The 142,907-nt window shown below is 41.4% G+C and overlaps 4 protein-coding genes across 12 annotated transcripts in view; all 4 read left to right on the top strand.

The window, feature by feature from the left end:
* The first annotated feature begins 254 nt into the window (after nucleotides 1-254).
* UBA3 (ubiquitin like modifier activating enzyme 3) lies at nucleotides 255-14,406 on the top strand. 8 transcript variants are annotated; one of them, XM_074152440.1, is made up of 18 exons: nucleotides 255-304; nucleotides 442-483; nucleotides 3,385-3,505; nucleotides 4,495-4,575; nucleotides 5,772-5,854; nucleotides 7,008-7,088; nucleotides 7,784-7,827; nucleotides 8,127-8,191; nucleotides 9,050-9,205; nucleotides 9,328-9,430; nucleotides 9,910-10,023; nucleotides 11,447-11,500; nucleotides 11,968-12,004; nucleotides 12,084-12,165; nucleotides 12,748-12,848; nucleotides 12,973-13,036; nucleotides 13,127-13,181; nucleotides 13,634-14,406. In XM_074152440.1, exons 1-18 carry the CDS (start codon nucleotides 285-287, stop codon nucleotides 13,720-13,722), a joined length of 1,392 nt encoding a protein of 463 aa, XP_074008541.1. In that variant the 5' UTR covers nucleotides 255-284; the 3' UTR covers nucleotides 13,723-14,406. The 8 variants fall into 8 exon arrangements, with proteins under 8 accessions (XP_074008541.1, XP_074008535.1, XP_074008539.1 ...); XM_074152434.1 differs by having other exon boundaries at nucleotides 263-315; XM_074152438.1 differs by having other exon boundaries at nucleotides 266-315; nucleotides 442-557.
* A 548-nt stretch (nucleotides 14,407-14,954) lies between these two features.
* Nucleotides 14,955-34,293, top strand: TMF1 (TATA element modulatory factor 1). Of its 2 annotated transcripts, none has more exons than XM_074152493.1 (17): nucleotides 14,955-15,233; nucleotides 18,222-19,462; nucleotides 21,286-21,389; nucleotides 22,291-22,417; nucleotides 23,367-23,472; nucleotides 24,131-24,273; nucleotides 24,856-25,022; nucleotides 25,190-25,346; nucleotides 25,843-25,935; nucleotides 26,540-26,696; nucleotides 27,459-27,651; nucleotides 27,945-28,014; nucleotides 28,106-28,198; nucleotides 29,241-29,351; nucleotides 29,992-30,138; nucleotides 30,607-30,732; nucleotides 31,508-34,293. In XM_074152493.1, exons 1-17 carry the CDS (start codon nucleotides 15,092-15,094, stop codon nucleotides 31,649-31,651), a joined length of 3,321 nt encoding a protein of 1,106 aa, XP_074008594.1. In that variant the 5' UTR covers nucleotides 14,955-15,091; the 3' UTR covers nucleotides 31,652-34,293. The 2 variants fall into 2 exon arrangements, with proteins under 2 accessions (XP_074008594.1, XP_074008593.1); XM_074152492.1 differs by having other exon boundaries at nucleotides 15,092-15,233; nucleotides 18,222-19,468.
* Nucleotides 34,294-35,137: 844 nt separating this feature from the next.
* On the top strand, nucleotides 35,138-56,000 carry EOGT (EGF domain specific O-linked N-acetylglucosamine transferase). The gene is made up of 17 exons (XM_074151799.1): nucleotides 35,138-35,448; nucleotides 35,892-35,945; nucleotides 36,783-37,007; nucleotides 37,957-38,057; nucleotides 38,607-38,715; nucleotides 38,807-38,901; nucleotides 40,012-40,116; nucleotides 41,266-41,372; nucleotides 43,152-43,255; nucleotides 45,895-45,987; nucleotides 46,723-46,794; nucleotides 47,339-47,425; nucleotides 48,518-48,586; nucleotides 49,902-49,963; nucleotides 51,746-51,865; nucleotides 53,317-53,419; nucleotides 53,798-56,000. Exons 3-17 carry the CDS (start codon nucleotides 36,798-36,800, stop codon nucleotides 53,942-53,944), a joined length of 1,584 nt encoding a protein of 527 aa, XP_074007900.1. The 5' UTR covers nucleotides 35,138-35,448; nucleotides 35,892-35,945; nucleotides 36,783-36,797; the 3' UTR covers nucleotides 53,945-56,000.
* Nucleotides 56,001-103,448: 47,448 nt separating this feature from the next.
* TAFA4 (TAFA chemokine like family member 4) overlaps nucleotides 103,449-142,907 on the top strand; it is a 50,429-nt gene continuing 10,970 nt past the window's right edge. Inside the window, exons 1-2 of the mRNA XM_074152069.1 lie at nucleotides 103,449-103,528; nucleotides 106,588-106,703. Of these exons, the coding sequence (XP_074008170.1) occupies nucleotides 103,449-103,528; nucleotides 106,588-106,703 (196 nt within the window). The remainder of the gene's footprint in view (nucleotides 103,529-106,587; nucleotides 106,704-142,907) is intronic.

The raw sequence follows: 142,907 nt of genomic DNA on the forward strand, positions 1-142,907 counted from the left end.
CTCGTGGGCTGTGGAGGGTGAAGGCTCCTGCCCCGTAGGTGCTGCTCTACGTGTCCTCCCATGGGCAGGATGAGGCCGGCCGGCCTCAGCCCGGGAAATGCTGACGAGACATAAAACCACCTGAAAACACAGAAGTAGGGGTTCGAGGGCGGGGTCCCCGCCATGTTGCCACGGTGATTAACGCCCCATCCCCACAGGTCGCCCCCCTCCCCAGCGTGGCGACGCCCGGGCACAGCACCGCCCACCCCCGGCGCCGCGGGGCATTGTGGGAAGCAGAGGGAAATATGGCGGATGGTGAGGAACCGTAAGTACCCTGTATGTGTGTGCTCGGCCGCCCCTTCCCTCGCTTTCCCGGGGACGGGTGGGCCCCGGGATTCCCTCTCCCTCCTCCCCGGTCTCTGTAGCGCGATACTGACCCTTCTTTTATTCTCTCTCTTTTAGGGAGAAGAAAAGAAGGAGGCTAGAGGAGCTGCTGGCGGATGGGTTAGTGCGGGGCTGCGGGCCAGCGGGCTCCCGGCCCGGGGCAGGGGCAGGCAGCGCTTGCTGAGGGGCGGCTGGTAGGTCAGGGCGAGCCGCAGCCCCGCAGGAGAGGTGTGGGCTGGGAGGGGGCTGGGGGCTAGCTCAGGGCTCCGGGGCCCGCTGATGGGAAGTGAGTGAGCGGCCCAGCAGGCCGGAGGGGAGGCGGTACCACAGCCCAGGGCCGGGGCGGGAGGAGAGGTGTGAGGTGGGTCAGTGTAAGGAGGGAGAAAGCGAAAGGGCCTCTTGAACAACAAGGACTGGGGAAGAGGAATCTCCTGGGGAGAGGACCCAGGGGCTCACCCGCAGCGGGGGTGGGAGTCGCGGGCTTGGAGCTTGGCATGAGTAAAGGCTGGTGTGCTGGAGAGCTTTGTGACAGGAGCGGAAAAAGCTGCATTGCCGGTCAGGGACCTGGGGAGGGCCTGTAGGCTAGAAGCAGGTGGCTAAATTTTGGCTGAAAACTAAAAATTCAGGCTACAGAGCAGTTGCCTGTGCTTATTAAAACTCTAAATTCTATGCATCTGTCTTAATGGCCTTGAAAAACTAATGCTCGGAGATCTTTAACCTCATCTGCTTCCATCCCTAACTATTCCCTTCCATCTGCTTGTGGCCCTCTTCCCAAATATCACCCAGCTGACCTGCCTGCCCGAGCGGTGGACTCGCAGACAGTGCATGTGTGTTTTGGGATGAGGGTCACAAAAACCCTTGGGCATGTTGGATTGGGGGGGTGTGGGGTGTGTGCATGCCAAGTCCCTCAAAAGCATGGAGCTCTGGAGATGGGAAGGTGGTAGGGAAAAGTCTGGGCCTAAAGCAACGTAAGGACTGTGGTGCTCTGATATTTTAAACAAAATTCAAAAATTAATTTGAAATAAATAAGAATTTTGTTAAACTCTAATAATACAGATATCTGGTAATGCTGTAACAACACAAAAATAAACACTTGGAAAAAAAGAAGTCTCTGAAATTAAACATAAAATCTCAGGTTGAGTTATTGATGTTTTTCAGATCTCCACAACGTCCAACCCTGTAAAAAACAAACTGTAGTATAACTGCAAAAGTGAAACTAGAAGTTAACCATATAAAGGAAAATACACATCTAAATAGGAAAGGAGTACTGCTGCTCAATGGCCGTTTGTACGGACTGTATAAAAGGATAACAAAAGTTTTCTTAATGTCACCAAGCATAGCTTCTGCACTTGTTTCAAAAAAATTTAAAAATTATAATAAAACCCATAGAAGCAATTATTGTGATGTATATTGACCCATTTTATTTGTCGAAGTTAGTGCTTAATGCACGTCCTGAAAGCTGGTGTGCAACAAATGAGCCCAGGATTCAGCGATGGGAGTGTTGTATTTATTCACACTATTTCACATGATGTGAAATACGTGTGTTTTCACATTATTGTGAAAACTTGGAGAGGTACAAAAGTGCAAGTCAGAGATCAGAAGACATTTATGAATTCAAATGATCTTATTAGATCTTATTTAACTGCTAATACAGTAAATTAACTTACCTGAAGTCAACAGTTAACCAGGAATGAGTTTGGTTTGCAACCAAAACACAGGCAAATTTTGATACATTTACTTCTACAGTGTAGAGAAGTTTTTCCCTGTTATTGAAAATCTTTTCCAAAATTATTGCCCAGAAACTAAAATTTCTATGGACATACTCTGTTGTCCATCTCCTGAATTCTGTGAGGATAGAAGCATTTGCTATCTAGATGTTTTCGCTGCATTTTCCTTTTATTTTGAGATGAGTGACCAGGAAGTAACAATACATTCTAGACATTACCCAACAGTTATTGATACAAGCGTTCTTTGTAGTACTTCATAGGAGGAAGCAAATAACACTCCTTATCAATGATGACACAACCTTTCATACTTGGGACTGGCAAAGCTCTTTTATTAGAAGCTTAGTTTTGTATTAACATAGAACATAATTCATATTGAGTGGAGCCCCTATTTAAAAAGGGAAGTGCACTCTGTTAAGGAAGGGCTTGTTCTATGTGGGCAATGATCTTATGTTAGAAAATTACTTCGGTGAGCTGAGTTTGAACCATTCCAGTAAGTCTCTTAAAAGTTTGAATTTGTAATTATCTACTACTAAGAGTGACCTGCATAAGGGGGAAAAAGGGTACTGGAGTATTTGATGTAAAGTTCTGTCTCAAAAATTTAAAAGAAGATAACTGCAAATGTTCCTTTTTTTTCAAGTCAGATTGCTACCACTGACAGGCTCAGGAGATAACTGAAAAATGGGGATGTTCTAAATTACATAGTACTAATGGAGGGTGAAGAGCATTCAAGATTTGTATTTTTTTTTTCCACACTTGTTTAAACAAACTGCTGTGAAGAGTCAGAGGAGACAGTGTTGGCACATGATACTGTTATTTATTCTGTGCCTCACAATTGCAGTTATATACTGATAATTCTAAATATGATTTATGGACTTAAAAAGTCTGTCAAAAAAGTGTACAAGACTTGACTCTGAAAAAACAATCACCCTCAAGATCTAAAGGGACAATCTTTTTCTGTGTCCTATTTAAATATGAAGAAGATAAAAGCAAAAAGGCTAGACCCTTTTTTCACTTCAGGTCAACTTTTACTAGTACCAGCTACATCAGTGAGATGTATTGAAATGCCTGGATTTTTTCCCCTGGCTGCATATTTGTGTTATTGCTTTCTACTTCCACAAATAAAGCCCACTCATGCAAATGTTCCTGCACGTAACTTGCATAAAAACTATGCAGATGCATTTGTATGAATGGTCAGTAATTTAGATATTTTTAAGATATATAAAGAAAAAATACATTTTAGAGGTGTGGCTTTTTCTCTATGATTTTGCAGCTGAATTTACTGTGTTCTGTGCAGAATGGCTGTTGATGGTGGGTGTGGGGACACTGGAGACTGGGAAGGTCGCTGGAACCATGTAAAGAAGTTCCTCGAGCGATCTGGACCATTCACACATCCTGATTTCGAGCCAGGCACTCAAGTGAGAAATGCTTACTTTAAATAAAAAATTTGTAGCGTGTGTTGCAGACTAATGTAAATAGTTCCATTAATTGACCACCAGTAATGTACGAATTGTAGAACTGCATGAAAAGCTTCTGTTTTAATCAATTGAACATTATGTCACTAGAAGAACGTGTTGTATTCTTCCTTGTAAGCTTGTATTTCTAAATTGTGTGCTGTCAACTACAAGCTTGCTGTCATCATATATATAAATGTGTAACAGCATACGAATTATGCTCTGCCTTTGAGTTCCACATGAAAAATAGCAGCATTTATCTCTCAATTTTTAAGTAATTTAAGTAAGGAATTTCTTGAACTTGAAGGAATTAAGGTTAACATGAGTATTTAGAGAATTGGGAAAGATGTTTACTAAGGAAAAACAACATGTAGATTTTTAATTATTTATTCTGTTTTCCTTTTTTGGTGCATTTTGTTTCAGAGCTTACAGTTGAATGTATTTTACTGTTACCTTTTTTAATGTACTGTTCCATTATTTACTAGTTTGAGGCAGGAGTCTAGTAGAACAGTTGACAGAAAGCAGTTGTATAGTTAAAAATGTCAATTCTTTTTGGCCAGCAATGTTTTCTGTCTCTTTAGATTTATTTTGCGTTATGTATCAGTACAATTTTTGGAAGAAGAAAACATTATCTCCTTAAACTAAATAATAATAAAGGTGGACCTTGCTTTTTTCATGGTCAAAATTAATATAAAGAGAATACTGATATTGACAAAGGTCTTGCTTTTGTGTAAGTTGGCATATAGGAACTGCATGAACTCAACAACTGATTAAAGTCCAGTATGTAATTACTCCTGCAAGCACAAACTGTTTTATTGATCTAAGTTGTTTTATGGGGAACTTACTAGGCATTGAAAATGTATGATAATGCATCTAAAAGGATTATGAAGCAAATGACAAATTATACCTTTTCCTATTTAGTGTTTTAATTTTTTGTTTTATGTTTTCCACAGGCTCTTGAGTTTTTATTAAGCACATGTAAAGTACTAGTTATTGGAGCAGGAGGATTAGGATGCGAACTCCTGAAAAACCTGGTAATTACTCAGTTTTCACCCTTTGCTTCTTAAAATCTTCTTTTTTTTTTCCCTTGAGGAAATTATCTTTTCTGCTTTGTTAATTTGACGTTATTGATTGTATACAGCTAAGAAATTTCTAAGTTCTATTCAAAATGAATAAAATACATGATGATACAGACAATAAACTTGAAGAATGCACTTTGTTAATAAGCTTGAAAGGTGGTAGTCTAATGTGTTGCATGTTACTTATTTAGCTGTCTCAAAGCTTGTCATGCAGGACAACACGTTTATTCAGAAATCATAAAACTAAAAGTTTGGAAGTCTTTGTATATAACAAGATTGACTCATATAGGAAAAAAGTTAGGGGACAGGACTCAATTTTTTTGGGGTCACTTCAGAACATCACAACATATCTCCTTTCTCAAAAGCCAGTGTTTTATAGCATGTATTTCCCTTTAACCACAATTCACATTGTTCCTTTGTGCGTGACAGATGTTATTACTTTATTGGATCAGATCCGCAATACAGTTTTAAGTCAATTTTACTTCAAAGTTATTTGCCTAAATCTAGTGATGGGCTGCGTGCAAACAGATCAGACAGAACTTCTTTTGGAGGTTTGGAGTGTTCTTAGATAGTGAGGTGACTTTTTGAATTTGCATTCAGTTCCAGCATGGAATGCAATGGGGAATGCTGGCTTATTTTGAACTGTGATTTAAGGGTGGACATACCAGCCTCATTTATGCCAACTGTGAAAATGGTGAATGTTCAAAACCTTAAAATTCTAGAAGAAGTAAACTTTGTTTTTCTATTCTGGCCAAGCAAGGCAGTGCTTATGGTATTTCTTCAAATTCTGCTTTTTTTTCCTCCCAATGAACGCTCTGATTTACTCCAGTTGTGAGGGAGTACTGCAAATTCTCCTTATAGATCAGTCTACGATTGACTTCCCTGGGTTATGACTAGGCAATACTGCGTTCAGTAGAACATTGTCTTTGACCATTGAAATGTTACCGATTCCATCTGTCAAAACATCAGCATTACCAACCCAATAAAGAATGTTCTTTAACAAAGAATAACCATATACCTGTCTGCACAGAGGATGAAGAGCAAATCTGTTTGCTCCTCCAAAGCTTGCTTTTTTAGCACGTGGAATGAATTCTGAAGCACTGTAAGCATTTCATTTTCTATTAACTGAAGTTGACTATCTCTTTTCACAGGCACTGTCTGGCTTCAGACAGATCCACGTTATTGACATGGATACTATAGATGTTTCTAACCTTAACCGACAGTTCCTGTTTCGGTAAGTGATATTTTCACGATTCAACCACTTTTTTTTTTTTTTTTTTTAAATGTATCTAAACAAAATATGCGAGTATGGTCATTATTTTGGTTGAACAAGATATCATTAAAGATTACTGAACTTTCATATGGCAATAGTAGTCATAATTAACTAAATGTTGCATGCTATTCCTTCTTGTTTTGACATTTGTGGTGTCATAGTTTGAGCGTGAAGAAAGTTAACATACATTGCTTACCATTCAAATGGAGCTCATGACTAATGGAAAAGGTGACACCTAAGAACAATGCACACAGATTGAGATATCGATTCTTCTGGTAGCCTTTTCTTACAAGCAAACTGAGAAATTGTTGGCTTTTTTGGGGTGCTGTTAACTTCAGTTACATGGACATATTTAGATAACTCTGGGGCTCTCATATCTGATGCTTTACAGGGGTGCTTTAATACTATCCATATCAATAAATTGTCCTACAGTAACAATTAGTCACAGAATCGCCTAGGTTGAAAGGGACCTTTAAGATCATCTAGTCCAACCTTAAAAAAAAAAAAAAAAAAAAAAAACACAAAACAAAGAAACACACCAACACTAAACCACATTCCCGAGCACCATGTCAACTTGTCTTTTGAATATCTCCAGGGATGGTGCCTCAACCACTTCCCTGGGCAGCCCATTCCAAAGCTTGATAACCCTTTCAGTGAAGAAATTTTTCCTAATATCCAACCTGAACCTCCCCCCGTGCAACTTGAGGCCATTTCCTCTTGTCCTATTGCCTGTGACTTGGGAGAAGAGACCAACCCCCGCCTCTTTACAGCCTGCTTTCAGATAGTTGTAGAGAGCGATGAGGTCTCCCCTCAGCCTTCTCTTCTCTAGACTGAACAACCCCAGCTCCCTCAGCCGCTCCTCATAAGACTTATTCTCCAGACCCCTCACCAGCTTCGTTGCCCTTCTCTGGACCCGCTCCAGCACCTCAATGTCTTTTTTGTGGTAAGGGGCCCAAAACTGGACACAGCACTCGAGGTGGGGCCTCACCAGTGCCCAGTACAGGGGGATAATAGATAAAGATAGTCACTTAATTCAGTATTGCAATGCATAGAGTCTGGAAAGGTTGAAGCTACTAAAATAATGCATTTAAAATTCCTTGGGTTTTTTCCTCAGACCGAAGGATGTTGGGCGACCAAAAGCAGAAGTTGCAGCAGAATTCCTAAACAGCCGCATTCCCAGCTGTGCTGTCGTAGCGTATCCTTTTATAGAGAAGTAGTAGCCCCGAAGGCTTCAAAAAACCTAGCAAACTCTGTAGGTGGTAAGACTATCTAAAGTATTTTGCTGCCGTCCTCTCTTTTTCATACAATAAAGAACAGATTCATTCAGCTGGTGATGGAGAGTTCTTTCTCAGTGGCATTAGCATACAGGAAATATGCATGGGAAAGAGGGCTAAGCTTTAAGAAACTATTTTGGATGTTTCCACTGGGTCTTTTTATCCAAATGCAATATTCTAGTTTTCACTGAGATATTAGAATTACAAGTCTATTTGCCAGAGTGTTTTGAGTATGTACTCGTAGGAAACCTTAGCTTAGAAGAGCAGCACTTACTGATACAGGACTTTGTGAGAACAGGTTTTGAGCTTCCTTAATCATTTGCTGCTGAGCTTTCTCCTGTGTGGGACTGTTACTTTGTGTCCTTTACTTGTTTTGTCAGATGCTACAGCTTCAGCTGTGGGTATTTTGAATCTTTCAATCACTTAGGTTTTTTTTTTTAAAGTGTCATATAAGATGATATATATATAAAAAATGATATAATATAATAATAATATTATAATAATAATCTTATTATTAATAAGATTATTAATAATGTTTTGGGTTTAGGTTAGCAAATAGAAAACACTAAATTTAAACTACTTTATAAATATATTCCTTTACTGAGCTTACATTCAGATATTTTAAAAAGATTCAAGACATGGATGAAAGCTTTTATCGACGTAAGTAGTATTTGTTTGCCTGCCACACATGCACTGGTGCTTTAGGGGAACGTTGCAGTTGTTCCTGCTAGTTGTTCCTTTTCCTAGTAGTTAGATTGCTAATTATTTTAGTCTTCTATAGTGTACTGGAAGTAGAAGTAACAAATAGACAAAATTTAAATGCGTCTGTCATACAGGTAATCTAGGGGAGATAGTTGAACTACAGTCAGTTCCTCTGGACTGTTATATACAGATACTTTGTTCATCTTAAGAAGTATGCATTAATGTAGGCTTTAAATAATGTTTTTTTTTCCCCCTAGAGTTTCACATTATTGTTTGTGGACTGGACTCTATAATTGCAAGAAGATGGATAAATGGAATGCTGGTAAAACATCTTCAATCTTTTTAAAGCCTGGTTATTCCTTCAGTATGGATAACTAAAAATGAACACATTTGTTTAGAATGTCATTAAAATGAAATGAGGACTGTTGAAACTCACAGCTTTCTGTATCTATTTCTGTTTTCTTGTCTTTTTTTCTTTTTGTGAACAGGATAAAATGCATGCTCTCTTTCCTGCCTTTTTCTTGAGGAGTGTTAGCCAACATTTGTGCAGTGCCCTCCAGGGGTAATTTCAAAGTTAGATTACATTGTTTGTGGCCTTGTGCAGTCAGCTTTTGAAAATCGCAAGAAGGGAAGTTCCACGGCCTCTCTGGATGCTCCCATTGTGAACATCTTTTTTTCATTAGCCAAACAATACTTATTGTGCTGCAACTTGTAAATGTCGTCTTTTGGAGACCAAATGCTACAGGGTAGTAGAAAGTCAGTCGTTGACCTAGGTAGTTTTATCATTGTGAATTTGTTTATAAAATAATGATCTCGATTATTTACCAGTATTAAAAAAAACCCACCAAAACAACAAATCAAGAATCAAATCCAAATCTTTCAGACTAACCAATTCTTTGTTGTGGTGTGCTGCAAGGAAATAATAGCACTTATTAGGGGGGTAAGGGGAGGAGGAGGTGGAGGGTGAAGGTGGTATATGAAGTTCTGCGCATTGACAAATAAGTAGTGTTTTATACACTACGTACTCTTAAAATAAACTGTATGTTAAGCATTCAATCTTGAGTTGTACTATTAAGAATAAAATTTTTAGGATTTTTTTTTTCTTCCTGCAACTTGTTTAAAAAAAAAACAAAGAACAAACCAAACAAAATCTGACAAACCTCCCCCCTTTATTCGTTAGATGTCATTTTTACATTATGAAGATGGTGTACTGGATCCAAGTTCCATCATACCTTTAATAGATGGAGGGACAGAAGGTTTTAAAGGAAATGTTCGTGTGATTATTCCTGGCATGACAGCATGTGTTGAATGCACGCTTGAGCTTTATCCACCGCAGGTAAGTGTAATCAGTGATATTTCCCTTTTTTTGTATTCCTCTGATTTGCTTGTTTCTTTTCCCAGTACTATACATAATATGTTACATGCTTTCTTCTGGTTTTCTCCCCCTGCCCACGCCAGGTGAATTTTCCCATGTGTACTATCGCATCGATGCCCAGACTGCCGGAGCATTGTATTGAGTATGTCAGGATATTGCAGTGGCCAAAGGAGCAACCTTTTGGAGGTAATTAGTATATAGCACTGGTGCTAAACTTGATATTTCTCAGTTTAACTAATGTGTTTTGAGTTAGCTATACAGAACTACTTTTAACAAAACAATCCTATCTTTTAACATCATGTGGCTTGTTGTCATATTGAATCTTAAGCCTCCTCCGAGCTGATTTTCTCTTCTCGGACTCACTCTCTGCTTCCATATTTGTTCATGTGTTTCTGTCTAATACTGTACAACGTATTTTCTGACTCAAAACGTAACCCGTAACAGCTCTACAGATCTGTGAAGTTAAGATAGTTTATACATAAAATGTGTTAGAACTTAGGATGTTTGTAGAAATTTTAAAGTGTCAAGTTTTAGTAGCTTAATGGGGTATTCATTTTAACCCAAATTAAAAGAAAGGGATCTTTTTTTTTAGACAAAAAGAACACTGTGTTTCTGGAGAACTCTTATAAGCGTAATTTACCTATATATTCCTAACTTTGCTGTAGAGGGTGTTGCATTGGATGGAGATGACCCTGAACATATACAGTGGATTTACCAGAAGTCTTTAGAAAGAGCATCACAATTTAATATTAAAGGTGTTACCTACAGGCTCACCCAAGGTAAGGGTATGGCATTTCACAGAGTTTGTGGCATTTGCAATTCGGCTGGATTGGCATTCTTTGATCTGTTATGACAAAGCTGGCAGCTCAGCCGAGAAAGAAATTGTTCTTTTCTCCCTTAAAATCTTAAAACAGAAACAAGCAGCTTGTTTCCTGTGCCAGCACAAATATTTTATGATGAATCAGACGTTTAGGCATTCATGATGAATCAGAGGAACTTATCTGGGACACAACTGAACATTCTTTTTGTTAACCTGGAACAGCTCCACAGTTTACATTACACTGCGACCACTTTTGCTGGGTCAAAGAGTAGGAACAAAAGAAGGCGTTTGCCTCTTCAGCGACAGCAACACTTTATGCCGGTTGAGTCTGGTAAAGACTATAGCATCTGTTCTTTACTGCTGCATATGCTTCTGTTCACAAGGAAATGCAGAATGCTGCCACACGTTTAAGCAGCATTTTAAATGCTAACCAAATAGAACCGGAGTGGAGAATCTCATAGAGGATCTCCAGAATTTGTGGTAACTTCTGTTTGTTGACTTGTAGTACTGGGAATGCGTTTGAAATGCTGGGCTTGAAATGCCGCACTTTGAACCTCAGTGTGTGCCTTTCAGTCAAAAAAGGGGGAACTGATTCCTTGTGTGTATCTTGCCTCAGATTCCAACAAGTGTATTGCAGATGGTATTTTTCTTTGCAGCAGTTTATACTGGCTTTCCTAGTAGTATATTTTTAGTATAGATAAATGTGAATTCCAGTTATGAAGTACAATTATGTACATGCAAATGGATGCACGGTCTTCAGTATTTGAAGATGATTTCATTATAAAGTACACAGCAGAAAGAAGGCAAAGATAAATGTTTTATGCAAGTTTCCTCAGGTATGAAGAAATATAAATCAATAATGAGAAGCCAGAGGAACTTCAGACTTAGGAATTTGCCTCAATGTACAGACTTGTCTGCCTTGGAAATTCTGGTTTATATTGGTGTTTGTGCTGTGCTGTTTGACTGGATGGGCTCAGGAAGAAGAGTTGGATGAAGATGCCAATACAGTTTGGCAAGTCTGTTCTTGCAGCAGGAACACCAAACCCAAGTATCTTTCCTTTATGCATTTATCCAGTTAAACAGGAATAGAATTGAGTTTTAAATCAATTTTCAGTGCTAAGTATAGAATAATTGTTTTTAGAATTTGTTCACTAGTTCTCTTTGTGTGTGATACCTTCTTAATGCACTTGATTCTTTCCAAAAATAAAAAAAATGCCGAAGTACTTGAGCAACACACCATCATACCTTATTGTTACACAAATTCCTGGAAAATTTCAAGTACCTTGGGGGTACACCCTTCTGTAATTATTCTGACTGAAATTTTAGTCTTCTCTCAGTATAGTTTCTTGAAAAAGACAAAGTTGTATGTTTTATTTTTACAGGGGTGGTTAAACGCATTATTCCAGCAGTAGCTTCTACAAATGCAGTAATTGCAGGTAGGCTGAAAGAACTCATTTCACTTCTGTTTTATAGACTTAATTTAGAGTTTTGTAAGATAAGTTTGGAATAGAGAACTCGGGGAGGCTAGTAGTAATTTTTTAAATGGGTCTGATTTGTTCTTACGGTCTCGTTTCTGTTTTCCATAGAGGGACTGCATGTGACTGTATACATTTTAAGCTCATGTACGACTGTGGGAGTGAGCAAAAGCATTTTAGACTAGGAAGAAAAAGTAATTGGAAAACACAGTATATAACCTGAATGTAGTCTCAGATTAGTGGCAAATCTATGGTGTTAATGAATAGAGCTACCAGCTGCCTTCAGATGTTTATTTTTCTCTTTACAAATTGTTATATTTGATTTTTTTTTTTTTGTCACTTCTTTGGAACCACTCTGTGCACTAATGTCTGCGTGTTCTGAGATAGAGCTAGAAACTGAAAAAATTGTGGTTTTTTTCTCATTCCAGCTGTTTGCGCCACTGAAGTTTTTAAAATAGCCACAAGGTATTTCATTTCTTATTAATAACATACGTGATTTCCAACATAATGACATGTATTGACACTAACGTATTTGTCATTATAGTGCATACATTCCTCTTAACAACTACTTGGTGTTTAATGATGTGGATGGATTATACACATACACGTTTGAAGCTGAAAGAAAGGTTAGTGCCATTAAAGGCTTGCAGGCCTGTGTCCTTGATTTTTATTGAACTTAGGCAGTTTGTGTGTATTTCTGAAACCCTGTATTGAATCTCTTGGCCCTCAGCACTGATAAATAATATTTCTGAAGTTTTAAAATCAGAAACTGCAATGCTACTAGTCTGTTTCTGCTGTGCTACCCACAAAGGAAAACAGTACTTGTTTTGAAAGTGAATCCTGAAGATTTCCCCTGTAATACAGGAAATGTGGTTTACACAATAAGATACGCAATCATAAGAAGACTCATAAGCAAATCTTCTCAAAAAGGGATGATGACAATAATTGCTTGAAAGTTTGTAGTATTAAATTTTATGTCAGATGAAATTTGTAGTTTATAAATACTTAGCTGCTGGTGGGAGCCAGTCAAACAGCGACAGACTTCACGAGTAATTGGGTTTTGTCATTAGTATTTGCAACAGTATTAATATTTCTAGAGCTAAAACTTTTTTGAAAAAAACAAACACAGAAGAAATTTTGAGACTTTATTAGCAGCCTTTTAAAAACTCACTTAACATAATATGCGTTCTTGTGCTGCTTTGTTGTAGGAGAACTGTCCAGCCTGCAGCCAACTTCCCCAGAACATAGAGATTTCCCCGTCAGCTAAATTACAGGAGATCTTGGATTACCTGACAAATAATGCTTCATTGTAAGTGTGCAACTATTCTGACTTGTTTAATGTTTCTTGATAATTCATTATTTCAGAAAGGTAATTTATAAATGCATTTTTACCTCATTGTCTGGTTTTTTTTTTTTAAATGTTTTATATGTAGGCAAATGAAATCTCCTGCAATCACAGCAACTATGTATGGGGGAAATAAAACACTTTATTTACAGGTAATCTCAACATATGTAATTGTCTTTAACAATTTATTTAAGTTTACTTTCCTGAATTTGAAAGGAAATATTTTGGCTTTTTTTTTTCAGACAGTAGCTTCAATTGAAGAACGAACAAGGCCAAATCTTTCCAAGACACTAAAAGGTATCATGCAGTTGTCATGGCCAGATTATCAAGATATTCCTCTGAACAGAGCCAGTCAGTTTGATCCCTCAGTGTGGCACATTTGGCTTTATTTGGCACTATGTGGCAGAATGTGCTTGATTATCCTTTTACATGCAATACACCTTTCAGAGGTCGCTCAAGGTTGAACTTTGAATTGCTTAAATATAAAGTGTGGGCAGATGCAGAGGAAAACGCTGCAACAAAGCAAGCTGATAACTGATGTAAATTAAACATACTTCAGTAGTGGTTTATATATTTCTTGACAAAGTCTGTTTCCTGGTTGAATTAGATGAGTATTAGTTTAGCTAGTGAGCTGTTTGTAGCTTTATTTCATCCCGTTTTTGGTAATGGCATTCATAATTTTTTTTTTTTAATTGAAAAAATACAAACCACGTGGATTTGCTGTACTTAAACTTTTCTTTCTGTTTCAGAACTGGGGCTTGTGGACGGCCAGGAACTTGCAGTTGCTGATGTTACTACACCACAGACTATGTTGTTCAAGCTTCACTTTACCACTTAATTTATTAATGAGAAAACTGCATATACAGCACGGGAAATCTGTACCACCTTGTAAAACAAACATACTCTGCGGGTGTTAGAGCAACCTGAAATGTTCACGTTAGCACTAGCATTGTTGGAGGTTAGGTAATACAAATGAATCACCATATTTCAGAATTGTACGTAGAAGCCAATATTTGGTGGATTATATTTGTATAAATGCTTATTAATGTACAGAACTCTGATGTATAGGAATACACTCTTTTTTTTCCCCAGTTTTTGTTGTCAAAATGTTAATGCTAATATACTTTCAGACACATGGAAATTTTAAGGTGGCCAAAAGTCTTGTTTTTAACACATGTGCGCACAGGTATATGCGAAGAGAAGACCCTTGAAAAGGAACCTCAGCCATCTGTCTTTAAATTGTAGCACTCCTGCATGCTGGCTGAGTCTCCTTGAAACCAAAAGAGGGCAGGAGATTAAAATGAGCATTTTCCTCTTATCTGGTGTTGATTTGATCAACTTTATGAAAGGTTGATGACTATTTACAAGTGAACAGGAGAGGACAAGGTGATGAGCTGCAGGTGACGTGGACATGTCTGGCCGCAGTCCCCAGGCAGCCACGGTGTACAGGATGCAGGGTCATGTTTGAGTATCATTGGTGCTGTTAAGGTATTTATTAATAAAAATATCATAAAGACACCCTAGTTTGTGGCTTATCGGTGGACATTCAAAAGCGTTTATAACCTCGATTAAAAAAGCTAGAGCATCGTTTGGTGCTTCAGTCAGAGACCTTCCTGTGAGTGGTGCGGGTACCCCAGCGTGGATTCCCTCAGGTACTGGTGTATGAACCGTGTTTTTACTTTCCAGTCTTGCACTTCAGCTGAGGTGGGGGAACTTCCAATTTTTAACCAGATAACTTTCAGCTCCTTTGGAAGCGTTGAGAGGCCCCGTGTAGTCTGTGGGACTTTGAGCAGCCAGTTGAGGCACTGGGTTTTAGAATAGCATGTACCATTTCGTTATTTGCGTTAAGAAGTGGGAATTGACGTCTTTTTAGCGTTTAATCTGTTGTCACAACAGCTGGGGCTCAGCCGGAGCCGCCCCTTCTCCGTGACGTGACCGAGGCGGGCCGGCTCCTCCGCCATGACAGGCCTGACTCCGCCCCTCCTGACGTGTCGGGGGGACGGCGGCTGCGCGCGGGGTTGCTTGCGACGTGGAGCCCGGCGCCACGCATGCGCGGGACCGCCCCTCCCCGCCGCGCGGAGCCGAGCCCCAGGCCGCGGCTGCCGGCCCCGCCGCCGCCGCCAGCCCCCGGGCTCTGAGGGCGGGTCGCCCCCTCCCCCCCCTCTCGCCTCTCCGCTTCTGGGCCAGGGAGCGGGGCAGCGCCGAGGATGAGCTGGTTCAACGCCTCGCAGCTCTCCAGCTTCGCCAAGCAGGCGCTGTCGCAGGCCCAGAAGTCCATCGACCGGGTGCTGGACATCCAGGCCGAGGAGAGCCCGTGGCCCGACGCCGTTATACCCGACTACGGCGACGGTAAGAGCGGGCGGGCGGCCCTGGATGTGCCCCCCAGCCCCCTGTGTGGGGTGGGTTGGGACACCTCCCCTCACGCGTGCTGCCCGGGGCGGTGCCTTCGCCTCACCCGCCTCCTCCGCCCCCCTCCCCTGTCTCCCCCTCAGCCCGGGCCGGGGGTTGCGTTTGTGGGGGTTTAACCCGTCCCCCCTGTCCAAAGCCCGTTCTGCAGCGCCTGTGGTGCTTCTCCATCCCCTCTTACAGGTGAGGGAGGCACGACAGTGACAAAAAGCTGAGGAGGTCTCAGCAGCACAAGCAATACCTGGTTGTTGTCACCAGTGTCGTGCTTTGGGCAGCTCTGCACTTCATACCCGTATTTCTCAAGGCATTGTTTGTTTTTTTTTTTCTGAGGCAGTAATAGGTGATAAAAACCTTTTTATTAATAAAAAGCGGGAAATCATGTTCTTTCTGAGGCATGCGTGGATTCTCTTTTTGTGGTGGGAAGAGCGGAGTACAAACTGGAAGTCTGGTCCACATAAACCAAGCGAAGTTTCCACTTTCTGTGGCATTAAGTTCATAATTCTCCAACATCTGTTGGAAGGAATGTGTTGGTGGAAAAGTTGTCACAGCTTGGTTATGAGGAAGTGTCTCCTTGGTACGTGTGCTAATGCAGAACCTGAAAGAATGATCAGTCCTAAATTGCTGTTTAGAAATGAACGAGCAAAAAGGAGCCCTCTCATTAGAAACTTTTTTTTCCTCCATAAGAATAAATGAAGAAAAGGAAGGGAAACTAAGTCGTCTGGAATCAGTGTCCTTATTGCAACTATATTTAGAAGAAATGCATGTCTTTGCAGGATGGGATTATTTCCAGGCATATCCACAGCAGAGTTAGATTTCTGAAAACTGTAACAGTTGAAAGTGTTTTCTAGGTTGGCTGCTAATACAGTCAGTTTGGCACGTCTTTGTCCCTTTGTGGGAGCAAGGTCACTTACGTAGTCCAGTGTTGTCTTAAATTACAGGAATTGTTTGTAGAAGACTGTATAGTCCTTAGTTTCTTAAAACTTTAGGCTTGTCCAAACTGTTTTTTAATTTAATTTATATCTGATGAATTACAGAACTACTATAAATACTAAGAAAAACAGCAAAGATCAGCCTGCATCTGCTTTTCAGGGAAAACATGTTTGTTTATAAAAGAGGTAAAAGTATTTTCTGAATGTTACAATTCCCTCACAAGGCTTTTTCTGACGCTGTTGAATCATGGAGAAGGTAGTAATAAATCAGATGTTTGTAGTATTTTTGGTAATGAGATCAGTAATTCTCTGAATGTGAGATCTTGAGGTCGATACCTATCAATGGTTTCTGAAAGTGGTAGCCTGCTTTAAATACTATAACTCAGCCTTTTTTTAATAGATGCTACTGTATAAAGGGAGATTGTTTTTAAGAAGCATGAAATAATTACATTATCCAGGTTATGTTTGTAGGTACAAATCAAATTGTATATTATTTTTTGACTTAGTGTTCTTACTTGGAATGCTCCTGAAATTTGATGCTGAAATTCTTATTATTCTTGCTGTAGACAAGTCCTGGAAAACCTGCAAGAAATACAATGATAAAACCTGTTGCTGTTGTTTTAGGACAGTTTCAGAACTAATCAGTGTTGTGGTTTAACACCAGCCGGCAACTAAACACCATGCAGCCACTCACTCACTCCACTCTGCCCGTGGGATGGGGAGGAGAATCGGGAGAGTAGTTAAAATACTTGGGTTGAGATAAAGACAGTTTAATAGGACAGCAAAGGAAGTGAAAATAATAATTATAAAGGAATATAGAGCATGAGTGATGCCCAGTGCAGTTGCTCACTGCCTGCTGATCAATGCCCAGCCCATCCCCAGGCAGTGATCCCGGATCCCTCTCCTCGGCTGTCCCCCATTTATATGCTCAGCATGATGTCTGTGGTTCGGAATATTCCTTTGGCCAGCTCGTCCTGTCTATGCTCCCTCTCAGCTTCAATAGGAAGCCGAAAAAGTCCTTGACTGCTTAGCGACAACTAAAAACATCCATGTGTTATCAACATTCTTCTCATCCTAAATCTAAAACATAGCACTATACCAGCTGTTAGTAAGAGAATTAACTCTATCCCAGCCAAAACCAGGACAATATTTCCCCACAGGAGAAGAAGAAAACTGTCATTTTAGCTGGGCTCCTGACAATGTGTATTGTCATCTTCTTGCAGTTGCTTGGTGTGTGAAGGGAAAAATACGGAGCCTGTCACAAACTGAAAGGGCAAGAACCTTTCTTATAGTGTAAATTCCACAAATATTTAAAGCTTTTTTCCTCTGTGGAATAGTGTGTATTTGTCTGTGAGCTATTGGCAGATAACTTTTAAGACCTAGTAATTGTTTTGTCCTTTTGTAATCTGTATAATTCTATAATTTTAAACTATAGTTGTTCAGGTTGTTTTGCCTTGCCTCCTCTCACTGTAGGAAGCAGGAGCCCACATTCCCTTTTGCTTGTTCCCTTGGCAAAGGAAATGCCTGCTTTTTCTGCCCGAATAGGCTTCAGGCTTGCTTTTAGAGCTTTCAGAATGCTGTGTGGGCTTGTTTCCTCTTCCCAGACACTTCTCTCCATCTTCTTTCTGAAATTTTCATTCTTGGATTTACTGGTGCATTTGTGTGTGGTTTCTTTCTGCCTTTGCTTAAGTTACTGTATAACATGAAGAGAGTCAGCTGGTTGCATTCAGGTACTCTAGCTTTTTAGAGGTGTCTGTGTCCACTTTCAGTCTTAAAATTACTTCATGTCTCTCTTAAGCTTCTTTTGATTTGTCTAAAAATCAGTTCCAGGCTTTGTAAGGAAGTAGTAATGAAAATGGTGCTGTTTATCACCTATAATATTCACTTTAAGTTATATGATATTGAAAACATTTTTTTCTGAATTGTTGCATCTAAAAAGACAGATACTGAGAAATAATACATTTTAAGTGTTCTTGGCCTATTTCTTTTTTTATTGTTTTAGGAACAAATTCACTCATAAGTGGAGGATGGGATACATCTTCCTGGGGCTTAAGTTCGAATACAGAACCACAGAATCAGCCAGTATCACCAACAGCAATCACTAAGCCAGTGAGGAGGACGGTAGTAGATGAATCTGAAAATTTCTTCAGTGCCTTTCTCTCACCGACAGACGTTCAGAGTATACAGAAAAATTCAGTTGTGTCCAAACCTCCAGCCAAATCACAGCGACCCAAAGAGGAGGTGAAAAGCACTTTAAAGGAGTCTCAGCACTCCAGTCAGCTGGAAGTGCCAGTGACAACAGAGGCAGAAGTGAAGGATTCCTCTGTAGCTGGCCTAGTGGACTTGAAAACCCTTGATATTCCCAAGGAGAAATTAGAAGAGAATTCTGTGCTTAAATCTAACGCCAAGCATGAAGAAAGCACCGATGAAGTTACTGACAAAAAGGTGTCTGCTCTAAATCTGGAAGTACCTGAAGATGCTCTTAATGAGAAGTCCAGGGTGGGAGGGGATGGAACGGGAGGTGCACGGGACAGCACTTCACAGCCTCTTAATGTGGGTACAAAAGATGTGGGTTTGGAAACTAAGGAGCGAAAGACTGAGGACAGGCAAAGCAATACACCGTCACCTCCAGTTAGCACTTTCTCCTCGGGGACATCTACAACTAGTGATATTGAAGTTCTGGACCATGAAAGTGTAATAAGTGAGAGCTCAGTAAGTTCAAGACAAGAAGCTGCAGATTCAAAATCCAGTCTCCATTTAATGCAAACATCATTTCAGCTTTTATCTACGTCTGCATGTGCAGATTATAATCGTTTAGATGACTTTCAAAAAATGACCGAGAGCTGCTGCTCCTCTGATGCTTTTGAAAGAATTGATTCATTTAGTGTACAGTCTTTAGATAGTAGAAGTGTAAGTGAAATAAATTCAGATGATGAGTTGTCAGGCAGGGCTTCTGCTTCAGCATCTGTCGCTGTCAGTCCGTCTGCGCCAAAGACAGAAATGGTTGATGCCCTGAAAAATAAATCTGAAAACTTGGATGATGCTCCTGTTTTACATGCTGAGGAAGCTGAGATGGAAGAGAGTGGGAGAAGCGCGACCCCTGTTAATTCTGAGCAGCCAGATGTTTTGGTTGCTACTGTGCAAACTGTGGAAGAACAGATTGCGGAAGAAGAGCCTGAGCCGCAGCAGGATGCGGCGGAAAAATTGTTAGAAGAGGACACTGAAAAGCAAGAGCTTAAAAAGGTAACTGTAAAACATGTTTTGCAAACACACCCTTTTTTTTTCCCAAACAAATGAAACTCCTATTATCTCCTTATGTAGGTATTAACTTCACCTTATTTGAATGAATGAATTGATGCTGAACTACTTTACCTTGTACAAAACAATCCTTGATATTCTGCAGTAGAATAATACTGGTGAAATTTCTGGTCAAACAGTTTCAGGTTGCACCTAATCCACCTAGTTATTGTGAATTGGGAGTAGTGCTAGCAAACAGGATGCTTTGATAGGTCAAATATGTTATATTCATTCTCTGGTGTAATTTTTTTTCTGTGAAAGGTGAAGGAGATTCCTTAAGTATTTTGATTTGAATTATGAAAATACAAGCCTTTAGTATTTCAGCAATAATCAAGATAATATTTTGCAAGCATTTTTTTCCACAGACTTAGAAACTCTCAAAACTCAATTACATTCCAGGAGCATTATGTTCTTGAGGATAGCAGTAGTTAGTATAAATAAGTGCTTTTTACTAGATAAATTCATGGGGTTTTTTTTTAAGCAGAAATAATCTTTACTTTTAAAGGGAAGTTATACTAGGCTTTTTAATGAAGATAAGCGTAGTTACAGATTGTGAATAGCTTAAAAGAAATTTGTATGGCTAGTTTAGATGGATGGAATAACTTAGAAATATGGCAAAGTAGGATACTCAAGTGTATGGAGGGCTAAACTGGAGCTTTGAAGCCATGTGTTTTGTGCAGTTCTGCCAGTGTATTGTGTGCACTATCTTTTTTCCATTTCCTTTGTCACCTTCCTGTCTGTCTATTCTTGTTTTTAATTTCTGGGCGCATTTGACATGCGTTTTGTTCTGTTTCTTTGCATTTTGCTCTGCTTGTAGTTTATGTCCCTAATATGTGCCATAAATGGGCCCTACCCATGGCCTTACCCTGTAGGCATGGTTGTAATACTGGTGCTGTTTCTAATAGTAATAAGGGAAAAGCAGTTGCTTATGGGAGTTCATAAAATATCAATGTAATCTGTGTTTAAGGAAAGCATTTTTTTGTGTAAATCATACAGAATGTCAGTGTAAATTCCTTGGGGAACTCCACAGCCATTAACTGTTATCCATAAGTTTTCCTAACTTAAATGGTTATCCATTGTGGGAAGTAGTGATAATGGACCACAGCAGATTCTGTCTTTCTTTGGCCTTATTGAGCTACACTTACAGAATTTGTTTCATTTGTTTATATTTGTATATTTGCGTGTATGTTTGTGTTACTCCTCTATATTTAGCTTTCCAAAATCTGGTATTAAAAATTATTTTGATGATGTGAGCTAAGAGCTCTTGACCCTGCCTGAAAGTTTTCTTCCCTCATCTGATGCTGTTTTGCTGCTTTGTGCTAACAGCTCACAGAAGAGAATTTACATTTCCGAAGTAAATTGTTCTGTGATTCTGTAAAGAGTGGTATAAGGAGCACTGGGTGTCTTAATGGTTAATGTTAGCTATAGTTTTATAGGATATCAGCTCTGCTTTAAAATTTCATTTATAATTAAATATAACTGTTGATGGATATTGTTGAGGAACTTAGGTCAGCCACATGTGCTTATTTAGTAGGATTTCCACACCTGTAGAAAACAGGTGTCTTGTGTTTAGATATTGCTTAGCTCTAAATGAATGTGGCAGAAACATGGTAACCTTCACTGACTTTTACCTAAAATTCCTAAAAACATTGACAAGTTCAGCTTTAAATAGTGTTGGGAGGGAATGGTGGGGGGAAAGGGGAAGGCTGCCCCTCTTGTGTTTTAATTGTCCCATTCATCTGATCTTTATCTGCAAAAACATTGTCCAGATGATTGATTCATTAACTGAGAAACTGGAGAAGAGGGAAATACAGTTATTAAGTACTAGTAAAGAAAAGGCGCGCCTGGAAGAAGCTTATGATAACCTAAAAGAGTAAGTATGAAAATATACACAGTAGTGGGTGTAACTGTAATTTTACTGTAATACAATCGGTAGACAATATCATAAAACAAGTAGCTTTATAACTAGAACAAAGGTTGCAAGGGATGAGCAGTGTTTGGGAAAGGTGGAAATAATGATTGCATGTACTATGATGGTATTTTTTTAAAGACACATTACTTCTCGGGGCCAAAGCCTCTTTTGGGAAGAGGCTGGTGAAAGCTTTTTCAGTAAGTAAGCAGTAGGAATGACAGACAGATAGACTTGGTTATTAATAAAGATCTTTGTTATAAGACTGGATTCAGCAATTAAGGGAGACTGACTTTTTGATACAGATGGATAAACTTGATTTACTAAGTAATTTGCCAACTAAAATGTAGGTGGTGAAACTGTGGTAGAAGGGCTGGTTGTAGGGAAAAACCTGAATTCGTTATTTAATTCAGTTAAAATTAAAAGGAAAAAAAATGAAAAGTTGGATTTACCAGTTTACTGATCAAATATCAAGTTTAAAAATGTACTGAGAATATGTGAAGCTTACTATATAATGACTGAATTGATCTTAGCTTGTTATATAATGACTTACTTGATCTTAATACATTTAATCATTTGCCCTATATATGATACAGACTATGGTTAATCAGAAAGAACTTGATTAAGGGGCAAAACATTTAAGGGAAATCAAACATTTCATTGTTTTCATGGGTAAATTACTGAATTAACAAAGATCTTTGATCAGTACTTCTAGTATGGATGCGTTTTTTTGACTCTGCTTAATGTGTGTAAAATAAAAAAAAAACAAAACCACATTTTAAAAGCATTTAAGACAACCTATTGCAAACTGCTTGGAATGTCCCATAACCATGTGACTGTTCTGAAATGTTAATTTTAAATGTAGTGAAATGTTTAGAATGAAAGAAGAGAGCAGTAGCCTTTCATCCCTTAAAGAGGAGTTTGCTCAGCGAATTGCGGATGCTGAGAAGAAGCTCCAGCTAGCCTGCAAGGAAAGAGATGCAGCTAAAAAGGTAATTTGGCTTTTTAGTAAAATTAATATTTAAAACTTTAGAACAAAATTATATTTCTTGAGGTAGATTCATAAAAATTAAGCTAGGGAAAAGGATGAGACTAATGGGTGCTATCTCGTGGTATTAGTAACTGGCGTAAGTCGATTTTAGCCTTCCAGGCTGCTGGTTATTTCCTGGTGTTGACACGTATTCTTGCAGCCGTGTTGTCAACCAAGTTAGGGAACTCATGTAAGTTATAGTTTGGTTTCGAGGAAAAAAGGTTTAACATCTGCTTTCATTTCCCTTTTACCTATGTATGCATTTGCATTGGTCTGAGGGAGAAGAATGGCGTTGGGAAGTGGCAAAGAATGGGAATGGCTTCTTTAGAGGATTAAGTGGTAGGCAAATTAGGGACTGGGGACAGATTGGTTTGGAACGAGCAAAGAAGTCTGCAGCAACAAAGTTTATGGAGTTTAAATGTTCTTGAACTGGTATCACAGCATTACATTTCTCTAGCTTATTACTCCAAAAAGTAAACTCGAATCTATAACTGGAAAAAAAATAAATTTCACAGTTGTTTTATCACTGTATGTGTCACTGTGTTGGCACAGTAGTAAGTTGGAATAGAAAAATTCTCTGATACCTGTGTGCAAATATAACAGCCTGATTTTACTATATTGCAAAAGTTTAAGGTATAGAAAGTGAAATGGAAGGAGGAGTTGGAACAAGTTGTACAGAAAACTTATGGAGTCTCAGCCCTTGGAGGTTTTTAAAACTTGATGGAGTAAGTCTCTGAGCAATTGGATTTGATCAGATAATCTCCAGAGTTCCCTTCCAACCTAAATTGTTTTTGGAGAAAAGCCTTTTGAGAGGAAGTGGAGAAGAAAAAAGTGATCAGTGTAACTTAATATGTATTTATGCATAAATATATTTTAATAAGTGGTCTTAAGTATTTTATCCTATTATTTAGGAAGTAAAGACTGTTAAAGAAGAATTGGCTACTAGACTTAATACTAATGAAACTGCTGAATTACTGAAAGAGAAAGAAGAGCAAATCAAAGGATTAATGGAGGAAGGTGAGAATTAAAAAAAAAATTAATAGTAAAAATTTATAGAATAATTTGAAATGTACTGCCTTGACATATGAGCCTTCTTTATGTCAGGGCGGAAAAAACACATTATTTGAAGCATGTTAGATGTTTCTGAACATCTAAACTATGTAGGTAGCAGCACAGAGCAACAGGAGGGATCAGTCGACTAGAGGTGGCTGGAGGGGTACTTTCTGCAGCATGTGTTAAAGGTGCTGTGAGGTAAAACCAGTGTGCAGTACAACACTCCCTGTTCCTTTCAGCAGAAATCTAACTAGGCTGTTATTCAAGGCATTTCTACAGTGTCTCCCTTGCTACTTTTTAATTTTGAAAGGAAAACATAGTTACTAAGTGAACAGGCCACTTTGTTGTGGTTTTTTTTCTTTTCCTGATATGATGAGCTCATTTTCTTTACTTTAAATGCCTTTCACTTCCTATCCTATGTCACTATCGCTTAGTATAGCAAGGTCATCTCAGGATAAGGTAGATTTAAAACTCAAGAACTTGCATGAAAAAAAAATACAAAATTAAGTATTTTGGCTTATATTTTATTATTATTTTCATGGGACTGAAGAGCAGGTGTGAGTAGAGACAGTTCATAGAATAACAGCAATATGCACTAGCTTTATATTAATTTTCTTCACAGGAGAAAAGCTTTCCAAACAGCAGCTGCACAATTCCAACATTATTAAGAAATTAAGAGCCAAGGAGAAAGAGAGAGAGAATATTAACACAAAACAGAACAAAAAGATTAAGGAATTGGAAGAGGAATTGCAGCATTTAAAACAGGTGAGATATAAAAAGGTGGGGTTTTTGGTTTTGTTTTTTTTTTTTTTTTAATAAAAATAAGTATTAGCCACAGAGTAGCCTTTTGGTAAGGCTCTTGTCTAACAGATCTTTTTTTCTTTTCTGAGAGACTTCTCTATTTCATATTATTGGAAGGCTGAGGTATGATTTCTGGGTGCGTTCTCAGAGCAGTTTACAGCTGTGCTCAGGTATCTCTCCAGCTGCTTGTTTGCACTTGCACTGCTGTAGGTTATTGGGTGGGCTGACCAAATTCAGTTCACTGAATTTCAGTTGGAAAACCTGTACCAGCAGAATTTGGGCACGGTTTTTTGTTCAGTTAGTGATTGAATCAAAACCTTAGAGGCAGCAGAGCCAGTATGAGGAAGTGTGTGAAACTGTGGTGAAGAGTCCCCTCGTCTGAGGAAGACGAGGGAGCAAAACCTTTTGGTGAAATGTTAGATCGGTTTAGTCGTTTTGTGTAAATTCATCCTGAATTGGTTGCCACAGTTGTCATTGTCCTCAGATGGTGTCGTCTACCCTCTGTACTGGGATTAGTCTCATGCTTTTTGTTTGCACTCTTAATAGGTGCTTGATGGCAAGGAAGACCTTGAGAAGCAACATCGAGACAGCATTAAACAACTGAACAGTGTTGTGGAGCGACAAGAAAAGGATCTGGCTAAACTTCAGGCAGAAGTGGAAGACCTTGAAGAGCGGAACAGAAGTGTCCAGGCAGCGCTTGACAGTGCATACAAGTAAGCAGATATTTGTGTGCCTGTCTTCAACTGTACATTCAGCTTCTGTGGCTATTTCTTGTGCAGTGCTTGTAAAACGTTAATATATAACAGAGTTATTTGCAGTCACTATTGACATTGTATAAACTGTAAATGCATAGCGCTTTTTTTTTTTTTTTCCTCCCCAGGGAACTTGCAGATCTTCATAAAGCAAATGCTACAAAGGACAGTGAAGCACAAGAAGCAGCCCTAAGTCGGGAAATGAAGGCAAAAGAGGAGCTTGGGTTAGCTCTGGAGAAGGCTCAGGATGAGGCCCGGCAGCAACAAGAAGCTTTGGCAATTCAGGTGGGTCTTAAATGCAGAGAATAAAAATTTTTTCATTGAGCAAATGAATGTACTTGGACGGTGCGTGCATCTGACGTAACAAACCAGATGCAGTATAAGGTGGAACTCGTTTTTGTGTACTTACCAAATAACCAATGGATTTCTTTCCTGTGAACTTGTTCAGTCTTTAGTGGTAGTTGTGCTAAGCTTTAAAATATTAATTTTATTTAAAAATACTTCTAATTTTACTTGTCTAAATGAAGTGACTTTGTCAGGCTCTATGTTAAGTTTGTAGTCCTCTTACCATGATGCAAAGTTCAAGAAATGTAGTTGGACAAAATTTTTAGTGATAGATAAATGAGTGTAATGATTTGTGGGGGTGCAAAACTGAAGCCTTTAACTTGTAAACAGACATGCCCTGTCTAACAGTGTTTAAAAATGGTGCAGGACTGTAGCAGTGAATAGGTGGTACTGTAACTTTTTGCAAGAGATAAGTGACAATGTCGTGTTTATTTAGGTGGCAGACCTGAGGCTAGCACTGCAACGGGCAGAACAGCAGGCAGCAAGAAAAGAAGACTATTTACGCCAGGAAATTGGTGAACTACAACAGGTGCAACAGCAAATAGATGATGCCAACTGGTATCTGCAAGGAGGGCTTCTAAAAATGGGAAATGAAATGCTAGCATGACATTAATAGCCTGAAAAAGAGGCTTTTAGTTGCCTGCAGTATTTATCCAGTGTAGAACAACAATAAAAATATTAAAAGAAGTGGTTTTTTTTGATCACATATCAAAAACAAAATAATAGTTTTTATGATGCCTTTGAAACGTAATGCTCTTCTTCTAGTATAAGACAAAGTACAGCCATTAAGTTTGTAATAGTCCTCTAAAATTGCTACCAAATATGTTTTAAATTACTCTTTAGGTGCTGCTTAAAAATATTTTTCTTGTTCTTAAGGTCTAAAAAATAGATTGTTGCCAAAATGTTTCAGGTGATGCCCAGAGGGCTCTTGAAATGTAAATTTCAGGACTATTGCTCTATCTTGTATCTAAAAATTTTAGGCTTCTATCTTGAAATTTCACACTTCATTGTGAGTCTCAACATATGAGTTCTAGCATGTAAAGCAACTGCTACATGTTTAGCTGAATTCTATATTAATCTTTTAATCCACCATACGATTGTAAAGCTTAATTATATTTCATTTGCGATTTCAGAGGCTCCAAGAAGCAGAGAGCCGGAACCAAGAACTAAGTCAAAGTGTTACATCTGCTACACGGCCCCTTCTCCGGCAGATAGAAAATCTGCAAGCCACGCTGGGAGCACAGACCTCTGCGTGGGAAAAATTGGAAAAGAACCTTTCCGATAGACTTGGTAAGATGTTTTTTACTTTTACTGAGCAGTGAGGCTCTTGATGAAGATGTGAGATGGCTGAAGGTAAATGAGAAGGGCTTCACACTTGCCCACAGTATAGGTGGTAGGTCAGAAGAGACGAGCACAAAATGCTTTTCTGTAAGGAAATGGTGTGTGGGGTATTCTGACAAGGTTCTTGGACAGGTAATTCAGTGATTCTCTTTAAAACACAGTGTAGCACAAGATTGTAAGACAGGGGTGTTAAGAGGTATGTGTCCTTACAGCATCTAAAAGAAGGATGGACATTGAGACACTGGAAGACTACCAGCATTTTCATTTGTCAAGCCTGGTGCTTAGATTCTGTGTTGTAAAGGTTTGAACCATTTACTTACTTAACTCCATAGGTAGTGAGACACGTGCTTGCTGATACAGTAATCTATTATTTTAAATGAGGAACGCATAAAATCCCCAAAGGTGCACACAGAGAAATTGCTTCTTTTGTGGAGGCAATCTGTAGTTGAATGTTGCATTCTGAAAGAGTATGAGGTCTCCTCGTTCTGCATTGCTTTGTTCTTCTAACTGTATGGTGGAAAATACGTAATTTCCTTCACAACAGAAAACAGTTCTGGGTTTGTTTTTTTGTCGTTTTTTTTTGTTTGAAAAAGAAATATGATTTAAATCTAAAAAATCTCAGATTCCATTTTGATGCTTAAATAATTGGCCCATATTATAGATGTTTGATCAAAAAAATTAAACTCCATGCTTTTCTTTATTTAATATTAGGTGAGTCCCAAACTCTTCTAGCAGCAGCTGCTGAGAGAGAACGGGCTGCTACAGAAGAACTTCTTTCTAATAAAATTCAGATGTCTTCTGCTGAATCTCAGAATAGTCTTTTAAGGCAAGAAAATACACGCCTTCAGGCTCAGCTAGAAGTGGAGAGAAACAAATTGAAGAAAATGGAAGATGAAAACAGTAGGTGAGTTGCGTTTTTGGTTTAAAATTGTAGTGAACTGGAACAAGCTGTCTCTGACATAACCCTCTGCAGCAGATCTCTTTGCAAGTCGCAAAACTTGATTCTTTGGAATGTTAATAGGACTATGCAGAATGTTGACAGCTATTGATAAAGTTACCCAACTTCGTTAACGATCTTTTGTTTCATGCTGAAGATTGAAGTGTGTTACTTTCATTACGTTTTAAAAGTATATCATCTAAAGTAAATAGAGAATACTTACTCATTACTTTCTCTACCTCTTTCTTTCCTCTGTGTAGGTATGAGGTTGAACTAGAAGGTCTCAAAGATGAGTATGCAAAAACCTTGGAAGATGCAAAGAAAGAAAAGGTATTGCCTACTTCAGCTTTAATCTATGTTGTTGTTGAAGTCTGAGCTAACAGAAGGTTGACAACCTGTGGTTTGTTTTTTTTTTTTGTAGGCACTGCTAGCTACTCAGTTAGAAATGGAGAAGATGAAAGTTGAACAGGAAAGAAAGAAAGCAGTTTTCGTGCAAGAAGCAGCAAAGGAGAAGGTACTAAAAGCTGATGTTCATCTTATTGATGCTATCATCATTTGAGTAGATATCTATGGAAGCAGCAAAGCGGACGTAGCGCAGTACAGTGTATACTATGTCAGCCTAGGCACTAGCGACTTGCCTTTCTCTTTATTGTGACTGCCTTTTATTTCCAGTGGAATAAGTGTTATACTCAATGAAATGAGTCTTGAGTAATAGTCTGTTTAACCTGAGAAGAGACAAAGTATGGATACTGATTTTTCTAATCTTCTGATTTTTTTTTTTTTTTTAATGTTCTTGTATTCTTTTTCTTCTGAAGCTACTGGTTTTCTTTTCTTGGGCTACGGCATTGCCTCCACTGAATTCCTGTTTTGTGTTTCATGTGGCTGTGTAATGTACCACATGCTTTCCATTTTAAGTCACAGAACAGTCCTCAATAGTCAATAATTTTGTTACTGCTAATTAGCAGTTGATACTCAAGTAAAATTGTTTCTGTTACTGGTTTCTTACCATCTCCAGTTCTAAAATCTAAGTGCTTTATCCTTCAGAGGCTAACATACTTTCAGGTGCTGCCTGTAAAGACGTCAGTCTGTTTGGAAGATATATCAGTAAGGTATTAGCATGTGAGAAATCGCAGAATTTCATTCATGCGCTTTATTTAAAGAAAAAAAAAGTATTGACATGCATTCTAAAAAGAGACATGCTTCTGGATTTAGGGTATTCTATGGGCATAGAAAACTGCCTCTGAATCTCCCTTAGCTACTTGAAAAAGAAATTCTTTTGGTGTAATGCACAGCTTCTGTCTTTGTTTCCTGAAAGGTCTGAGAACTTGAACATAGGCTATAAGTGTTTGTAGCCCAGTCATTCTTATTGAACGTCGTATGTTCTAGGAATGGGGGAAGGCAAAGGTTTATTGGTCGCGTTGTGTTCTATAATTGGTGGTGGAAAAGGGCGGTCTGTTCTTTACAGAATCTGTCTTTTACCATCTTGTAAACTCCTTTCTTTATCTAACTGGTGATGTTGTGTGGGGCTTTTTTGTTTGTTGGTTTTTTTTTTTAAGGATCGGAAGTCATTTACTGTTGAAACCGTTTCAAGTACTCCAACTGTGTCGCGCTCTAGTTCCATAAGTGGAGTTGACATGGCAGGTCTTCAGACATCTTTCCTCTCACAGGTATCATATATCAGTTATATTGGCTTTTTTTGACAGACTGCTTTCTTTCCTCTTCAAAAAGCTTTATTAATGTAGAAAATGACTCTTCAAGAGTATATTGGCCTTAAACAAGGTAATTCCTATGCAGAACCATCGAAGACCTGCTTACAAGGTGTCTATGATTGTAAAACATTTGTGAAAGACAGTGTGAAACTACAGCTTTTATTGCAGAGTAATATATACCTGTATTGGTGCTGAGTTCACGTCTAATTTAATCTAGAAGAATTGAATAACACTGGTAGGAGTCAAATCAATTGGTTTATTTTTACTAGCAATCCTGGTTGAGGGCACAACCCTGCTCCCTCGGCAGTATCATTGACTGTTGTGGTCTGTGTGAAGCTTTCCTGTGGTTGTGGTTATCGATGTCCAAGTTAAATGGCGGTTGTACAGGTGCCATGAGAACTTGCCAGTAAGGAGTTATCTCAGATTGTACCTATTCACCATAAGCTCTTGGTTTAAAAACAAACTTTAAGCATTGAAATGCTGGCCTAGTAACAATATAATTTTAAATCTTAAATGATGGAATACTTCAGGAGAGGGAAAATATCAAAGGGTGTACATTTTTGTCTAATTTTAAGCTTCTCTAACATTTTGTTTATAGGATGATCCTCATGATCACTCATTTGGGCCCTTAGCTACCAGTGGGAGCAATCTTTATGACGCTATAAGGATGGGAGCAGGTTCAAGTATAATTGAAAACCTTCAGTCACAGCTAAAACTAAGAGAAGGAGAGATTTCACATCTCCAGGTACTGTAGTTACTCTTACGTGACCAAATACCTCATTTGTACATGTAAATACTAATGCAATCAATATTATATTGTTGACTTTATATTCAAAAAGCTTGGTCACTCTCCTCACAGCAGAGTGCATTCCCCTTTCATGAGAGTTCTGCTCACCGGAGTAGCCTCTGGAGGTATGTGTAGGGACGAGCAAGAGAAGCATTTGTTGCTTCCTTTTTTGTTTCAGCAAGGACCTATCCAGAGAACGTAACTTCTCTGTCTGAAAAAGAAAAAAAAAAAACAAAACAAACAAAAAAAAAACCAAAACCCCACAAAACAAACAAAAAAACCAAACCACTGATCACATTTGAGAAGTGCTTCTGAGGTGTGCTGTTTCATAGTCTGGTTTAAGGAGAAGCCTTAATTACCTTAGCAAAAATATTTTTATATGGTAAATTCTTTCCTCCTCCTAATTATTTGAAGTGTTTACCTTAGCTGGAAATTGGAAACCTTGAGAAAACTCGATCAATAATGGCAGAAGAACTGGTTAAATTAACAAATCAAAACGATGAACTTGAAGAAAAAGTGAAGGAAATACCAAAATTACGTGCACAGTTAAAGGTAAGTGTATTTCTGTTGTAAATGTGATGTAAAACCAACATATTTGCATTTTTTTAGGAATACCCCTATCAGTTTAGGGTTATATTCAAATCTGTCATAAATGACTGAAAAGCCTGGGATTTTTTTTTCTGTATTAAAATCTGAAAATGCCTACTCCATGACTAGGTAGTCACTTCAAAATGCAGTTGTTGGAACTGTGTGCTGTGCATAAGATGGCCTGCTAAGTTGGGGAGAGAATGTTTTTTTTGTTTCTCTCATTTAAGATGCTTCTCTGGAAATATCTTTTTAGTAAAGGAGGTGTTTTGATAAATAGTGTGGATTTAGAAGAGTTTCATGCAGAAGCTGAATGAGTGTGCCGAAGCGATAGCGGTAATACGACAGATATTTTAATCCCCTGAATGTTTAAGAACTTAAAAATACTGTGTATAGTTTTGGAGTGATTTTGGAAGCGATCATTTTTTATAAATACAGAATGTTAAATTCCCTGATGAAACATTTCATGAACTGTGGTCATTCCTGTAGTAAAACTCAGTGCAGTTTGCTAACTGATTTTAATGCTTATAGCTGTTGAGCTTCAAGGTGCTTCTGTATGTCCTCTGAAGCCAGCACTAAGTCTTTGTAGTCAAGGATCTTTGTCTTTGGAGTATCTTCCTTTTATATCTAGAGTATAAATCTAGCCATATTCAGAGAGTCAAATAGTGTAAAATACTATCCGAGCAGCAACTTCTTTTTTAAGTTGAAAAATAGTCAGTTAATAAACTTTATGTCCTTTCAGGATTTGGATCAAAGATACAATACAATTCTTCAGATGTATGGAGAGAAAGCAGAAGAAGCTGAAGAACTCCGACTGGATCTCGAAGATGTGAAAAACATGTACAAAACTCAGATAGATGAACTTTTAAAACAAAGACAAAACTAATTCCTGATGGAATTCTTAACATTATATGATAACAGATTGTAAAGATAATTGTTTATGTAAATGCTGAATTTAAATGTCTTGTAAAAAAACCAAGCCTGTACTATAGAAAATGTGACTATATAATAGAGTTCATATGTTGACAAAAAAAAAAATCAGTGCTTTAAGTGTCTTGTACTGTTTGCAGTTAAATTATTTGTGCAATATTTAAAATTTTTTTCAGTCATCCCTTTATTTAAGCTTCTGTTAAACAGTGGATCATTTTACTTGTGAACAGTAGCAGAAATGATGGTTGTTACCTCATGAGACAGCACTGGAAGGCATGAGTTTTACTAACGCAGCTCTTGATTCATAAACTCTGTGTACCTATGAAAATGACATTAGAAGTCTTTCTTAAGTGTTCTTAATATGAGTTTTTCTAAAATCTAATCAGTTAATTTTTAATAACAAAGTAGCAGTGGCTTGCTCTCTGAAGCATAATTGGTGGATATTTTTATGACAGGAAAATCTCACATTTGTACTCACAACAGCTGAACAAGTTAGGATAATTATTCTTAGACAAATCAGATTAGTCTGGCTATTTTACACTAAGCCCTCTAAAGCAGAGCGTGAGACTCGGATGAGACTTTAAATTACAGCTTCATTTTGTATATTGCTTGTGTTGTCTCGTGAGCTGTCTAGAGACAACAGCTCTGCTTGTAATTCTAAATGTGTTTAACTTTTAACACCAGAAATCTGAACTACTCAATATTTATTCTAGGGTTGGATGCTGATTTTTGACAGTAGCTAAAACAGTTCAGAAGAATGCAGAATTTTTTTTTTAAATGAATTGCTGCTGCTCTCATGGTTCCTTGTATATAAGTAGCAAGGCTTAGCCTTTTTCCATAATTGTACTGTGACTTAATATAGTTTTCAAGCAAATCTCCAGTGGCTGCAAAGTATTTCTCATGTCATTCCTTAAGCAAGGTATTGGTCAAATAGCATCCACGTGGCATGACGTTGGGCTGCATTTTTGGTAATGTCAGAGGAAGCGTTTGAATTGGCCCCTTGGGAATGCTGAGAACTGGAGGAAGAAGCTTACGTCTTCCTCTCTGCATTCCAGGCACCAAATACTTTGCTATGTCTCAGAGCTGTAGCTGTGGTAGGTACTTGTGTGAAGTACTCAGCAGTTGAAATTCTTTGCTTATCGTACCATTGCCTCTATTGTAAGAGGTTTCTTTCGCATCTGTGTGTGTTGTAATCTGTGTTGGAGAACTCTCTTCCTGCTTGTGCATTCAGTGGACTCAGAGAGACAAAGGATGTGAATGATGAGAAATTGCTTCTGCAGAAAAGCCTCTCCATACTAGGACTTTTCTGCAGGAGTTAGGGATTTGTTCCTCCTTGAGAGAACAGTGAGTCACTGAAGTTACACAGGCAAGAGTATGTTCATGGAAAAGCCTAGTTCAGTTTGAGATTCAGGCAGTTACTTTGAGGATTTCAATAAAGCCATAGAGCAAGAACGTTAAAATTTGTCTTAACTCCCCATCTGTCATAGACACTTTAACTGCTTTAATAAAATAAAGGACTTTTTTTTTTCATGGGGAGGTGGGAAGGAACAACCCTCTTCCTGTCTTAGTTTCAGTTTTGGAAACCAAGACGTTTTTTTTCTAAATGCCAGTGCTTTTGAAGGTAACATTTCCTGTGTGAGTGGATACTCCTTAAGGGCTGACACAGGTGCCGTTTTGAGTATGTCTCAGACTATCTTGGGTTTTCAGGAAGAGCTTGGGTAAATGGGAAATTTTAACATACAGTCAGCATTAACCGTTTTAGATAAAAAAGCATTTGTCAGAGTATTAGATTTTTAAATTTTACAAAAGTAGATGTAAATATTTGTATTGACTATTTTTGGATTCTTTACTCCCATTTAGTGCAACCTTTACTATCCCTCGAGCATCAGATGGCCTACTGTGTCTTAATCATCAAAGCCTTAGGGAACAAAGTGGCTGGTGGAAGGTAACAGAGACTTCAAAGTGTTGCGGTTTGATTGTCTTTGGTACAAATCTTGTATTCTTGTTTTGAAGAAACATTAACGTCTGCTGGGACACCTTAACTTCATTGCTATGAGATTGCCTAGAAAAGTAACATGCCAAATGAAAGGATTTAGGTCAGAATACTAATGTCCACTTCTATTTAAATTTATTGTTTTAGAATATTTCTTATGAAAGCAACTAATCTACACCTCATTTTCACTGCATATGCAAGTATGAAGAAATGCTGTTTAAAGGCTTAAAGGAGGATTATTTCCAGTCTGTGGTGGGTGGCAGCGAGGTCTCCGTTATCGTTGGTGGGTCTGGGCGAGATGCAACCTCTGCTGGTCCCCGCTTCTCTGGGTCTTGTGTTCCATCCTTTACCAACACAGGAGCTGGTGTTCAAAATCCTTCATGCCTGTACATGAGAGAAACGGTTCGCGCTGTTCATTTGGTTTGTTTGGGTTTTTTTTTGTCCTGCTACAAGTTTGTTGCAGTTTGTGTACCTGTGTTATACTAAGGGCTATAATGATCCTGAATACGCAACGAAATGGTGAAATTGGAACCCTTGGTTTCTGGTTGTAAAACGTGTATAAACTGTAAAAAGCATAGGGTCGGGGTAAAATAAAACTTTGTGCTAAGACTGTGCTCTGGTTCTTTTTGAGAAAAGGCTTAAAAATAGTTTTGGGGTGGGTGGGTGTGTATGAACCCTGTGGTATGAAAGGAAAATACCGCTGAAGTTAGAATATATCAAATGTAGTTTGAATTTAGAGTTACAAATGGCAGTGGCTATTTAGGCGCCAGAAGCTGGTTTATTTATAAACGCACTGCAGTAATAGGCCTAAAGGCGATGTGAAGTTTAGACTAATTTCCTTTCTTCAAGTAGAAGGGCTGTCTGATGGAGAGCGGTGTCAGCGCCCCTCCCGGGCCTCTGTCACCTGTAAAGGAGGGGAGATACTTTCCGCAGGTCCTTCCCTGCGGGGGAAGGACCAAAGGACCCGAGCGCTGGTGCCCAACACCCCTCGGTTTGAGTAAAAAACCTGCCGAGGACGCTGCGGGTCGCCCATCGCGGCACCGATGCCGGCAGCCTGACGGGGGGGGGGGGGAGGATTCCTTCCTTCTCCGCTTCCCCCGGGGGGGCCGCCTCGAACAATGGGGTGCCCGGAGGCTGCGCTTCCTGCGGGGCGGCGGCAGGAAAAGGCCTTTTTCCTCCGCGTCCCGGTGCGAGGCGGGGGCAGGAGAAGGAGGAGGGTGAGGGCAGCCCCCCCCGCTACCGCAGGTGCTGCAGGGCCCAGCCCCGGGCGGCCGCAGCCTCCCTCCTCCGCCGCGGCTCCACCTGACGGGGCGCTGAGAGAGAAGCGACGGCGGAGGCCGACCCGCGTCCCCCCCCCTCCCCGGCCTCGTCTCCCGCCCGGTTTCCGGCGATCAGCGCCGCCGGCCCGGCCCGGCCGGGCTCCTCCCTCCTTTCCCGCCGCCTCCAGGTGGGGCGGGCCCGGCGGCGGCGGCAGCCCCTCTCCTCAGGCCGCGCTCGCTCCCCGCTGCGGGGGACGGGCCGGGGTGTGGCGGCGCCGCCCGCCCCGCTCCGCTCCCCGCGGGTGTGAAGGAGGGGCGGGCGCAGCCCTCTCACGGAGGAGCCCGGGCCGGGTGCGCTCCCCCCGCTTCTCCCCGCACGGTCGCCAGCTGCCGCGGCGGCGGCATGAGGATTAAGGCCGTCGGCCAGCGCGTAACGGGAGAAGCGGCTGGTCCCATGGGCCGCGGGGCTCCCCGGGGGCGGCGGGGCTGAGCTGAGCTGAGGTGAGGTGAGGTTGCCCGGCGTGGGCGAGCGGCGGCGGGGGGGTGGTTCGGGCGGGGCGGCGGCGCCGCCGCACGGGGAGAGCTGTGGGCCCGGATGGGTCCGGCTTGACCAGCGTATGCCAGGCACAGGGTTCGGCTGTGGGGCCAGCGTGGGCTTGGCACTGGTTCAGGTATGGCGGTGGGTGCGGGGAGCCTTCCCGAAGTGACTGATCCTCAGTCAGGGTGAGGGGTGACGCCGTTGTAGGAAGCCGGGCACCCCAGGGGCCAGAGGGGTTTGGGATGGGGAGGGGAAAGGGAAGCGCCGTCTTGCTCCATCCCAGTCCCCAGGAAGGGTGAAGGGCTGTTGGAAGGTCCCTCTTATTCCTGTGAAGGTTCCTCAAGAAGTTCCTGAGGAAGCCTCCTTCTGCAGGACCTATTTAACTCCGCTTTCCTTCCCCTTCCAGCCTCAAGGTTTGGGAACTTGGGAAACCCGAAGCAGTTCTCCTCAAACCAAACAGGTAAAACTACTTGTATTGTAGGAATATGGCTAAAGGCTCCATTTGCAAGCTGGCATGCAAATTTTGGCAAATTATAATGCCAAAAAAGGATTTTTAGGTACAGGCCATCCCCCTTTTTTTTTTCAGGAAGTTTAATGGTTCCAAGCAGGGGTGTTGGGTGAGGAGGTTGTGTTATTAGAAAGGCATCCAGTTTGCTGTACGGTATATAGATATGCGTGGGCCTGTAGTTAATTTTAAGTATCTAACTCACTATTCAAAGTTTCTTTAACATGATGTTATCTACTAAAAACAAGCATCCTGAAGCAGACTGAAGTTAGACCATTTATTTATGGCTGCATAGTTTTCCTTCAGCTAATGATTAGTTTCTTCCAAAGTTGAGAATGTATTTTTTTTTTAATACTTATTTTTAAACTAAAATTCCCTCTCTTCCCTTCTCTTCTCACCCCTCCCCCTCCCCCCCAATATTCCTACATTTTTCTCCCCGCTGTCTGGATATTATATACTCCATGCTTAGTTTCCACATTTAAACTCTCAGGATCCCTCGGGATTTAGCTAAAGTAAACACACCCATTTTAGTTTGCCTGTGAGTTGGTAGGGCGTAGTAACCCTCAATGACTAATGATTCAAAGATAATCCTGAGGTTGTACAGTCTAGTTTCTTAGTGAAAGTTTATTTTTCATAGGAAAAAGAAACCGCTCCAGGAATCCAAGTACAAATGCTTTGAGTATATGACTGACTTTGGCTGAATGTTGTCTCGTATGCTTGAAATGTGCTATGCTGCAGATACATTAAGTATCTTTTTTTCTTTTTTTTTTTTTTTTTTTTTAATAAGTACAGAACCCATAGGTTGCCATGTTCATGTTGCTTGCATTTGGATTGCTACTGCAAGAAATTCTGGCTAATTCCCAAGCTGAAAATCTTACTGAATTAAAAAACATTCCAGAAGAGCCATTCTATAGCTACGAAGCCATCAACTTGCCAGATGAGCATATTCCGTACTTTCTGCACAATAACCAGCATATTGCTGGCATCTGTAAGCAGGACTCTCGTTGCCCATATAAAGTAGGTTTGCATTTGTTTGTCCAAATGTAATGTTGGGGTGGTTTATTCTTGGAGTCATAACACTTAATGATGGTGATGAAGTGGTCTCCTTGCCAGTGAGTCGGTTCCACTGGGAGTTGGAATTGCTGCTTTTGAAGTCGCACGGGGCTCTTCCCGAATCTGATGCTGTCACAAGACTACATTTTTAATGTACTAGTTTACAGGATTCCTACACCCCCCCCCTAATTGTTACAGAGCTGAAATGGTGGTCTTAATCTGAATGACTTGCGCGTGTGAAAGGTGTTTGACTGAAGTACAGTTAGTAGTTTGTGATGTTCAGCATGCTGTGGTACGTTTGTGGAAGTGCCAAGAGTATAGGCAAATCAATGTAATGCTCATTTAATCTTATGCTGTGGTTGCACGTAATTCATTCACTTGAAGAAGGGACGGTGAATCCGAGGAACTGGGGCCGTGTGTGGCTTGGGAGCAATTCTTGTGTCTCTCAGGCTGGAGCTGCTTTGCAGAGCTGAGGGTGGGAGTTGTGCTCTCCCTTCTCTGGCTTTCTAGAGCACTGCAGAACACAGTGATTCTAGATTTGCCTGGGGAGCAGTGGTACATGTGGCCTGGAGCTTGGAGCACTGTGCTTTGTGTGAGCTTAGCTTTGTTACCTGTGTCTGTGAGTGATGTTAACATTTCGGAATCCTACTCGCTGGGTCAGGAAAAGTGATTGTCTTGGAACAGACATATTAAAGACAAGGATAATGTTGCTGTGCATGTCTGTCCTCTTTGTAGCCTCTGTTGTGCGTAAAGCATCTGTGTGTTCTTTCTGAAACTCTGTCTGAAAACAGACCAAACCGAAAGCCTTTAAGGCAAGATTTATTAGCAAGAGGCAGTTTATAAGCGAACAACTAACTTAAGTCATTTCCCATTTTGCTGTTGCGTAACTTGATTCAGTTATTCTGTGTTACAGAAATACTTGAAGAAACTAAAATCCTGCTGGGGTTATGAGAAATCTTGCAAATCAGACCACAGGTTTAGTTACCCAGTGTGTGATTATGTTGAAACTGGATGGTAAGTTTCATTTTAAAATATATAAAGTACAGTATGTTAAAAAAAAGAGGAGTCTAGTGCTCACTTTCATATTAGCTGTGAAGTTAACATTATTGTGATATTTAGAGTTCAAAGGATGATTCTTTGTGGGCAGATGTGTGTATTTACAGATAATGTACGTTTTCCAACATGATTTTAAAAATTTAACTTTTTAAGGAAGAAAATACTGCTTGAAATGCTTCCTGCCACAATGTTTTCATTATTCTGATTTAGCCTTGAATTCAGATTCCTAAAATAACTCTGGATTTCCTTTCTTAGCTTTAAAAAACAGAGGAAAAAATGTTAAAAAAGATTTATACCCTTTTACGGGAGAATAGCTTTAAATTGTCATTGATGTTTTCACTTACATTCAGCTGATAAGTTGCTTCCTGTTTTGCATCTTAAATGTCAATAAAGTAACTGGCTGGCTCTTTTGTTCCACTTTCAGTGGAAAAAAATGTTATCTGTTAAAGTTATTACTAGAATTTAGTGATGAACCTTGATTTTTTTCCGTTCTTCTTTGTACATCAGGGCAAGTGACATTGAGACAGCCCAGCAGATATTCTGGAAACAAGCTGACTTTGGTTACGTTCGAGAGAGGCTCAATGAAATGAAAATCCATTGTAAGCCTGCAGCAACAGTAGGTATTTCTGATAGGTACCATACTTTCTGCTTGTTTTTAAACATATTTTTTGTTATTGACAAAATCCTACTTGCTCTTTTCTTGACAGGGAGATTCCTCTCTGACCTGTTCTCAGTACCTTCAGCATTGCAGAGCAACAAACTTGTACATCGATTTACGAACTGTGAAGAGAAACCATGACAGGTCTCTGATTTGCTTGTGTTATAGTAAACCCAAGGGATGGCAGGGAAAAGGACTTCAGAATTTGTTTAACAAAGCTGCTGTGCTTGTTGCCATGGGCTTTACTGTGATGAGAGGCTTGTTGCTGATGTCCTGTTGAGATTGACACCTCTTGATTGCTGTCTGCTGCTGCTGTCAGCAGCACAGGTTATTTAAAAAGCTCTGAGTTCTATGGAATGATGATGGGTGATTGAAATCCTCCCTTCTGGTGGAAGAGAGGAAGACTTTTCTTTGCCTTCAGTCACATCCTTTCTTGATCAGGCGATGTGTGAAGTAGAATTGGTTTTGTATGAGGCACCGAGAAGACCTTTCCTGTCCTTGGTGCCTTTATACCAGAACCAGGAATTGCATTTTTAGATACAGTGGGACTGAAGAGATCTGAACCTGGATCTCCCACATCCCAAATTAGAGTGCTACATATTGGAAAACTGGGTAAAAAAAAAACATACCACTGATGCTGGCATCACTCATTTTTTCTTCTGCCTTCTCTTTGAAGTCAGCATCTTGGGCACCTGACTTGAAAAGAGCTGGTTTGTGATTGTGATGCTGATACCCTTCAGAATGGGTTTTGTCATCTTCTCAGCCTGTCCTAAAAGCTAATTTAGACAGTGCTTTTAGCTGACAATTTGTTTTCATGAAACCTGTTCTTGCATCTCACTCTTCATATGTTGTATAAAATTATTGGGATACTTAACTGGGCTGTGAATTTTAGTGAGAAATTGTTATTAAAAACAAAGAAAAATCCCAACTAACGATGCTCCTGTAAGTAATCATGTAGCAAAATCTAATTAAATTACTCATTTGGGGTATGTGAGAATAATTTAAAAAACAACACTAATCCACCCAGAATGTTATAGGAATCAGTCTGTAGAACTCCAAGGACGCCACTATCTTTATTTGGGAATTGTGGGAAATACTTGATTTATGCTGAAGAAAATACTCAGGTTTTAAATATGTATGGAGTACCTTGCTGGATGGGACTGACTAGCACTGGCTCGAGTACGTCATCAAGACTGCAGAGCACTTGTAGCACTGTTGCACAAAAGCTGATAGACTTTTACTAATTTGCATTAGATTCAAAGAAGACTTTTTACAGAAGGGAGAAATTGGAGGTCATTGCACCCTCGACGTTCAAGCGTTTTTGGCTGAAGGTCAGCGCAAGAGCCCATTGCAGTCTTGGTAAGAATCACTTTTAAGGCTGCTTCCAAGTCCACTTACTAATTATTTTTTGTCATTGGCACTAGCATCTGTGTGCAGGGGATTTCATACTGAGGAAGTAGTTGCTCCTTTCTTAGGTCAATTTAAGAGTTCATGTAAGATAACTCTGGTAATTACATCTATGCAGAATGTTCTGAACTATGCTATGTGTAATTGTGTCCTGCCTAATTTGCAGCAAAAGATCTGAAAATATCTTGTAATTTGAAGTTCTTGAGGTGTTTTCTGCACAAGGTGCTGGTTGTATGCCTGATCTGCCTGTAGGAGGAGGGGATTGTTTTGTTGTGAAATGCCCTGAAGTTTGCGCTTGTGTCTTAGTTCACACAGTCCTTGGTGATGCTGGGGCTAATGCAACAACTGATCTGGAGATAAATTCATATATTCCTACGGTGTTCCCAGGGAGCCTGGGTTTGGAATGTGAAATGGGCAACGATCTACAGGCCAAGTGGGAAGTGCAGAGGGTGCTTTGTGGTAGCTGGTTAAGTATGACAGATTGCGTGTTAGCACTTCAAAGCTTTGTTGCCAGCTAATTGATGAAACATGAAGGAATTGGAGCCGTTAAGGTCCATAAGAAATCATTTTTAGGCCTTTCTCGTGTTTTCATTGGTTTTTTTCTCATTTTGCATTGATGGTCAATTTCAGTTGAGAATAGCTGCAGAGGAGGAAGAGACTTTTCTTCTCTACCTGCTCTTGTCATCTCAACTGCTCATCCTTGTTTAGATTCAGGAATAATGAATATTGCATCTGCATTCATTATTCTGTCCAAAGCATGAAGATCTTGCTGAAGTGTCTTTGGCAATGCAGATCAAGTTGGTTAGACCCAGAGATCTAGGCTCTAAGGCTCTTTGTTACATCTCCACCGCCTTGATTTGTAGATCAAAGATGCTGTTCGCTCCCGAGATCAAAGGCAGTGTTTAACCTCTTGAAGCTCGTAACCTGAAGAACCTTCCATTACAATTTAAGATCATTTTAATTGCCAGACTCTATCAGTTTTCAGCAGTCCTGTTAAATCAAATGGACTGGATGAGCAGTTACTAAATCTTAGATGTATGAAGTACATTTGTTTAAGTGTGTTAATGACAAAGCACGTTCTGTGTGATTGAATCTTTGTAGGTTTGCAGAACTCCAGACGTTTACTGCATTAAACTTCAGGCCCCTAGAAGATGGGAAGTGTGATGTTGTTATTGAAAAGCCAACGTACTTCATGAAATTCGATGCAGGTAACTGGTATCTTCAGTTCAGTTTATTTTTTTTGATCCTACAGTACTGCAGTAAAAAGACCCCATATCCAACTTGTCCATCTACATTATGCCTTTGTGATGGTCAAGTTAACTTGTAACATATTTTTATTTTTGAAAAAGGGCGTGACACTTCAGTTCCTGTTTTCTGTAGTTTCTTTGATGAACTTGGAAACCTAGATTTAAATCCCTACGTTTTACCACAGATAATAAACAAATAAGAAAAAAATTCTTGCAACTTGGTTTAGCACATGGGCTGTTGACTTTGTTTTGACAATGTCTTTGTGCCAAAGGCTCTTCTGTACAGAGTCTTTGATTTTGACTGTTTCTGGATGAGTTTTCATACCATGAAACACAAGGTATAGGTATGTGTGTCTTGTAGTACGTGTTCAGTAATCGAGGATTCTATGGGTATTGAATGATACAGAAGAGGGAATGGTGTATTCAAATACAAAGGTCAAGGGAATAAGTTTTGTTAGTTGATTAAAATACTTACCCTCACCTATCCCAGAAAAGCCAAAACACACAAACCTAAAACCAACCCTGTTTCGATCTTAAAGTTTCAAATTTAGGTGAAAAGCCACTACAGAAAGAATTTAAAGCTCTCATTCCAGAGGGCTGTGGTGAATGGTGTAGCACTACACCAAAATTCATGAGAGGGGCAGCACCGAAGCATCTTGAGGAATCAACCAGTAGTATCTGACATTTTTTCATGTTCACCAAGCTTTTTGTTCATGCAGCTTACTTTGCAGACAGATGTTAATGAAAGGGGGTGTGTAGGTTGTAGCCATACAGACAAGCTGCTGAGGGGTAAGCTGTGGTTTAAACTGGATAGTTGTCTGTTGTGTTCTGACCCTGTGAGACACTGCAACTGTAAACTGGGTTGCCCCTCTTCCCCTGCAGGCCAGTATCTTGTATTTGCAGACCACGGAAAGGTTACTGTGGAAGAATTGCTGTGCTGTCAGTTTTTACCTTTGAGCAGGGTGGTTCAGCTGTGGCTCAGGAGATGATTTTGTCCAGCTCCTGTGTTTTACGGGAGATGGGGAGAATTGCTGTCTGAGCCGTACAGGAAGCCTGGCAGCCAGTTCCTGTCATGGCAGCTCTTTCTGGTCAGAAGCTTAGAAACAGGGGCTGTGTGCATGTGTTTCCAAAACGGGGATATGGCCTTCACTGGAAAGGAAACTGGACTACGCTACCTCCTTTGTTTCATGGTAGTTCTTTATGCACCTTGGTCTTAAGGTATTAAGTTAAGAAACCAAGAATGAACAGGAATGCTCTGAGAAAAAAGCAGAGGAATTACTTAGGCTTTGACTCGTGTGCAAGTACAAGTTCCGTCTTGTAGTCCTGCAGAGAGAGCTTCCCTTAACCCTAATAAAGCAGAACAAAGATCGGTGCCAAAGGGCTGTTTTTAATGTTTCCTGCGTGTCTAGCTAGCTATTGTTAAAGCAGTAGTTGCTTTCATGTACTTCAGAAAGCAGCTGCAGACTGTAGTGAGAAATAGCACATGAAACTTATCTTCTTATATTGTCTTTTGGCCGCTCTTCTAATTTCTCTGAACTTTTTAAAAACATGTTTTACTTCAGATTCCTTATCTTGATTCCTTCCCTTTAAAGGTTTGCTTTTTTTTTAGGGTGTATAAGAAGGATTCAGTCAGGGAAAAACTAATATAAAATGCAGGATACTGCTAAGGAAAAAATGCATGAACCAATAAAAAGTGGAGCAAGTGATGTAGTATTTTGCTAACAATTCTTTCTTTCTCAGGTGTTAATATGTACCATCACTTCTGTGATTTCGTCAATCTTTATATTACACAGCATATCAATAATTCCTTCAGTACTGATGTCAACATAGTCATGTGGGACACTGTAAGTCTGCTGTGCTTTTAACGTGTTTGTAATGAGTTGTATTTCTGCTTTATAGAGACTCTGAAGCTTTTAGTAGCCAATCCTTAGCTTTCTTGTGGGCTTAGCCATATGGAACTGATAAGTTTTTGGATCCTCTTAATACAGGTGCATGAACAATAGTTAGGAAACAGATTTTTCTATGAGAAACCATGTGCTGTCTGAACACTACTCTGTAGGTCATCTTTTGCTTGTACAAAATTATGCATTTTTTTTTAGTGTGACCTCAAAAATAATATGATCTGTATGTCTAATACGTAGCATTTAAACATTCCATGCTGGTTTCTGTAGACTTTTTTCTCGGAGAATATTGAAGTAGATTTACTTCAAACTCTTTCTTCTAAATTTAAAAAGAAATGCAGCCTTGCATCTTTCTAAATCAGTAATGTGCAGCCTGTAATAAAGAAAACAACTACATGAAATCATTATATATTATAGAATCTGTTCTATAGAATATATCAAAACAGAGTGCTATACTGAATTATTTTAAATAGCCTTCTTGCAGTTACTTCTTGCAATCACCTCTTGGAATGCCACGATGACATATAAAACAAGTTTTTAAGTGGAGCTATTTCTGCTGTACTGCTGAGTTGAAACCATTACTGTATTTAAGAGTAATATTAGTTTTAGTGGCCAGTGTTTAAGTTGTGTAGGAGAGTGTTAAACTAAATAATGAAAAACTAGGCAATTTGTAACATGCCAGATAACATGTGTAATCAGGCCCAGAAATAACATAGTTCTTGATTATCATAATGTCCCATCCTGTCTTGTTCTCATAAAACAGTGTGGTTTTTTCTGCGTATTTACTGCTAGGACAACTAATATTCAGTAGAGAACTGCAGATATCCCCTGCTTGCTATTTAATGAGAAACCCTTTTGGCTAGAAAAGACCCTTTTTTCTAGTTCTCTTACATTTTTGAAAGCTAAAATAAATATGCCTGCCAGATAAGCAAGCTCTCTAGATGTTATACAGGGACCTGTTAATCCAGCTCTGGTGGCTTTCTAAAAAGATCAGATGTGTCAGACAGTGTTGTAAATTACTTTGAAAAGCAACTCTTTGTCTTATATCGCACTGTTGAATCAAATAAGTCTTTCAGATGTACCATTCAAAGTAAGTACTGTCACAGTACTGTCATTTTAAATGAGTCTTAACTGCTCGGTGTTCATTACCATGTACAGCCAGATGATGGCACCAACTAACTGCTGATGAACTGTCTATGCTGATCCAAAGGTGGACTTGAGCTTATTATTCATTCTCTTTTTGTTTTTCCCTTAATGTAATTAGATTTGGCCATACTTTCTAGCTACTGTAGAATCAGTGCACTGTTCTTATGAAGGCGTAATGCCCTTAGCTGTAGGTTAAACAAAGCAGAAAGTGAGCAGGAAATGCACTGGGTGTTGATTTGCAGACTGTCTCCGCAAATGCAGGAGAGCAATGTTTACAGAGCACTTTTAAGGAAAGCAGATAGGGTTAGAAAGTAGTACTTTCAGCTTTGAAGATCAGTTCTCTACTTCTAATCTGGAAGAGCAGTTCTGGTAATACAGATGGCCAGAAAGCAGTATGGAGTGTAAAATTCATTAAATCTTAATGGCAAAAGAAGGGGAAGGAAGCACCCCTTCAACGGAAGGAAGTCTGGCACCCTTTAGATTCTTTTACATATCACTAGATATCTACTCTCTTCTGAAGATGTTTGTAGTCTTATTTTCAAATTTCTTGTTGAGAATGTTTCCACATAACTTTCCAAGCAGCCTGAACCAGCTTCAGAGTTGAAAGGAAGCTTTAAGGGAGAATCTGCACCAGGGCTACAGAGGTCACATTTAATTGCCTGTAAAGAGCAAGAGATGGTGACTCAGCCCTCCGATGTGTAGGAAATGTTACGAATTTGGAGGCAAGAGCCCCTGCTTCTGGTTCAATGTTGTAGGGAGTACATGGCTCTTAAAAGGTTCCACAGAGCATTGCTGCAAAGGGGGAAGGTTTTTTTTATACTAGCCTGCAGAGAAACATCTTGGTAATGTGTCAAAGTAATGCAAAACATAGTTTCCTGGCTGTTTCTTCTATCAAATCAGCTCATTGCCTTCGATTTGTGATATATATGTGACGCGCAAGTGATGATTCCCAAAGCAGAAGCAAATGTGAAACAGACTTGTTATGACTTTTCGCTTCAAATGTTACCGACGGACTTGAATTTCCAGGTGGTTTTTTAGTCTCAGGAGTTGAGGTTCATGCCTTCGACCCTCCCTATGTTTCTGTTAATTCAAGTTTAACTGATGTCCTGCTGCCTCTGGGGAAAGTAGAAGGTACTTCTTGCTCCTAACTGAGAATTCTAATCTACTGCTGAAGACTTGTCTAGATTGCTAATTTATAGAATTGTTTTATTAAAAATTAACTACCTGAGGTAATTTGAGTTAACTGCCATTGTAAACGCAGGGTTTGGTGTTCTGTAATGTCTGTGTTCCATGCTAGGCTGGCTTAGGTTCCGTGGTGGTGATGTGCATATTAACTGTGTATTATAACTCGTATACAGAACTTGTAAATCATGAAGCGAGTTTTTATATGCACTTATGAAATCATTATGCCCTTGTGTTTTTCCCTGTCCTCCTAGAGTTCATATGGCTATGGTGACCTGTTCAGTGAGACGTGGAAGGCATTTACTGACTATGAAATAATACACTTGAAAACCTTTGACTCTAAAAGGGTATGGAATTTTATATTTTGTTTTAATTTATAGTCACTAGGTAGCAAATATGACAGCTTATCCAGCTGCTTGTGGATATGGGTGTTTCAGAGGAATGTTTTCCATGCATGTTTAATCTGCGTAATGTGAGTATTTCTTCTTACAAACAAGAGACAGAGCTGTAACCTAATCCTGTGACGTGTCTTTACATAGATGGACCCAACTTCTGTGTCTTCTGAGAGGTGATATTTATGTATTGATTTCACTTCTGCAGGACGCAGTGCTGAAGTTAAGGATTTTCAAATGGTACTGTCTGTCTTCTGATTCCTGCTGAGGTGTTTATCTTCCCCTGCAGCTGTCAGTATACCTGCTGCTTATCATTAAAAAAAAAATCTTACTCCCACCAAAAATGTACCCAGTCTTCCAGATTTCATTTTAGTCTTTTAAATCCCTCAAAGCCTGTCTTAAACTCTCTACTCTCTAACTGGTTTTCTTCTGTTTAATTCGTTTGTTCTGTTTTGGGGGTGGTTTTTTTACCTCTTCCTACACTTGCATCTCTAGCATCCTAGGTGAGAACTCTTTAGGGATCAGGATTGTCTTTGTTCTATTCATTTGCGCAGTCAAGGAAGTGAGGATGTTCTTGACAGGAGCATGTAATTGCCAGCTCGTTATAAGCAGTGACGTTGGTGAATGAGCAGAGGATGTGCCAGCGGAAGGTAGCAGTGTGGTGTAACTTCTTGTGATCTTCCTTTGCAGGTATGCTTTAAAGAAGCAGTCTTCTCATTACTGCCTCGAATGCGATACGGCTTGTTTTATAACACTCCATTGGTAAGTCCTTTTTATCCATCCACTGTGTTAACAAGGGGTGGGTGTGTGTGACAGTATAAAATCTGAGCTAAAGAATATCTCAAATATCTAGCTGAGTTATCATGAAATGTTCTGCGTTGAAGGCCCGTGCAACTCCAAATGACATTATCTTCCCTAAAGATTAGGATTTTGAAGTTACTTTGGCCAGTTGATAGTAATGGGTTGTGTGCAATCTCCTGTGTCACAGCTCCTGAGATGCATATTGTTCCTCCTTAATGGGCGGGCACTGTGAACTTACTGGTATTTTTGCAGAGCAGAAGAGCTTGTACGCTGACAGACTTTCTCGAGGGTATTAGCTCATGCGTTCAGGCTCTTAGCGCTGTAGAGAGAGTTATATTTCTTTCTAAATGAAAGTGCCACTTGTGTTGCAGTGAACAGTGACATGTTTAGTGCAGTGCATGATACTAGGCTTTTGTTCCACAAGAATGGCAAAAGACTTGATCATAAAGAGAGGTCTTCTGAGCAAAATAACTTTTTGTATTAACAGTTGCTTTTTAAATTTCAGATCTCTGGCTGTCACGGTACAGGGCTATTTAGAGCATTTTCTCAGCATGTGTTACACAGATTAAATATCACACAAGAAGGACCCAAGGTATGATAACTGAATAATAAAGTTGTTATATGGACCTGATAGCTCTTACCAGAGAAACAGCATTAGCAAGCTGGACCCAGTGGGGAATAAGGGCGTATCATGTGCTTTTTGTCCTTTCCTGTGATGCTTGGGATTTTTTCCCCAATAAGTCAGCCTGTTCTGTAAAGGCCTTCAGCAAACGTTTGGGTCTGTTTATGAAAGTTGCCCACAAGTCTTAATTCCATGGGACATCCTGGAACATCCTCCTTCCAACCCTAGTATCTCTTCCCTGTCTCCATTCTCTGTGCTCAAGGGCTTTGTGTCCTTCCTAATTGAGCAAAATACATGGCGCCTGGTCTCTGCTGGAGCGATGCGGTGAGATTCCTCTTTATCGATCCTCCTAGGTACCACTGAGCTCAGATCAGGAGAGGAGGTGATTGAATCTGGTCCTTCCAATCCTTGCCCGGTACCATCTGTCTGGCCCTGGGCTCCGTTGTCGTACACACGGCCAGTTGCAAGTTGTTGCAATGGCTGCATTGATGGATACGGCAGTTCTGGGCTTCTTGAAGTATTTGCTAGAGAGTAGCCTACATATTATCGCTGAGGGGCACACATTCAAAGCACTGCACAGGCATTTAGTTATGCTTCTCCTGCTGACACTAATGGGAGTCATGCAGTTAAATCTCTTTATGTCACTTGGAACACTTACCCCTGTGAGTCCAATTAATTTAAAGAGGTAAAAGGAGGAACTGTTATAGAAGTAAAATATTTTTTCCAAGGATCTTGTGCACAAGCCATCCTGAAAGCTGCTTTCCTGCTTTCAAAAACTGCCATATAATATGTAGCACAAAGGCTCTTTTGTACTGAATAAAATAAATCTTTCAGAAAAGGTTTTATTCTTTGTTAATAGTCAGACCTTCACAAAGTTTTTGACACTTTTAATCTGTTGGAAAATATGATGTGAATTTTAAGGTGGTTACATCATCTTGGGGAAGGAACATAGTTAGTTGCTCAAACAAATGCCAGAAGTAAATATGGAAGTGTTTGGGTTTGGGGATTTTTTTTGTGTGAGGTCTGCCTCATAGCTAATACACTGCTGCTTCTTCTCTTTAGGATGGGAAAATTCGAGTCACAATACTCGCACGCAGTACAGATTACCGGAAAATATTAAACCAGAATGAGGTGTGGTCCTTTTTATTTTTAAAACAAATTTAACAAAAGTTAAATTTTCCTCCGTTACTTGATTTTTTTTTTTTTTTTTTTTTTTTAGATACACCAAGACATCTATCTGCTGACAAATCTTGAACAAATATGTTCAGTGCTAATATTAATTTCTTCTAATATATCTAGCTGGTCTCCTTTTCTGTACACCAGACACTGAACCTTGTTGCCCTTTTTAAATATCCCGTGGAAAACTGCAGATGTAATACTAAAAGTGTTTCCTTTTAACAAACAGATGCTGCAGAGCTTCTGATAAAATTAAATTATTTCACTTTCTAATTACCTCTTTTATTTCTAGCATCCCCAGTGTTGAAGACTCTAACAAAAAGCTTTGTTACGCTTGCAGATTAAATGCATAAGCTATTGTATCCGAGTGTGTGCATTCAAAACCTAATGAATTTTCATATTGATTCACGTTTTCGAATCGTGCGATTTAGTGGACTTACAGTGTAGCTTCTCTTGGGGTAAAATGATAATATCTAATGTTTTCATACCCGTCTCTATTCTTAGCTGTTAGTGCCTGACAAAAATGAATTGGTGTTATCATCCCCACCTTGTGTAGGGAGAACCTGGGGCTTGTTTGATGCAAGTGGCAGAATGAGCAGCACAGATGGGTGGATTTGATCCTCATCTGCTGGGCTGTCCACAGCACACGCTTACACTGCTACATGTGGTGTGTTCTCTGGTAATGACACCATGACAGAAAGGGAGAAGTTAATCTTATCTTTACTATGCTTTCGTAAAAGAAAACATGCGATTCTTTCTCCCTCTACTGCTGGCTATGGATTGGAGACTTGGAAAAAGACCTTTTAGGTTAGGAGCCCAGGCTCTAACCTGTTTTGCCTTCTCGTGTGAGTAGAAGCCTGGCCTAGTAAGGTTTTTCTGAAAATCCTTCTAGCTACCAGTTTGCTTCTTTAGGTATTGGAGTATCTCTTGGAAATCCAACCACATCTTCCCACTATTCCCGGCAAAACTCCTACCAGTTTGAGTGGTTTAGGGTTGGGTCCTGGAGCATGTGAAGTCAGCAGCAGCCTCTGTGAGAGTGCAGGAGATCCAAGTCTCCCCTCCAGGGGTTGCTCTGCCAGGAATAACAGAGGTATCTTAACGTGGGAAGGCACAAAAGGGGGGGAACTGCTCCTTGATGTGACAGTATGTTCTGTCTCAGCCATTGTAATTCCCTGGTGGGGAGGAGGAGTGTGTAAAATGTTCAGGAGCGCAGGGGAGGAATTAGTTGAAGGAGAGCACCAAATAATTGTCTTTTTATTTTCTTCCTTAGCTTGTGAATGCTTTGAAAACGGTATCGACATTGGAGGTCAAAGTGGTAGACTACAAATACAGGTATGTAAGTTGGTAGAAGAAACTGGTGCGATCTCACGCTGCCTGTGGCTGGTGAAAGCTGTTTGCAGGCAAAGCTCCGTACGCCCCAGTGTGTCCAACCTTTGTAAATCCAAGAACTGGTAAGGAAGGAAGAGTGTTACTGAGGGAGTGGTGGGTGAACTAGTTAAGTGCTCCCATCCTTTGATGCACTACTTGGGAATGAATCTCTAGAGTTAGTAGGCTCAGGTTAAAGCTACTATATGATGAGCAAGCTTTCAAATCACTCTTCTTTCTGTTTCCTCCACTCTCCCAAACCCAGCTGTGTTCCCATCACCCTTTTGGATTTGCTAGTGCTCTGCAGTAACTGTGGGTCAACAGGGATTTATCTTGTATGATGCTAGTGTCTTATATGACCATTAGTTTAGTAATGAGTAATAACTCGGCTTACTTGCTGCTTTGGTGGTCCCTGAAGATGCCACTTGAGGTCAGTTTGAAGTGCCCAGATGTAGTAGGCACTGTGCCAGTAAGAAATGGCTTGAAGAAAAAGTTTCCCAAGTGGGGTATGCCTGTGTGAAATGGCAACAACTCCCGTCTGCTCAGTGGTGCTGTCCTGGATCATGCAGGCAGAGCGAGATGCTGAAGTAGCACTGAGAGGTCAGTGTTTTGACCAAACCAGAGACAGTGCGAGAAGTTGAGTGGCTTTCGATTCCCCTGCCAATGAAAGCACTTGAGCAGAAAAGAGGGTGGATACCTTTGAGGGGGCATCTAGACCATCCCACTTGAAAGTATGACCAAGTGCTACTTCCACAATTCCCGTGCTCATTGAAACCATTTGTAGTGCCATTCAGCATCACAGATTTCCACAGCTGTCCTGCAGCATCACTGTCATCATAGTTAGAAGGGTTTCCCTGATGTCTGTCCCTGTAGCATTTTAAGCAGTTTAAACTTTCTTGTGGCAGTTTAAGCCAGTTTCGTTCTGCTCTCCTCCAAATGGTCAGAGAGGACGTTATTCTGTTATTATTATTGTTGATGCCCCATCCCTGGAGGTGTTCAAGGCCAGGCCAGATGGGGCTTTGAGCAAACTGGTCTAGTGGGAAGTGTCCCTGCCCATGGCAGGGGGGTTGGAACTCGATGATCTTTAAGGTCCCTTCCAACCCGAACTATTCTATGATTCTCTTCCATTTTGTTCATAGACAAATGAAACCTGTTGTAATTTTCCTTTCCAGTTGTCTGTCTTCTCTTAAAATTAAGTGTCTTTAGCCCATTCTTTCCTTGTGAGCTTGGGGAACACCTGGTTATTTAAAGAGAATACTTTATTTGGAGCTTACAGTCAAAGGATGGGAGAGAGTGACAGTTCCAGGAGCTGAAAAAAGCCGTCTCCTTATTTCTGCTTCATGCCCTGTGTATAAGTCAAGTTGGATATCCACATCTTTAGGCAGGAATTGTATACTTCTACATTACATTAAAAACAGTTTAGGTCTTTTATGCTGGTTTTTTTGGTTTGTATTTTTTTTTTAAAAGGCAAGTAAAAATGCCCCAAACTTACAAAAAGTTTAACTTGTTTAAAAAAAAATGAACTAAATAACAGACTCTTGTGAAGTTTTGAAACCTATCTGCATTTCTTTTAATTCCATACTGAGTTATTGCTGGCTGCAGCATTTGTGATTCTTACTGTTGTTGCTTGAAAACTCAATTCTCTCTTTCAGTATTCCCTTAAGTTAATTTTGCGCTTTCTACATGTAACTAATTCTTGCGTAGATGGACAGACGTGCTAGATCACCATTTTTCTTGTGTTGTCTGCAGGGAACTTGAATTTTCAGAGCAACTGAGAATCACCCACAACTCCGATATTTTCATCGGGATGCATGGAGCTGGACTTACCCACTTGCTCTTTCTACCGGACTGGGCTGTTGTTTTTGAATTGTAAGTCCATTTCTCTCTCTTTCCCCTCTTATGAACAGACATTAACAGTTGTGGTATGCGTGGTAATGAAGCACTTTCCCTTGCTGGTGTTTGACTACGAATGTTTGTCTTGCATCCTCATCTAGACTCCATTTTTGGCAGTCTCTTCTGGGAATGGAAAGTGAGGAAGCTTTCCTTATAAAATATAGTATAACTATATCACGTGGGTTTAGCTTGTGACTTCTTAAGATGCTGTGGTATAAATAAACTGTAGCCTGGTCAGCAATTGCTTGGCGAAAATGGCAAAAAAAAAAAAGAGAAAGCCTCACTGGTCAGATTCTGCCTGGTGAGCCTGAGATTTAATGGTATTTTGGTGATCCAGGTGAATTGTTTACACAAGATGCATGTCCAGGGTGTTAAAGATCCCACTGAAGGTTAGTTATATATTCCTTTTTGTGCTCAGGACCTGAGCACCATCTTGCTGGCCAAGCTTAGCTGAGTGTCATTCTGTTTTACCTAAATTTCTCTAGTAGCTTCCTTTTAAACATATTTTCATAGAACCATAGAATAGTTTGGGTTGGAAGGGACCTTTTAAAGGCCATCTACTCCAACTCCCCTGCCATGAGCAGGGACATCTTCAACTAGATCAGGTTGCTCAGAGCCCCATCCAACCTGGCTTGGAGTGTTTCCAGGGATGGGGCATCTCCTACGTCTCTGGGCAACCTGGGCCAGTGTTTCACCACCCTCAACATAAAAAAAATTTCTTCCTTACGTCTAGTCTGACTCTACCTTCTTTTAATTTAAAGCTTGTCCTGTCGCAACAGGCTCTGCTAAAAAGTTTGTCTCCATCTTTCCTGTAGGCCCCCTTTAGGTACTAGAACAGGCTATAAGGTCTCCCTGGAGCCCTCTCTTCTCCAGGCTAAACAACCCCAGCTCTCTCAGCCTTTCTTCATAGAAGAACTGCTCCAGCCCTCTCATCATTTTTGTGGCCAAATTTTATTGCAAAGTATGGCTGTTAATAGACACTTCAGTTCTGTAGAGCTAAACAGAAGTGCTGCACGCTTCTGAGAGCACTGAATTCTCCATCCTTGGGAAATCCTGCTTAAAGCCCCTGCCGTGGGAAGGCTGTGGACCTGGTGCTTTGCAGCATAATCTTTTTGGCTTGAGAGCATTTTGTCCAGTCTCCAAATGAGTTCAGAAGCCCTTGCCCAAGAGCTGCTGCAGCTGGATGTGCCTGACAGGCGGATGTGCCTCAAACTGCCTCCTGGGCCACATCTTAGGAGCAGATGGTAGCCCTTGTTGTTGTTTTCGATGGAGTAGAATTTGTCCGTGGCTTCGTAGCCTTACAACTGGACAACAAACACTTTGGCCTGAAGTTTGTTTTGTTTTGTTTTTTCTTCCTGTTTCACCCTGGTAAACTTCAGCACAGTCTAAATAATAAATAGGTAAATATGATTTTTCTGCCTTCCTAGGTACAATTGTGAAGATGAACGTTGTTACCTGGATTTGGCGAGGCTGAGAGGCGTTCACTACATCACTTGGCGGAAAAGGAATAAAGTATTTCCTCAGGATCAGGTAATGATGGTCACTGGTGGAAGGGTGAGGTCCTATAACTTGAAGCATTTAAAGGTTAGCTTGCTTTACCTATCTGTGTTCTGATAATTAAAATATGGCTTTCATTCTTTAGACCAAATTAACTTCTTGTGAGCTAGAAATCATTTGATATTAATGGCTGAGGGAAGAAGAGAAATAAAATTAATTGGCCATTAATCCAAGCCATCCATAGCATTGCCGTCGTGCAGTTACTTTGCTGACTCTTTTGCCTCAGAGCAGATCAGTGGATCAGGAATAATAAATTAAAATGGCAGATTCTCAATTTTTTTTTCTTGCCTTTTGAATGGAAAATATGTGGTTTTTTATTTCTGTCTAAAAGGCCTTATTTCATTTTTCTAGGGACACCACCCAACGCTGGGAGAACATCCAAAATTTACAAACTACTCCTTTGATGTGGAAGAATTTATGTACTTGGTGCTTCTGGCTGCAAATCATGTTTCACAGCATTCCAAGTGGCCGTTTAGGGTAAAACATGATGAATTCTAAATTAGACTAAATCTGACTGAAATATTATTTTTAAATAAAGCTCCATAAAAATATTGTAACAACATAAAGCAAAATGCTGGTGTGAAACGCGTAAACCTCTACGAGGGAAATAACCTGTTATTAACTTGACAAACCACTTCTTAGCATGATACTGTATCTTTATAATCCCTCTCTTTAATTCTGGGAGTTTTTGATATGTAAAAGATATTTTTTCAGAACTTACAGTTTTTGCACTGTGTTTTTGCATTCCAAGTTCTGAAACAATTGTCTTGATACAAAGATATGTCCATCCATTTCATGTGAGGTTTTCTGGGGTAGATACTAATCTTGTAATAATTTATACCTGCTATTACGTGAGGAAATGCTAGAGGATGGAGAGTGTCACAGCTTGCTTTCTCAGTAATGTCTTCTTTTTTTGAGAAGCTGGATGTTTTTATACTATAGTTCTCTACCCGTAAGTAAAAATCTGAATAGGAATTGCCTTCTTTTTGTAAGGCACTGCCCAGTGTGTCATTTGCAGTGGAGTTACGAGACGTTACAGGAGTTACAGCAGTGCCAGGATGGCTGGTTAGTTCCTTTCCGTCACCATCCGTGTCGCTGCTGCGCTTGTCCCCGTGTTGTTTCTAGGTTTGAAGATCTTCCTTTGTAAAATAGTGGTTGTAAGAATGAAGTGGTTCAGCAAGCTTTAACTTCCGTTGTTTGATTCAACAGACACTGCAAACTTTTATTACAAATTTAGGAACATTTTCAAGTTAGAGAGCAGAGTCTTATGATTTTGCATTTAAATATAAACTTTGACTCTTCTCCTTGTAGTTTGAAATGCTAAAACGTAACAGGTCTCCTCAGTAGGTGTAGTCACTCTTCAGTCTCAAAGCAGGTAAATATTTTCCTGAGTGAATACTTAAAACTTCAGGTAAGCTGTGCATTTCCTACTTTTTTGCGTAAAACAGCGCTCTGCAATGGAAAGCCTGAGCGAAATGGAATAAAACTTGAGTCTTTTTGAGGATGCGAAAGGGAATAGACTTCTAGGGGTTTTTTTATGACAAATGATAAGATGTACAGGGTGTCTTTCAGCTGGAGCTGAAAGGAGATGAAGTAACGAGGAACCTTGTTTTTGGAGTCATTAAAAGCCTGACTAGTAATATTCTTGTTTTCTCAAAATGTCAAAGAATCAATCTAGAAAACTTTTGAAAATCCTTCCAAAGCCAGTAGTGTAGTTCACTGTTTTCAGTGAAGGAAATATTAAGCCAAAGCCAAGTTCTTTATGAATTTTTCCCTGGAGCTGATACGTTGGTGCTATTGGTGGGGCGGGGGGGAAAGGGAGTAGTTCTGTTGTCTTAAGTGGGGCCAGAAGGATGTGTGGAAGAATTAAGTTCAGCGAGATCAAGAACAGAGTTCTATGTTAAATTATGGATTTTTTTGAGAATGTATTCTCACGATAGACTTGCAGTATAATCATACAGTCTCTGTGGCTTGAAGCAGAGCGTACATTTGTGTGCAAAAGCAAGACAGTTACAGTAAATGTAAACATTTCACTGGCATAATTGTAGATATTATTGACTTCCATTCTCCAACAGTCATAGGCAATTTCACAGAGTGTAGGTGCATTTACTGACCTGCCTATACTGCTAAAGATGAGTTACTGTAAGCATAATTCTCATATAGATCTCTCATGACCTTAAGCAGTGCATAGGAAAAGCTTGATAGAGCTGATACATGAGATATATTAAGGTTTCTGGTGCAATTTGTAGTGTAGTGTGTTGTTTTACTGATGGATGAAACTGTTTTACTTCAAAGAACCATAGAAGCAAAATTGCACTTCTTGACATGAAAAACAGAAAAAAAAAAAAAGCGCCTTTCCTATATTTGTGGTGTATGCGTGTGGGGTTGGTTTTTTTACCTTGTGGGATTTTTTAAAGAAAAAAAAATGTATAAAACTTAAGTCAGTAAAATGTCTGAGTTCAAATGAAACCCAACTCAAAATAAAGAAGGCATTTAACTATCAACTGTGCACAGATATCTGATAAGTTTTTTTTAATAAAAAGCTTTTTAATTTAAAAAAAAAAAGTGTAAAATTTTTGGTCATTGTTTGCCAGGTTTTAGAGGCAAATGTTTTAAATACTATTAATTGCATAGAGTCATGTGTCTCTGCTTTTTCCTGCTGTGGCACCCTGGAGTTCTGAGGTCCAAACTGCTGTTCGGATTTATTTATCTGAGGAGTCATTCCGAGACAATGCTGTCACCTTTCCCTGATGGCTTTGCTGCCAGGCATTTTAAGAATGGTTTGTGGAAAACATTTGTATATGTTTAATGGTCTGGGCTCTAGACGATGCTGTTGAGGCCAGTGTGTGCTTGAATCTCTACAGAAGCAGCTAATGAGGAGCTTCTCTTTCAAGTGATGTTGGGAGTCGCTAAAACAAGTGGTCAAACATATGTCTGAGTGTGTGGAGGAGACGCTGTGGGGACTTCATCCAAGGGCAAAACATCCTGCCAACATTCACCAGTATCAGCAAATTTGAGGGCAGCGTTGACAGTTGATGGCCAACATATTCTTCAGCCTTTATGGCTTAATATCGCTGGGATGAAAATACTCTTTTGGTTGATTAGCTTTACAAAAAGTCACAAAATTATCTTGGCAGCAGAAGAAGGTTCTGTGGGATTAATGGGGTTTTGCCAATAAATCCCGAGAGAGGATTTGGACAACAGCAAAGATCTGGCTCATGGCTTTCTTAAAGAGGGTCTGGGCCATCTGGGTCTGCCTCGACGTTGGAATTGAGGGAATCCGTGAGAGCTTTGGGCCACTTGTTCTTTAGGCAGGGTATAGCTCTGGATTATATTTTCCTCACAGACTATAGGAATCTTGTTCCTTGTTACTTCTGTGGGTTTTGTTGGGTTTTTTTTGTGTCTCTCCAGTTTACTTAAGTTTAGAGTCTGTCTTTAAGCGACACATTCACATCAGTGTGATGTATCTAGTTTTGGGACGTAATGAACATTTCCAATCCTGAATGCTTACAGGATTGCCTGTGTCTCACGTACAATGTAAACCAAGAGCTGGACTTGAAATAAAAAATAATTTAAGGATGCACACGGTGTCTTTCCCTTTTTACTTCAGAAGTCTCCAAGATGTATTTTCAGTTTTTTCCTTGAGAAGTTCTGTGGAAGTTGGGTAAGTGTGAGAAATGGTTTGTGATGGGGAGGCAGCAAATCAGGTTTATTAATCTTAAGAGTACAATTATAAATATTAAGGCAATACATTTTTAAAAGCAATTAAATAATAATGAAATTGTTTAATTTTTGCTGTTAATCTTGCCAAGTTGTACCATTAATGAGATAACTCAGGGTTTAGAATTACTCTTAATCTTTTTTTTTTTTTAAGCAGGAGAGAAACTGAAGGAAACTTTCTCCTTGTGAGCTTTTTATCTGCTCAGAAGGGTAAAATGTGAGGGGATAATTTTCTTTGATTTCAACGTTGAATAATTGTTTCAATTTGCAAAGTTTGCCTTGAAGTTGAGCTCTTACTTCCACTCCTCTGAGCACACATTTCTCATGGATTGGGCTTTTTGTCCAAAATAAAAGAACTGCTACTGAACCCTCTCCTGGCTTTGGCCCTGAAACGGCCAAAACTCTTCACATAGCATAACTCTTCACAATTCACCTATCGAATTCTCATCATCCTTCTTGCATTTCAGTTCCCCTTCACACAGCGAGGGTGCGAAGCCTGCAGAAACTGGAGCTACTGACCTGCTCTGACTGGGTGATGCTCCTCCCTTCCATGGACTGTGTTGCTGAGCCTCTGTGAGGGCTCTGCCTCATTTCAGCCCGAGCCAGCTTGCTCATAGTACAAAGCCTAAAGCTTAAAATCTTGGCCACAGACTCGTTTTTCCTGCAGGTAAGGGCTGTGGTGTAAGGGATGGCGGTGTGAGCTGCTCTGCTGGTGTGGCAGTGCCTTGAAGCAGGTAGACGGGTCTTGGTTGTGGTTGGGGTAACCTTTCTAGAAGAATCATTGAGTCATCTGGGTTGGAAGGGACCTTTCAGATCATGAAGTCCAACCATCAACCTCACACTGCTAAAACCACCACTAAACCATGTCCCTCAGCATCGCGTCTACCCGTCTTTTAAATACCTCCAGGGATGGTGATTCCACCAATTCCCCAGGCAGAAGAAATTAGAGCCGGAAGTGTTCAAGACCAGGCTGGATGGGGCTTTGAGCAACCCAGTTCAGTGAGAGGTGTTTCTGCCCATGGCAGGGGGGCTGGAACTTGATGATCTTTAAGGTCCCTTCCAACTGAAACCATTCTATGAAAATAACTGAGCCAGTCTTGGTGAGCCCAGCTCCAAAGTTTTGGTAGCTTCTGTGTTGGTGGAATGGAGCAATTTATACAGCAGGGGTGTCTCAAATAGTGCAGCTGATAAAAGTGTTTTGTGGAGGTGGGGAGGGAGATGCACAGAGGGACTGAGCGGGATAAGGAGGAATGAGTAAGTGTAGAGGCTGCACATGGGTAAAATGGACCAAGTATTTCCCAAGCCTGAGGCTTAAAAGACCTCCATGAACGCAAATACAAATCCAGTGAAGTGTGTGGAAACCCCGTTGGGACAGAGCCAAGAATGAGGGTAGTGAGAATGTTACTGTCATAAACTGCAAGGAGGTAGAGGAGGGGGAAACCAAAGGACCTGAAATCCCCAAGTCTGAGCTGTGCAAGGAGGGGGGGCAGCATCCCCGGCCAGGTGGGGCTCGGGGAGAAGGGCCAGGGCTGGAAAACCGGGTGGTGACTTGGAATTTGTGCTGGAGAGGGCAGGGGAGGGTGGCCAGGGGGATTTGCCATAGTTTGAGAGAGCTGACAGCAAGTTCTCAACTGTTTTTTTTAATAGGCTGCTGTCTTGTCTTAAAAAAGTGAAATATTTTTATAATATAAAAATAGATAAATAGAATATAAAAATAATGTTACTATAGAAATAAAATGTAATAAATACTGTTTTAGCAAAATCTGTTTTAGCAGAGTGCAGTAGGTGGCACCAGAGCCCTTTCCCACGCTGTCTTGGCTGTTCAGAGGGAATTTCATTCCAAAGGTGAGGACTGAGCTCACTGAGAAATACAATAACCCAACTGCTCCTGCAGGTGAGGATTTTGGTTTTCCCTCTTCCTGGGGAAAACGAATCAAGGGAGTTTTCAGGTTTTTAACGTAGGATTCTTCAGATGCTATAATATCAGATTATTTTTCTTCAGTTTTCCTTTAGGCAACTTGGTATTGGAAAAGAATTTTTAATTAATCTTTTGTAGCAAAATGCTACAAAAAAATTTTTTTTTTTTTGTAAAAAACATTTTTGTGCCAAACCATCAGTTTTTAGCAGTTAATGCTATTCGTGTTCTGCTACAAAGTCTTGATTTTCACTTGTGCAATACATTTGAGAGCCGGAGAGGGACTCTTTGTCAGGAAGTGTAGTGACGGGACAAGGGGTAGTGGTTTTAAATTGGAAGAGGGGAGATTTAGATTAGATATCAGGAAGAAATTCTTTACTGTGAGGGTGGTGAGACACTGGAACAGGTTGCCCAGGGAAGCTGTGGATGCCCCATCCCTGGAAATGTTTAAGGCCAGGCTGGATGGGGCTTTGAGCAACCTGGTCTGGTGGAGGTGTCCCTGCCCATGGCAGGGGGGTTAGAACTCAATGATCTCTAAGGTCCCTTCCAACTCTAACCATTCTGTGATTCTGTGGTTACCCAATCATGCAATATATCGTGCACCTTCCAGTACCTAATTACTTCTCCCATTTAGTTCACTTGAGGGATGTGTGTGCATCTGATGCCATTGAAAATGTAGACCACTGACACTCAGAAACTAGTTAAAAAAAAAATAAAATGCTGGAAAGTGTTGGAGATTTTCTTTTGTTTAAAAAAAACCCAATTACTGTGAGGGCATTTTTTAAAAAATAAAAATATTTGAGCTTTGCAAATTTTGCCCCTTTACCAAACTTATCCCACAGCCACTCATTAAAAATGGAAGGATTGATTTTTCTTTGCAGCTTCGAAAACCTTCGAGCTGCCCCAGGGAGGGGTGCGGTGTCCTGCGCTGCCCCTGTGCCATGGTTAGAGCCCATGGAGTTGATTTCTCTGCCCGACGTCTGACCCGCAGCTTTCAACCGCTGAGCTAAATGAAAATAAGCTTTAAAAGTTAATACTGGATAGTAATTGTTTGAATTCTCATGCAAGAAGGATGGAAAGCGGGTGAGTTTTGTAATATGATGGAAGTGTTGAAAGAAGGCAGACAGTCTCCCGTTCTGTGACGCGGGAGCAATACATCCATCGTTAACTTTGGTGTTGGAATTGGGGCTCTTTGAATCTCTTTGTGGGTGCATGTGATGAAACCTGGAAACTCTCGTTTTCCTTTCAGTGGCGCAGGGCTGGGCAGACGCTGGGGGAAAAGGAAGGCCGGTGGAAGAGGAAGGCTGCTGTGGATGGTGAAGGTCAAGAACCGACTGCTACGAGTTGGCATCTCTCTGCTGTCACCCATGGGTCCATGTCAGGTGAGGAACATGGGCAGATCCTGAACGTGCAAGGTAGTTTGTGTGCAGCTCAGGTGGAGACTGCAGCAGGGGTTGTCCCTGCCTGGCATTTGATTTTTGCACCTTGCAGATAATTAAAAGTCCTCGTTGCAGTCACGTGTGAGGTGCAGGAACCTGCCCTGGCCCTTGGGATGTGCAGGAGGTGCTGAGGGGCTGTGTCTGTGACAAGGAGGGATGGTTGCCCTGGTCGGAGCTTTGTGAGGGTGCCAGCACGGCAGTGACAGCCCTTGGACATCATTCATTGCCCCATCAAGGACTCGGCATGTCAGTCAGTGAGAAGGCGTGTGTATCAAGCTGACAGCTCGGAATTGTTTCTTCACCAATTACCATGCCAAAGCCTTCATAGCGTAATGAAATATGCCTCCTACCTATCGCTTCATCTTCATCAAACGGACCGGGTGTTCTTCATTTGTTGTGACTGGGAGAACTTCAGTAGCATCAGAAAAATAAGCAAGTTTGTCTCTGGTGTAAAAGGATTGAAGGCATAAAGACAGGATGGCTGTTAAATATAGATGCCTCAGTCCAGATGAAAATGTACACGGAAAAGCCTTCACGGACAGGCTGAGCCCCCAGCTCTGTCTTCATTTGGGACCCACTGGGGGATGAGAAGTGTAGGAACTTTTCTTTTGCTAGACATCTTTATACTTAGTAAAGTATTCAGCCTTTCTTATAATTTATTCATTGTGGTCTAGCATAGTCTAAAATGTCAGACCTTCCCTCTCTGTCCTTTTACATACTCATTCTTTGATGCCTCTTAATTCATTATTTAAGCAGCCTGCATTCTGCTTTACAAAACGCCCTCCTCCCCGGTAACTTAATGTTCTCGGTTATTCGTGTATCTGTGTCAGCAGCTTTCCAGCCGGCGAGGGGCAGGGTGGGATGCTCCGGTCCCTCTCCCCTCGCTCCGCCGCGAGAGGAGCTGGGCAGCCAGAGCTGGAGCGCTACAGCTCCAGCAAAGCTCTGGAGTGCTCAAGTGATGCTCGACTCTGTGTTGCTTTAGAGCCCGGGAGCTCTTCTGAGTGAGGAAGTGGCTCGGTGGCACTTTAGGGAACGGGCCACCGTGTGTTTTGGTACCCATCCAGCCGAGGGAACCCCGCTCCTGCAGGGACCTGGAGTCCCAGCGCATCACATCCTGCAGCAGCGGCTGCGCTATTGCTGCTGGAAGCCGGGGGATTCCTCTGATGGAGACACACTTGGAGTACAAAGTATTCCCTGCCCTGCCATGAATCACAAAGTTGGATAACTGTCAACAGGAACCATTGCCGTCAAAAAATGCATCTGTACATTTTGAAGTCTGAGCGATGCTTTGATTTGAGCTCTTGCAAGGAATCCGTTTGCTCCCTGGGTACGGTGTTCGAATTGATGCCAAATGTGCCATTTCCCACCCCCCTCCAAGTTTTGTGTGTGATGTCTACATCTGGGGAAGATGTCATGCTTATTTGTAGCACTACTTTTCCCAATCAAAACTATCTACTTAGTTCAATACAGAATATTAAAACATTTCCTTTAAAAAAAAAAAAAAGTGCTAAGTAAATTAAGAGGAGCACAGATACTCCAAACCTCCTTCTAACGGCCTTGGTTGCAAAACTGCCCTAGATATTATCTATTTAGTGTTTTTAACGTTCCACCCAAAGAAAAACTTGGGAATATTTTACCTTATGCTTCAAAAAAACCGTTTCCAAATGGTGTGTAATAAATCAATCATTACTTACTTAGTAACCGTAATGTTTTCCTTTTGAGTCAGGAACTAGTGAGAAAGTCTAGGACTAAAAAACAAAATTGACAGCTTTCTGGTCATTTAATGTGAATTATATTTTATTGATCAGATCTGAAAGCGTTTGATATTAGCTTCGAGCAGTGACATCAGTTGGGGATGCTGTTGTCACTTGGAGCAGTAGTGGAGAGTACAGACCCCGTCTGCCTGGCAGGGGCTCGGGCTCAGCAGAAGGGGCTTCGCTGAGGGTATCTCAGATCCCACTGACTCAGTGCTCAGCTCGATTTTTTATTTTTTTTTTCCTTAAGTTTTACAAACACTTAACAATTTTGTTTATTTCTAAGGCTTTCTGGGTTTTGTCACCTCCTCATAAAGCAATGTTCACTTGTTACCGTATTTACTTTCTAACAACTCTCCAATATCATATTTACGCAGGCAATATTCTTCTGTTGGCAGATTACTTTTAATAGAGCAGTTTGTTCGTCTTTTTCACGAGGATGTGGGCATCACGATGCTGCAGCAGAGCACTGCTATACAGGAAAGGTTTCTCCTGAATGCAGTAATACAATGACTGGCTTATCAAACACTGTGCTTGGGACATTTACGTGAAGAAGGATAAAAAGGAATGTGGCTGCGGACCCTGTATAGATCCTTGTGCAAATCCCGCTGTGGGTGAAATCCTGCTGGACATTGACATCTTGGAAAGTAAGTACAGCATGTTCCTTGCAGCATTGTCATCCCCCAACATGTTTTTCCATCACTTTTTAAATTCCTGTCAGTAAAGTTCTTCATTTAAGTCTGTCTGTCTTTGTTTTTTTCCCCTCTTTATTAAGAAGAGATGCTCAGGGGCGAGGTGTCACCTGGGCCGGTGTCAATTTACCCCCAGTATATTCTGTCACTCGTCTCCTCTTGGGAGTTCACCAGACTCAAGCTGCTGCTTTTCGGTGGTTTGGTTTTTGGGGGGGTACACTTTGGATTTTTGCCATCGGTCGGAGCTGGAGGGTGGGGCTGGCACTGGCCACACAGAACTCCACAACTCGCCCCTCCTGAGACGTCAGTGGCACTAAGATTGTGTCCGAGGTGGAGGCTGATGTCATTTTACATGGTGACACTTCTCCTGGCAGCCACTCTCCCAGCCAGCACGTTGCAGAGAAAAGTTTTGGCAGGGCTGTTGCAGACAGCTCCATTTCATTTTGTTCTTTTTCACTATTAAATATTACCAGGAGCAGTTTCCAATGAATTAAAAGACTCCTCTCTACCGAGGAGTGGAGCTGCATTGTGCTCTGGGTGTGTTTCCTTATTTTTCTGTATCTCTGTTCATGCAGATTTCCTGAACCCCTGGAGTTTTTCTAGCTCCTCTCTACTATTTGACATTTATTCTTTTTGTGCTTTTCTAGCTCATTAACTTATAAAACATCAATGGTGATGCAGGTCTTTTGATCCTCCTAAAAATTAACCAGCTGTGCCTGTCTCTTAACCGGTTCTTGAGCCATGGCCGTACTCCCTCTGTCATGGATACTTCAGCTCATCAGAAGACCCTTGCCGGTGCCTTTGCCCAAGACCTTTCCAAAGATCATACTATTTATGTGTGAGTTGCCCTTATTTTGCAGATCAACTTGGGGAAAGGTGCAGTTTTCCTCTACAGAAATATATTGCCCACCGAGGCGTGTGTAACTTCTAGTGACCTCTCAAAATAATTAACTACTTTAAAAAAAGGTGGTCATGGCTGGGAAATGGATTTGTTTTGAGCATTCCTCAAAAAAGGGGGACACCAGATGTTAACGAGAAGGGATCTCTATGCTAGTGGCTCAGTTGCTCTCTCTGCAGAGCTTTTGGGTGAAGCCATCTGGCCCTGGTGATCTGCCCTTTCCCCTGTGCTGCCGGCTCAGGCGATGCTGCACCCTCCCTCCTGCCAGAAACACCTGGGCATCCCTGATGCCAAATCCAAGACTTGAATATCCTTATTTACAGGACTGCTTGATTACTGTCTGCGTTCCCAAATATTTTTTTCTTTCATTTTCTTTTTTTTTTTTTTTTTAGCGTGATCTCTTCCTATGGGAGGTAAATGACACCGCTGCAATGTACTGCAGCCCCTGAAACCTAATGGTCCAGGCAGAGTTTATCACTAAACTTTGGTCCCCAAGAGATAGGAGCTTTTCTCCCTGGAACGAGCCCTTCCAAAAGCCAACTCCGAGTTGCTAAGGAACAGCTTGTCACTCTGGCAGGGCTGTAATCGGTTGTATACAGGTAATTAGGAGTCGCTGCTGCTTTATTATTAACTGTTTGTTGATTTTTCAAAAATAATTTTCCTCTCTGTCCCCGGAGCCAAGCGTACAACGCTTCTGGTACCTCCGCATCAGTTATGCATTTTCTGTGTGATTTTTTTTCTTCCTTTGGAAACTTGGTTTCCAGAGGCTCTTCCTGGTGCTGTAGCCATGACCTAACCCTCCTTTGCTGAATAATTCCTACCGAGACAACACAGTTTCCCTGCTGTGTTTTCCACGCTGCCGTGTTTCAGCAAGGCAAATAAATCAGGCTGTCTCCCACCACCGGCCAGCCTTGTTGGCTCAATTTTGCCGTTCCATTTCTTGCTTTATTGAATAAGCATGTATTTATGTACCTCGTGTCCTTTTACTGCCTGCCCATTTTTTATTGAACTTCTCTATTGGCCGCACGGTTGAGTTTTCCTGACAGGAATTTGACAGGAATTTTGGATCTTAAAATGCTATTTCTTCCGACCAGCTGTCACTTCTGTCCTAACCTCGTCCCATGAGAGCTCTGTGCATCGCTTACGTGTCCAGCTCTGCCTGCCTGATCTAAGTGACCCCTCACCTTCTCCTCAGCTTTTAGTTTTAATACCTAAATCTCGCTGGTTTTCCTCCCCCTTCCCTTTAGTTAGGTGACCCTTGGTACTCTTCAAGAGCCAGCACCCACGCGAAACGAGTCCCTCACGGCCTTGTGCTTGAACTCCTCTTTGTGCTGGTCCCTTACGCAGGCTGTGCAGAGCCTGGGGACCAGCAGGGAGGATGCTACTGGGCTTAGATCTCTTCCTCGGTACTGGAAACACGGTCTCCAGCCACAGACCTGCAGGTTTGGTGTGACACCCACCAGCCTGCAATGGAGCCGTACAATGGAGCCCAGGGCAGCAAACTGCCAACAGCCCGTGGCTGGAGGGAGCCTCATGCTCCACTTTGCTGGAGCAAAAGCCCCTTTATAGCCCCTTCTGGTATCTAAAGGGGCTACAGGAAAGCTGGGGAGGGACTCTTTATGAGGGAGTGCGGTGATAGGATGAGGGCTAATGGTTTTAAACTGATATAGGGGAGATTTAGATTAGATATCAGGAAGAAATTCTTTACTGTGAGGGTGGTGAGACAGTGGAACAGGTTGCCCAGAGAAGCTGTGGCTGCCCCATCCCTGCGGGTGTTCAAGGCCAGGTTGGATGGGGCTTTGAGCAACCTGGTCTGGTGGGAGGTGTCCCTGCTCATGGCAGGGGGGTTGGAACTCGTTGATCTTTAAGGTCCCTTCCAACCCAAACTGTTCTGTGATAAACACCCAGCGTGGTGGAAGATGTGTGAGTGTTACCCCCGCAGTGGGGATCTGCTCTCGGCTGACGTTATCCCCCACCTCACCAGTTCAGACTTTAGGACTGGAGAGGAAGATTTTTCGGCAGATTCACGAGTTTGGGAACATGCCACTTGGTGGGATTTCCGCCCCCCCCCCCCAACTCCCGATGCCTCTCAGGAGAGGACTATGGGATGTAGGAAAGCAGAAAGCCTTTTCCCTAATGGCTCATATTGCTGCTTAGTGCCCGCCTGCCAAATTCGATGTCAGGAGATGCCAAGATCTATAGGGCTGAAAGTTGGCGTCTAATGAAGGAACGTCAGGATGCGAATGAGGTTTCTTGTCCTGCACAGCCGGACGCGGAGACGTTATTTATAGCTGCTCACTTGCACCATAAGCACCTGTAGAGACTTTATTCTTCAGCCTCTCAGTGGAATCACAAATGACAGAAAGAGCTGAAGATGTAATGACCCTTGAGGTAGGAGAAATTATTTACCAAACCGTAGATAAGGCGACTGTTATCTCCTGTACTGTGTTTAGGGCACCCAATCTATTGCAGATGTTACCATAGTCATGCTGTTTAATTTAAAACTGTCCTGCATTCCTTGTGTCTCAAATTCTTTTCTTGGGAAACTAAATCCTTTCATAACCTAAATGCAGCAGAGGAGATGAAAACGCCTGGTTCCTGGATGTGTATGGCCATTCCAAGGGAGCTTTATGTAATGGTTTTTTAAATAGAAATGCTTGCTCTGTTTTGTTTTTTTTTTTTTGGTCTGGTTCATCCTGGTTTTGTTGTTTGCCATATGTTTTCTGACATATGCTCCTTGTCTAGCAATAAAAAGCTACCAAGACTAAGAAGCCTTCGTTAATTTGTATCCGGCATAGTAAGAGCTCCTCTCATTTTACTGACTTGGCAAACTCCATGGTAAATACAATATAATATAATACAGGGATTATAAAGGAGTTCTTACCGTTGGTTTCCTGGAATAATTTTCTTTGTGCATGGGTCAAAAGGACAAGGATTAACAAAACTATTAGGTATTGGAGACGGTAGCCCCATCTCTTTGTCTTTAGGTTTTAAAGTCTGTCTCTTAAAAGGGCAGGTGATTCTGGAGAGAGACGACCTCCCGCTCGCTTGAATGGAACATGCTCTCTGCTCCCAAAAAACTCATTCACTGCGGACAAATCTCTCGCCACCAAACACCCAAGAGGTGTTGGTGGCGATTCCACTGGAATCGGGCAAGGGTCCCAGCCTCATCTATGTATGAGGAAACTGATTTATAATCGCAAGACACTATAGGATTGGTCACATTTTTTATACTTGCATTCAGCTGCGATGCCAAGCACCGAGTTGTGTGTGTCCCCCCAGTGTCAGCTTTATTATCCCTTACCAATCACGTGTGAACCCGAATTTTAGTTTTCTGTTTTCTGAGGCCAGGTTTTGGAGGCACTTAAAGGATGGCAGCTAGAGACAGCCCCAGGGATGAGTTTCACCCGCAGCTTTGTCAGTCCTCTGGTGAGACCCACGATACAAGAAGAGGAACCATTTACCTGCAGACCCCGAACTGTTCATCCTGCGACCTGGCAGCGCTTGTGCAAAGCGGGGTGTTTTCTATTAAACGATAGTGCGCAGTGATAATCAGTCACAGGCTGATGGAGTGGCAATCAAAGCTGTCAAGGAAAACGATCTACATGCAACGGCTTGATTATATTTGTCCTGAGATACTTTTATGCTAAAGGATTTTCAAGTTTTAATCAGTCTGCATTAACTGTGATGCTCTTGCAGTTGATCGTGGAAGGAAAGCAACTGTTGATTGTACTAAAAGCATTAAGCGACCTCTGCTAATTAAAAGATAATGTCAGTGCAAGTGAGTGGAGTGCCTGGGTCTTCAGCCTTTTAGACAGACATTAAATGAAAATCAAAGAGGTTGTAGGAAATAAATGTGGTAAAGGTAAGAGACTTGTTTGTGGAAATAGCAGGTCATGTTTCAGTAAAAGATATTTAATGCATTAATGATACCTAATATGCCATATAACTGGCAATTTGCTGAAAAGGAACGAGCTTCCTCCCCAGTTGCGAGACATCTTCACTTACTCTACCTTGACTGGAGCATTTCGCTTGGGAAAGCCTATGATAGAGTGAATCCAGCGTGTCTCTGTTGTCCATAAATAAACTAAATGCGTTTGCTCACAAATGCACGTCACCTTTTAAATGACCCAGACGTTCAGTGTTAAGTTCTGTGTTCGGTAATAATGTAGTCAGTGTCTACAAATGCAGTCTTACTTGCCTTTTTTCATTAATCTCGGTGTCTGGGAGAGAAAACAAAACAGGTGGAATAACTATGTGCAAGCACATCCCTTACTCCTTGGAGACTATAAATGGTAAACAGCCTCTTCTGCTTTCTATGTTTATAGAGATGCGGAATGAAACCCCTTTGAACAGAGAAGCAATGGCACACGTTCTGTATGGAATTGCCTGAAGATGCTGCAAACCATTGGCCTCCAAGGAGCCACGGTGGCCAGAGAGCTCTTGGAGGAGATGCCAAAGCAGTCAGTAAAGGTTTGGTATCATTTTTCAGGTTTGTGTCTCACTCTTTGCCTCCTTCCTCTGTGAGAAGAAGCGGAAAGACAGTTAAAATGACTTCTTCCACATGAAAAAAGATTTAAATCACATGTGGGAATATAGAGAGGAACGTAACGGTTCAGACTCTGGTGTTTGAGAATGAGCTTGGCTCCATGCATGAAGCAGAGGCTTCACAGGGGGGAGAAGGGAGGTCTCTGCTTCTCTTCAGGTTAAAATAAATGTTCTTGAAACCGAAGGTAATCTCTTCCCAGGCAGTTTGTAACTGAGCTTTACAGCTGCCAAACCGTATTTGATCACATTCAGCATCTCCAGCTGGGGGAGGCTGCAGGGTGAGGAGCAGCCATGTCACCGGGGTGTGAAGGCATCCGAGCCAGCCCTGCCCTCGGTCTCTGTCAGAGGCTCCCTCCAAAGTGTCTTTCTAGGCAGAAGATGATCCTTCTGCTGCCGTCCTGGAAGCTACAGGGCGAGGTGGGCTGAGTCTCCGTGGTGCTGCTGCTGATCTGGCCGGGAAAGCTGTGCTGGGATGAGCTCATGAGCTACAGACCCAGCTATTACCACTCCGTGCCTTTCATCCCATCCCACCGCGGGTAGGAGACCCCCTTCGCCGGCACGTGGCCCCTCGCTGACAATCACAGGGGGCAAGCCGGCTGTGGGGACGCCACCTTATGCATCGCCATATGATATGCACCTCGGACGAGGCGGCTCGTTAATTGTGTCTGACAAAGGCAGCCTGGGCCCATCAGCACCGACTATGTCAGGCTGCCCAGAGCAGGACTTTCACGCGGCTCCCCCCCTGGTCGGGCTGGAGAAAGCCGGAGGCACCCACTGGTTCCAGGGTGCCGGGGGGAAAGCACCCAGCACCCTGCCTGCACCCCACGAAGGCTCATTCCTACCGAGCAGCGTTTCTCTCGGTCAAAGAGAGCAACAAGATGAGGGGGAGGTTTCTCAAACAGGAAATAATGATTTTTCTCAGTGCCACCCATCCTTCTTACAAAAAAAATATTGTCTGTCTGAAGGGAAATCTAAAAGGTGAGGTTTTGACACAATTATTCCCTTTATAGAACCCCCCCCCCAGCCTTTTTGGCAGTAGAAAGTTACATCTACTTATGTGAAGCCCCAAGAACTTTCACTTTAAAAACTTTCAACTTTGGGAAAAAAACAAACAAACAAAAAAACCCAAAACTTTTCTCTTTACCCTGGGCACCGAATTTCGTGGAATCCACCCCTTTGTTGCACTGTGGTCAGAGGCCACTGCTGATGGGCACGTCTCTAGTTTCAGTGGTGCCTGATGCCTCATTTCTTTCTCTGGTGTTTTACAATAAGCTCTTATTTTCCGTGTGTTTTTTTTTTTAAGACCAATATATATACTTGAAGATATTTTAAAGAAGCTATTTAAAAGGTTATAAAAAAATAAAATAAATACTTGGCATCGAGATTCTTGGAGCGCATGATGAATATTTTAATAGTTAAAAATGGAGCCAGAGAGAAATGAAATGATTTAGTGCTCTAAATAAATCTCTTTGTGGGTTTTAATGTGCAAAAATGGACAACAATGGCTTTAAAGCCTCTCCACAAATACATCTCTGCCCCGGTATGCTTTGTGTCTGTTATATCCGCAGCCAGTAATGGTCTGTTATATCTTTTTAGATGCTGAGGGAAGGTATTACACCAGTTTTTCTCCTCTAGGACTTCGCGTAATAACCTTTAGGTTCTGAGCAGAGAGTTTAGACCTTTGGGAAGACAGTCGCGGTTGTAAAGCCCATCCTCAGCACCTTCGGTCTCAGAGTCTTTGTATCCTTTGTTGGAAAGTGGAAACCAGAGAGAGGAAAGTTTTGGGGAGGCTGGAAGGGGAAGGGAAATCTGGGAGGGGAACATTCCCACACAGAGTGACTCAGGCAGCAAAAAATTTTGAATATCTCTGTGTTCACACGACTTTCAATTGTCTTGTGACTGTCATAAGTTTCAGACAGAAATAGTTAATATTTGGTTGTGTTTCTGCTTAGCATTTCAAATTTTCTCTCTCTCTCTCACACACACACACATCCCCACGTAAGTGGAAAAAAGAAGCTTTTTGTGATATCAGCTATGGCAGAGGTGGAGCGCTGCTTGAGATGTTTCCCGTGTGACTGATCAACACGCTACCTAAGAAATCCTTTAATTTTTTTTTTTGTTAATTAATCAAATGTATTAGTGGCCATGAAACACATATCCCCGAGTTCCGTTTCTGTAAAATAATCTTTCACCTGAGCAAGAGTCCTTCAGTCCTGCCGGAAGGCTGCCTTTCTGGCAAATCTTCCTGCTAATCGAATCTTTTGTATTTTCTTCCTTGCTTTTATAGTAATTCCTGTTGCTAAATGTAGTGAATGCAGTTGCTAAAATGACGGTGCCAGTGTAAATTATTAAAATTACATAGAGTAATAAAAATGTGTCATGTATAAAAAGATACAGAACAAGGCAGTAGGACTCAAGCTTTTAAGTTACTTCAGAAAATTCTCTAGTATCTATGATATGGGCAAGCTATATATTATAGTTGGGTTTCTGTCTTTATGTGTTCTCTAAGGCAAAGTGTTTGGATGCCATACTTTCTAGGCTTCCAGCTTCCCTTGAAAAAAAATGAGATGGCAAGAGATCTGCTCACAGGTTTTTTGATAATTTTGGAAAGCATCTTGGGTTGGATGCTTAAAAACATAATGTCCAAAATCGTAAATTGCTTCTGAAAACGTACGTGGGATGTTTATAACAAAGAGCACTGAAAAGATTTAACTACATGAGGTACACTTTGTATCTAATCTATAAATTCATTAATTTAGTGCATAATGTCTGTTTTCTTTTTTGTTAAAACAGAGAAGTTATTGAGAATCAATGAAATAAATAGAGCCTTTGTCACCCACTGGCCCCTTGACCTCACAGTAATAAAAATAAACAGTTTGCATTTTCCCTTTCTTGTAGCTGGCACTCGGAGACTGGATATGGGAAGTGTTATGGAACGTTGGAAAGAGACACTGAGCAGCACAGATGTAAGGTCGGTGTTATACGAAAAAAAAGAGTACAGTGCATAATCTCAGCCCTCGATGGAGAAGATATGGTGAAATGTTGACTTTAATTGCCATGGGACACAGATTAGCAGATGGCCCCATGGATAGACTGCTCTCCATGTCTATAAATAGCATAAGTTAATTTATGCAAGATCTTTCTTTTCTTTCGTAGCTATCTCCCAATGTGTCAATAGCATTCTGGCGAGGAAGTACCCAGCACTGGAGCAGGAATCTAGGTCCTCTTTAAAGCCCTGGTGTCGTGTGATTACGTTACAGCAAAAAAGCACCTGATCAAGTAACTCATGATTGAAAAGACAGGCTGTGACAGCCCGAGCCGAATGCACCTTCCTTTCAAAAATAACTATCGCGTATCTGCAAGTCAGCTGGAATAATAGCTCGGAGAAGGGGGGAAGGCAGCGCGGCTCCGAACGGGGTCAGGGAGCTCCGTGCCTTTTCCCATCTCGGACCGGCTGAACGGCGTGTTTTGTTTTGCAGATCTCACCTGCCTTCAGCCACCAGCGCCCCACTGGTGGGTGAATTTCTTTGCTTGCAGACAAATCTCATTGCCACGACCTATCGCTTATGGCTGCTCTTTCCAGCCGGTTCCTGCAACCTTTGCTTGATTGCCTCCTTCCTCTCCCACCGCCAGTGTGTTCCGGTTTTGGGGCTGGTCCCAGTGAAGGCGCCGTGCTGGGGGATGTTTGCCTAGTTTAGGGCAACCACGTTAACCTAACGCTCCTGTCCAGCAGCTGGATGCTCAGCAGGACCAGCTCCTGCCCTCTGCCATCTCAGGTATCGGGATCTGGACCTCATGTCGCACCGTGGGACCAGCCACCACTGGAAGAGGTGAGTGGTCCTCCTGCAGCTGGTGGAAAACCTCACGTCTCCGAGTACCCTCCGTCCCTCAGGCCGAGCAGCAAAAGTGCTCATGGGTAAGTGGCCGAAGGGCTCTGGGTCGGTAGCAGGTACAGGAGATGCTGCTCTCCCAAAAAGGAACCTGCCGTCTTCTGCACGAGTTGGTGGTGCGGCTTCTGCCCAAGCCAGCCTGCGGCTTTGGAGACCTTTGGATCCCGGGTTTTGCCTCCTGGACCTGTAGAGCCCGAGGGATACAGCACCCACTCAGCTCCTTGTGGCAGAAGCTCGTTTCCCTCGTTGCTGGGCTTTCCCAGGCCTCCCGTCCCGTGTCTCTGTCGGTGGTTTCTCTAACAGAAACCTCACTTTTTGGTTCGTAGCTTTGGCTTCTCTGTCATTTGGGAAACCTCACACTGGCAGATGTGGCTGCAACTGTTACCTACCAACCGGGTACCAGATTCCCACCGATATTTATACCTTGGTTTTTTTTATTTTTTATCTGTGCCTCGCCCAAAGAACTCTTAGGAAACCCCACTGTTAAGCGAATACATCCATCGTTGTGCAATATTTAGCACTATAAATCAGCTGAGTCCGAGCAAATCTTTAAGCCCAGTTCTCCCTTGCTGTTACATCGAATTAAAGAGGTACTAATAAATAAGAAATAAGCAAAGAATTTGCTAAGCGGCGTGTGTTTTCACAGGGAACGCTTTAAGAAAGAGCCCTTTCTTTTCCCAGCAGTAGCAGAGGACTGCACAGCAGGAAGGCTGAGCCACCCCTTTGCCACCCCCCGGGCAGGTAAGTGAAAAATGTACCGGGGGACCTTGCAGAGTGGCCGACTTTGTGCCATCTCAAGCCTGATGCCCATCAAAGTCGGCCACCAGAAACACGCATCGAAGGATCAAGGGTCCAGGTCCTGCTCCACAGTAAATCCAACCCCGCTTTGGGTCAGTAGGGATATTCTGGATTTACCTACGTGTAATTTAGAGCAGATTTTGGACCCTGCTCAGGAGCATTATGCCTTTCCCTACCGGAAGGAAGATTGTTTCTGACCTCGCTTAAACTAAGCAGCTTTAATCGTTCAGTCTGGAAACACCAAGACTGGGCTGGGGGCTGGGGACGCAGACATGGGAATCCTATAATCTTTGGTTTAGTTGTAATGAAATTGTCCAGGATGAGGAGGAAACAGATGGAATCTGATTAATTTCTCACAAGTGTAGACCTCAGCATCCGATGTAACATATGTGGTGAGCAAATGTCACTCATGCCTCCAAAGTGCAGAAAATATCACTATTGTCAGGATATATTCATTGGCATATTGGCTGCTGAACTCCCAGGGGCATAAGGATGCTGTGCATTACATCTAGTCCCGAATTAAATATTCAGAGGCAGAGATACCTAACCCTTTCCTGTATGCCTCGCTGGTTATCGCAGTTGAACTTAATGAATTGAAAGAGGGAGGGGAAGGGAGATTCCCCCCCCCACCTCCGCCCCTCCTTTGTAAATCGTTATTTACTGTGGAAGGAATATCAAGATGGCTTGATATTTCTGCTTTACAGGGTTCAGTCCGACTGGCGATACAGCCCGAGTTAGGGAAAATAGCGCAGCTTTGAGCTGTAAATGAGCAGCTACGCTACTTTGATCTCATACTGGTAGAAATCAGAGCCCAGCTCTGTGTTTGTGGAGTTGTTCTGGGTTTTGTCATTTCTAGAATCTATTTCATGTAATTGCATATTTTAAAAATAATAATAAAAAAAAAAAAGTCCATTCATTGATCGCCACTATATTGTTTAGGGCAGGTAAGATAAGAGGCCAGAGCTACTTGCTTTTGTCTCCTTGTAGTCTTAGGAAGGGGGGGAAGCCGTGTGTGTGAGTAAAGTGAGGCCCCATCTGCGCCGAGGAAAGAGATTCATTACAGCTGACTTGTCCTGTTAGAATTACTGCCCCAGACTGTTTCCCGGGAAAGGATGTCACTAAGATATCTATTAGAGTATTTTATCACCAAACTTGGGAAAGGAATATTGAGTAGTGGGGGTCCCGTGTAGCTCAGGCTCTGCCCCTGGGTATAGCGCCCCCCCCCCCCTTCCAGTCAATCCCTCTGCAAAACCAAGCAGCGTGTGCATCAATGTCTTCTCTTTAAAAATTAATTCCTCATTAGAAAAATGGGGAAAAATAGGTATTTGGTTCTCCGCTTCACTGTATGTTGAAATTATATCTGTCTTAACTTTTGCTTTCCCCTCTCCCCCTTCGGCAAACACTGCTCTGGCTTGCGTTACTGGCTGGTTTGTTGGTCTTAATGATCTCCTTTTTAACGAGTGCGTGTACATCTTCTGGGGAAACTGAATCGCCTCGAAAGGAGCTTTATTTGTGATTGAGGCAAACGGAGCTGATAGGGCTGGGGCAAGTTGGAGACACCCACATTTGCTGCTGTGACAGACTGACTAAACCGCCTTCACTCTTTCTCACGTGGTGTTTTTTTCTTCTAAATTGAAGATGCAGCAAATCTCGGTAATAGCTGGGACCATGCTAAACGGCACCCATCTTCTAAAGTCATGACCTTCATTTTAATTAAGACCCCTAGTTTTGGAAAACTTGACCTGAGATTCTTGTTTCTGTTTTCTACCGTTTAACGTTGTGACCCGTGTTGGCCCAAAGGCTCCTCTCGCCTTGTGAAGCACAGCAGTGATTGCTTGACTTCTGCACTCATTAGAGACAACTAGTAGTTTCTGTGCTTAAACCTTTAAGAATTCTAATAAGACAGTCAGACTCTGATTCCTCAGGAAGCTGACTGAGTGTCGGTTTTGCTGAAATTCCTGAATTTCTGCTGAAATTGGTTGTTTCCAATAGTTTTCCCCTGTCATTGCCTTAATTATGTGGCAGAAGGGAGGGAACAACTTGTGTATCTGCAAACTTTTTCAGCAGCAGAACTGTCCTTTGTCAGCTGGAAACTTCTTCTCACTTTTTCTGGCTTTTCCATGGTTCCTGGCAATGCATCACTCGGAGTTTCCTCCATGAAGCTGTTATCGGTGCTAATGGGACTCGGTTTGATCATTGCTTATTGCATCAGGACTGCGCAAGGCAAAAATCACGTAAATCCTCCGTTGATCTCCAGAATCACTGAGCAAGGTCAAACTGGCTCTTTTTTCCTTATTTTATCGCTTGGCACTGGAATTTCCTTGAAATGTGCATTTCTCCCCCACCTTTGCCATCCTGGAGACTAGAAGCTGCGCTGGGACCTCTTGGCCCATAAGAGTGGTGACGTTGCAAAGCTACATCAGGACTTTTTTGACCCAGTTTGTGTTGCGTGAAAGCCTCAGAGGCTCGTGAAGCCATCCCAGCTAAATACAGGGTTTGCTGAATGGACCTACCTGCTGCTTTGCTTGGCACAGGTTTTTTGCGGATAACCGGGAAAGCCTGAAGCCACAAGAAGAGGTGAAGCCAAGGAGGGGGGGGGTGGTGGGGGGAAGGAGATGGATTTAAAAGCAAGCTAAGATGGCGGGTGTGGAGATTTGTATTAATTAATTGCAAAGCTACAGAGAAAACGAACATACAACCAATACGGAAATACCTTGTGGCTAAAAATACTCCCCTAAATCAGTTTAACTGAGAATATACTCAGTCAAGTGAAGCCATTTCCACGGTGCGGCGTGATGAGAGCGGGACCTGAGCGCACGTTGCCTTTGTCTCTTCAGCTGGAGCATCGCACACCAAAGCCCCAGTCGCTGCTTCCTGTGTACAGCAGACCAGTACGGATATTAAATTGGGGCATAATGATGAATGAAACTGTGGGATGTGTCTTGATTATCCCAGGTTTCTAATGTATAATTGAATTATTTTGGTAAGTATATTTCAAGCCCTTTGATTTCTGGCCTCTGTTTTTAATTACTCAGCCCCCTCTTGCCCTTGTGCATTATTATGCTGTTCATTAGCATTCAGCGAGACTACAGAAGTTTGACTTCTGAATAAAGTAGCGTACAAAAGAGAAGGGATGCTTTTTATCTTACCACTTAATAATTTAAATGGGACTCTTTGCTTTAATCAATGTTTAATAGTACAATAGTTGTTTATTTAAACTGCGCATTGCCTAATTTTGCAAACAAAAAAGAGAGGAAGGATAAACACGTTTAGAAATAATGAGCTTTGTAACCGTTGTAATCTTCAAAAGATTTGAAATATCTACAGCACTTAGAATGTCAGTTCATCTCAACGAGACAGTAACGTGGGCCTTGAATGTCTCTGTATCTTTTATGCAGCGTTAAGTAGTACAAGCCTATTTTTTTATTTGAGGGAAGCAGAAAACCTCGCTAATTGCAAAACTGAAAGCTACTCAGCAGCGTTAATATTGTTGGCATGACCGCCAGCTGTGATGATTAGGATGTGTGACAGAGGGAGAGATAATTTGATCACAGGCCTGGGGACTAGAAGCTCCTGTGTCCTGCTCCTTCCCGGTGTACCTACAAAGGCAAGGAAAATACACGGAGAGATTTAGTTCAGCCCCACGACGCCCACGCTTTCTGGGGGAAGGTCCTGCGGGGCGCAGCGGATGCCAGAAATACACGTGTAACACCAGGTTGCGGGAGGGGCCGGGAGCTCAATCCCAGGCATTAACTTGTCAAAGGAAATAGCTTTATAGGGGGTTAGTAGTCAGGGGTGGGCACACTGCGGGTACGACGCCTGTTCCGTGTCGTCAGCAAAATGTGGCTTTGGGTGGGACTCGGTCACCGCGAGGCAGCAGCTCGGAGCCCGAGCCATGGCAAGGTCAGGGGGACCCGCAGAACCCGACATAAAAGGGATGGACTAAAGCATCCGTCCCTCTGCTCGGCTTCCTCATCTGTAAAACAGGAATTGATCAGGGATATCTTGAGGATTTAGAGATATCTGGAGACCGCTTTGGAGGCATTAAAACTAGCGAGCATAATATCTGCATTTCAAAGTACTCTTTGGACATCACTTAATTCATTTTGACAGCAACCCTGCGCAAGAAATGCGGCGGCCTCCGTCGTCTGGATGGGAAAACCGAGTCTAAGAGACGGGCTGGAGACGGAGGTGGTTGGGAAGGGGAATGTGGGTGCAGGATGGCGGCTGGGCAGGGGGAGCAGTGAGCTTCTGCCTCCCGGTTGTAGGAGCACCCACGGCAGGGGAACTGCTCCATCCACACGTACCAAGGGGATGTTGATCCCACGTAATCCCTGTTGATGTCCTGGCCGGGCTGCTTTCCACAGACTGCTCCCTGGGCAGCAAGACCAGACCTTGTCTCTGCCGATTTGTGTCTCCTGTCCTCTAAACCTTTCCCTTCCCTACCAGTACAGCCAATTCTCTCCCTTTTCCCGAGTTCTACTTCTCACAAGCCTTTGTGCAAGCCTGGAGCTCCTTCTCTGCCTTTTCTCTGCCCCCTTTCCAAGGCTCGCTGGATGACTGGAGCGGTGTTAAGTGTCTGGAGCAGAAGGCATGAAGGTGGAAGCTCCACATGTAAGAAAGGAGATGGAGAAATGTGATCCGATATTATGGGCTTGTTCCTTCCCGTTTTGACGGCATTGTAGCTCCCCTTGATTAAAAGAGCATAAATGAGTTATGCTCCCAGGAGATGAGGAGCCCGTGCCCTCTCATGGAGGGCAAAGGCTGGGGGTTTGGACCCTTTCTTTCAGGCTAAATGAATTTTATCCAAGATGTGAGAATCTGCTACTGTATTATTAATTTACAGTGAACTCTGATATAAAAGCTACTGACTTTTTTACTGTTTTTTACACGTACACTAGAAAAATTGCACATGGACAACTTGAAAGGCAATATGCAATTCCAAATCAGCAGCTGAAGGGTGATTTCCTGCGATAAAAGTATTCCGTCCTATTTCACAAGGCATGTTTTCAGTGGTTCTTCCAGTTGAAGGAATATTTGTCCAGGATGATGATGGTCTGTATCAGTGCAGCATTTAGGGAACGTAGCCAAGATCAACCTCCCGTTGCACCGAGCTCTACGGCCGCTTATGGTGAGACACTGCCCCCTCTCATGGAAATGGGATTAATATCTGTAGATGTTTAAACGCCTGACACCCACTGAAGCACAGATTTGGATGTCACTGTTTAAGCAAGCACCAGAGCTACAGGAGAAACTGAAGGTGTGAAGCGAGTTGATAAAGGCTGTACAGAAAGTCAGTGTCAGAGCAAGAAACAGGATCCGTTTCCCAGTGGCTGCTGGAAAGCCCGTCACAGTGATCCCTGAAACACCATCTTTCACTTTTTTCATTTAAACTGAATTTTTGAAGGGGATAATTTATTGATAACCCGTGGGATGGCGGTGCACAGGGCAGCAGCGATCAGACATGCGATAGGAGGTGGGGCTGGGGGGGTGGGGGGGAAGGTTGTGGCCCTGACCCTCTGCATCCTTCTCCAGTTGCGGCTGTCTCCAAAAAAGATGCTGCCAACTCCGGCCCGGCTGCGTGCTGAAGAAACATCTCCTTTCTCTTCCCTCGGCTGAGCAGCGACCGCTGGGATGCTAAAATAAGGTCAGGGCTCAGCTAAAAGCCCGTGCTGAGCCGGGAGTGCAGCTCTGCCTCCGGAAGGCAGCGCGATCTTCCCCCGCAGCATCCTGGCTGCCCGGAGCGGAGGGAGGAGAAGGCACTTTGCCCAAACAGTTTTAGCTTCTGCGCTTAACGGGCGCGGTGGAGTCGTGTCCTGGGGGGGGGGGGGGGGGTGGGAAGTGAAGGGGGAAGGAGCAGCGAGTGGGAGAGAGAGAAAAGCCTTAACACTGTGTGTGTGTGTGTGTGTGCGTGCTTCCTCCCACCGTCTCTGAAGAGGAGGAGTGGGAGGGGGAAGCTCCAAAGCCACTTCGGGGGATGCGCCGCTCCGTGCGGGAGGTTGCGCGGAGCATCCTCCTCGCAGCTTGAAAGCCGGGTGCTCTCCCCGCTCCCCCGTGGGTGACTCCCCCCCCACCTCCCCCTCTTCCCGACACGCGTGTTCCTGCCTCCGTCACGCTTCGGCGCAGCATCTCCTCGGGCGAGGCGGCGGCCAGGTAAGCGGTACCCGGGGAGCGGAGCTGGCGCCGGGCGGTGCGGGGTCGGGCTGCCGCGCCGGAGGGGGATCCCCTCCGCCTGCTCAGGCTGGTGCTGCGCGTCCCGGGAGGGCTGGAGGGGCGATCGGCGGCGGGGATGGAGGGGGATGCAGCTACGGTGGGAGAAGCGTGGCTTAACCTGCGCTGTAACTTGTATTTAGGGGCGCAGGTTATCAGGGGCGCGGTGGATAATAGTGACTTACGTGTTCCCGAAGTGGCCAGCCGGGTCCGGCAGGTTGCCCCAGCCGGGCAGCGGGCTCATCTCGGCAACCAAGGCGGAACCCCTCCCTGGCCGGCAAGGGGCTGGGATATTTGGGCTTTTAAGTAGGTCTTTAGGGAAGCCTGCGGGCTGGGCGAGTTGGGGCGCTGGGAGTGTGCCCGCCTGAGTGTCAGTCCCTGACACCTCGAGTGTCCGTGTTGTAGTTAAATATATCTACGTACCAGTCTGCGGGTGTGTAGTTCATTTACTGCTGTAGCTGCTCTGGTGATAAGGATGTCACTAGCAAACGGACAGGCTTGCTTTGTAGATAGCACTCTTACTTTTTATTATTATTACCTTTTTAAAAAGGTTTTACTTTCGGCTACTGATTTTATAGCTCCCGAAATACTTTTACTTCCCAGATCAGCTGGTTTCTTACCACAGGCACTTTTAGCTTTTCGAGTGGGAGATCTTGAAGATTTACTTTCTTTAAAAGAGAGCTATAACAATATCCTTGTTATAGCTTTCAGAGAGGCATGTGTTATTTTCTGACCCCACCAACTTCACTTTCACAAAAAAAAAGAAGCTGGAAATAATCACTTAAGAGACGCGACTTTCCATGTTTCAACAAGTTGCTTTATTCCCCGCTCCAGTAATTTCCTCTAAGACTCGCGTTCGTTGTCGTTATGTAAATGATGTGATGATATGAGTGATGTTAAACCTGCAGTCACTGGGGATTAATGCGTGGGCATGACATCACCGACAGCCAATGAGGTGATGCTTTTGGACACGTACTGACCCAAACCGTCTTCTGAACTGGTGTGGGGATCCTGCCGTGCTCCTAAAGAATAAGGCAAGTTTGGACAAACGGGGTGGTTTCCCAGCAGGGTTTCATTGTGTTTCTCAGTCTTGTGCCCTCCTCCGAGACAGGCACGGTTCGTTCAGTAGCCACACGCTCGTGGTTACTCTGGTTGATCAAAGGTTTCACTTCTTGGGAAGAGATTATTGAAAATGGACACATTGGTTCCCTGGTATAAGAGAGAGATGATGCGATGGAGCTGGTTGCCAGCAGAATACAAATAGTTCTCAGCCTGTGTGGCAGGAAAGCTGCCGGAACAAGGGATTTGAGCACGCGGTGGATGTCCCTGTAGTAAATCGCCTCCTTTGCCTTAGTGCTTGGAGTAGAGCTGCTCACATGGAGGTAGGCACAGGCTCCGTGTCAGGGGAGCGAGGAGTGAGCCCGTGCGGGCAGGTGGATGCTGGCGAGGCAGGAAAGCGCCTGTTCCCCGCTGTGCTAATGGCTCCTGCTGCGCTCTTGCCTTCACCCCAGGACCCCGGTGCCTCCGCGCTGCCAGGGTCTAGCAGGTTGGAAGCCCTTGGCCTCAGTTCCTGTTACGTTGCTGGAGGGTGACTCAGAAACTCAGCTGCCTTGGGTAGCTTTTGCAGAATCACACCAGATGTTGCCAAGCGCGGTCTCCGAAATGTGCATTTCTGAGTTCAGGCTGCCTCTCCCCTCTAATGTTTCCTTAACCTTCCCCGTTGGGCAGCAGACTCATTCAAGTCCCCTGCAGGACAGTCAGGGGGTTCCCCGCAGGCTCTGTGCCCCGCCTTGTGTCACCATCATAAATATTTGCACGCAAATCACTTACGTTAGCTTAAACATTTTCTGTTTGCTAGAGTTCTTAGTGTTGAATGTAAATTTTTAGGTCCGGAGTTCATCCTGGTAGTCTTTTAATATTTTTGTTTGTAATTTAAATATACGTAGACACATGCCCTCCCTTCTCAGTGCCATTGCGTTGGTAGACATTTATATTGAGGGAACTCCGTAGAATATTAGCAGTACAACTGCCGTGCCTCAGAGGTGTGTAGGATTCTTACGCCTTCGATGCCAATAAGACATGACAGGATACATCTAATGAATTACCTTTAAATTAGAAAGCAGTAAACAACCCATTATTGGATTAGAGGAATATGAAAATCAGAAGAACGTTACCGTCTTCTGATATCCTGTGGCACATTTTTACTAGCTGGGAAATGACACGGGTTACTGCAGAGAGAGAGAGAGGGTCTCTAGAGAACTGTAATGATTTTCATCTGTGTGAAATAGATTTTTTTAATGCTATTACTATCTTACGTTTAGATGATGCTGTAGTAGATTTTTTTTTTTTTTTGCCTTCTAGTTTCACATTGATGTTTGCTATCATTTTTCTGAGTGACTTCAGTGCTTGTGGAAGGTACAGGTTTGATGTACTCTGATAGCTAAAAGCTCCTAATTATTGAAGAAAAAACCAGGCAAAATGGTACAAGAGGCTTGGTGATAGATTTCAGTCCAATACTGAAGAGCTTTCTCCCTTGCCAGGGTGCAGAGGTAGCCTGGGTCCATGCCACCTATTCCATGGCCCCTTTCCTCGGCTGCCTAGAAGCCTGCTCCAGCTCTGGTAATTCTGGGATGTCATTTAAATTGCATAAAAAGATTTCTGTTGACTTGACCGAGATTTCTATAAATTCTTAAGAACTAGATTAAAACCAGCAGTTTTCCTGGTCATACGTCTCACCGTGCAGGCGGTACCTGGTAGCGCCTTCCAGGTGTGACTGCTCTGGGTTGGATCTGAATTGGCAACCGGTTGGTGGTACTCGTGTGGCGCCGCTCCTCGTCTCCCCATGCCAATCTTGTATTAATCTAAGGCCAACACCTGCTGTCCTCTCCCAGGCAAGCTGCCCAACTAAGGACTGGGCTTTTGAGTGAAAAGGGCAGAATTTGGCCAGTGCTCCTCGAGCGTTAGGAAAAAAAAAAAAAAGAGATAAACACTAAAATAATCGATGGAGAGCACTTAATTCTCAGGTTCATCTAGAATAAAGTTTCTTATGAAATCTGCGTTCTTGGAATACCGCTTAGCTCTGTTGGCCTATGAAAAATTAAGCCCTTAACGTAGAACTAAACTTGAATTTGTTGGTGCAAGAAGTTGTTTTGTTTGGAATAACAATCTTTACTAATGCTCTAAGAAAAAGCTTTTATTTTTTTTTAACTCACTATCAATACGAATACGGAGCAACAAGATACCTTGGAGCGCTAAGCCTCATTCCAGTCTCCAGAGGACAGTCTTGAGGATACTGTTTTGTCCTGGAGTTTGGAAGCATATTCAGAATAAAGAGCCCTCCTATACATATACTTTTCATCCAAGGTGTTGGATTTTGCTTCTCTCTCTCACAGATTATGGCCCTGGGACTCCTTGCCCCCTCTCAAGGTCTAGTAGGAGAACTCCCTCAGCATTCCTTTATCCCTTTGAAAAAATTGATAAGCATGATGCAAGCGGTTGTTTTGAAGCCGGTGCCAACCCTGCAGATCAGAAGATCACAGCACACTTTCACCTGAGGTTAGGCACTGCGATCGGAGCTGCTCTGCACTGGCAAAGCATCCTGAATATTTGCAAGCTATGGGGGTTTCTACTGGTCTGTGTCACCGAAGCCTCTTTGCTATTCTAAAAGGGCTTGTAAGGAGGAACAAAGGACTGTGGATTTCACCAATTTTGCTTTATTTTACACTTTCCAGCAGTTATTTTGGAAAGGCTGTGAGCTGAAAGGCTGATTTTCTCGGACTTGGTGCAACTATGTCAGAGTAAAATTCAAAAGAAGGAAAGTAGTGTCAGGAATCTCAGTGACTCCAAAGGTGACCCATTGTTTTTATTGTCCCTTCTGTTGTGTTTCAATTTCAGTTACACTTTACAGGGAACATCTGTGGAATAAAAAATCTGGAGGGGTCAGGCCTTTCTCCTCAGAGGATATTTCCCTCTCTACAGCATCAGTACAAGTTTTCTCCCTCCCTCCTTTAAAATAATAGGTATGTTACTAGTCAGGAGGGATATAACAAGCAAGGATAAATACATCGAAGTGCCAGAGCTCCCAGCCATGATGGTAAAAGTCTGGGTAAAGAACTTAGTCCCCAGCCCTCGAAGTAGAGCTCTTGCCCCTTTCTGTTCTCCAACCAGCCACTTCCAAAGCACGACTTAGTCATGTCTTATATCCTTGTGAACCGAAGGATGGGGTATAACCAGAGTCAGCCTGGCCTTGCTGGTTCTGGGAGCAACTAACCCCTTAAAAGGAGAGAGCAGGACTGGGGTTTGTAGCCTGCAAGAAACTGCTAACTAAACCCGAAGCATTTGAGTCATGCCTGGACATGGATAAACCGGTTAATACAAGTTCTTTCAGCTCTTTAAAACAAATTGCAAATCTCACGTTCATATTTGCATAATTCGGGTTATTAATTCATGTGTTTACATTTCCTAAACCGTGCACCAAATTCCCATTCGGCACAAGTTTCAGTGTTAATCTGAGTGTAAAGGGGAAAAGGAGAAAATTGAGTTGTTGTAGGCAGCATTGAATGGTTACTGATTTTTCTTGTCAACAAAATGAAATGAGCTTTTTTTTTTTTTTCTGAGTCATTTCAGTGTCACCTCAGGTATTTGGTGAAAAATTTGGAAATTTTTAATTGATAGGGTACCCAGTCAAAATTTCACATGTGCATCTCTGGGATTTATATATATTTCAAGTTAATAAAGCTTCCAGCATACATTCTGTGCGTGTGTAATTAAGGAGTGACTGTATTTGATGTCATTTCCTCTGTTATCCAGATTCAAGTTACGGGGACGATGGTATTTTATGCTGTCATCTGCAAGCAGGAACATCCCTGCACAAGTGAATCTGTTTGAAGGACCAGGCTGTGGCTGTTTTAGGCTTGAGAACATAGTTATTCACGGATTTCTTTGCCGCTTCCATTATTCAATGAGAATTATGTGTGTTTATGATAGTCTGATCAGCAAATAGAAGTGCATTGCAGATGTAGATATATTGTCAAGTACAGCGGTTTACATTAATAGGGAGGATTTATCTTGTTGCAATATTGAATTTATGATGCTAAGCTGTGATATTTTCCTGTATCAAAACGTTATATTGCAGTGAGATGATATCAGGGTGATAAAATAAATGCTTCTTTTTTAATTTAAGCCACTATAAGATGCTAATAATGTTGGAGACAGGAAGAAAAATGCCTTACTTCAAAAATGAATATAATGCATCTGTATTATAATTTCCTAGCAAAATTCATGTAACTTAGACTCCTAAATGAAACTTCTTGTTTTGTTTAATCTAGAAACCAGATGCGGTTGAGATCTTTAATGGAAGAATGCGTTTGGACACAAGCTGTGGGGTTAATATGCCGTGCTTAAATTGGTCTTTGAGACCCTTTCTTCCCTATTATTCTGAAAAGGAAATAGCGAAGCTGTAGTTGCTGGTGATGGTCCCTTCACTGAGCATTCAGGCAGCCCACTCTCCTTGCTGGTTTCCTTCCAGTTTCCTGGCAAACACTCAGCAGACAGGATAACTAGGAAGGAAGGAGGGGTCACCCCTTCTCCTTTGCTGTTATCTCCTCTTCTGGCCATTGCCAGGGACTGTGACAACGCATTCAGGGTATCTGGTACCCTCTTCCTAGAAAATGCGATAGAGTGTGAAGGAGATCTTCACGATGTCCCACAATTATCTTTCGTCGCCACCTGCGTGCTACGTACATCAGCTCCTGCGGGGAACCGGGTGAGCCTTCCCTCATGCTGCTCCCTGGCTTGTGCCTTGTCGAGCTCACAGGGAAGGGGATTCTCGTCAGCCACGCTCCGACAGCTGAGCAGAGAGAAGGCTATTGTGGCCAGTTTGCTCTGAAACCCACGCCACTGCTTCGTCTCCAAGGAAAATGGGGATGCAGTGAGCCAGTGAGTTAATGTTGGTCAGCTGGCGCTGTTATTACGAGGCTAAACCTTCTCCTCTTTGTATATATGCAGCTGTGCCTCACTCCACGAGTGTTGTACGGATTTCACTGGAATTGGCCCAGCATGAACACAGGTAGCTGTAAACCACCACTCCTGACACTGCGGTGGGCTCGTGTTGTCGGCATCGCTGTTTGTACTGAGCGCTGTCACTTTAATGACGTTGAAGCACCACGGTTAGAAGTCAAGAGCTATAAAATTTTCCCCAAATACATGTCTGCAGCAGTGAGTGGACTTGCACATAAAACAGGCCACTGAATCTGAAAAAAGGATTAGTAATTCTGTGCAATAAAGAAAGATTGTCTGATGTGTGTATTTCTCTTACATTACTCAGTCAAACAGTGCCTCCGAACGTTTGAATTAATATCTGTTATTTGGAAGGATATAAGAAAGTACTTGACTTTGGCTTGTTTAGTTGAAAGGTGCTACTGGAGGAACAGTTTAACTGTGGAAATACCAGTTACAGGGTGTAGAGGCTTAACTGGGGCTGAAGGGGGGGAAAAGCAAAATAATTATTTTAGTACTAAATTGTCCCCATATTTTTGGTGTGCTGCTAGAATGATTCATTCTGCTTTTGTTTAATTATAGATGTGTTTCTGTTCAGGGCAGAACAAAAAGAACCAAATTTTGTTAGAAAAAGTTACTTTTAAAAACCTGCACTGAATCTCTTCATTTAAGAGAGGATTGGGTGAAAAGGATTCTCCCTCCTTTTCTACGCCAAATTGACACAGAGGGGATGGATCTGAGGTGAAGCAGAGCAATTTCTGGCAGAATTAGTGTCACCTTCCACCTCAGAAATGAATAGGTTCATTTGGTTCATTAAGTGTTAGAAATTAATTGGTATTGAGCTTATCCACATACTTAATGGCATTTCCCTCCAGAACGTTTCCTTCCTGTAGATGTTGCTAATGTATTTTTGTGATATATATTTCGGTTTAACACTAGAATAGATGTAGAAGCCCTAAATCTTTAAGAATAATTGCTGTTTATAACTCTGAAAAAGGTGCAGCAACTTTAAATACAGTTCCTTACTTTGCCAGTGTGCACCATTCCCCGACGACACGCTTCAGGTTGTGTTTGCTCTCTCCTTGCGCCCCAGACTGAGAGGAGTTGTGCTGTTGGGTGGAAGAACGGGTAGCTGCGTTCACCCAGCATCTTTGCAGACAGCTGTAGAAATGAGAAGGGAATCAGACATTTTCAGCAAAACTCTTGGTTTTCGCGTGTTACACATTCTTCTTCTTCTTCTTGAACAGAATCTTTAGCCATGAATAAACTATTACTGTTAAATCTTGCTTAGAAATGTAGTGGAGACCAGCAGCTACTTGTAATTAGCATATTTGGAATATACATAATTGTATTATGCTGAAAACTTCATACACCTTCTGTGTTTTCCTCATCTAAGAGGAAAAATAAAGACTGAATAAAGCCAAGCTGGTTTTGTTTTAAATGCCTTTTTCTACAGAAGTAATATCTTCTGTTACAGTTAATGAGCATTGTTGTCTTTTGTTTAAATTCTTTGTTACGGAGGCTTAGAGCATGAGAGCTTTAATAATAAAAAGGCCACCTTCTCTGGAATGTCTGTCAGATAATAGCCTGTAAGATTTAAGAATAATACTGTAAAATAATTGGTTTTCAAATGAATAATTGTGTATAACTAATTGGAGGGCAAATGGAAAATCTGCATCCTCCAAACAAATGTAGTGTGTCACTTTAAATATCCAAGCAGTTTTTCCTTCTATTTTTCCACCCTCAAGAAAAAAAATAATATCAAATCTCATTCAGGTTGTACTTACATATGACCAAACTGATAATTACATTATTACAGAGAAGGGTAGGATAGCTGGAGGATGTGTACAAGGTGCATTAGTCCCGCAAATAGAAGCTGATTTACCTATTGATAGTAGAGACACGTTTTAGTCACTTTATAGAATTAACAATTGATCAGCTTGTTAGGTTCTAGTTCTTCATAAGCACAGCATGTTTATTCATTATTGTCATTACATGGTGCAAGCAGCTGAGGTCATGATCACGAAGGCAAAATCTAAAAACATTTTAAACTTGCTTAAAATATAAGTTTTGCAACAGGCAGTTTTTGAGCAATGCACTGATTCCCTGTTTTCAGAAATAAATATAACTTATACCTGCCTGCTTAATTTGCATTTCATTTACATTTTTCAGACCCATCAGATCTATTTGTTTTCCAAATGCTAGCGATTCGGGCTTGTAAAAGTGTAATGAGACGGGCAACATAAAAGCGTTACTTTCAAATTGCCTTGGTCACTGTAAATATATATCGATATATAGTACGGCGACTGATAGACTAAACATGCTGCTGCAGGAGAATGGAAAGACGTTATTCCAATAAATATATTCATGATTGTTTGTTACAAAGCGTAAGTTATATTTTCTAAATCAGCATTGACTTAAGCTTGAGCAAACTCGATAGCAAAAATTCCCACAGAGGCTTCTCCTGCTACATATGACTAATATATTAAAGAAGATAAATAGTCATTTTTAAAATTTATTACACGGTAGGATTGAACACAAGAGGAAACCATTTTACAAATCTGAAAGTTAAGGTCACCCTGAGAAGAAAAGGACACTTAAGATGACTAGAAAAAGTCTGCTTCCTCAAGAAATTGAGATTCAAAGTTTACTCTTTTCATGGTGTCTTTTATAAAGCTTTAGAATCCCAAGTGTAAAACCAGAGTCTGTTTTGATGTGCAAATATTTCAAAACTGTAGAGTGAACAGCCATTTAGACACTCGCATCTAACCAGTGCTTCCAGTCTCTTAATTCATTACGGATTATGAAGGTTTTTGACAGTGTTTTTTTTATAATATAATTCAGTATTAGGGATGAACTCTCTAAAACATTTCATTGAACCCTTCTAATAGTTTTTAATAGTTTTCTCACTTTTCTATTTATAAGCTTTTTTTAAAAAAAAGAATCTGTTATGTATATCTTAGTCATACTGAACACCATTAAGGTTTTGATCATAATTCATAATTCTAGGAGTATGAAAATGTGCTCAATAGCATTTTCTTAGGGCTTGTTAATAAAGTTAATGAATTATTTTTCTATTAGAGTGTCTTATCTTAGCTAATACTGCTCGCTTGTTTGAGCTGTAGCAAATCAGGACAACATTGATTTTCTTTGAGAGATGAATAATGAAAGATCTACATTCTTAAATATGTAGATAAAGATAAGTGACTTAATTAAAAAATTATCAGTGGGTGGTAGTAAGATGAATTAGCTGTTTTAATTTGTTGTATATGTCAATATGCTGTAACATAACCGGGAGTATTACATACAATCCATTTATGATATCCTTTTCTTTAATTTTCAGTGTGATTCCATAGTGTCTTCAGTTGCTTATTCTTTTGAAAATTGCCCATGTATTGGGAATGTTAAATTCTTGGAACTGTCTGCCCCAACTTCAGCGTAGGTAGGCCTTGACTCTGCAGATGTTTAATGTCCAGTGCAATACAGCCTGGTGGAGACAGTTGTGCTCTGATCAATAGTAATGTTTGCAGGCGTTGCCTTTGGTGGTGGAAGTCAGGTTACGAGCCGGATTGTTTTTTCCACTGACTGGCAAATTCTGCTCTTTGATCACATGTGCTGTGAATATCAGGGCTGGCAAAATTCCAGGCTAAATTGCTTGCTATTTTTTGACTTTGCTTTACAAATTATACATGATGAAAAAGGAACATCTCGGGGCCTCCGTCTTTCATCCAATGTTGCTTTTGATATCGTGTAGCTCTCGTCAGAGTACACATTGTAGAGGAGGAGCTGTTAGGAGGAGCTGCTCTATTAAGACATGGAAGTTGATATATTAAAGGAGGAGATAAGCAGCCTTCTGCTGGAAGGGCTGCTCTGTGTTGCAAACTGTTTTGGGTTTGTTTTTTTTTTTTTTTTGGTCTCATGTAACAGAGCAAGCACCCACACAAGTTCCACTGCTGGATTCCCTGGTGGGAATAATTATGTGTATAGTACTGTGCCTTTGATAAGACTTTCACAATTCTCATGCTTAAATTCTAAGTGACTCCCAAGTCATGCTGGTTTTCAAGCTTCAAGATCCTGTTTTTCAGAATATATTTTCTCAAATCTCTGTGCAGCTACAAATACATCATTTGACAAGCATGGCTGAGCTTCTGGTTCAGGTCCTTGGGTCACTGCCTTTCTGTTGCAAATGCATTGTCCAACGGTTGTTTTGAAATTTAGTTATTCCTATCTTTTCTAGATATCTCCGTTAGCTTTCTAGGGTAAGACAACAGCTGGTTCATAAAGATCTTTGGAGTTTGCCTTCTCCTAACGCTAAACTCATGGCTGTCCTGTTTGAGGTAATTCAGTTGGGTGATGGGAAGGAGGGGTATGTTATGTTGTAGGTAGGCTATACTTACTTATAATTGGAAAGGATTGGAAGAGACTTTATAAAATGTCTGGGTAAGGTATTGGTTGGTAGATACGACTTGAGCTGAGAAGTCTGTTAGGATGTCTCTGTAGAGCTTCCATGGGTTGGTTTGACAATTTGGGCAGGCACATCTTACTCTTTGAGATCCTACCCAGTAACACCCTGCCAAACAGTGAAGCATTGAGGGTAGACTGGTGCTTCAGACTTGACTTCGTTTTATCTTGTTTTATTCATTTTGTCTTGCTTCAGCTTTTGATTAAACATAATACTTGTGTCAATGAAATGAGTAGCAAACACCTGCCACATTATGGATTTTGCTACGTTAGAAGTAACAAATGGGAGCCAGTGATTCTTGTTCAGAAGAGGAAGACTGCCAGAATCAAAGATGTAAATAAGAGCCAAGGAAAATTAATTGCAAACCTGCCAAGCCTGGTCTGTCTTTATTTTTATTACATGGTGCTCAGCAGATCTTTCTTAGAGATGTTTAAAAAAAAAAAAATCCCACTCCTCATGCAAATTCAGCTGAAACTTACCCAGTCACAGAGGAGACACTGTTACTGGTCTCCTGTGCCAGGGAAGCAACCTCTGGATTTTTGCTTTCACTCTGAAATGCTTTTGCTCAAAGCTGTACAACACACAGACAGGATATGGCTGTGGTTTTCTGCTTTGGGACATGAGTCTCGGGAGACAGAGCGGCCAGAGGTCTATGGTGGAAGAAAATGTCAAGGGGTCCCAGAAAACCTAAAGCCCTGTCTAGACTTGTTGCACTGGAGCTTAAGCCAGGCTTGAGCACCGTATCCAGAGAGCTCTGCTGACTTCCAAGCATCGACCAACACTGACAATGCTAAAACTCAGCCTGCTGTCCCCTCAGTTCAACACTTAACGCTTCTAGCCTGAATGCTGACAAAGAGCATGCGGGTCTTGGCTCTTCGTCTGACAGCCAGGCTGCTCGTGGTCTTTCCCCGCACCTCTGGGTCTCTGCTGGAAGAGGATGCGCTGTCATTGAATGATCTATTTGACCCCAAGTCCTCCAGAGTGGAGAACAGGAGGCTTCAGAAAGTAATACTTTCCAGTTAGGGTGACTATCATAGGAATATTCCATTATTAAATTAGAATTTTTTTGTATTCTTGAAGACCAGATGTTGAGACCTTCAGGTTAAAAAGGCACTAGATTATTTATGCAATACTGCTATTCTCAGGTAATAAGTTGGATGGTGCTATTGCAAGCAGAGAAATAATTAGGAATTCTTTACAATTGAGTAGTCAAGTTTAAAAGGACAAAATCATGGTTTAAGAAACGAGCTGTCTTTGGCTGGAGTGCAAAACTAATTTAAAATAATAAACCACACCCTCCAATGGCCATTTATTCTGTTTTATGCAGTAGTGTCAGTATACCAAACAAGTTATGCCATCTTTCTGACGTATAGATGCTATAAAACATTTAATACTCACAAATACCTCCTCAAAATTGCCCAATTTGAATGAAGCTGAAGAGATAAATACCCAAGTATTTATCCTATTTGCTCAAAGCCATCAGCTTAGAAAAAGAAAAAAGGACCAAGAGGGTAAAATAATGGTGTTTGCACTCTGTCAAAAATGTCCTTTGAGTGCTCACCAAAGAGTATCTGTGAGCACAGAAGGGAATTTTGATGACCGTATGTGAATTTTAGGGGAGGATAGAGGTGGACATGACTTCATCCCTAGTTTAAAAACATATTAGACTAAATTGGCAGCAAATAGCTATGTGAAAACAAGTGAGGTTTGCCTGAAATAGTGCAAGGCACAGCTCTAAATTAAAAGTCTCTATCTGTATTTTTGGATGCAGTGGTACCCTCAGGTGAGTCCAGTTACCTGCAGCCTCTCTTGCTAATCTTGGCCAAAACACTTGTCATTTGCAAGGAAAGGGTTTTACTTGGAGAGGGGAAAATATAAATCCAGTAAGTGATTTTCCATTTACCTTTTTTTTTTTTTTTTAATTAGTGTTGCTGTTTTGCATTTAATTAGTGGCCAGTATTAAAGTAAAAGCCCTAACAAATTCCTGCTACGGTCCCTGAGATGTACTGCATTTTTAATAACAGCAGTTTTTAATCTAAACCAGTCCTGTGACTGTCTCTGCTAATGGTCTTTCAGTTTGTGTGGCTGTCTTGCCCATTGCCAGGCTATGGAAACACTTTGTGCAATAACCCTAGAATTTGAATCAATGATGCAACCACTCCATAGGCGTCTTTAAAAATGTATCTCACAGCACAGGAAACTCAGATGGGAACAGTTAAAGTGAGAGAGTTTCACTTTTGTGTTCCAGTTCATCAATCTTTAAAGAGACACTAGTAGGTCAAATGGGTCTAACACTGATCGATTTACAAGAAGAATCCCTTTTTAAAGTGAATCACAATTCATCTCCAATGGGCAGTTGAAAAAATAAAATAAAAAGATACAGCCACTGGGGTCCTGGTGGGGGAGCTCTTAATTAGCTCAGCCCCTCACACACTCCAGTTAGTTGTCCCTTGGAATCCATAATGCAGTCTGATCTGGTTTTTACAGTCCATTACATTTTTGTTCAGTTAGCTCTTACTGGATCTGAATACTTGTATTTGACTAATGCCTACCATCGTGAAGGGCATCCCTTTGTGGCTTTGAGGACAGGTTCCCTGCAATGAGACAACAAAGCGTGTCTGTCCCCTAGTCGTCTTACCAAAAGCTGCCTGCTACTCAACTGCACCTTGGGGGTGCACACAGGACATGGCCTGGTCATCGCCCCACAAAGCAAATATCTGTTGAACAGCGGTTCAAGAACAGAACAACAGCAGTTGGCTCAGGATCTAGCAAAGTGCTCGTGATTGATCCTGTTTTCCTGTAAGGATGAGCACATTTGAGTTACAACCAGCATACTGGTAAAGGGGTGTGTGGCAACAGGATGGAGGTAAATGAGGCACATTGAGGGAATATTTTCATGGGATTATTGGTGGGGAAAGCTATTGGAAAGTTGTATGTGAGATGGAGGGACTCTGTTTAGTTACGTTGCCTATCTGAAATCACAGAAAGGAAGTATCTGCTGAGACATTTCATACCTGTTGCTAATTCTAATATGATTGCAATTTGTAGGTTGCTCTTTTCATTGCAGTTAAGTTTGAATGCTGTTTCCCTCAGGACAACATTCATAGTTCATCTACTCAAAAAGGAAAAAAAAGGTGTATTGTGGGGATCTGAAAGACAAGATTCCATGAATAGCCAATCAGAGAAATGGAAGACTCCTGTAATCTGTTTCCTTAAAAAAGAAAAAAAAAAGTTCAGCAAAAATAACTGAGTGTCCACCCAAGGTGGCTGAAAATATTGGTTCTTACTGAGATGCCAATATCCACATCATCATACACGCTCAGGAAGTGGAATCCACAGAAGGAGAAATGGCAGTTGTTTGCTTTAGCTCTGCCATTGCGAACATGACTGCAGAAAAATTATATTTGGGGAAGGTGAGGGGAAACAACTGCCAATGTGGGACTAAACCTGGAAGGTGTGGTAAAAGGACAGAAGGTGGAGAAAATCTTCAGAGGGAGATTTGGAAGGGGGAGAGCAGGGCAGTGCTGGCTGAGACAAGGTGGGCTCAGGGAAGGCTTTGGGTGTCTACCTGTGGCAAGCTTTGTGGAGAAATATTAGTTATGGCTCAGTTTTTTCTGTCTTCTTTCCCTACCTCTCTGGCAAACAGTATCTCATTGTTTAAACGAGTGAACAGAATGTGCCACCAAGTGAACTTTTTTCTATGAATCTTGAGATTTTTTTTCATAAAGTCCCAATTTCCTGGATGAAAATAATTAGAGAAGATTTTTCTTTTCTGTTTTCTAATTATTTTTAAGAGAGTTAATAGCTCTCTAGTGGTGATGAAAAGCTGATTAAAAGCTGATTGTTGTCTACCCCGAAAATAAACAATCAACAATTTATTACTTTCAACAGATCTCGCATCTTTAAGTCAGTCGTAATTGCCTTCAAGTGAGGTAGGAAAAGTGGGGGGATCTCATACTTCATTTCCAACCCTGAGCATTTCAAAATACAATCAAAATTATACCACTTACCCTCCCCTCAGCTCCTCCCATCAATCATGCATGTGGTTAGGTGATCATGAAGTGGCTTGTGCAGGAATGAAGGGGCAACAGAAAACCAAAAATCCATCCTAGGCAGATTGGGAACTGAAAGCCTAAAGTGACGCCTTCTCTGAGTTTTGTGAAAAGGACATTTTTTTTTTTTTCTAACAAATAAAGAAGAAAGCTTCTAGCTTTAGCCATGAAAAGGACACATCTGACTGTGGTCTTACTTCAGTCAGACCAACTGACTGAGCCTCCTGTATGGAAACGTGCTGTTCAGCTGTGACAGGTACTGGAAGGAGGACCCTCTGACAATTCAGGTCCTTCAGGGGGAAATACCACACTAACAACTTCTCTCACTGTTTCTGAAGAGCAGTTATCCGCTTGTTGTGGCTGCTGCTGTCCTGTTATAGTGCAGTGACAGGAAGGCAGGAGTGATCTTGGTACCAATCCCTCAGCACTTTTTGAGGTTTGCTCCTTTTTCATTGCTACAGCAGCCAGAGCTCTATCTGGCTTCCTTGTGCCTGCAAAGGGATGAAACCAGCAGCCAGCAGATGATTAACCTGCTCTAAACAGGGACACCTTTTTTCACCGTTGATCAATATATGAGAGAGTGTTACCTGATGTATTCACATTGGAATTTGGGATTTTTCTGGTTACAAGGAGAAAGATGTAGGTCTTCAGGAGAGAGGTAGAGTCATTCTGTGTTCATGTTGGTGGTCTGTCAGGGCAACCAAACCAGCTAGGGCACGCTACTTACACATCACAAATGCTACATCTTTCTGAGGTCTGTCTGCTTTTTAAATTTGCTTTTTCTTCTGGCAACGTAATATTGATTCCAGGGCCACAGGACCAATGGCTCAGGAGATAATTAACAGATATATCTATCTGCTCATTTTTCTTCTTGACTCAGTAGTAGGCTGCTGTCAGGAATTAGAAAACCTTATATGACTCCTGGTACCTGAAGAACACAATACAAACAGTATTACAGCTACAGCCTCACCCAGGTCTCTCAAATTCAATGGGAGTTAAACCCAGCTGTGCCGTGCCCATGCTTAGTTCCAAACAAGCAGATACTTCTCCATGGTACAATGTTGAGCAGAGATTTTTTTTCTTTTCTTAATTTTTTAGTGACAGTTCCTGAACTGATGGGTCAGGAACTCGCTTCTGGATTTTTTCTATTCAGTAGAGAAATGAGTTTTTTAAAATAACTTGAGGAGCAGGCTCCAATAGGCAGACAATGTTTTCTAACACCGAGTAAAAAGCTTGTCCCATAGTATGAAAGTCAAGTGACAAAACAAGATCAAGAAGTTGGGTTAGAGCTTTTTGGTCTGTGCCTCTCTTTTCCTCTTTGCAAGTTTTGCTCTTCGCTATTGCCACAAGAGATTCTGTATGCCAGGGGCAGAACTTTCAACCAATCCAAGCTGGCTGTGCTATCTTTGTACAAAAATTGGAATGTCAATTTGCTAGTAATTGTCCTACATACTACTCCAGGACTGGCAGAGGGAACAGAGATAACATACACAAGATATTTTGCTATTGGCGTATATAGTTGATAAGACAGGTGCTAAAAATGTGTGTTCAGTTCATAATTACACTTCTGGAAATTTAGTGCTGTATTTATGAAATGCTTTTCATTAGGATCTTTTAACAATTAGCTAATGAGTCCCAAGTGGAACAATTATCCCGTATACCCAGACAGTTGGGATTCTTCATCAGCCAATGTGCATCCGCTGCTCATAAAGTTGTTTCTGTTCTAAAAGCAAACCCAGCTATTCTGTGCTGTCATCTTAAGAGTGTTTAATGAGTTGAAACAAAAGCTGAGAACAGATTAAATTTGTGACACAGAAATGGACAGACCCTGTTGAAGTCAGGGCCTATTACAGCTTAAGGAAGCATGAGTGGACATGCTGTAACTATTTACTATGAATGAGGTGTTTTGGGGCATAACAAGAGAATATAGTATTCTAATGCAGCAGAATCAGAAAAAAGAAAATTTGCTTGTATAAGGATGCTCGGAATCACCAGGAAGATATCTAAATATAACACAAGCTGACTCTGTCTGCATGAAAAAAATAATCGATACATGTAGGAGGTATTTTCAGTTTCTTTCTGCCACAATTTTTCTCCACTAACCTCTGACTTGATGACTGTCTGTGGTCAGGGTACTGAGGATGACACTGCGAACAGTGACTATTTACCTCACATTTATATTACAGTGCTTTTTTTGCTCCAAGGCATAAAGGAGATGTAGTCCTGTTACAAACCCTGAGCAAACATGTAATCCAGCCCTATGGGTGAAGAAGGGAGCCTTGACCGTCCCATAGGTGTTCAGCCAATTTAAAAAAAACCTCCATCAGAACAGGCTCCATCAGTTTTAAGGAGCTTGTACAACTAGTTTCCCACACTTAGACATGGAAAATGTCTCCTCATGAACACACCGGATTACCTTTGCAGCACACTTAATTTATTTTTATGCTATTTGCAGTAGCTGCAGAGAGCCACTTCTTTAAATCATGCCCATCTTTAAAGCAAACCTCTTCAAGGAGACAGTTAGCATGTCTCCAATAAACTCTCTTTTCTCGAATAAACAAACACAGCTACTTCAACCTTTCTTTACTGCTTGCATTTGCTGAATCTCTTAATTTTCCTGTTATTTCCTTGGGATTGCCTCTTGTTCTTAATCTGAATTGTCACCCATAGTCAGTGATCATCCAATTCTTGCAAGTGAGCGCTGGGCTGAGTAGCAGGCACCCAGAACAGATCTGGGGTGCCCAGTGCATTATCCAGAGGCACAAACTCCTCCATCCTTTCCCTCCAAAATCTGCAAAATCTCTGCAAAATAATCTACCAGCTCACCTGGGTCCCTGGGGAATGGGAAGAAAGGTGAGTGATCTGCTCTGTAGCAGCTCAGTTATTTTTTCCTTCCATGGGAGAAGTTAAATTCCTTCATCAATTCAGGGTATAGAAAACAGTGTCTTACTGCTCAAGAGAATCTGTGCAACAACTTTAATGCTTTGCCACCTGGCAGGTAAACTTTACAGTAGGGGAAAACGCGCATTTGCCTTATCTGAAACATCCTGCTGAGGAGACTTCCTTCAAAGATGTTTCTCTCCACATTTTTTTTGCGTGCTGCCCGCTTTATGTGAGTACCGCTCTGCTTCTGGGAGGTCAGCTGGGAGTGGAGCCGGGCACTGTCTCCGCTCTGCCTCCTCTTTGAACAGGGTCGAAGCAATTCCTGTGCTTCCTTGAACGCAGTGCCTGCAAGTCTGCCCATCTCTTAAGTAGGCCATACACCAGGGGGTGAGGAAGATTTTGAGCTGTAGTGAGGGACTCAAAGAACCTGGATAATCACAATGAAAAATTCTCTCTGATAAATGTAGTTGAAAGAGTTGAAACGCTGGGCTGTAATGAGGAGATATCCTGTGTTGGCTATCCAAGGTGGGGAGTCTGTGCAACCTTAAAAATGAAACCTTGATGACAGTATTTACCTCTTCAGGCGTTTACTTTGGCAGAAGGGTTCTTCGTGGGATGATGATGAATAATAAATAATGCTGTATGGAGAAAAGGGTCTATTCTGACTCTACTTTACAGCTAGAATACCCATACTTTACTCTCTGGGCAGAATTCTTCCTGGAGGGAAGATGTGGACTCGGTTTGAGTTGAGAGAGCAGGTTCCAAAACATTTTTCTAAAAATTAATTTTCTAAATGAGATTCTATTTAATTTAGAATCCTTTAATTTAGGTGATCCTCTCATACACAGTGATTATACTTTTGAACTGCAAGTGATCAGTTATTTATGCCAGCATAACTCATATGCTTCATTTGTAAGACGACTACTCCTTGCCACGTAAATACACTTGAAACCTGTGAGTTCTGGTGACCACAGGTCCCCAGAGTATACACTGGAGTTAGTGTAAATGAAGAAGGTACTGTTCTCTTGCCTGGAGGGGACCTGAACTAGCCCCTGCAGCTTGCATTGCATCAGGTTCTGAGTAGACACCTGACTTGTTCTGCCCTGGTAGAGAAGGCAACATCTTTGATTTCAGACTCCTCCTTACACTGTGCAAACTTGAGATCTTCTGGCAGTCCTTCACTTCTCACCTTCAGTCCCTTGCTTGAATTTGTTTTCTGACTCTGTGCACTGCTGCTACTGCTTCGGTGTGACCCGAGCTCCACTAGAGAACTCCAAATGCTGGTGAAGACAGACCCATTTCCCCCCAAACACATGTATGAAGTCTGTCTGTGTGTGGATGATCCAGGCGCTGGTGTGGTCGATACCTCATGCCATGTGGATGTAATAGGAGTTCAGCTCTCCCTTCTTAGGAAGCTGTGGGTTGTATTTCCTTTAGCTCTCATTGGCATCGTTTTAATTTTCCTCCCCACTTCCCCCAGTTGCTGTTAAGTGAGATTTTGAAATATCCCTGTGGAAAGGGCTGACTAGTGGTGACAGATCGAGCTGCTAGCAGAAGAGGCTGATGTCATAAATGGAATGTGATATCATAAAAAAGCACTTTAAAAATTGTAGGTGAAGGGTGTTGGGAGTCTGCTGGTGTCTGAGAGGTGCTCAGAACTGCCACAGGTCCCCAGTGGCTTATTTTGCTACGTCTGGCTTTCTTAAAAGTGAGGAAGCACACTTGCAGTTTGCTGCCACCTTGTTTAGCTAGCTTTCTTGCTGTTTGAAGAGCCTTATCAGTTCGGTTTGCCTTATTGAGCTTGATGGCAGGGGGTTGGAACTAGGTGATCTTCAAGGTCCCTTCCAACTCAAACAATTCTATAATTGTATGTTATCAGGGCTCCCTCAGTGATACCTGTAGGGAAGCAGATGCAGTAGAAAGATTGATGTTTACCCTGGGAGTGAAGGGTAGAGGAATTTGGCTCAATAAAAGTTCTGCTTTATTGCACTGCATAACTTTGTGTCCTTCCTCAGTCTGCATAATGCCTTCCGACGTGGTGTAACTGTTACTCGGTGTGAGTAACGATGGGCAGAGCTGAGACCTTTAAGCACTTTATTTGTCCCCGTGTGATGTGCCAGCCGGGTGGACAAGCAGGATATATCAGGAGGGAACATGAAGTACAAGCTGGAAGGTTTGTTACCTCTGCTTGTGATATTGATAAAGATCACCTCTGGTTACTGTATCTTCTGAGGTTCACTTCAATATACCTGATGTTGAGAAATTGGCAGTGATGCGGTGAAGAGCTGTGTAGTGGATTTAATAGTGCAAAGGCTTCCAAGGAGAGGCTTCTTCCATCTCACTTATGTGGACGCTGGGGACGTGATGGCGGGCTGGGAGTGTGGGCAGCGATATCGGAGAGCGGAGGGCACTTTCATCTGCCAGCAAGAGGCCTAATGAGATCAGATGCCTAGAAGCAGAAGCTGGACAAATTCAGATTAGAAGCTGGGTGCAGTGTTTAAAGTGAGGTTAATTAACTGTTGGAATAACTTAGCTGCTGTAGTGAATTTACTGCCGCTTGAAGTCTTCAGGTCAAGCTGAAGTTACCTGACCTGATGTAGAGGTTTCTGGGAGAGGGTTGAGGGACAAAATTCGGAATTTAGACGGCGTTGTTTCTCCCTGGCTGGCCCGTTCCTGTGGGCTCAGGAGGGGCCCTGAGGAGCCATGAGGGACCCACCAGGCCTGACCCGCTCCTGCGGCACCCGCAGCCTGGCTCCCCGAGAGCAGGGCGAGCCGAGGAATCCTGTGACAGCGGCGTGTTAATATGATTAATGACAAAACTTAATTTGCATGGACAGTTCATTCTCGCACAAAGGAGCGCTCGCAAATTAAGAGGCTTTGTGGCCGGCGGAGGGGATCTCTCCGAGGACCAGGATGGCTCCGGCGGGGAACAATGAGTGGGGTTCGGCGGAACAATCGGTGCACGGTGTACGGATGAGATTTAATGAGATTTCCGAGCAGTGACAAAAGTTGGAAGTGTTTAATAGCTGCCCGCTGAATTATGCATGCGGCCTGGGCCGGGGATAGCGCCGCTGCAGGGCGGCGGGCGGCCGCCAGGGGGCAGCAGCGCCACGCCGCAGGGCCGGCGGCCGCCCAGCGCCCTCAGGGCGGGGAGACCCCTCCCCTTCTTCCTCCCTCACTCCCCGCCGCCCCTTAAACGCGGTTTAGCGCCCGCAAAAATAAAGTTACCCCACACGGACAAAACGATTTCCACCCTCGCGGCCCTAAAATTGTCGTGGGCTGCCAGGCCGGGCCGAGGAGTGTCGCGCTTCGGGTGTGGGCCCGCCGCTGAGGGGCAGCGTGGGCCTGGGGCAAGCTGCCTCTGTGGGATACGGGGGTCTTTGGAGGGGTATTGCTAAATATCTGTCCCGTTTGTAGTCATTTAGCCGTGAAATGGGCGCTCTGCGTTAGTTAACTGGTGTAACAGGTGGAACCGGCCAGGCAGGTGTTTGCTCTTGCATTTTCCTTGATCTTTTATCTCTATTTCCCTTCAACCTCGAATAGCGGCGCTTCACAAACGCGTGTAGTGACCAGACTAGATCTCATTTTTTTTTTTCCCCCCTCTTCTAAGAAATCGCAGGTGTTTTCTCTCAGTTCTTGAGTGAGTGGGTCGTAAGAGTTTAATAGGGCTGACGGTGGGGTTAAACTCCCCGTCTGGCAAATCGCCCTCTGAAGTACGTGGTGCCCCTACTTGCTCCCTTCTTACCAATTGCTGTTCAGAAAAAGAGTCTTTTAAGGGGTGCGCTTGTATCTCTATTTTAAGGGAGGAATTACTGAGAAGGGAGAAATTAAGGCCTTTTCAATATTTAATGGATGGAGGGTTTCTAAATTATTTAATAGCTTATTATAAAAGATGGCATAAAACGTTTTAGTAATTTACTCTTTACAGAAAGTAGCCGTAAGAAGTATTTTACAACATGTAAATATTAGTAGGAAAAGTACCTAATTTAAAATGCTATCTTATTCCATCTGTCAAAGGAATTATACAGTGCCCATACAATTTTCAAATAACTTTAGACCTTTATTGTTTCTGTCATTGAAACACTTCCCTGCTGTGGGGAAATGCTATTTATCCCCATTTTACCCAAGTGCAGAGGCACAGAGACGGACTGTGCGGGGACTGAGGCACAGCAGGTCTGACCGTTGCAACTCCCTCTAAAACCAGAACCCACAGCCTTAACTAGGGCTCATGGCTGCCCTCAATACTGTTATCGGAGAGTTTTGTGGCCTGAAGTGGGGTCTGGGATGATTAAGGTGCAAAGCAGGAGCTGTTCATGGCCAGCCCATGCATAAATACTGGGAGTGGAGCCCTTCACCACCTCCTCCTTCCTTCTTTTCTCTTTTGTAGCTTTACTAGAGATGGAATTGGGGGCTCAGTTGCCTCCTGGATGAAGCTTACTGTATAAAAATGACCCCTTTCTTCACAAGATTGCTTTCCATGGGTAACTTCTGTTCAAATCCCTCATGTGCAAATTAACCCCGCCACGACAAAGTCAGGGACTTCATCCACAGAATTCCAGCTGTTGCCAGACATACTGGGGCATCTTGGGAGGTGACGTTGGTTTGTATTTTGTTGAAAGCAGCGCTGGGTTTGCTCGCAGGTGGCCGGTGGGAGGGTTGGTGGCCTCGCCGGCCCTGCTGCCCCAGCTCAGCTCCTGGTGCAGGAGGTCAGGAGCGATTTGCTTTTTTGTGCAGCCTGCAAATGAGCAGCTCTACTTTGCCAAAGTGACGCTGCGCCCTGAGGCGAGGCAGGGACCAGCACCGCTCACAAAATCTGCACAAAACAGGGTTTTGCCATGAGAAGCCTGGAATTCCTTTTACTGTTATTAACAAGGTGAGCTTCGTGCTTCTCTTCTGATCTCCCTCCTTTATTGAAATAAAGCAGCTGAATCTCAGAGTTAAGGTTGCACTGTAGGAGTTTGCCTTACACTCCCCTCAAACAACCCTATTTTCTTAAGAAATATAACTGCCTGGAAGGCATCAGAAAGCCCTTAGATATGCTGGTGGTTGTATCATCTGCTGCTTTTACTGAATCCGTTTAATTAGAATGAGTTAGAATAATCAATACTTCCTTGTCTTTTACCAGTATTTAACATATGTTTACAGAACAGGTTACACAAAAGTCAGTATTTAGCTGTAGATGTTTTTTTTTTTTCTTCTCTAATAAAAATTATGGAACAGATAAGCACTAAAACCTGAGTTAGTATATTGCAATATTGATTTCTACAAGAGCACTGTGAGAATATATTTATCTATCTGTCCTATTATGAAATGGGTAAAAATGTACGATACAACCATTTCAGTCATTCAATACTATATTGAAAAGCCTGCTTGTTTGGTTTTTCTCAATAGGCCTTTTAAGGCACACTGATTTTTTTTATTTTATGTGTATTTGTGGAAGAAAGGATTAATGGAGAATGGCAGTGCTTTGTCTTAAAACATCTCTTTGCCCACATTTTGTTTTGATTAGAGCTGTTGTGTTGTGATTTTGGCTCACTCTGAAACTCTCCACATTGGAAAGCAAAGACAGAGTAAAATGCGATTAATTATAGATTGCTAGGCTGGTACCTCTTTAATTCCAGCATTTATTCTATTTTCTCATGGTGTTTGGAACAGAAAGGACCTGAGTGTATTGAGCCAGGGCCTCTCCTGTCCTAAGCTTCTGAAAGGTGTCTGCCTGTGTGCTTTTATGACCCCAGAGATGCTTTGCTCTCCAATGTGATAGTGTAATTTTGTGTTTCTTAAAAGCAAATTTCTAATTGATCAAAGGAAGAGTGAAATGAAAAGAGTGGTGGAAGAAGATGAGAAAAGGTTGTTGTGATCACTGTCTGGGTGAAGACCACATTATTATTACTCTCACAAATGGCACTGTGTTGTGTTTTCAATAGCAGAAGGTCAAGTTGAGCCCAGGGATAAAAGTGCGAGAACAAACATAAACAATGAAAGCGAAGAGACTCGAATATCTATGAAATGGAGTGTTTGAGCTCATTATTCTGTGGAATGTGTGTCAGTACTGCTGCAAAAGAGTCTCCATATAGTGATTTCGAAGTGTAGCTTCTGGGTATAGGTGGGCTGTGTGTGAGATGCGATGCTGGAAGCAAGTAGAGACAAAAGTGTTAGAGGGTGCTGGAATGTATTGATCACACAGACGTGATCCTATGGATGTGATCCTACAGACCCTCTGCTCCTGAAGCAGTGACACTCAAAAAGCCTTGGCCAAATCTTTATGAAGACAATGAAAGATTTCCCTCCTGTCTTTAATAATCTCTGGTTTAAACTGTTGGAGGTTTCACATAATCATGTGGAAATCTGTCTGCACTATTGTGATGTATTAGACCTTACAGCTTTTGCAGCGGTTCAGCGGTGAGAGGGCGCATAACTATAAGGACACAGTGAACTATGCACATTATGTTTGTAATTTCCAGTATAGAGAACTCTGCCTTTAGTTAATATAGTGATATTTCAGAGCTGCCTTATCACAGTTTCTCTGTGTTCTTGGAAAGAAGTGAAAAGAGCAGTATGACTGCTGCCTTTTGCCTTGGATTGCACTGTAGATGGCACTGTGAAACAATGATTTTTTGGTAACGAAGATCTATTTCACAGTACAATTCCAGACGTTAATTGCAGTGTAATATGGCTTTCTTTCTAGGTCCCCAAAGCAAAGGAAAAATTCTGAAATGCAGAAAGGCTTATTTGCTGCCGCAAATGGGAATCTGGAATAACTATGAAAAACACACTGAAATAATTGTGTTTGACTGGAACAAAATTCTTGCAAAGTCCCCAAGGTAAGAGCACTTTTTATCTTTCAAATGACACTGAAGATTTGCTGTTCTGGTTAGCAACAATATCCACTTGAATCCAACAGAGAATGAAGGCTTGACATTTCTGAAAGTGGCAGTCCACTGACGCTGAAGGGCTCAGCACCCCTTGCTGCATCTGTCTGCCAAATTTCATTTTTTCCCTGCCTTTTTAAAGATCCCCTTGTATTTCTTTATATTAGCAGGCTGAAGGCTCGTGTCCTGTCTACCTGCAAGGCAGCCTAAAGTCTGCAAATGTTGTATCATTTTAATGGCACTGGATGCTTTTAACAGCCTTTCAGTTTGGATATAACTAAGTTGATGCTTTGTAGTGATACACTTATTCCTGGACTTGAATATACTTCCAAAGGGGTAGGGTTACCCTGTTAACCTGATGAAACCTGTTTTCACGTTCCCTGTCTAACATCAGGGCCATGGTTTCAAAAAAGTCAAACTTACAATCTGGTAAAGGTTTTGAAATTAGGTCAGCACACAACCATTTCCACTGAGAGCAGCTTTGCTCCTGCACTGGGAATGGTGGGAACACCTGGCTTCACTTACATGCTGAAAGAGCAGCTGTTGAGCATGTGGTGCATGATTTGGGACTAAATACCTGTCCCTTCCATCAACTCACACCAAAAAGGGCATGCTCAAAATGTCTCATCTGTGATATTTAATTCCAAGGGTTAAATCCTGCTTTCAGTCACACCTCAGGAAACCTGAAGGAAGGTCCCTCTCTTCATTATGATACTACAGAGTGAAACCAAAGCTGGGGTCTCCACTGATACATGGATCAGATTCCTGTGTTTGCATTTAGAGCAGCAGAGGGATGGTATTGCAAGACAAGCAGATGATGTCTTCCTATTTAGTGGTAACTGGTGCATGAGGTGTAAGCCCTGTGTTTCTCACAGAGAGAGCAAGGAAACTAAGGTTAAATTCAGCTCTCTCCTCAGGAAAATGAGGTTCAGTTACCTGGGGAAGATCTGGGTGACTAAAATCTGAAATGGTAGGTTGATTTCAGAGCTTATTAATCCTTAGACTAATATTGGATCAACAGCAATAATAACATTTATGCTGGTTTCACAGTGACTCAATCCCATTAGCTGCAGTAGCATTATGTGGTTCAGCTGGGTGCAAGAGGTGAATTAGGTCCATGCTTATTAGCTGAAGTGTAGCTGCTCTGAATTAGCCTGGGAATGCTCCTTAAGAGGATACTTGTAGGGTAGACAAGGGCCAGTGATGTCTTTATCTTCTGGGCTTGACTCACGCTTGCAGAAGTCTCCTATATACTGCTGCAAAAGACTCTTGGTGTGTTTCTTCATGTACTGGTTCATTTGCATTCAAGGTGGCAACTTATTGGGCTCAAAACAGCACCTTCTTAATGCAAGGAAAGGTCCCTTTTTGCCAAATCAGTCCTTAAAATGCAGCAGCTTTACATGTAATTTTAAAAATTTCTTAAATCTGTAGACATGGTGAGTTATTTTTCAGCAATATTTATGTAGCTTTTTGAAGACGTTTGTAGGCTGGAGTAGTCTACAAGGACGGCTGAAGGTGCTGGGTTTTTCACCAGTGTATTTTTTTCTCAGGTCTAAAATAGTGTTTGTTGCTAAAATATATTTACACAACAGGCTTTTGGTCTCAACTTCTGATATTAATAACTGCATTTGTGATTTGTTTGGGCTTTATCAACATTGGGCATTCATACACAATGAGAGAGCAATTGATTTGTGATGTGCGAAAGGAAAAATTATGCAAGTACTTTTAAATGAGAAGACATGGAATCTGTTTTGGTTTCATTAGTAGATGGTTATCAAATTTAAAACAGGATCAAAGTGCTTCACCTGGCTTTTTTTTTTTTAAACTATCAGTCTATTCAGCACTTGAATATTGGATAAGGTGAATAGTTTCAGGTATTTTAAAGATACACAGATAAACAAATTATTAAGAAAATGCTTGGAAGAATCAGAACTGGCATCTGCAGGGGAAAGAAATTCCCAAAAGACTTTTTGGTGCAAGAAAGCATGCTTATGATAGGCTTGCTGAAATCCCAGTGTGCTGATTAACGGCAGACTAACATCACTGCTATGAAAGCAGTATTTAGTTCAATTTATGCAAATCTATAGATTGCCTTTAATTAATTTGATGTATTCCTGCTTACAGCATTTGCTGAAAGTGTGAACACTGTATCTAAGAGTTCAAATGCATAATGCCCATTTATGTATTGCACGATTAATAAATCATCATAACTGAGTTTAAGAAAATGATTAGATTACCTTTCTATATGATGAATGGCATAACATAAGCTATTGAGGGATTTAATTGTAGATATTTGCAACAAAATTACTGAGGATTTGGGGTCTTAGTTCTAACGCTAACATGAATATGACTAACAACATCCACCTTCGTTAGAACTGTTCTCTGAAATGCAGTTTCTAACACCCTGGCAGAGCAGCGAGTCCTTGCAGATTTGACCGAGGTGCTGGTTTCGTGGGTGTTCAACCCTCAGCAAACTTACTGATCTCCAGGAAAGGCAGCAGATGTTGTGGGCTTGGGAGATCCAGCCAATTCACCTGCACGGCTACATGGGAGCTGGTAGCTTTATATCCTGAGAAGTAATAAGTAAAAAGGATATTTTTCTGTGATGTTTCTATGATTTTGAGGCAGGTGCAGTTTAAAAATAGTAACACAACTTAGAAATATGTATATTTAGATTTGAGTGTGGGTAGATCTTAATCAACAAAACCCCAAACCCAACCCCTTATCTCAGACTCATAGAAATGTATTGTACTCATAATGTGTTGTTATAAATATGTGTTGGTGGGTGATACGATGTGTGATAGCCATTGCATTGCTTCTAATTATAAAACATGCTTCAAAAAGAATTGATTCCAACTAAACCATGAATATGATTTTGTCAGTGTTGCCTTGTAATAAGCCATTTTAGTTATTCTTCAGCATCTTAGCAGCTTTTCTTTCCCCGCATCATTTTTATGTTATTCCCTACTCACATTGTTCTTTCACTCAACTGCTTCCTTTTCTGCCTCCAGGATGAGATTCTGTGCCAAATCAATGCTTCTGTCTGACTGGCTCTTTCTGGTCTATGTGTTAATGGTCTGCTGTAAATTGTTGTCCGCCTCTAGCCACCATCCCCGGGGGCACACAGGTAGGAGCTTTTAAACTCATTATACGCTACCGAGACCAATTAATACTGCTTGCAGAATGTTAGAACCCACTTCTTAGCAATGGATAATTGATGAGGCTGTTGACAGCATGTTTTAATCAGTGCAATGGGTTAAAAATACAACAACAACAAGAAAAAATGAGTTACTGTAAATTTTCATGGTTTTTCTCTAGTAACTTTATGTACTGAAGCTCACCAGAGAGTTTTTGGAGTGACTTCATGACTACTAGGGCTTTGGGATTTGTTTGTGTCCTTTTGCTTTATCCTTATCCAAAGATATTTTGAAATGTATCTTTATCTTCTCCCTCTTAATCCAGTTGTTATCAAGAGACTTTACAGCGGTATCATTGGCTTTGGTGGGCAATAGATCAAAGCACTCAGACTGACGTTAGCCAGTTCTCGCACTAAGAAACACAAACATTGAACTGTGGTGTAGTTCAGCTTGTGGTATGTTCCTTCTTTTCCTAACCTGAGGCAAACAGAAAAATACTGCATTTAAGAGGATATGCAGGGTGTATCTACTAAGCACAATGTTGTATCTTATTGTAAATGACAGAAATAGCTCAGAACAAGCTGAGTTGGCTTTATGAAGAGATACCAGACTGGATCTTCAAAGCAAATATCTCTGTGCTAGGATCATGCAGATACATCAGCTTGAATGCAGAAAGAAATATAGATGTACTAGTACTAATGCAAAGATATCAGTGCAAGTCCTAAAAAAGGATAGCTGAGTTAGCCCTATGTCACCTTTGGTCCCAGGAGAGAGAGAGGGGTAAGTTAACAAAATACCACGTGCTTTTACGGAGAGGTCAAAAGCCTGGCTGCAACACCATGATGGGACGACTGCATTCTCAGTACCATAGTTAGCTTCACACTGGCTTGGGGATGTCTGCGAGTGTTGCTATTTGTGATGTAGTCTCATTCTTAAATTAGGTGTAATGTCTTAAATCCATATGTAATATTCTTAGCTCTGAGCCAGACTTTTGTGGGTCCGGGTCTAATGTTAGTGTCCACTTCAGCTCAGCGCTAGGAAGTGGGGGTGCATTTGTTAGAAGCTCCATCCTTCAGATGAGACAACCTATTGATCTCTTTCCTGGCTGCTTCTGGTGATAGTCTAGGTAGGAGCTGGAGGCTCCTAATGTGCTCGCCAAAATGTCTTCAGTCCTGTAAGTAGGACTGACTGTGACCTGCGTGTAGCTCTGTGTCTACATGCTCACAGCACACCAGCAGGGTGTGTGTCTAAGAGCTACACAAAACACCTCCTTGCCTTGCCCCATCACCAGCAATGCGTTCCCTGGTGCTGTGGAGCTCTTGGATGTGCTTGCTGTAAAACACGGTCACGGGTTATGGAGAATAACTGACGTTGCAGCAAAAGCCCATAAAGTGATTCCAGAGAATACAGCGTTAGAGCATGATCCGTATTACCGTTTTGCAGGTAGATGTTATGGAAACTAGTTGCATCACTTCACTGAGGAAGGGGGTCTATGCACAATGACAAGTTAATTAGGCCCTTTTGACCTTTCCTGTAAACAACTGCTGCTTAGCAGAGTACTTCAGAGCTGACTACGCAGCAAAACCTGGAGAACAGCCTTCTGCAGCTTTCGGCATTCAGGGAAGAGTCTTGTAAAAAGAAATGTTACTTTTGTCTTTTAAAGATGCAGTTTGCGTGTGTACCTAAGGGAAATACCAGTAATAAGGCAGTAGTGATCCTGTGTTGTGGGCTCATATGATGAACACTTGTTATGTATTATGTAAATTATGACAATCTTTTCAACATAACATTGCAGAATGCTTCACTGCATACTTTTAATTGACAGCAAGAATTCTTTCCCCTGTATCAAAGAGGTACTGTACACTATCAAGCTGCTCGACTGTTAAGCAGATTTGCATACTGTGCTTTCTCTGGTAGGCTAAAGAAAGGTTCTGCTCTTCATAAATAGTTTGGTCAGATTATGGAGCTCTTTTTGAAATAGATACCCTGAAACTGGAGCCTTCGTGCACCTTTTTAGACTATGGTGTCATATTCTTCCCCAGACGTGAGTTTCTTTTATGTGTACACTGAAGTCACCCCTATCACACTCAATAATTCCATGTAGCAGATGAAACAGGCAGCCCATTTTTGGTTCTCCATCTCCCTGTGTCTGACATATGGCACCGTAGAGCATTTAGAGGGCTTGGGGGGCTCAGCCTCATCTTATCTTTGCTGTTTGATACAACACCCAGATTGACCTTCTAATATATGATCAGATCTGTGATGGAATCTGATATGTGAGCAAGACAACATCTTGTTCATCAGGACAGCAAATAATTTAGAGCTTTTAGTGTAGCCTGTTACGTTTAATGGAAATTAGATGGTTCTTGGATGACAATTGAGATAAAATTTTTGCAGTCAATAGACAACTTTAACATTTTTCAAAGTAAAAAGTCCTGAAGCACATTAGAGGGATGAACTCAAGCTTTGGGTTTGGCAAAGGCTTTGTCCTTTGTCCCTTAGGTCAAGCAGCTGTAACCTGATGGGTAGGTACTGAGGTGGGAAATACATGCACGAGGTGCCTGGCTTGGGGTACTTTAGTAGGAGCTGGGTTTTAAGAACATGCTGTGTCTGTTCCTGAAAATCAGCGTGTTTCAAGCTTGTACTTAAAACTTGACATCAGTAGTCACTTTTGACAAAATGCTTACTCGTTAAAGCTAAGAAAGTTGATTAATGAAGAGAAGACAATAGGATTTAAGATGAAAAAAAGTGGGAATTGACTGTTTTCTTTTCAAAATATGGCTGTTTTTAAGGAGCCTAATCCAGGAAAAGACAATTATTGACTTTGGTCATGTTAGATAGTGCCTGAAAGAATGATATTCGACAGCTGTCTCTGCAATATTCAGACAGGAACAGATATTAGATCTTTAAGGACCCAATAACCATTCTGTTTCTGAGAAACTGGAGAGAATGCCATTGAGCAACCCTTTGACAAAAAGGGCCTCTTCCCTGGAATAAAGTGTAAAACAGACTTGGTTCTTTCTTTTGTTCTGCAAAATATTCACCACCATCAAATAACTGTTAGTAGAGAAAGAGACTCTTCAATCTAGCAAGCCAGTCCTGCCATTGCTTTGAAGCAGCGTGGATCTTGAGCCCAGCTTGGAGGCCACAGCGTACTTTTCATTCGAATGCTGTAATTGCTTTGACTGGCAGAGTTAACTAGGCAAAAGGTAGAGGAGAAATGTTCCTTCTCATTACCATTAGATCACTGAAGATGCTGCTTATGCAGATTACTTCAGCAGGCTCCCCATGTATCCGTGTAGAGTCAGAATATTCATCTGACTGTTGCTCTGAATTACCCTTTTGAAGAGTTTGTCTTTTCCACTGACAATAGCTGAGGGAAGCATAAGCACCAACCTTACTACAGCTGTTTAAAATTGGGCAGTATTTCAGGCTCCCAGAGTACCTAACTGATACCGATATAACTATCAATTCCATGCTGTGCTGAATGAAGCAACATACATTTAGTACCAGAAGAGATATGTTTTCACCTCACTGCTGTAAGTCAGGATCCAAGCACGATGAAGCGTTGAAAAGACACTTCCTCAGGTCACCTCACGTGAGGGCTGGGCTTGTGGACCATTAATTGGTGTAGCCAGCCGAGCAGTTTCTGTCATGAATTACCAGTGCAGCTTGGTTTCTTTGAGGCTGCTGTGTTTTATTTTTATGTGATGATGATCACCTGAAATGCTTCCAGCCTCCTTCTGCTTGCTGAAGGGTCTAGATTTTTGGAAAGTCTGTTACTATTAGCATGCCCCGAAACCATATATTTAGTAAACATCTGTAGCTTAAAGCAGGACCAAATTTGTCTCTGAATTGTCTTGCATAGTTCATGCTTTCTCTTTTCTTTGGATGTCAAGTGAAGACTTCAGTGGTAACCGTAATGGTTTGCTTGCTTATTGTCCCTGCAGGATCACCGGGATAAATCACTGTATTTTGAGTGCACTGGGACAGCTTGGTCTTTTAGCCAACTGGAGGAATAAGTAGCAACTTCTTTTCATGGAGTTTATCCCTTGTTGCAGCACAGGCAGTTTAATTTACAGGGTTATCAGAGGTTAAATGGGAGAAGTCTTGTTAAAAATGTCAGTGGCAAGCACATAAGCATGACTGTAAAGATTGGGAAGTGGGTTCAGGAGGGAATTATCACCAGCCCGAGCTGTTGTAAACTCTACAATTTGCTTAGTGAAATCCAGCTGGAAATTTGTAATTTGCTGCCTTACATCTTAGAAGTGATCTCCAGCATCTGGGATACTGTCCTCGCTGGTTTTCAGAGGACCGGTGATTTCCATCACGTGTGAAAGATGAGCTGCTCTTGTAGACTTTGCTGAGCAGGGACTGAACTGGGACCTGAGATAATTTTCTGGGATTCCATGAGTGTTCTCCTTTGTTTTCTTCTGATTGACGCTTGAGCAGGGAGAGTCAGATGTATGGAAAGGCTCGGTGATCTGAGTGAATAATGCAGCAGTGCACTTGACACAGAAGACAAAGACTCTCTTCGTTGCTACTCCCTTTCTGCCCTTTCTGAAAAGACAAAGCAGTCTTTTCAGAACACATCTCTCTCCTTTTGTCCTTTTTTTGACTGCTCTCTGAAGAGGTGCTGGTCTAACCAGTGGGATGGTCAAAATCACTTGTTTGTCACCTCCTGTTATTCAGCAGTGTCAAGTATTATATCTGCATGGACCTGAGGAAAAGATCTACCCTTGATGGACAGCAGACCAGAGCTGCTGAAGGCAGTACAGAGGGTATGTGTTGAAATAGGTGTTTAACAACTCTGTGTCTCAAACAGCAAAGAGAAGTCAGTACCCTGGGGGAGCGGAAGAATCCCACCACCAAACCTAGGGACCACTCTGACTAACTGGGAAAGTACATACTTCATTGCCCTCTTTTAGGTACCAAGAGAGGAATAGCAGTCTAGAACAGGAAAACCTTGATGAGTTGTCAGCATGGGGTGCGTTATCAGTAAAGCATCCATCAGGGGAAGAAGAAATAAACATCACATTTCATCTGAAGGATGAATAAAGGATTCTGTGATGATGTTGGACTGGACTTGTGGGCTTAGTGGCAGGCGGTCATAAATGATACTGGGAACATCCCAGCAGAAGGTTGCTCCTTTATGCACAAAATAGCAATTCACGTACCGAGGCGTGTATCGGACATCATTTTGGTCTGCAGGACACTCCAAATCTGCCTCTTTTTTTTTTTTAAACTCTGAATATGAAATGTCACTGTCAGCTGGAATTCAGACCTGTTAATACCTCTCATCATGCTTTTGGTTTCAGGCAGTCTGGAAGCAGACTGGGTTGTTCTACATCAATTGCAGGTTTTCACAACTTTAAGGACTTTGTGAAGAGAATCTTGTCCCCATTGGAGTCAGAGGAAAAATTCCTCCCATGACACAAGCTGCAGGACTTCATCTAATTAAGTGAAGGCTGTGTGTCTGAAAAATGCATTAGAAATATTGGTACTTTCAAGGAAAAAGGGAAAAAACAGGATTCTGGTTCTCCTGTTGTTTTTGGGTTGAAGCATCGTTTTTTCTAGCACAGTGCTCTTGGATTGTTACGGGCACGGTTCCCAGTTCCAGCAGAGGGCCCTACAAGGCTGCCAAAGGGGCTCCAGCGCACAGCCGCAGACAGGCACCGCGCCTGCTTCCTCGTGATTTAAATCATAACTGTACATTTTACTAATTAGAATTGTGAGTCCTTTTGTATTTCAATTGGTCAGACATGGTTAGTGCACAATAAGCTTTAGCCCTTTGTTCTATTTAACTCCTTTTATGTCTTAATGTTTTATTCAGTGTGTTATTTATGTGTTTTATTATCTGGCTTCTAAATATAGGGTAGCTACAATATACAGCCCTGGCTGTAATCCCTTCAAGTAATAAGGTAGGGAAAGCAATTCTGTTGAGCAATAGGTTCCCTTTAAGAAAAAAAGGAGCAGAGTTTGCTGGTATATGTATTTTTGAGAAGGAAAAAGAGAAAGGAATACTTCTTATTTTCCTTTTTTTTTGCATTTTTTTTTCTTTCTTAAATAACAATGGAAACTTTTAATAGGTATGATGAATTTTGACAACTTCAATTTGGATGCATACCTATGTCACCAGTAAGGACCATTTTAGTGTTAATTTAGTCTTTTGTAGGGAAAAATGTAACTTTGTTACTGTTTTCCATGAATGTCCACTTTAACTGCATGGAATGTGATGGTATATGAAAAGGTCTGTGTATTCCAGGGAGTCAGGGGGAGAAAAATTACAGACAAACTGGTGAACGTGTAGGTTTTGTGAATCATATTTCATCGTGTTTCAAAAGGGAGGGGAAAATTCTGTAACAAAAAGAAGATGGAGTCTCATTTAACACACAAATGGCCAAGTCCAGTGTATCAATCTGTATAGCAGGAGCTGAAGCCAAGCTCTTTCCTGCAATATCAAAGTGACCTTATTTTAAAGCCATTGGGGGTGGCTTGTGAAAATACTGTCTTTATTTTATTCATTTTACATTGACAGCATCATTTTTTATATAGCTGCTATCCGTAATAAATGATAATTTACATTCCATTGACCAAAATTCTAACCAAGAAAGCTCTCTTTGCTCTTTGTCTTTTTTATGTCTACTTATCCTAGACTTAGAACTTTAAAAAAAAAACCCAAAACATTATATTGCAAATGGGTAGGCTCGTGCTAATGTGGGGAGAAAGAAATGGTTGGATTAGTGAAAATCCACCAGTATGATGGGAAGCATCTTGTCCTCAGTGTTCATTTGGGTGAAGTGATGCCACAGCAAGTGGAACATGTTCTACTCGGGAGCTCTGCTCTGGGTTTACATGGAGGTCAATACGCTGAGTCCTTGGGAGGATGGATGCTTGAGTGATGAAGGCAATAGATTGAAATGTGAAGGGCTTGCATTGAATTCCTTGCTCTGAAATGATTAAAAGACTTGCCTAAGATGAAGTCCTGACCCCACTGAAGCAGGATTTTGTGATTCTTCTGTGATTTAGTATCCAGCCTACTCCGGATATGTCATATGGTTTTTGATCCCAGCAGAAAAGTTAGACTTCATAGTTATGATTTTATTAACACTTTAGTCAGTCATTCTTACAGAATTCATCATTCAGTGTTTTGCAAATCACTGCCATTTTGAGGGATGGAAATTGCTTTAGGGCCTGTTCTGCTATTGATCGACGTGTCTGTGCTTACTTGCAGGGGCTGCATTGCCACAGCCTTACAATTACATTAATTGTAATAGCAGCACAGAGCCTGTCCCAAACTTAAGCTCCAATTTTAATGTAATTGTAAGGCCTTGTGCTACTGGAGGGTTTCATCCCAAACCAGTGACTGCACGAGCTTGAAGAGAAGTCCATGGAAATGGACAGCAGTTTCTGTCGGTTGGTGATTTAGGCTTAATGTCTGTGCTACCAGGTGAAGGGTGGTTCAGAAACAGGCTGGGACATGCTGACCCTCTATGCTGGCTTCCATTTGCCCATGGTTTTGGCTGTAGGTGGGTACAAAATACTCACCCCATATTTAAGAGCAGGAAATTAGTTGTCGTACTTGGCTGTAGCATCAAACATGCCCCATCTGTGCCTGGTCCACTCAGACTGTGTGAAGAAGTGCTCAGCTCTGCTCTCACGCCAAGCATGGTATTTTCCCCTGCCAGAGAGCTGGCCCTCGATGTTAGTTTGAAAGTTTACAGTGTTGACATGTCTGGTTTCAAGGACATGTTTGAGCAAGCATTTCTTCCTGGAAACCAGAAAATGTTTAATTAATAATGGAAGAACCTGGAGATGGAATTTTTTTTTTTTTTACTATCATTTAAGTGTTTTGTTGGCGGAGCACCTCCAGCTTGCTGCCGATAGCCCTTTACTGCAGCTGTCTGTTTTTCAGTGTTTGTCAGCATTCTTGCATTACTTCAGGAGAGTGACAACTGGTAGAGGACAATGGATTCTAAATCAGGAGATTAAAGATGTCTTGTAGGGTTCAGCAGGGTAATCTCTTCTCATCAGACTGGAGGTGCTATCCATCAGCACAAGAGTGGAGGCTACACCTGACATTCATTATCTTCCGGGTTGGCAATCTTTAAGGATACCCTGCAAATGACAGAAGTTATGAGGGAAAATTCTAGGATTAACAGTTCTATTGCTTGGTGTTTGGTCTGCCTTTATTTATTTATTTTTTTTCTTTCTTTATCTCTACTTTTGTTTTCCTGCTGGACAGCATCCATATGCCTTGCTGTCCAGTGATGGTCACTATTCTTTTGATTTATGTTCTTGTTTAAAGAAATAATGACTAGATAAGTGTAAGGCAGCATTATTTACTGCTTGCATCTTCCTGATACCAGTTCTTGCATTGGTTTTACACCTTTGTTTCCTTAAAGTAGCATCCTAAGATGCAGCAAATATTTTGGAATAAACAGATTTCTTTAACTGTCTTTTTTGCGCAGAGACAAATTGTTGCAAATTAGCTTGGTGTGTTACACTCCTGGGGCAGAATGGCAGGATCTGTGTGTAACATGACAATTGTGTTAACAGGTGTTTGTAGGGAGTTGCACGTAGCTGATTTTAGTTTCATGTTGATGCCTGATAGCAAAAATGAAATTGTAAGCAATTGTAAAGCAAAAATTTCAATATATCATGGTAGCTTTTCCTGTGCATCTTATTATCAGGTTGGGTGTAAAAGCTTAGAGTGTCTCTTGTGCTCTGTATATCCTTTCTTCTATAGCTCCCTTATTCCTTGGGAGATTTCTTTCTACATGGCAGGAAATAAAAGTTGATAGAGAGCACGCTGACCCTTTCCTCTTTGTGCTGCCCCTGCATTGTCACTGGATGGGACATGAAGATGAGGGGGTTCAAGGGTCTAAGGTGGCATCAGCCTACTTGGTTAGAACACAAGTGTCTCAGCAGCAAACAGTGTAAAAGGGGAGAGAAGAACATCATGCAAGTCCCTCATTCGTAACTGTGACTTCTGTCAGGTACCAAACTGGAGCCAGTGCTCTTCCTAATTCAATATACAGCACAATGAAAGACAAAATCTCTTGAAAAAGAGGTGGGAATATCTGTTTTCCCTATAAATAAGTATTTACAGCTCTTTTATACTATCCTACGCTCCAAACAATTTGAAAGTATCAAGGCTTTCTGACACATTCCCTCCCCCTGTCCCAATGATGTCATTTGCACAGTCCAGTCATATAATAAAAGGTGTATTGAAGCACTGGTAGTTGTGGAACCAGATTATTGCATTTCATGAATAAGCAATAAGTGTGCAAACACTCTGTGCTCCCCTCTCCTTTTTTTTTTTATTCTCTTTTTAAATGAGCTACAATAAATAACTGGTCGCCCAAAGAGATGGTACCTGCCCTCTTATGACTTACCATTCTGAGGAGATGCCCTCTTCGGAGGAGATGAAACAGGAAGATCTTAGACTTTATATTGTCACTGATGTTTGTTGTTACTCCTAAGTATTCTTAGATTGTCTTTAGAAAATATAATTTACTGAAAGTATTAAAATCAAGTCAGAGTATAATTTGAAAAAAGTGCAAATTATGTCAGTTGGCATAAATCACTCTGGCAATATGAGTGTCTGGCCCAAATTGGGGATACGCTAATGATTTCTGTCTATTGAGTCCTATCAGCAGATGTTGGTATTCCTCCAACTGAAAAAAAAAAAAAAATGAAAGCAACAACAAAAAACCTCTCCTAAATCAACTGAAATTCCTCATCTAAACCAGTTTGAATACGGACAGAGGTCCCCACTGTTCTCTAGGTGCACTCTGTTGGAGTTAGTCTTGCTGGGTCATGGAGGAATTAAAATCTAACTGATATTTTTATTTTCCGCATTTCTAAATGCATCTTGCTTAAATAGAAAAAAAGAAGCCTGACTGCACTGCAAGTTGCCTTTTGGGACTGATGCTTGACTGTATGTTCAAAAGAGTTGTCTGGTTTTGGAAGTGCCCACTCATAATAGAGTTTAATAATTTACTTGCACTGAGTTAATTTTTCAGATTTTGTTCTACTTCCAAGGTTTCAGAAACGGGGAGGGAACAATATAGTGGATTTTACTATCAGGTCTATGCTCAATTTTTCTTGGTGCTGTTTGAACTACGTAGAAAAAAAGCACTAGTTTGACATTTCAATTGGAAATACTGTGGCATGTGTGCTATTTTTCTCCTCCCACCGTACACTAATTTTACTGGAAATACAAAAGAACCACAACTTTGTGTTGACATTCTTTAGAAATGGAGAAAAATTGCTGCCCTCAGCAAAATGCAATTTTCTGCAAGGGATGCCACAGTCCCCAAACGAGGAGCCAAGATAATTAGTCTACAGCTGACAAATAAGTCTGCTATGCTAATGTAAAGAAGCATCCTTTTATCAGTGTGTATCACATGGTATTTTGTGCCAAGCTAGAGAGAAAAGAGAGTTTACTCTGAAAACATGTCCTCTTCTGGGGGAACAAATCTAATCCAACAGTGACTATGGAATGCATTCTCCTGACCCTTCCCCAGTATCAGGGGATTTGGATTAACCGAATTCTGGATCAGAACCAAGGCCTGAGTAAGGTTTTATTCCAAATCATTTCAGTTCTTCTTTCAGCTGTAGCAAGAACTGCATCAAAACAGCATTAAAAAGGACTATGGCTGCATCGTGGTCAGTTTACCAAAGGGATGAATGTGATCCAGCATTCTCTATATATTGCCTCTCAACAAAAGAGAGGGGTCTTTGCCCCAAGTGCTTCAGTCTCAATAAACAGTGATGTGCTGGAGTAACTCTGCTCTGGCAGCCAGACGCACTGAAATCAAAGCACTACAAGGTGTTTGTCAGTAGAACACGAAGTGCTTTACAAATGAAGTGTGATTATTCTCGTTCAACAGATGGGGGGCTGAAACACATGTGTGCATGGTGAATGTTTCCAGGTCTTGGGAACAAATTTGACTCAGTTGCAGAACAGTGCCAGGGGTTATATTTAGATTGCCTTGCCTGGGACTTGGTGGCTGGGATACTATTTATGCAAACATAAAGCAGTACTTAGATACCATCGTTGCGCTGTGCTGGCCAGCTATAGCGAAGATACCTGCCAAAGCTCACCAGTGATCCGCAAGCTCCTTCCCAAACTTATTTCCAATATTTCCTAGTCCACATTCTGTTAGCTGAGTTGGCCAAAAGGCAATGCAAAGAAATGGCATTTTAAAATTATTATTAACATTTTGCATTGAATGCTAAATACTTTACTCTTACAGTTATTAAGTTTTGCTCACTATATTTTTTTATGGAGTATGACAAGGCCTTTCAGGCTGAGATCTGTTAGATAAAAAACAGTATTAGGTAGGTAATTCCTTGACCACGGAAAAACTGCATATTGTGAAATGATAAATTCAGTCTGGGGAAAAGCAATGGAAAGATGTCTGTTTTGTGGCAGATGGTTGTAATGAGACAATGGATATTGCTAATTGCCACTGCTCCTATATTAGCATGTTCACCAAGAACTGGTTTGCCACTTGCCTGTGGGGATGGGGGAGGGAAGTGAGGTCCTTCTGTCTCAGGTGAGTGAGGTGATAATACAGTCACTGTGTACCAATAGGCGGATACTCATTTCATGCAGGAGTCAGTGTGAAGGTCAGGTAATGCTAAAGTAACTAGAGTCTGAGGCCGTATGTCCTGACCTCTGGCCGAGAAGGGTATGACCACCTTTGCGGTAATGTCACGACGGCTCCTTGCTAAATCACAAACAATGCCAGCTGACTGAGGAGGAGGAGTGGCAGGAGGAAGCATTGTTGTGCCCCGCTCAAATCCCCTGTGAGAGATGCAGTGACTGTGACACTTAGGTCTGTGCATTTACTACATAGAAAGCCAGAATGTCAGGGAATGCCTTTCAGACTATGGTCCTTCAGGCAGTTGTGATGGCTCAGGCACCACCCATCTTAGGTGCCAACAGCACTCTGGCACTGCCCCATTGAGATGGCTGGTTGATAGCTTCACTCTTCAGGGTGTGCAGGCTTCTGAGCTTCTCCAGGGACAAGGGCAGTACCATTCCTCACTGCCATGTGGCCAACATCAGTAGTAGAAACCTTAAAAATAAAATCAAATCCTAAGATAGAACCAAGATGTGTAACATTCTGGCTGCCACAAAACAATAAGCTGTTTTTAGTGAGACACCATCCTTTCCCTGTAAAGTTGGAGTGACTGCTTAGTTGAAGAATGAGATTAAAGGCTTAAATGAAAGCAAAAGTACTTTTGATATATATTGGAGATACCACACAGAGTGAGAATCGTGAAAGGAAGATGCTGGTCACTGGAGTTATCTGGGTGCTGTGGTGTGTTTAGAGGCCTGTGTTTTAACAGATGAGTTACACTAGCATATAAGTATATATTTCAGATCTTAATTCCATTTTGTGTTTATGGATTTCTTAAATACCCCTGTCTTTCCATTTCCTCTTTACCTTTTTTTCTGTATCTGTTTGAAAATCAATAAGTAGTATTTTTTTTTTTTTTTAAAAAGGTCATTGATGTTATAACATGCTGTAAATAAAGCATTAAGCAAAGAATTGATGGCTATAAAAAGAAGGCAGTATGAAATACACAAGGATAAACACTGTGCTTCAGTGAGAGTGTCTATAAAGAACAACATACAATTGCAAAGTGCTCTCTGGGGCAATGAGAGCTACTTGTTATTTTTTGCATAAATCTGATGACTTAGGCTATCTGCTCTGTGAAAGGAAGATAATGTCAGGCTGATTGATAGAGTGAACAGGACATGACAGTTTTCAAGGAAGAAGAAAGGCAGAAATCACTTTCAGCGGAGACAGGATCTCATGATGTCATTGAGCACTTGATAAGCCAATTGAAATTCAAAAATCGCATTTAAATTACTGGATGATGAAATGAAAGGGAGATAAATAGGTCTGCACTAATGATTACATACCCTCTTGACTGGAATCAGAGATTAAATAATATATTGTACATTTTCAGTTAATTCTGCTGTCCTGTATCCAAGTAGGTGTTAGTTTAAAACACGGTTAAGCAGTAACCTGGTAGAAATGTGCAAAGGCTGAGATTATTCTTTATGTTACATGGTACGCAAGTCTTGTCTATGCAATGTTTGTAGGGGTGTGTGAATTACCAGGGCTTTACCATTACAGTTAATTTTTTTAAAAGGTAAATGAGCTTTTTGTGTTTTGGTATAGAGGCAAATCAAGGATATCTGTTTACTGATGAAACATAACTATCTCAAATTAATCCTTCTGAAATTAAGCATTGAGATGGTCCTGGGTTTGGTGTCTTGTTCAGACAGAGCTGAACTGACCATATGGCAGAAAATAAGGGCAGATATATTTGCAGATTCTCTGTAGAAAGCTGACTTGGTGCCTGGTGCAATGCATAGCAAGTAATCACAGAGCAGCTCTAAGTTTTGCCTGTGACTCCAGTGGAATATTTTTTATTGCCCCTGGGACTTGCTGGAGAGTAGAGGAGTTCTCTCTGTATCCTTGCTTTTCAGGAAGGTTAACTGTACAAGGAGGACACCATGTGCCAGTCTATCCAACTGCTACAGAAATCCCAAGATAATCAAAGAGTTAAGCTGATGCGGATAAGTCCTCAGTAGTCAAACCAGATGAAATGTGAATTATGATTCCTGCATTCTGCTGATGGTGTAGTTGAATGTCAGTACTGGTAGATGGTGTTTATTGAACCACAATCCTCCCAGTATTGAGCCACCCATGCACCAAAAAGAAAGCATTATGCCCTTCTTTGTTGACTGCTACACCACTACTGCTGTTTGGGAGAGCTCTCTGTAGTGGGATTTGGTGCTGTGGATGAAATGATAATTTCATGTTACTTGTAGTAATTTTACAGGAAATATTATGAAGGTATGAAGAATACGGACATAGAGAAACAAAGAGTCTCAGCAGCATCTCGCAGGCTCACAAAGCAGCGTGCTGATTGTTCAGCTGACTGCTGAGGAGAGCTTTGCCTTTTCCTCTCTCCTAGTCCCAAGTCTGTCCACTTCCCCCTGCTTCCCTCCTGTTCTCCTTGACTTGAGGAGCTCTTGCCTATTGATGTCTTGCTGTAAAGTCCTATTAGCATTAGAAATTTATCTTCTTCATAAATTGCCCTGTAGATTGTACCCTGACAATTTGAGTTGGCTTTAAATTGTTGTCACTGCCTCTGCTTCATCATCCACAAGTAATGATGTTGATAATGAAAATGTTATGCTATCATTTACCAATTCTGGGGCCCTCTGTTATCTATGAGGAGATGCTAAGTAGATAACAGAGTATGAGTCTCATTTTGCTCTACACATCTATATTCTGAGCTCCCAAGTATTGAAACAAGGCAGATACAGGCTTTTAAAGGCAGATTTAACCAGATATTTAGATACCTATCACTGCAGATAAGCAGCCAGTAGGATTTTTCAAATGTGTGTGTGTGTGAGGTAGTTGCTGAACTTCCATTTCATCTGCAACAAAATTTGTAGATTTAGAAGACTTGAATTTGTGATGGTATAAGATGAGATCCTGCATGTTGCAAAGCTCTGTGTAACCATCCCCTCTGTCAGCTCCAGCATCTTAAAACAGCTGCCGGATCGAAGCGGATCAAGTCTGTAGAGTGATTTCACAGGCAGCACCAGGAATGAGCCGGAGCAGCAGCGTGCCTCTTTTGTCCTTGCACAGGAGGAACAGACTGTTCCAACGGTTTCTTAGTCAGCACCTGCTTTATTTTGCTTTCTCTGAAAACTTTTGTCTTCGAAGGCGTTGACAACAAGGCGCAGAATAAGCATCAATCTGACAGTGACTCAGACTCAGCCCTTGTTAACCATCGATCTTTACTCGAGTGTTTTCTACTCAACCTCCCCACTGGATGGCAGCAGCAGAACACATCCCTTTTTTGTCTGAGTAAGGAGCGGGACTGTCCAAGTTAGAACATACTCTCCCAGCTTTCGTGTGACCTTCTCCCTGCTTAATCTTCTGTTATTTGCTTTTGTGTATCCAGGAGAAGGACAGCTTGGTCTTCAGTTTCTTCTTCTTGCAGTGTCCAAGAACGCGTATTGCCATACCAGATCTTCAAAGAGCTGTGGGGCTGAGTCAGGCAGTGAGTAGGTGACGTGCCCCTGTACCCAGTGTGGGTCACACTGCAGCAATCACCAGATCAGCTCGTTCAACATCAGGCAGAGCTTCACCTGGAAAGGCAACTGAAACTGAGCATGAGTGTTTCCCTTCCAATTTTTATTAGGCTATATCAACAGCAATTAAAACAGGCAGGTATTTACTGCCAGATAGCGTGGACAAATAATTTAATTTCCCACTGCTTAAAAAATGATCCTCATCTTAGCAGGCTTTGTAATTAGATTTGACCTTGATCAATCCCACATTCCTCATGTTACTTGAAGCAGTATCTGAATTTTTGAGTCTCTTTAAAATGTAAATTATGTTACTTAAAATATGTAACAACATCTTGTGCCTTTATAATATAACATGTTTCTTAACTAAATGTCATGATTTTATGCTGAGTGCTCAGACCTACAATACTTTATATGTGTTCCAGCATTTAAATGGGATCCAGCTCACCTCCGAGGCTAACAATCCACTGGGATGAAAGTGTGGACAGTTCACCCCAGTGTCAGTCTGTATTTTTCAGCTATTTGTGTGCCAAGTCTGTACAGTAAGAGAAAAGAGATTCGTACAGTTAAGGCGCTCTCTGCAGTGTGAGAAACTCCCACAAATATTAACATTCTAATGATAGTGACATTTTTGGTATCTAAATAGAGACTGAACTTCAATCAATGGAACAAGAGCTTTTTTATTTTTTGACTTTTGGCCTCTTGCAACTAAATATTGAGAGTTGATATATTTTATAAAATATCACACCTGCTTTCTTTGGAAGTGGTTCTAAGTTTAAGACGAAATACTTGTATTTACAAGGGCATGAATATGGTATTAAGTGCATAGAATATAGACAGTGCTGTTTGTTGCAAGTAGGAAATAAGAGACCAAAACACAGACTATTTCCCCGGAGCATCAGGGTCTATAAATGCCAGTGCAGTGACACCCAGTGACTGGATTGTTAACAGTAATTCCACAGTAGTTCCTTTTGGATACGTAGAAGACGGCGTAATCCCAGCCACAGGTCCTAGTGATGGTGCTAGACAAGAATGAGGAGATAATGAAGTAAAGAAAATTATTATGTGGGGAAAAATGCAAGCTTGGAGCTGGTACGGGCTTGACCTCTATTACAGCCCTCAATCTTGGAATGAAACAAGATTTTGGCAACTTTTTCACCTTCTTCTGAACTTGCTTGCAGATATAGTGACACAAACCTGTTTGAGACTTATCAATGCAAGCCATGTGCACTGGCTGAATGTATTATCTGATGCTGCACTATGGAAATTGGGCTGTTCGATTTATGGGACTGTCCCAGCTGTTGAATTCACCTGGCTGGCTTAAAAGCCTAAAGGAAAAATCACTTTGAAGAAGGATTTTTTTGGAAATAAAGAGATTTCTTAACTAGGGTTAATCGCGTCATTCGAAGAAGGTAACTGGTTAGCGTTATTAATCTAGCTCTGTGATTGACCCGTTGGGAGTGGTGCTGTGTGCGCCCCAGGTGAGAGATGATGGAAGATCCATGGAGAGGACAGAACATCTCTAGCTGGCAGATACGTGAAATAATCCATATGAAATTGGGGAGTTTAAGGGGAATTTGGGAGTTTTAAGGGCACAGCATAAATGTGTACTGGGATTATCTCCTGTAGATTCATTAGGAAATGATACAATATAATCAAGGAACAATTTATGTAGTTGTAATAGTTGTGTAAAAAGGCTGCTGTTAAGTAGATCCCTATGTTGGTGTCTTGTTCCAAGTATTGGGATTAGCTACAGGTGGCAAGAACAATTTTGTTTTTGTCCTGAGCAAGTTGTTTCTTCCTTCTCTTTAGTTAGTCTGTTCCATTTCGGTTTGCTCTTGTGTATTGTGATACTTGTCAGTCCAATAGACCAGCATGTTCTGAATTAATTATGAAATGCTTCGAGTAAATGGAACTGGGACTGTTGCAGAGAACAAGAGATGGGTGAGTCTTACTGTGTTTAGTGAGACGATTTCATTCACAGTGCTTTCCAAAATGGGAACCATGTGTACGTCTTGCATTTCAAACACCTCTTAACACTGAATGACTAAAAGTTCCTGAAGGAGCAAGACATACATAATTTTGCAGTCCCTCTAACTGTCACTGACTCCCTGATAAATTTTTGAAACTGCTGGGCCAAATCCAACCAAATGAAAATCTTAAGCTTGGCAGGGTTTCTAGGAATCTGAAGAAAACCAACAGTGAGGTATGTTATTGCCCCCCCTAAGCAAAAGCTACAGTGTAATTGTGAGGGTTACCTGTCCTGTGTGTCCTGGCAGCTTGCTGACTAATACACCTCTACGCTGGAACCAGTGCTTGCCTTGTTGTAGTTAAGGGGCACAGAAGATGCCTGAGCTCTGTGAGGTGGATGAGGACGGAAGTCATGGCAGTGATGTGGGCTGGGGACAGAAAAGAGACATGTTGTCATGGATGCCACTTAATGGAACAGCACAATCCATGAGAGATTATTTCTTACAGTCACTTCAAGAAGCAATGTTGGCCTCTGAAATGGGACTCGGCTTGTTTATTGTCAGAAAAATTGGTTTCTTGCTCATGGGAGAAGATGGTGATGATTTGAATGCTGGTTTCCATGGCATTGCCGCTGTGTAATGGGCCAGACGTAAGACTGTCTGTGGGGCAATTCCATCTGGCCTGTGGTGACAGAGAAAAAGGAGCAGGTATTGCACTAGCTTGAGAAATCCAATAAATGCATACGTGGGCAGCTGCTTGTGGCTGTGAGCTGTAGCTGTTGTGTCAGTGTGGACTGTGATCCTAGCACTGGGGGCCGTCCCTCCCACCACAACCATTGCCATTCCCACATATAAGTGTCCAACTCACACTTGGTTTCTCTTCCATTAGATTTTGATTATTAGATATCATCCATTTGAGTTAGTAGCAATAAATGCTGAGCGGGAAAGGTCATCATTTTAAATGCTCCTGGGTCACATTTTAGACACTTCTGAATATCCTGTCTGTGAAGTCTGACTCTTATTAGCCACTTTTATTATATAAGCGATGTCACTCTTCATCTTGAAATGACAGGGAAACACCAATGGCAGCTTGCCTATTGCATCTCTTTAATGTTGTTCCGTGTTCAGTGCCAAAGTTCTACAATGTATTTAGCAGGATCCCATAAATAATTGCAAGCTGAGAACGGAATAACGATGGGAAGTACCTATTTAGTCAGCCAGATCATATAACTGCAATGCTCTATGTTGCCAGGAAGGACATACTCCAGGTTGCTTGCAGGGTCTCTGTTTTGAACATCCTTGAAACCTGGAGGAAGTCTAATATGAGAAATTTTATGGATTTCTTTATGTAATAGTTCTAAGAAGCCTTGCCCCCGGTGACCTAATTATGTCACCTGCATGCCGCACAACTTTGTACTCAAGCAAGACTGCCCCAAGGCATGTGAGCTTTGTAGTGAATTTTTTTTTATAAATTGGATTTCATCTTTTCTTTCCACCCGCTTTCCAGGACAAGCTGCTGACTTCAATATTTTACCTGAGGTTGGAAGCTCCACTGATTTTTGTTTTGTTTTGTTTTTTCCTTTCCAAAAGGCCAAAGATGCAATGATAAAACTCATTTGTCTTTTTAATCTTTACCTTGTAATTAGAGCTAAGAGAGGCTGGAAAGCGATGCCAGGCAAGTAAGCTCTTTTCCTTTAAAATCTCTCTGGGCACATAACTGAGTCTTGGGAGAGCTTTAAAGGAAAGCAGTAATGAAAATTCTGCAGAAAAGGGAAAATAAGCCAACAAAATTAAGACTTAAGTGTGCTATTTTTATTCAGGACTGGGGGTAAAAAAGACTCTGGTACCTCCTGGGTTCATTCTCAGATAAAACGTTTGAATCACTAATTATTTTTAAACGTTCTTTTTGTACAGATGAGCTTCCCTCTTTCTTTCTGCCCCACTGGTTTCCCCAGTGCTGAGATTTTAGGTGATTGAAGATGATGTTGATCTTACTTGGAGGTTTTGGAAACATTTTACCTCAGCTTTGTTTGAAAATCAGGTTGTTTTTACTGTGAGATCAGTAATTTTCATGAAGTTTTGCTTTTCGAGAAGGCAAAGCCCCAAAACACAACTTATTGAAATGCTAGAAATAGAACAGCTGTGGAATTTAGGCACCTGGATCTCAGAAAGTGTTTAAAAAGGCCACACCTTTCTCTTCAGGCAGAGCACAGTCACCGTCATTCTTGTTTATAACTGCAAAGAAGGTGATGGTGAGAGAGACTGAATGGCAAAGGGTCAACGCCCCAGTACTGGTCTCTTGAGAAGCTGAAATAACAGTATTTATCGTGCCTTCGGGCAGGATTCTGCAGTTTTAAGTCAGTAGATTTTCAATGGTAGGGAGGCACAAAGCTGCCTTCGTGCACGGATCTACTGCTAGGATTGCTCTAGCACAGCAGATTCTTTGTTTCTAGGAGGTGCATATGCAAAATTTCCATTATTTGTTCCCTTCTGAATGCATCTGACGAAGTGAACTCCAAAGCCTTTCTTTTGCCAACTGATCCTCTGAGAGTCCCGTGACTTCTGCTCTCAGTGTCTTTTTCCTTAGTCTTTAACCACCTTTGTTGTATAAATAGTAGTTTGTAGAATCAAAATGATGACTGAACATTGCCCTGAAATGGAGATGTTGCAGAACTAACCACGTTTTTTTGTTGGCACATCATGCTGCGCATGAGACTTAGGGTTTGCATTCCATATATGAGAAGGAACATAAACTTCATCTTGTGCTTGCATTCCTGAGGACAAATGAAAACAAGTGTTTCTGAACAAGATTTCTTTTGATCAACCAAGTACCCAGCTAAAAATTAAACTCAAACCCTTCTCTACTTATGCAAGACTAGCCTTTAGTATTTTTAAGGAAGAGATGTCCAGGTGAATACGCAGGGCCTCAGCTGGTATTGTTTAAAACTGGATTATTCCCTCTTCCCTGGTGGGCCCATGAATGGTTACCTTGCGCTCATTTCTCTCTCTTTTGATCGGATGTGGAAGATTGCAAAAGTGGTTTTCTTTTTTTTCCCCCTAATAACTGTCCTTTGGGTTTTTTTGAAGTGAAAGGTTTGGGTTTTTTCATTGTTCTCAGTGGTTTAGAGAAGGCTGTTTTCTCCACTGTCTTAGCTGGAAGACAAGGCTGAAGATCAAAGTGACATGTCATCCATGGTCTGAGGAGAGAGAAGGACAAGAGGCAGTTACGATTTGTGAACTAATGGTAAATGATGGGGATTTCTATATTTCTAAAACTAAATTTTGGAAACTAGGAAAATCCTCCATCATCAAGGGTGCATCAACTATGCACCTAACTTAAATGTATTAGTTTTTCCAGTGATGTCAACAAAGTCAATGGGCCTGACTTTTTTTATTACCTGTGCCTTCATGCAGTCACTGCCCTGGTATAAATGCTATCATTTGGAGGTTAGCAAGCAGCTGTAAACCTCTACTCCTTATTGCTCCCTTGTAACTCTGTGCTATGATGCAGCTCAGCATGCAGATTTTTGAGTAAGGAGAGGCAATAGTTTTCAACATAAACAAGTCCGCTGGGTCACATTAACCTCCTTCAGTCTCTGTGTTAAATAATTAAAATAAACTAGGTAGTGTTTAACTATATGTATTTAGAGGCTTACTGGAGGAGCTTATTAGTTCAATATCCTAACACAGTGTCTTAAACCTTTCTGAGCTCCAGGATCCCTTATTAAATATTTAGTGCGTAGTGCTGAAAAAGTCAAGATTTGCTTTATTTTTTAGAGGCAATTGCTGTTCTCAAAATTCTTTTAGCCTTAAAATACTGGCCATCTATAAATAGCACTTTTCTCAAGTTGTCATTTCTTGCCATCAAGGAGTATTTTTCATTTGTACCAATCTTAATAGCACCCCAGGAATTAATACTTGCAGAAGGCTCTGCAATGCATCCTTGCTGTATTCTGTAGAAACACCTCAAATACCTTTTTAAGCAATTCATTTGACAGCAGCTCCTTCGATAGAAAGAAAGTGCGTGTCAGCTGCTGACTGTGGTTTGAAGACATCAATATTTCTCCTCTTCTGTTTCCAAAACTGTCAAAATGAAATTAGTTAATTGGCGAGTATTTTTGTGTAGTTGCTGTGGGATAGTAATTACTGGTGACAAGGGCTGCTGGATGTGCACTAATACAGTACAGTAAAACCTAAAATTTCAAAATACAAGGCATTATCCTGCACTACTATTACGACTAGTCATTTTGCCGTAGTCTGACTTGCTATAGATTCAAACCTTCAAGTTCAAGGTCTTCTTGCCAGGAGAGAGAAGTTTTTGCTTTGTACATGGCAGAGTTTTATAAGACTTGCCATAGAGCTGAGCAAAGGCAGCTTAGTGGATTAAAATAGCATCAGTGATATCTTTTGTCTCTAGGGTAATGAGTTATGAGCAAAGCAAAGACCTCCAGGAAGGGTTTTGTTTCTGTGGAGTCTCTATTAGATGATACTGTAGAGAAAACAAACAACAAATTGTTTCACTGAGTCCATTCTCATTTTGCCTAATTGCCTGTCTTGGTTCAGAACTGGTGAAGATAAGACATAAGGCACGTTGTATTTACTTTTACACCCAAGGACAGATTGCTTACTAAAAGAAGCTAGACTATGTTTTCTCTCTGCCTGTAACTGGAAACTGGTATTTCCTTGCTACAGCCTTTTCTTTAAAGACTTTAATTCAGCACTTTTTGGTGTTCTATGGTCTGAGGTGGCAGCTGAGAGAAAGAGTCCCTGTTCAGCTTCAGTGAAAGCATCAGCTTGTAGCGTGAAGGTGTCTGAGCAAGCCATTTACAGAATCCTGCAAACAAAGATGTTTTCTACTCCTAACAGCAAGCCTCCATATATGTCTGCATGCCTTGAAACATAAACCATCTAATAATCCACCTCTATCCAAATGCTTAAAAATACTCAAAAGCTATTATGGTGGACTGGCAGCATGTTGAATCTCTAATACAGGATCTATTCATCCCGGTAATTGCCATCCACCTCTCATCTGAAACTTACCTCTTCTCTAAGCAGTGAATCATGATCAGTCACAACACTATTCTTGCTAATATTAGGAAGGATGTGTGAGAAATTCTTTTAAAGGTAGTAGTCCCAATTTTGACAAGATACTTCACGCAAAAATACGTCTGGTTTTTCACTGTAGTATTTTCAGGCTTTATGGGGTCTAGATTAATAGAATTTTCCTCTTCTGTACTGGAGTTTTTACTGAAATTTGACGGACATGTAAAAAGTTAATTTAAAAATAAATCTCTGGTTTAAACTGACAAACATTAAAAGAAATAGAAGTCTATCCTCTCTTACCCAATTTCGGTGTTTTTTTAAAAATAACAATATATTACCGAAGTTCCTGATAAAATGTCAATGATTTAAAATAAATAAAAAAAAGGAAAAGCGAGTTATGATTTTCAAAAGACTGCACCTTTTAATTTCAGAGTGCAAAATACGTTCCTGCAGGAGATGAACGATGCTGTTTTTTCTAGTCCATTGAAAGTAGCTGTCAAGTTTGTTGCCAAATAACATGTCTGATTTCATGTCTAATAGTTAGCAAAATTTAATGAGTACAAACTGAACAATGGAATAGCTCTCAGTAGGAGGGTAACCGAGTTCGTCTTTTGACACACCCCGTTGTTCATTTTATTGTAAAAGATACCTATAGGTGGCCATTCAGTGCTCTCAATGCCTTGCCTGTGTTAAAGAATGAATGTTGAAGCCAGGGCACCTTGGAAACGAATCCACCCCAGCTCCCAGTTTGAATAGATTTCAAGAGGAGGAAAAAAGGGCAGCCTTTGTAGCTAACAAGAGGGCGTTGGTGGTCTGAGATTTTTACTATTGATATTTAAGGTACTTATACCTAAAGCTCTGGAAAGGAGTGAAATTTATACTAAATACAGTGATTCAGTCCTTCAGGTGCCAAACTGTTGTGGTCAGTTTGGAAGCCATACTTGAAAGCTTCTCCATGTTTTTCTTCTGGGAATAATCTGCTGTCTGGGACCATCAAAACACAGTGAGCTGTGATCTGAGTGGGCCCTATGGAGAGGCAGCAGAGAAGTCCTTGTGAGAACTATCACGCTTGTCTTCGAGTGTCCCATCCACAAGCAATGCAGAACACGGCTCACGGACTCTCTCATGGATGCTATCTTTCTTCGAGTTGTCATGGTACTTGGGGAATTGCATTTGCCTACGACATTGTGATGGTTCTGTTGTTCAGGTCTTGTCACTAGGATGTGTTAGAGTTAGAACAGTCCCTGAGGAAAAGGTGACGCTGAAATGTGTCATTTAGCCACCCCATGTGGAACTGTAAGTGCTAGGAATTGATGTATATTCTGGTGCCTCCCGGCTTTCTTAGTGAACTTGCATGGCAAATTTCCTTCAGTAAAAGTAGGATATTTGAAGTGAAGTGTCAGATGTTTTTAAAGGCCATATCTGAAGGTCTAAGTCTCTCTGGTGCTGAGCCTTGTAAACCAACACTTTGTGTAACTTGGCATTAGGGATACTCTATACATGGCCAGATCAAATTCTGAATGTGGTGACTGCCAGCTCCCTGGTCTAGCTTGCTGTGTAGTTTGGAGTTATTGTGATTAAAGAGAGATGATTATTTTTCAGCTTCTCAGAGCACAAGATGCTTGGAACTTGATGGTGGAAAACCTGCTTCCTTGTTTGTAAGTGAACTCTTCTGGGGTTATGTTGTTGAAGAGGGTACCTTCTCAGCTAAGGCCACTTCCAAAATGCACATATTTATAATAACCTCAGGCTGTCTGCCACCTATTTCAGAATGAATAAAAAATATTCATCCTAGATGCATCCTTCCTTATCACACTTAGTGATTTACAGCAAAATCTAACTTTTGCTGCATTTACTTATTTTAAACCCAATAACTATTTTATACTCATTGTATAATCTCTTAAATATTCCTCCTCTTTTGCCTATCCCTTAACCTTTGCCCAAAAATAAAAGGAAATTTTGCCTTAACTTCTGTACTACCATTTTTACATTCTTAGAAGCAATTTGTTGGAAACCTCAATTAAAATTTTCTCTTATTTCATATGTAATGCATAAGTAAAAGTAAATGACTTGGTTAGAAATATTTTAACAGGAAGCTTCCAGGTAATAAATCATATACAAAATGACAAAACAGATTTTTGAAAATCCATTTCTTTGTCAGCATTTTCATGCTGAATAATGCCATGCCTTTTGCCTGATGATAAAATTTTGTAATATTTTTAAAGCAGAAGTCAGATTTTTATTAACACAGAAATGTAGGTGTTTTTACATTACAAAATTCAGACTATTTCATTAAATAAGTTATGGCTGGCAATCCAGGTCTGTGAATAATTTTCCTTAAATGTTCTGTTTGCCAAGGAAGGATTAAACTAGACTAAACAGGACTGTGAGTGTGCAGGCAATTGAGTTCTCTTCATGGAAGTGGTAGTGCAGAAACCAATACGTTAATTATATTGCTTAATCTCAAATAGGTGTACAGTCACTATAAAGAAAGTCTTGGAATTTCTTGTGCTCGAAAGAGGCACTTGTAAATAATTACAAGATGCAATCACATGAAAACACCCATGTCACGTCACTCCTCAATGGAGTAGTAACGAGATACAGAGCCTTTCACCTCAAGGTCATTGTTTCTCTCCCATTTCTGCTGGGTAGTGTTTGGAAGTGCCATTAGATGGCTGGTTAGTGTGAAATTAGTTGGAAATCTCAGGGCTGTTAGGAAGTACAGATCCACCTAAGAAAAACTGATGTTTTCTCCTGCCGTTTTCTCCTTCCTTCTTATCTAGATAGGAGATAGAATTTCTGCTGTTTTCTTGTACTGAGCCAACTGGGTAAGATTAAGGTGATTCTGGCCAGTTTCGCTGCTGCTGAGAAGTACCAGCCTGAGCATCAATGGTGCTATCAGACATCTGAGTCCTCTGGTGTGGGCACCAGTGGGAAGTCAGCAAAGGGAGGTAGTAGAATAGTTTGTGTTTAAAGGGGAGGCTGGCTGAAGACCAGTGCAAGGGAGGCACTCCAACCACACACGGTGTCCTAGGAGGCTCTGAAAATAGCAGGAGTTGAACAGGTGTGAGCGGAAGAGAAGTCTCTTTCCCTGGCCTATTCAGCCAGCGTACAAGTGTGTGGTATAGCTGATGAAGGACTTCACAGGTCATTAATGACAGTGGTACTAATGCAGTTGTTGCTGACTTCTGCTGTTGTGATTCGCCACAGATTAAACTGACCTTTTCTTGGGTTCCCAGGAACTTCAGGCAAGGGGTCTTGCAAAGGAATCTGCCTTTTTGAAGCTGCTACTGCTCCATAGAACAGCTATCACAAGCAATGCCTGTCGGTCCTTCCCACGCAGTCCCTCGTGGGGCATTGAGTTAAAGGAAGTACCAGAAGGACACTATATCTGATGATGTCCACAGGCTTTCAAAGTTAGTTACCATCTGACAATTTACCTGGCCAGCGAGGCAATGCGTCTTTTAAGATCGAGAAAAGCCAACCACACGAGCAGAAGCTGTTTTCTAATGAGTTTAAGTCAACACAGTTTTTAAAGGTAGGAAAAATAAGCAGTGTTACTGTTGAGTTGACTTCTTTTTTTTTTTTTTTTAAATATGATCAGAAGAAACATTTTAAAAGTTTCCGCTTTGTAATGTGCACCCTGCAAGAGGAAAAACCCAGCCGTTTTAATTAGAGTACCATCTTTGTGGAAAGATAGTGGAACTAATGACAACTGTAGCAGGTCACCTTTAATCTTAGTCAGACAGGGGAGACGGTGGAGCATTGCTGTTAAAGTCAATGGCTCTTGGGGGAGTCTAACCAGCCTTGTGTAAGTTAATGGCATGCCCTCTCCTGCCACCTATGGCTGCTCCATTATCCTTGAAAGCAGCCGTCAAATTTGCACAGCTTTAACAGGAACATCTGCTTCTCTCCGCTGGTTGTTTCCTTCACATCTGCAGTGGTTGTGACAGGGCACGTGCTCTTCTTCATTCACCCTCGTTGCTCTGACCTTTCCTGTGGCTCATTTTTTATGCTCTGCCTCCTTAATGACTATTCTAATTCATCTCTGCGTTTGCTGATAGTCTCATTAGGGCCAAGGGAAAATTCACCAGGTGAAGAAGCCTGTTGTTTTCTGCTAAGAATAAAAGTTTGTCAAATCTGAGAAGCTAGCTGGGATACTTTAGAAAGACAGTTTCACTACCTTGTTTCTGCAACTTGCCCAGTTGTGACAAGTGTTCCTGCTAAAAAGGGCAATCTCTCTTCTGTAGTGAATGAAGTATGTCCCTTTTTCTGGCTGACCTGGCGGTTCTTTTTTGGCCAAGTTCTAGAAAGATATGCAGATGTCTTCCTGCTATTTAAGCACCTTGTTTCCATTGATTTCAAATAGATTTCATTGCCAAGATAAGAACTTGATATCCTTGGGATATTAACTGGGCCCTTGGGAATTTGAGACTTCCCCTTCAGTTCTACCCTCTTTGAGCCTCCAATCCAAATATGCTTTATCAAGTGTCCTGGGACTAAGCCAGTGACTCTCTTGCTACATACAGGTGTAGGCAACTGTTATTATTTCTGCTGCTACATTAGAAAATAAATGCGCTCATTTATCAGGGAGTGAATTTCTATCTCATGGTAGAAGAAGCCCTTCCAAATACAATAATCTGCAAGAATCAAGAACATTCTTTATCCTTTGAGTGGTGACAGTGAGGCTTGAATATGATTCAGGGATTAAACTATTGGACTTTCTCCCAAAGCTGTAGTCTCTTTCTGTCAAAGCTAAGACATGGTGTGGAGGGAGACTTTTGATATTCTCCAGTTTGTTCCTGTTGTACAGGATACAGTAGCTGCTGAACCATTTTAAAGACATATTTTAATTTTTCACTTTCAGCTGAATGGCTTAATTAAAATGGATAATCTACTTAATCATTGTCAAGGACTGTCCATTTCTATACGAATGGAAGAAGGGTTGGGTTCTCGGATGCTATGAAGGGGATCTGTGGAACAGGAAAAGAATGTCTTCACCTCTAGTTCTTCCATTTCTGAGAAGGGTCTGTTGACACTCTATTTTTACTGATTCATACAGCTTTTTCATAGCAACTCACACTGTAAGCCTGGGTGAAATATATTTATTGTTGCTAGTTGCCAAATGAAAAAAAAACAAATTTGGGTAGAACAAGCAGTATACTGACTGCAAAAAGGCCTTTTTCTGCATAAGATCACAGGTTTAATAATATACAAATAGTATGGAGGAAATAAGGTGAAATATCAGCATAGGATGTGTATTGTGGCAGAACCCATTTGTGTGTGCACCAAGTTATTGAGTACAGATCTCCAGATATGGCTCTCTGAACTGCGCTTCTCTGGGAGTTGCTTGGACCACAGCCTGCAACTGACACGTCAAAATTTTAGGTTTGCACCTTTATTCTTAGGTAAAGAAGATTAAAGAGTGAAAGTTGAGAGGCTCAAGAGGTCTACAGAACCTTGAAAAGAAAGAAAAAAAGTATTAATGGTGAAGCTTTGAACAAGAGTCATCAGTATGAAAGAGGAAATGTACAGACCCTCACAACTTCTGAATTCTGACCTTCTTTTTAATTATTATTTTATTGCTAGCTGTATAAGTCAGGGTCATGAGCTATAATGTGTGCCTATGGGAAATTGTGATCAGGTTCTGATTCTCATTTTATTTGCTTGTGACTATATTTTATTGTTGTCTCTTTCACTGTTACAGTGTAGCATAAACCAGTGGGCACTCTACAGGATTATTTTTTTCCATGTAAGAAAAAAAAAATGTCATTCAATAATACTGAAGAAAGAATAGTCTGTTGGCATTCTGGAAACCTCACTTATGATTTGCACTTATGGATATAATAGTTAAAATAGCTTAAGTTCAATTAGCTGTTCAGCCAGGTTGGATACAGAACGCACATGCTGGAACCATTTAAAAGTTCTCCTGCCACTCAGAATTAAAAATGCATTTGTGCAATTTAGTTTTATGACCTGTTATTGCTTAACTGGCAGCTGGATCTTATACTTGGACTGCTGCGATGCTTTCCTTGTCCATTCCATCAGAATAAACCCAAGATAACCATTACAGCTATATAAAACCTGATATAAAATGAGGCAAACTGAAAATAATTAATCAGTGGTGATCAAGACATAGGGGCTTTTCCAGGGATTAAAGACCAGCTGAGGAGCTGATGGCCTGGTGCCCAGTGCATTAACCGATCTGATTGCTTGTAACGTTTCTCAAAATTTCATTTGCCTGATTTGCCTATCGCATGAAAATTTCATCTCACTTCAGCAATGAAATGTATCATTCATATTTGCAGTCTTATCCACTGGTCCTGTTTTTTGCAAAAGACAATTCTTCTAGTAGCAACAAATACTGCTGCATGATTTTAATAAATACAGAGCAGTTAATGGAAAGAGAAATTCACTGCCAAAGTCAGTCTTTTAAATTAAGACTGTCAGACAGGACAACCAGAAAAACTGTCGTGAACTACACCATTTAATGACAACAGTTATGTCTGGATCTTTCTTAAGCAGATTCTCAAATGAGGGTTAACTAATGAACACTTATTCATTTGCCTACCTCTAACTGCCAAATTCAGGCAGAGTCCTATTACTTTACAGTCCCATAAAAGTAATTCCATTAAAGGAGGGAAACGCTTCTTTGCATTTAAAAAATAAAAACCAGAGAAGCAGTTCTTTGTACCTTGTAAATTTGAGTTGTTTTCAGCACTGAAAGGGGGCAGAATCCAAGTTCCCTTGGTTGCCCTCCTCAGTTTTACCCATTATACATGGACATGAGAATAAAGATTTAATTTTCACTTGAAATGAGGAAGATGCTTCCTTCCCAAACATCTACTTTGTTTTCTGGCAACTGCCTTTTGCTTAATCTGCAGAGCCTAATGACTTAGCTGACAATTGCTGTTTCATATTCTCTAAACAAATATCATTCTTGTCTGGTGAATGACCTTGAATTGGGTTAAAAATACCTCTGGTATTTAGTATCTTACAAACATTTATTTTATGCAGCTAAGTCCAAAATGGTAATTTCAGATGGTAGAGGAATGCTCAGAAGGGCACGAGTTTTTCTTTCTTTTTTGAATTTCTTAAAGTTTAGGATAATATTAAAGGCACTTCTGGCATGGCAGATGTGTGAAGTAATAAACTGTACAAGTTCAGTGCTGAGTTTGGGTATGGTGAGCAGCTGCAAATGGCTGCAGGCTGTTGGGGACAGCGAGCTCACCGGGGACCTGATGCCTGCTACGGCTGAAGTGGTGACATCTTAGGATGGCTTCTGCCATCAATGAAGAGCTAGTTACGGGTATGGATGGGATAGTCCTTCCCAGTTTGTGGTCCCAGGTACTTTTGCTTTCCAGTGGCAAGGGTGACCCTGTTTTTAGAGACCCTCAGTCCTCACAATTGGGGCAGAAAATTCAATTTTTGCTTACAAACTGGTGAATAACCGCAAGCCTGGCCTATATGGATGTGTGCATACCTATGTCATGATTTCAGCTGGGATGGAGTTAACTTTTTTGCTAGCAGCTGGTATAGTGCTATGTTTTGGATTTGGGATGGGAATAGTGTGATAGCACACTGGTGGTTTTGGTTGTTGCTGTGTAGTCAAGGCCTTTTCTGCTCCTCACACCGCCCTGCCAGGGACCAGGCTGAGAGGGCACAAGAAGTTGGGAGGGGACACAGCCAGGACAGCTGACCCCAACTGATCAAAGAAATACTCCATGCCATCCTGCCCAGTATATAAAGTTGGGGGAAGAAGAAAAAAGGGGGGGACATTCGGAGTTACAACATTTTTCCTCCCAAATAACTCTTATGTGTGATGGAGCCCTGCTCTCCTGGAGATAGCTGAACACCTGCCTGTCCATGGGAAGCAGTGAATAAATTTCTTGCTTTGCTTTGCTTCTGTGCACAGCTTTTGCTGTACCTATTAAACTGTCTTTATCTCAACCCATGAATTTTTTTTCACTTTCACTGTTCTGATTCTCTCCTCCATCGCAGCTGGGGGGAGTGAGTGAGTGGCTGTGTGGTTCTAGCTGCTGGCTGGGGTTAAACCACAACAACCTGCTTTCTCGAGGCAAGCAGAAATCTCTCTAGGGAACTAGTTTCATTCTTTTTCCCTTTCTCTCATGATAAATTTGTGAAGGAAGGAACAAATGAGAGAAAAAGAGTCGTCCGCATGTAATAGTGGGAGGGAATGCTAATAGGACATGTGGGAAATACTTCTATATTACAGAGCACAATGTTGCTCATTTGCTACAAGATATGATGGAAAACCAAATCTTTCCCTTATATTTTCTTCTCTGCCTCACCTAAAATAGTCATACAGTAGAAAGTTTCCCTGCAGGAAATGAATAGCACCACTTTACTCCAAGGTACTTTATGAAGTTTTATGCTCTTAGATTTCATTTGTACAAATGATATGTGTGCTTGAACCAGGATGAATATTACTGCCTGGCTGAAAGGCAGTCCTTATTGATTAACTTCAGCGTAGCACCCCAGCAGGTAGAGAGGCTCATGTTTTAATTTGTTTTTGCTTCCAGGTCACTCTTCATCCACCTTTCCTTTCATTTGCAGCAACTCTCCCCTCCTCCCTCCCCCACTTACAGCACCTACTTTGGTCTCAGCTGTTTTGATTTATCGACCACTCAGATTTAATGCTTCGTTCCTTGGAGAAGTCTCAGTGCTTGTGTCTGATCTAAGGTCACCTATGCTACTTATTCCAGGGGACTTTAATCTCCATATGGATGTGACCTCTGACACTCGCCAAAGAATTCACTGTATTACATGATTCTCTCCAGCTGTGTCAGCATGTTCCTCCACCTGCACTGAAAGGTTATGCTTTTGATTTCATTAACTTTTTGTGTCTCATTATCAGGGTTTGTGGTCACTCACCTTGTTTTCAAATACACATCTAGATCTCCCGTACCCCTAGGGTTCCTTTCAAATTGGTTGCTTGTTTTGAGAGTTTTTGTTTCTTTGGGTATCACTTCTTACCCAAAAGAAGTTAAAGTGGTTCAGTGCTGGTTCCATGGTTATCCAATTAAAATGCTGACTGTGATTTTCCACATGCTGTACTACTGACGTCCACAATCAATGAAGCGCAAGTGTCTTGATTGGGACGAAGGCTGTAACTTTATGGGCTGTGAGAAACTTTTTGGTTGGAAACCTACACATTGGGTGAGCATCAACCTCAATTCCTTCATCTGAGAGATCATTGTATCTTTGCTTACTTGCTTTGTTACAGATTCTAGCTCTAGTAATCACAATGCTGCTATGAATTTGAGGAATGTGAGAGTAATGGATAGCAAACTGGATTCCTTGCTCCCTTTGTGTGTGTTCTACATCTTACTTTGCCCATTATCATGGGCATATTATTATGGGAAGCTATTTCTTGTCCATTTATCTGTAGAGCAGTTGAACTGGCCTTTGGTGGTGCTTCTAGACTATCTCTGAACACTCTGTTGCTGCCAACAAGTGAAAAGATAAAACTTTACAAGTGAAACTGAATTGTATATGCAGAGACAATTTATTAGAAAGTACATATATATTGTATATCTAGAGAGATACAAAATCATCTAAGAGATGGAGAGCATCTAAGTCAGGACCTTGTGACATGAATGTGAAATTATTATGAAAAGAATCCAGTGGCTGATGGAATGGTAGGAGAGAAAAACTCTGCTGAAATTCTCAGCCTAGAAGATGATGTGCTAATTTTACCTTCCAAGCAACTTTTTGCTTCTCCCCTTAGAAGAGGTTTAGAAACACCCCTTTACCCTTTTCCGCCTGCCGAAAGCACCCCATGAGATGGAGAGGTTCTCATACATATGTTTGCTTAGAAAAATGTGAAAAATAGAAAATGTTATTTCCTTTAATATATGTATTTTTCTAAGAATATTTGCCTGTTGGTGTGTGCTTCTGTGTGTTCATATATTTGTAAGAAAAAGCCAGCATGAGATTGTCCTGGTTTGGGGTGGAGCAGAGGCAACTTTCTGGTCAGTGAAGCAGACTCTTTCTTATCCTTGTTGCCATGGCAGCCGGAGTCAGCTGACCAGGTTGTTTACTGCATGGACAGGTCAAGTGACCCAAACTTGACCAATGGGGTATTCCATCCCGACTGTCATACTCGGTATAAAAGCTGAGGCATTGAGGGGTCAGCCGTCTTCTTCAATGACAGATATCTGAGAAGGGGCTGTGTCTGCTATCTAGGGTCCAGTTCCCATCTGTTGCTGAGTCCAGCCTGGAACTTCCCCGGTGCCTGCAAGTTACATCTTCCTGGGAACTTGATACAGTTTTATATATACATTGTATCTATTTAATTATTTTCATTTTATTTTATTACTAATATCTCATTAAAGTAGTTTAGGTTTTTCTAAACTTCGTAAGTCTCTTTGTCTTTCTCCTTCCCCTCCTTGGAGTGAGAGGTGGGGGAGAACATCTGTCATCCTGTCATTGACCAATCTGGCCTAAACTGTGATAGAGATGAAGGAGGAAGAGAAGATGGACTGGCACCAAGCTTCTTAGACTGCTTTCCTCTTCCAACCAGCATCAGTGCTGACTTGTAAACTCGTTTCTCTTACCATTGTCTGCAATATTAGGTTCCATCACCATTCATCTCCCTATTGACAGGCATCCTCTTTTCCTTTAAATAAATGATGCAGTTGACTTTGCGCAGACCAAGCTTGCTGGTTTTGAGGCTTGCTGAAGAATGTGCTGAGCTAGGGTCATACTGTTCTACTGTCCAGATGTGCTGTTCTCCACAGTACTAGTTGCTTTCCTCATCAAAGAGGGCAGCTTACGAAACAGATAAAAACTCCCTTTAGATGTGTATCTTCCATATGTTTCTTAGCTAAGAAATTAGAAAAAGACGAGGTTATTTGGGGTTTTTGATAAAGATATGTTGCCTGCATGTATATTGCACTGAAAGAGTACTCCTTGTGAGTGATCAGAATTAGTCACAAAGATGAAACGGATGTGGACAGAATTGGCTAGCAACCTTCTGAAAGCCTTTCTCTTTCTTTGATATTTTTCTCATAGTTTTGAAGTACATCACTGCGATGTTTGATATTTTATTAACAATAATTGTATTTCGCTCTTTTCATTTGAGGGTTTCAAAGAGTTTTAGAAGCATTAATTGCATATGTGGCCCCTGACTTCTATGAAGAAAGTGAAAATAAGGTCTTGTCAAATAAGTTAGTTGAAAAAATGTATTAAACTGAGAATAAACAGTTCAATGGTGATTATTCTGTCAACTCTACTCACAACATTTGTGTTGGCTTGTAATGTGCAAGTCTAATAACTTCCTAGTTTGTACTTTCTTGTTCAGAGATGATGACTGCCTTCTCCGAAAACTCTGAAGGCTGCCTAGCAGCTCTACACAACGTACCATCTTCTGGGCTGTAAAGCCCACAGATAACCAAGCAATGGTCACAGAGCCTTTTTGTGTTCAGTCCATGAGGTCATTAGGAGACATTCTGGATGTGGGCACCTGATTGCTGTTGTTATTTGTAGGTTGTTACAAAAGGCAACACAAATCATGGCAGAGAGTGTCCTGGACGTTGCTTCTGTTAGCGAGCCCTGTATGGAGAGACAGGGAAAGTGTCCTTAGTGAGTGTGAATGGAGTTGGTATTTCTAGGGAACTAAGCTGTAAAGAAATTAGGATGTGGAGAGCAACACATGTGCCAAACTCCTTATCAGAGGTAACCCAGAGCCCTGTAGTTTTTGACGTTCATCCTCTGTCCTCCACAGTGCCTGGCTGGTAGACATCCCCTCTTTGGTATGCAGAAGGTGTTCTATGACAGGAACCTTTCTCTGGTACTGTTGCTGATAAAATGTATTTCTCCTTGGAGAGTTTTCTTATTTAAATGTGAAGATGTAACTGAATTTCAACTGCAAATATTGACAGCCCTTAGGTTGCAGATCTGAATAGGCTTACAGGTGAAGAGCTATAAATTTATGGGCTCTTTATAAGTGAGCCCAAAGGGGCTTTGCTCTCCAGAGCCTGGCTTTCTCCCTATCTCTCATTGCAGTTCTGCCTGAAATGGCTTTCCTGATGTGTCTGGCATAGAATTCACTTACTGTGATCTTCACACTTCAAAAATTCTTCAGTCCTCTAATGCCTTGGCTTCCTGAGAATCCATTGGTTATGAAATGTTTTAAGGCTGTTAGTGAGTTTTTCTGTCATTATGCTTTCAGCTGTACCTTAAATGTACTTTAAACCCAAGATGATGGTTTATCTAGTGCAAGATGGAGATTAAAACCTGAAGGAGAGTATTTTTACATTCTTTCTTTTTTGCTGCCTTTGGGCACCTGAATGTGGATACAACAGGTTTCAGTAGATCTAGGCAGAAATGGACTGAGTTGATAGTGAGTTTTTAAGATGTTCTGTGAGTTTTCTTAAATCTGAAAGGCACTCTGCAAACTGAGTGCTTGTTCTCTAGGTTCTCTAGCCAGGACAGAAAGATGGCGTGTTAACACTTAGCATTTGTTCAGCACCTGGTCACAGATGTGTCCGAATATTAAGAAGAAATGCGTGTGGTGTTCAACAGAATAAGAAGTGTTAAGAAGTGTTAAGATTTGTGTGAACAAGCAGGAAGAAGTATAGATATGCATATGTAGGAGGGGAAAGACTATTACAGGGGCAATCCAATTAACGCAAATGATGCATGCAGATGTCTTTGGCGTTTTAGTACCGTTCACTGTTAAACTCCATAAGAGCTGTGAACTGGAGACAAGGGAGGAGAGGGCTGTCTTCCCTTGCATGGCAGCAGTGTTTTCAAACCTGAGCATCCTACCCCTGCCAGCAGACCAATAGGGGACACCTTCTTTTACCTGCTTGTGTAATTGCGAAGTGTGAATAAGTGCATAGTAAAACAGTAGAACCAAAGGATGCATTTATGTGGTAACTTAATTTTGCCTTCTGCAAACAACTGTGCGCCTGTTGACTCCTGGCACTTCAGGGGAGCAGCGTCACTGCTTTAAAATTCAAACAAGATAATTGAAAGCATGCCCCAGGTTTTTTGGGCTGTATGCTCAGGGCCAACCTGTTTGATTTATTTTGGTATTGACTTAACAGGACTGTTCACCTAACGGAAGCAGGATTTGAGCTTGAAAATAGACATTCTTTCAGCTACATATTGATCATTGGAGCTGGATCTAGTCCATCCTTATGATGTACCTTCTGAAAAAATGCCTCCTACTTTTATCTTGGCATCTGATGTCTGGTGAATAATGACTTTAATTAAAAAGAAGACCTAGCCACTTGGTCTTTTGGATGAGATACATAGCAAACTCAAATATGTGGCCTGAGCAGTTCCAAATCTTTGCTTTTTCTTCCCTCCTTTATAATATCTCTTTCTCAAGAGACAATCCAGGCTGTGATCTTGCTCTCCTGAAGGCAACAGAAATTTTTTTGTTGACTCCAGTGAATGCAGGATCACCTCTGTAAGCACTGTAGGAAACCAGTGGAATTTTCCCATTTAGTCCAAAGGGTTTTGACTCAGGCTGTAGATCTAATAAATAAATAAATAAACTCTCTTAAATTGACAAAATCTTTTCTGTCAGAACCCCTGAACATCTGCTTATTACCTCCAGACACTGTCACGTGAGGTGTTTTGTCCAAAGAGCAATTCTTTGGAATGGAGTGGCTGTGTGTATTTGTTTATTTATGTATGTGTTTTCCATATTGGCTTACAGAGAAACTACTCTCCTACAAGCTGGTAGCTTTTTTTTCCCCCCCCTTTTTTTTTTTCATGTTTATTATGATATGGGTATTAGGTACTTGCATGAAAATTCATACTCTGCCAATAAACTTATTACAGTAGCTATGTAAGATACTTTTATGCTGTCTTCAACATTTTTCCAACTTTCTGTGAAAAAGAAACATTTTACATTTTTCTGCTGTAGCATATTTTGCTTAAAAGTACAATGTGGCTTTTTCCTCAGAAAAAAAACCAAAACCCACCTCCACATATTTAATTTCTTTTTACATGTTCAGTGCACAAATAGAAGACTAAATTTCCTTTCCAGGATTGCATGTACA

This window comes from Numenius arquata, chromosome 8, assembly GCF_964106895.1.
Source record: "Numenius arquata chromosome 8, bNumArq3.hap1.1, whole genome shotgun sequence".
Taxonomy (NCBI): domain Eukaryota; kingdom Metazoa; phylum Chordata; class Aves; order Charadriiformes; family Scolopacidae; genus Numenius; species Numenius arquata.

Bases quoted from the DNA above. Each gene is read 5' to 3' on its own strand.
- UBA3 (XM_074152440.1), top strand. From the start codon at position 285: ATGGCGGATGGTGAGGAACC. The intron at 7,828-8,126 runs GTAAGTAGTATT...TTTTCCCCCTAG, and splicing joins GGATGAAAGCTTTTATCGAC to AGTTTCACATTATTGTTTGT. The intron at 8,192-9,049 runs GTAAAACATCTT...TTTATTCGTTAG, and splicing joins GATGGATAAATGGAATGCTG to ATGTCATTTTTACATTATGA.
- TMF1 (XM_074152492.1), top strand. From the start codon at position 15,092: ATGAGCTGGTTCAACGCCTCGCAGCTCTCCAGCTTCGCCAAGCAGGCG. The intron at 21,390-22,290 runs GTAAGTATGAAA...TTTTAAATGTAG, and splicing joins GCTTATGATAACCTAAAAGA to TGAAATGTTTAGAATGAAAG. The intron at 23,473-24,130 runs GTGAGAATTAAA...TTTTCTTCACAG, and splicing joins CAAAGGATTAATGGAGGAAG to GAGAAAAGCTTTCCAAACAG.
- EOGT (XM_074151799.1), top strand. From the start codon at position 36,798: ATGTTCATGTTGCTTGCATTTGGATTGCTACTGCAAGAAATTCTGGCT. The intron at 38,716-38,806 runs GTAGGTATTTCT...TTTTCTTGACAG, and splicing joins ATTGTAAGCCTGCAGCAACA to GGAGATTCCTCTCTGACCTG. The intron at 46,795-47,338 runs GTAAGTCCTTTT...TTTAAATTTCAG, and splicing joins TGTTTTATAACACTCCATTG to ATCTCTGGCTGTCACGGTAC.